The sequence below is a fragment of the Camelina sativa genome, chromosome 18, assembly GCF_030686135.1.
Source record: "Camelina sativa cultivar CO46 ecotype springtype chromosome 18, ASM3068613v1".
Taxonomy (NCBI): Eukaryota; Viridiplantae; Streptophyta; class Magnoliopsida; order Brassicales; family Brassicaceae; genus Camelina; species Camelina sativa.
The window spans coordinates 12,047,808-12,181,876 of NC_141897.1; the positions used below are offsets into that span (position 1 = coordinate 12,047,808).

Below are 134,069 nucleotides of genomic sequence, written 5' to 3' on the forward strand. Positions count from 1 at the left end.
CAGAAACTCACACCATCTCCCCGAGCTTGAGAACATATATGTTAAAAATAGAGCTTAAATCATCTTTGACAAGGGATGATTTTGGCCGCTTTGGTCTCCCAAGCTGCAAAACTTCAACATTTTAATCCGACTCATCTTGAGATACATTCGCTGATTCTGAAAAAAACCTTTTTGGCCGCTTTGGGATGCTTCTTTTGAACCACGCATTGTAGGTTTCACCAATTCTCTTATCCTTCTGGTAGAATACTAGAGGAATGTATTTTACTTCCTTGAAAACTCTTGACTTTTCCTTGATGCTCAAGAAGACCAAAGATAATCCGAGGAAACATAATGTATCGGGACTCATTCTTCTGAAACGAACAAAGGTCCATCCCTTTCTCAAACACCAACTTACCAACGTCAATCCGAATACCATGAAACATTTTATAAATCAACCAAGCTCTTTGTTCTGAGATATAACTCCGATTAGAAGCAGGAAACCAGTTAGAAGAATCAATACGAAACAAAGCTCCAACTCTTGCAGATAAATTTATGGTATTAAGCTTTCCCCAAACAAGCTTATTCTTTTCACTCAAGGTGTCAACAATCTTCTATAATCTAACACAATCAACATTTGCATCAGCTTTGACTTCATCGTTTGTTAGATGAGCGAATTTCAGATAATTGTTGATAGCCGAAGGAGAAAAATCATACATATGTTCTCAGACAAACACTTTGACTCTCTTATCAGTTTTCTTGCTAGGTAAATGTGCATAAAATTCACACACATTCTCCTACACATAACTTGCTAAGCCTGATATAGTTGCTTCTAGATTACCATTCTTAATCAATGCCAAATAACCCCATTTATCTTCATGTTCAAAATTAACCACTTGTTCTTCTGTGATGTGATGTGAAGATGAAATTCTTATGTTATTGACAAGAAAAAAATTCTTAAAACATCTAGTCAACTAGCATTTCACCAAAAACTGCCAATTTTACAATTTTAGTACAGTGTATCTATCATATCTTTAAGTCTTCATTTAATAAAAATATCTACGACTACTAAGATGGATAATCTCCCGGAAAGTCCTCGTGTTAAAAATTTGTCTTGCTTTTTATTAAGAAAAAATCTACTACTATGTAATAATAATTAAATTACCAGATTGAAGAAAAATTAAATTACCAGATTGACCAAAACAGATTAATATGCATTTTTATTTTTTTTAAATTCGTTAGTCAATCCATTAACATTTTATTAATAAAAAAGTTTCCTCACATAAACATGCATTGTACACTTTTATACATTTTATATAAATATATGATCCTAGGTTGGTTTACAAAATGAAAAATAACAATTTATTATTTACCTTAAACGATGATTTTTTATTTTATTTAATAAAGTACGTTAACCAAAATTCCATGGGAATTGATGTAGACAAATATGTCTATACTCATCATTGCAACCGATGTGTGCCTCTTTTGATGAATTTTTGATTATGGTGTTTTGTAATTATATGCAAAGAAATGTATGATATTTTGTAGTTATATGTACAGAAATGTATTTTGGTTGATCAATATTTATTAAAATAAAAATGCTTATACTCCTCTTTTCTTTAATACAACATTAGTTATGTGAGATATCATTAGAATGCAATGCAACGATTGCAATGTTCCACCACATATAAAATACCAATCTGCAATAGGTTACTTGTAAACTAGTATTTTTCCACCCGTAGGAAAACAAAATTAATAAACTACTGTATGTTGAATAAGTATATATAATTTTATGAGTTTTGGATAGTGAGATTTTAAATTACATTACCTTTTTTTTTTGGTACGAAAAGGGAGACTAGCCTCCCTAAATTTATTCAAAAGACATTAAAATTACAATCTAACATGTCCCGCGAACATAACTCCACCAACATCTTCAAGCAAAATAACATTGACACAATCTGGGACCAACTCTAACAAATGAAAGCCTAATGACAAAGAAAAAGCATAGTTCGCTAATCCATCCGCGAGACGATTAGCTTCCCTATACACATGAGATATACGGACTATCTAGTCCCGTGATAATAAACCATGGCACAAGCGTACCAGAAAAGACAAAGGATGAGCATCATTGATCCCTGTCTTGAGAAATCCGACCACCGTCTCTGAATCCAGCTCAAGTTCCAACCTTATAACTCGCCTCTCCCAAGCAATGTGTAAACCGTAATACACACCCCACAGTTCAGCTAAGGATGTAGAGCAAACCCCAATGTTAAGAGCAAAGCCCCTAACCCATCCCCCAGTCTCATCCCGCAAAACACCACCCGCAGCCGCCTGTCCAGGGTTACCTCTCGACGCGCCATCAGTACTCAATTTCATCCACCCTTCACGAGGACGCTCCCAACTTATCATTCTTTCAACCCTTCCCTGGTGATTACTCTGCTCCGCTATCTTCCTATAAGCCGTAGTAAATTCTCTCGCCAAACCCTTGAGGAACTGTACTCGGTCTCGACACTTACCATTAGTTCCAAATGTATTTCCACAACGCTATTTCCACCCCCACCAAACCGTAAGTGCAAACAATGTAGCCCACGGGCTATCTCCGATCATATCTGTCTCCCCTAGGTTGCCATACAGCCACTCAAACAAGGACTGCTCAAAAAACACCCTTCGTCGCCAAGGTAGAAGTAACCTGTTCCAAACCCCTGACATAGCCGGGCAATCACGCAGGATATGGATAATAGTTTCCTCGGCCCCTTTACAGACAAGACAGATCCCGGAAGCATATAGGTGTCGTCTGTGCCTCTCTGTATTCGTCATAAGTACCTGGTTCATGCCTAACCATAAGAAAATCCGGACTCGTTCCGGTAAACGTACCCTCCAAACTCGCGAAAATAAACGACTGAGGTCTGGTCGAGGACTACTCTCGCGTGTCAACAAATAATATGCAGATTTAACTGAAAACTTCCCATCATCCTGACCTCCCCATGATAAACAATCCTTTACACCTGTCACATTATCAACCACCACCGAACTCAGCTTCAGAATCACCTCTGCAGAAACATACGGTTCAATCTACTCCCAGCGCCAACCTTTACCATTCTGCCATACATCACAAATTGGGATGAGCTCCGCCCCCATAGGAAGAGGCACTTCACTCACTGACAGAAGAGATACCTCTGATACCCACTTATCAGCCCAGAACCTTACATTCCTACCATCTCCCACGACCCACCTGATATTGGGTACAACCACCTCTCGAAGACCGATAGTCACACTTCTCCATGTTGAAGACCAAGTCCCTTTAGGCACCAGCCATGTACAATCACGAATATCCTTCACCTTATATTTACCTCGTAGCACTTTAGTCCAGAGACTGGACTGATCATGTAGCAAGCGCCAACCCAACTTGGCAAGGAGTGCTTTATTCATATTCTGCGAGGACCGTAACCCCAACCCACGCTCACTCTTAGGACGACAAACACGGTCCCGACAGACTAGGTGCTGACGCTTCTTAGCTTCCGTACTACCCCACAGAAAAGACCTTGACACTTTATCTAAGCTTTCCAGGATCGACTTTGGTAAGGATATGGTGCTCATGGTATGAACTGGAATCCATGACAGAACAGCTCTGGTCAATGTCAAGCGACCTGCAAAACTTAAACATTGGCTTCTCCAACCTGATAACTTCGATGAAACTCTCTCAAGAATCTCACCAAAAGACTCGTTATTGAGCCGCTTTTGTAGAACTGGCATTCCAAGATACTTGCCCAGGTCCTTTGTTGCTTTAATGCCACTATCATCACTTATTAGTTTCTCCAAATCTCGACTCACATTACCTGAAAAATAGATCTTCGACTTCTCCAAACTGACTTTCTGGCCTGAAGCCATACAAAATCTCTCTAACACTCGCCTTATTACCCGTATTTGGGCTACAGATGCCTCAGCAAACAAGATCAAGTCATCAGCAAAACAAATGTGAGATAGTTTAGGACCCCCTCGAGACAAAGTGATAGGCTTCCACTCCCCCATATTAATAGAACTATCGATCAGGTGACACAATCTCTCAATACAGAGTACAAACAGATACGGTGACAAGGGATCTCCTTGTCGCAGTCCCCTTAACGGTTTAAACTATTCAGACTTCTCACCATTCCACAAAAGACTCATTGACGGACCAGTGACACAGGACATAATCCAATCCACCCATCTATCTGAGAACCTTGCTGCCTTGAGAGTGTCTGCCAGAAAGTCCCAGCGAATCATGTCATATGCCTTCTCCAAATCCAGCTTCAACAACATCCATCTTTTACGACCCTTTTTACGACGCATCGAGTGCACCGGCTCCTGGAGTACAACAATATTATCGAGGCTCAACCGCCCTGGAATAAAGCTGGATTGAGCCGGGGCAATTAACTTAGGCATTACTTGCTTCAATCTTAAGACCATGGCTTTGGTGATGACCTTGAAGAGCTCATTACATAGACTGATTGATCGAAACTGCGTTATCCTCTTCGGCTGTCCAACTTTAGGGATCAAAACAACAAGAGCGTCGTTAAGCCCTTTTGGTAGATTTCCAGTTTCAAAAAAGTCTAGTACACACTTCTTGACTGAGTTTCCAACCGTCTCCCAACACTGTTGATAAAACACCGATTGGAAACCATCCGGACCAGGTGCTTTAAATCTCCCCATACTATTAATAGCACCCTCCACCTCCTGCTCTATGAAAGACTTCTCCAACACTCGCACTTCCTCATGATACAAGTGCACAAAACCTTCTTGTGGCAACTGATCAACAATCAGGTCAACATCATCAAGAGAATATAACCTTTTATAGTAGTCTAAGGCCAGCTGCTTAAGTTCCTTGGCATCTGTAACCCAACATCCCTCTGCATCCTTCAACATCTCAATGTGGTTTCTCCTTCTCTGAATTATTGTTGAAGTGTTAAAAAAGGTAGTATTTCGATCTCCCAGGACTATCCATTTTTCACAGGACTTTTGAAACCAAAAATTTCCTCCCTTTCGAGTACCACATCAAACTCCTTAATGAGTTCCACCTCTTGATGTAATAGAGCATCTGTTTGTTGAATGTCCAGCAGATCTTGAACCCGGTTCATCTCTCTCATCAAATCCTCCTTACGCTTATGGACATCCCCAAATACCTCTTTGTTCCAAGCTTTAAGTTTTTTCTGCAGGCTAAATAAAGCTTGCAGAGTCGTAACCTGACTATCCCAAGAATTCCTCAACATCTCTTGGAAACTTTCATGTTGCAGCCATGCTGCCTCAAAACGGAATGGTCTTCTCCTCGGATCCACCTCCACCTCAGGACTCAACTGAAGAAACAACGGAGCATGGTCCGAAGCAAGGAAGGGAAGATGTGAAACTGATGCATCCTGCCATTTCAGTCGCGCAGGAGCATTACAAAGAACACGATCCAACCTTTTTGCCACATAAGTACTTTCCACACACCCTCTTTGCCAGGTGAACTTACTTCCCTTAAACCCCATATCAATAAGAGAAGACGCATTCACCCATTCTCCAAAAGCTAATGAGTCTAACGACAACCTCCCATTACCGCCTGTCCTCTCATCTAAACGCAGAATTGTGTTAAAGTCGCCTCCAACAACCACCGGATCCAAAATCCCATGTAACACCTCCCTCAGTTTATCCCACAACCCACTACGCCTACTAACCGTTGGAGTGGGTATACCACCACTAGGTGCAAAATACTAGTCCCCTCCCCCAATGTTGAATAAATAAATTGATCCGTAGCTTCCACAATCTTAACCGGACCAACCCCCGAATGCCAAAGCAGCCACAGTCCACCACTTTGCCCCACTGCATCAACTCGGAATAAATTATCAAACCCCAACCCTTGACAAATTCTACCCGCTCTATCACCTCCCACATGTGTCTCGAATAAAGCTAAGATATTGGTCTTAAACTTCTTCAACATATAACGTATAGATCTTCGAAAATTAGGTTTATTCACCCCCTATAGTTCCACATCAAAACGTTCATCATCACAATCACAAATAAGAGTAATCAAACCACCAGGGACAACCGTTATGCAACCCCCAACACCATAACCCCGTCCGATGAATCCCGACAGTCCACCGCATCCCCTTGTCCCAGATCCGAACCCATTTCCAACAAAAGCTGCCCTGGAGTGTCTGTTCCAACAGGAGTCCTAATCGGAGTCGACTCACCAGAACCTATATTTCCGGTACTAGTAATTCCATCTTTCCGACCAGCCCCATCACTCTCAACTCGAGGGCGCTTACCGGGTAGACAAATGGATCTCCTCCTAAACTGGACCAAACATTAAACCTCTGGTGGGCCGATTATTAACTATGGTTCCTGGCCCATTCACACCATTGGGCTTTTTACCTCCAGCCCGTTTATCTTTTAAGCCTCCTCTCGCGCCATTAGCTATCTTAACAGATCCCCTGTTCAAATCCCCCTGCTTCACGCTAAATATTTTCTTCCCATTATTATGAGGCATCTCAACATATTCATTTTCCTTATTTTCCCCCGTAGAAACAAATCCTTCCCTTATCGGTATTGAAGGATCATCATCCCCTATCCCGTCAAAACTGTTTGACACCGCAATTCCCGCACTTTCCTTAACTGCCGAGATTTCACGCAAATTCCTGCCAAAACCTCCTCCGGAATTGCTTGCTGAAAAGGAAACTCGCGGATTCGTCTTCTCCGGCCGGCTCCCCGATCGACGCACCACCGTGAACCCATCCTCATCCTTGTCTCCCCCACTAGACCGTCTCACTGCCGAGGGAGGAACCGCGACCACCTCTTTCGCCGGTTATCTCTGCGGACATCCATGGATCAAATGTCCATATATCCCGCATCCATAACAGATATTTGTTAAACCTTCATACATTACAAAATACCGTTCACCATTGATAACTACTGACCCCTTCAACGGATTCCGCAAGTGAACCTCCACACATATACGAGAAAGCCTACCAGCTATTCCCAAAAGGATGGCTCTATGATAGAGGTTAAACGAAATATGAGACAGCCTAATCCAAACCGGCGTAGTAACAATCTCGTCTGTTAGTGGATCTAAGGACGGCAACCATGGTTGCACCATAAGATAACTACCAAACACTTTCCATGGACCCCCTGTTACATCCGCCATGTACTCCTCCTCAATTTCGAATCGAATCATAAAAAACTGTCTCGGAAGATCGAGAACAGTCATCCCCCCTCTCGGTTTCCACATTTCCATCAACTTCCTGCTTAAAACTGGGAGTGGGACATTGCGACCTAGCACTTTGACAACCATGCACTGCTTCCATAATCCGTTCATGGCCTCCAAAACATCATTCTGAATGGTGATCACCGGTTCTCCATGCTGACCATCCGGGAACTCCACACGCAGCCTCTCCGTTACATATTCATCCGGTATAACCCTCTCCGGACAAGGCCTACCTCCACTCAGACCCCCTGTCACCTTCCTTACCCATGTTCCAGGGATATCCGGAGGATCTCCCGGTGGAGGTCCCTTGTCTCAGATCTCCATCATTACAGCTTCGTGGTCACCAGAAATCGCCTCACTCATGATATAGAAAAATTCTAATGTTGCAATAAAAAAAAAAAACGTTACCTTTTTAGCAATATTGAAAGTGAATCTGATAAAATATTTATTTGGTAGATATGTTTAACATACATTTGTATTGATTTTTAAAAGTGAAATTAGTTAGATATTTGGATTTATTTTTGGTGAAAAAAGGTAATCATAAAAAATGGAAGTGGAGAAATTATTTTGATCGTATCGGCGAGTTTAAACATGGATAAATAGAAAATATGGCACAATAATGCCATATTCAGATTTGATTTGTTATATATTGTAAATATAGTATTGGACTATCGCCATCATCATCTTCAATTAAAATATATTTTATAATTTTGAATAGTATTTTTAGGAAAATGTTTCTTACTTAATCGTCATTCGACTAAATTTTGAGCATCTCTAGAAGCTTCAGATGTTTATAAATACATAAAACATTAAAATAATATATTACAAATAAAAGTAATAAAATATTATAAAATTTTAGAAAAATCTTAGCTAACGGTTGTTCGAGATCCAAGAACAAATCTATGTTGGTGGGGGAGAATTGCAACATCCGCAAACCGGTTTGGTCGGTTTAGGGAGGTGTGTCAATCGACACAATATGTGCATCGATCGACATAGCCTAAATCGAATTCGATAGGTTTGTTTTAATCGGTTGTCTGATGTGGTTTGGGTTAAGTGGTAATTAAACTGATATATATATGATAGGGAAGTCGGCCTAGGCTTGGAGGCAACCTCCTTTTGTCGTTTCCAGAGTATGAAAAGAGAGGAAAAGTTACTTTGAGCGTTCTTGTGAGTTTTAGAAGATTCTCAGCTGTTCTTAAGAGATATGAAGCTAGGGTTGTGTGGGAAGCTTGCTAGGAGCGTGTTTTCATTGTTGGTTGGTCGGAATCCTCTTATTGCAAAGGTGAGCGCATGACCATGGCTTAGCTAAGCTTAAAAGTTTATGATTCTTTGTGTTTACGTGTTTTTATGATGGATTTCTTGCTTGGGAGTGGTTGTTTGTGGTTTCCTGTTGCTTTCTGAGGATTCTAGGGAAGTATCGGCTAGATTAGAGGAGACTGGAGTAGGAAATCTGAGATGGAGCTCGCAGGAACACAATGCTTGGCATCTGTGTCGATCGACACAAGGAGTGTGTCAGTTGACGAGATGTAAGGATGGCTAGATAAAACCTACGAGCATTGATGTAAGAACGAGAGCTGAATTATCGGCTGTAGCAGTGTCTGAAGTGCTACGTGACAGACTTCTTGATGTACAACTTGACGAACTTCCCGATAGACTGCCTGAAGTACTTTTTGGAGAGAACCAGCTTGTACCAGTTAAGGAGAACTATGATATCCTTCCGATATGTGAAAGAATCAGAAACAAAGATACTTTGGAGCTGACCACTGGAACTAGAAGTGATGCGGACCTTCAACGGGCTGAAAGATCATATCATTGGAATGAGACCGTTGCACTTTGTTTCCCTTATCTAGGGTTTTTCCCAATGGATTTACCTAAAAAGGTTTTTAATGAGGCAACCTCCTTACACATATCTTCCTACACATGATTTAAGGAGGAAGATCAAAGAAAGCCACCCTTGTTTCGAGCTAGTTCAAGACATGGCTCATGGAGCCTTTTCGCAAGTCAATTAACACGAAAAATGGATCTTTCCATAAATGGATCAAACCAAAGCATCCCTTGGCGTCCTGGAGAGCTTTTATATCATTTGGAGACTTCACCACACATCTTAGGATGCACCCCACCTAACTTAACAAGGCCAATCAAATTAAGGTGCAACTTTCCTTATTTGGATCTGTTTGTCTTTATGACACAACGACTTTTTCCTTATTCAGTGTTGCGCCTTTGTGACACTCTCAAGACCATCCAGAAGCTTCCTAGAAAGTATCTAGACGTCCCAAGAAACCACAACTTCGGCCCCAAGTTATCAAGACTCAAGGAGCATCACAAGTTTCCCAATTTGGCCGATATTCTCATTCAATTCCCAAAGACTATAATTATCATTAATTATTGAGATTTATTTCTTTATTTCAGCATATAGATGTTGTACTTGAGCCTCTATATAAGCTCTGTTACGTTTTACTTTTCAAGACACGTTTTTGAATAATAAGAAATTTCAGTTTGCTTAACACTTTGTGTTTTGAATCAAATCATTGTTCTTGCGAGTTATAGGTAGTTTGTGGAATCAAACAACTTAGGTTTCGTGTAGAGTCTCTGATCCTTACGAGGAATAACCCTTGGATCATATTCTCTAACCCTCGGTGTTGTGGATTCAACATCAAACCGGTTACTCTCCATCAGATCGCTTCCGCCAAGCTTCTAAGTCTTTGATTTCATGAGTCTTGTCTTGGTGGATTCCGAGGCTTGTATCAAGCATCGATCGATGCCATGTGAAGGTTTCGGTCGATGTGATTAGGAATTTTGGGAAATGTCGAGCATGTGTCGATCGAGACAAACCTTTCAGCAAGAGGCTGGCATTGCGTTTTCCTAGTTTGATTGTTTATTTGTTGTTTGGTTATTGGAGATTCTCAATTGCTTGTGTGTATAGCGCAATAGATGGGAGGATTGCCTCACTGAGTATATATGATAATACTCAAGCATCTCAATTGTTGTTTGTGATGCAGATAAAGGCAAAGTGTGATCGTGGAATCAAGGCAATGAAGAGGAGGATGTTTTAGAGACTTGGTTGTTTGTTCTATGTTGATGTTAGGTTGCTAGAATGGAATGTAGTGGTCTAGAACAGATGTTTAGGTTGCTGGTTTTATTGTTCTATGACTTGGTTTATGTTATTTGATAATTGATGGTTAGATGTTATTGAATTATTCTGCTGGTTATTTGGTTATTGGTAAATTCATTGGTTTAATGTTTGGTTATTTCCGCTGTTGGGTTTGAATGTGGTTAGGTGGTTAGTGAGTATGTGATAACTAGAATATTATTATTATATTAAAAAAATGGATCGCGTCGTTTTATTAACTGTGGAGTTTTCTAAGGGTGGTTGACCGAAAAGATAATTGCAATTTGGTGATATAGGTGTTCAAATCAATTCTTTTAAACCTCATCACCATATTTTGTAAAATCATGGTGTTACAATTCACTTCACTCCTACTAACATATTGCAACGTTCTCGTTGTGCATCAAGACCGTCACCCCGACGGCGTGAGCCCTCTTGACTCCACACTCATCTAGTTTTGGCTCTGATACCAAATGTAACGCTCCGATCATCACCTATTAGTGAACCCACATTCTTTCTTTGGTTGTGGGTCCACCCTATCTGATGGCCGGTTTGCTCCGAGTGACTTTAAAGACTTGTTTACTGATTTTACAAATCACCACGTCATATTTTTCTGTTTTGTCCTCACTCACATGATTCCGAAAATGAAGGTCATTCATCCTGAAATTTTTCCATCTTAAACATACGTAATTGTGGAGTTCTTTTGTGATGGTTGACTGCAAAAATAAATGCACTTTAATAATATAGGTAGTCAATTCAACTTTTTAAATCTTTCAGCATGCACCACCTTATTTTCTAAAACCGGGATATTAGAGTAATTCATCTTTAATCATCCAAACCAATTCGTGAAATTAGCACTTGTACCTTGAGATGTCAAAGCATGTACATTAATAAGTTTATAAGAACAATTCTTGCGTATGAGGTGAATCCATTTTTTACTTTTTTCTTTTGTGTTCTCATCAACAAGTGTGTTTGTTCAAGTATTTCATAGCATCTTCCAAGTCAACTCATAAGAGCTAATGACGAAAATAAGATTTGAGGACTTAACTAATTAAGAAGTGATATGGTAGGTATACAATCTACCTTAGACGATTTTTGGCCACTCGACTTAAGTAACTACAAGTTCTTGAACCTTATACTGATATTGGTGAAAACATTCTAGGATTAGCTAGAGATTTTTTTCTACAACATTTCTAATCTTATTCTAAGTAAATGTCCATAGTTATAAACTTCAAGATATCACTGATGACAATGATGTTGTATCCCTGATTAGAGTTTAACGTGATCGAACAACATTTTCTATTGCACAAAGACATGAAAGTACTCTTTTCCAGATAAAAAGAAACTAAAAAACAGAAGCACCAAGAACATTGGCAATGTTGTTGAAGCAATGGAATCAATGCAAAAACTACAAGTTAAAAAATCATGTTTCACCAATTTACCACTTACCAAACCAGAATAATCACCAAAAATGAGCTCGACTCAAAAAAAAAATACCATCACAGTTATATGAGATTTCACTTCCAACGGAGAGACTGTCTAATGCCGGTGAAGATGAGTCCGACTGATCTACCAATCAAGGTGACGAGAAAGAAGGATATGATGCTACTCACTTTATCCAACACCACTCTGATAATTGGCATTCCTATGTCTGATAACTCCAGAAACAGACTGAAGTAGTACCTCCTGTAACACATCAAACACTTTCTTATGTGAAAATTTTCATGGAAACTTTGGTTTTGTGATCAAGGTAAAAGAAGAGACGTTTACCATCCCGATAGAGCTTTAAGCTCCTTGGTTCGTTTAACAGGCAATGAAAAATCGGTGATTATGGAGTATCGCAAGGGTGATGATGAGGCAGCTTTAGTGTTTCCCAGTGTGAACTTTCTCCACCAACTACGGCTTTCTGTATCATCACTACCATCACGGTTGTTGATAACCAGAGTTTTAAGAACGTAGAGGTCAAATCGATCCTCATACATCGATACAACTGCTTCCATATTCTGATGCAACCACTGGTATAAAGCTACCTATCAACAAGAAGAAATGAAACTTTTGTCCATGAGATTGAAATAGAAGGTGGGAACTAAAACAAAAGTGAAGTTGTTTTTTACCTCGTTACGTAGTTTTTGGAGTGATCGACTAGAAAGGCTACAGATACCTAATCCTCCACTATTCAATTCATTTGAAAATTTGCTGTCTACAGAAATGAGCTCTAGATAGATGCTAGCAACCCCATCCGCCAATGTTATCATCAAGTCTTCCAAAATGGCAACTCCGTGAGTGCGAAAGAAGCTAAAGTCGTAGCAGAAAGCTTTCACGGGAGATCCAAATCTTTGGAAATACAAAAATTCTGCAAACAGATCTTCCTTGCCTGACTTTCTTATTTTGTCAAAAATAGCATCGTTGTCATTTAGCATTCTGATCAGCAAAGCCTGCACATCACGGGCTAGATTCTGGAGTTCATATCTAAATCTGCTATGCAAATAATGACTACATGTTATATGATATCGACTTACATTGTCAGAATCAGAGTCTTCCACAGACAGTTCCTTTTTTAGCCAAGCCGTGCATGCTACTTGATATGTTTGCCAAACAATTTGAGTAAAACTAACCATCCACTCATCTGAATTGATTGTGTCAGATATCTTATTTGTCTGAAAAGCAAGTACACCAGCTGATCAGCCGGTATGGAGAATCACATCAAACTAATGTCTTAAATGTTACTAAGGGTAGAGAATAAATCTTAATACTAGAGAGGAAAGAAACAATTAAATGAGTCAGTAAGGTCTTGCGACAGGGTAATTTAATTCAAATCTTCCCACCTCAAAGATTCTTTTATTGCAGGTTTGTGCATTTCAATATTGTGACATAAACTGGTATCTGCTAGGTAGGATAGAACGGACCTTGATGCAATTACTTAACTCAAAGTGCACATGTTGACACACTATTTTTGTTAATAAGATATGCTCCCTAACTAGATATGTGCAAGGTGAAATACTGAAAAAGCAGGTACAAGCTGACCTCTTCTTCAAGTTTCTGAAAACATGACCAGAGCAAGTACAACTGTGGCCCTTCAGATATCGCATACAAACTCAGTGGGGGTTTCCCTTGGGGTGATGTAGCTTTAAGATCTCTGCTTCCAAGTGTACTCTCATGCTTGATGGCGTCTAGAGAATCTAAAAGCTTTACTTTCACCACATCCCATACAGACTTCAAATCACCCTCAAAATCTGTCTCACTACAGCCAATGCATAGAAGAAAGGATATGCGTAAATACACAACAGTTAAGCTGTATTGATATACCTTACAGCTAAAATGCAACAGAGATATATTATCATTCAAAGATGACTACTCTTACCTACCAGAAGATTCTGAAGTTCCAACACGTGGACTCTCCTCCTCAACGGTGTTCTCTCTAGAAGAGTAACTCGAGTTTTTTTTAACAGGAATGACTCCAGCCATATAAGTAAGAAATATACTGGCAGTCAGGAGAACTTGGTCACCAATAGGAACCCAACCTGAACCAGCAACACCATCAAAATCCGCTAGAGATGCCAAGCAAGTACACTTACAAGAAGACTCTCCGCGAGAATAATACGATCCAAGATTCAAGGAAGTAGGAACGTTATGTTTGTCAGCTTCCCATGATGTGATCTTGCAAACCCCAAAAGTCTTCCTACTTATAGAAACACAACATTCCAACATTGTTACTTCTCTAAGCCAACTTCATATGGTCAAGAAAAAAAACAAGAAAAGAGAATGAGATCAAAACCTTTGGGGAATCTTTACACGAGGGTTCGTGGAGAAGTAGTTACTTTGACTAAAGTGAACATTTTGCATCCGTAGCTGAACGCACAATGATGGAGACACAACAACATGTCCAACCATTGGTAATGAAAATGCCTTTAACAACTAACGACTAACTAAAACATTGCCTGAATCTCAGAAACAGACCCTATATCACAAAGAAGAAAACAAAATTCAAATTGCAGAACCTAATTGAAACCAAATGGTTTGGGTACTGAATTTAAGGCATGAATCCAGTGTCAGAACATAAACTAAATTGAGATTTAAGAGTCAAAGGGCGGATTCAGGGACGAGAAAAGAACATTGAAGTAGAGTGAGAAAAGTAGCAAACAAACAAACCTCGAATTAGATGGAAGCAAGAGACAGAGAAGGACGGATTGATGAAGAGCAGAGAGGAAGAAGAAGAAGAAGAAGAACGAAGAAGCGGATTGGGGTTGTGCGTACTACATGAAAAGTTTCTCTCTCTCCCGTCGTCGTAACCCCCAAAAGACAGAGACAAAACGGGAAGGGAATGATAAAGTTTCAATTTTTTATAAGTACATTATTCTTTTTGGGAATATAACAAAACAATTGGGGTGGTGGCGCAGTTGGCTAGCGCGTAGGTCTCATAGCTATCTGAGTAATCCTGAGGTCGAGAGTTCGAGCCTCTCTCACCCCAAATCATTTTTTTTTATTTTACCTTTCTTTGAAATGGTGAGAAGGAGCTAAAGTAATTTGATTTCTGTTTCGGTATCTCTTTGTAGATGATGAACTCAACTGATTCTCGTTTGTTCTTGTTTTTTCCTCTTGCATTGTTTTAGGCATTTTATATCTGGACTTTTTTGTACACTGGTCTTTGAAACTTTCATGTCTTCGGGTGTTTTGAGAACACCATTTGAGAAAAGCGGACATTTGCTTAATCAACAATGCTAAAAGAGTTGTCAAGTGTGTGCTTTTTGGTTTTCGACTTTGGATATGTCCATTGCGTTAAAGATAGCATATAGCTTTTGTACAAGGAGTGATTGAATTATGTGATGCTATTCCTGAGTTATTTGATGCTCATGGTCCCCTTCAGACGGGTCTCTCAATTATTAGGGTATAACAAAGCTCTGTGTACAATCAAAACTCAAACACTCGGGTTTGGGATGAAAAAATGAGACATTCAGAATTCGCAAACATAGTTTCCTGCTTCCCACCTGTCTCTTGCACAAAAACATGGTGAAGCTGATACTTTACGTTGATTCTCATCATTCTTCTCTGTTTACCATTCATTCCAATTAGTTCAAAACTCATTACCTTCGAAGCTTCCAAGTTTTTGTCATAAAATTTGAATGCAGGCAGTGAGATCTAGAGAGTGATATTGATCTCAATGTTGTCTATAAGCCTGACGGTTCCAAACCAAGCAGCAACACAAACCACTACTCCACTCTTTATTTGTTCCACTCCTTCAAGAGTTTCTTGGTCAACGATCTGCATAATATACAAAATCACAATCCTCGCATCAAAACTGAATGGTATGTGTACACATTGATCCAAACAACAACTCCAATCCAAATACCAACACGATAAATGCTTACCTCGACATAATCTACCCGTCCATCAGATCCAACAAGTTGTTGAATAATTATATCCTTAAGCTCTACACAACTGGTTTGCCCTTTTGCTACAGAAGCTTTAGCCATGGCCAGAGACCTACTTATAGACAAAGCCTACCACATAATGAACCAAGCAACATAAGCAAATCAAGCAACTTTCTTGATCCTTGTTTCAAATGCTAGAATCTTTTACTTTACCCTTTGCCTTTCTTCATCTGAAAGACGCACATTTCTAGAACTCATAGCAAGTCCATCTTTCTCTCTAGCTATATCTGATCCTACAATCTCTATCCCAAAATCAAGATCTCGAACCTACATAAACAAGAGACAAAGCCAAATCTTTGTGATGAGATTGTTCTCAAAATCATTCCTAAAACAAAACAGAAACGTTCCCAATACTCACCATTCTCTGTATAATCCGCCATTGTTGATAATCCTTCTTACCAAACACAGCAACATCAGGCTCAACAATATTAAAAAGCTTGGTTACAATAGTAGCAACACCTCTAAAGAACACAGGTCTACTCTTCCCACACAAACCTTTCTCTAATCTCTCAACCCTAATCCAAGTCTCATGACCTAACCCACCACCTTCCTCAACACAACTCACAACCCTCCCACCACCGGTGTTTACCTTCTTCCTCTCACCGCCGCCGTAGTCATAGAGGTTACTCGGGTTAAAGACGAAGACTTTACCACCGGAAATAGCAGCGAGTTTAACGAGATCGCCGGAGAAATCAGATGGGTATGTGGAGAGGTCTTCCGTAGGTGAGAATTGGCCTGGGTTGACGTAGATTGAGACGACGGTGACGTCGGCGAGGGTTAGGGATTGACGAACGAGAGATAAGTGACCTTCGTGGAGGTAACCCATTGTGGGTACTAAACCAATGGTCATGCCTTGTGATCTCATGGCTCGAGACCATCTTCTCATTGCTTCTTTGTCTCTGATTACTTCTGGTTCCATTCTCGCAGAATTGAGATCGTCTTCTCAGGGATGTGTTTTCTCGTGAAGATGATAAATGAATTTAAATTATCCAACCGAAATAAAAGCAAACCAGAGTTAACCGATCATTGAGTAATCAGTATTCCGGTTTAATGTTGGATAGATTTCTTGAACCGAGTAAGATACACAAATCACAAACCAAACTTAAAAGATACAATGTACGATAAAAAGATGGAATAAATCTAAATTTCTTAAATTAACATAAGCATAAATGTATATATTTAAAATAAATATAAATATTCGTTTCGTAAATTTTTAGATCTTTTTCAATTTTTTATGATTTTTCAATTTTTTGTTAAATTCTCGATGATCTTGATTTCTGTCAGATCTCTCAAAATATTTTTCTTGGAATATATTTTTAGTGCCTAATCTAGCTTGATACAACATCACATATGCGCAACAAATGAATGACATGAGTTATATAATATTGACAATTATTAAGCAGTTATTTCACATTAGCTACAATCAAATTTTAGCTTCATTGCTTTAGGTGTTTTGAAAAGCCTTTTGAATTCGAGATCCCTATTTGTAACCAAAGCTTGTAGATCTTCTTGCGTTGATAGAGAGTGTCTTTATAGAGAAATGAAAGTTGTAGCAAGTTGCAGTGGTCCTGATGACTGGTGGGCAGCCTAAAACGGTAAGTTTTTGGTCCATACGATAAACATAAAAAAGGTCATATTGTACTTGAAGGACACATTATCTATAAATGCCCTCAAATTAACGGCCGCTTCTGCTTGTCGGCTCACCCCAAATCGAGCAATGCAAATTGCAATGAGAACTTGTGTGGTCCTTTGTAGAGGAGATATCGAGTGTGAACCATAAAATTTTCATGGTTTTAATTCTCTCAACCTTTAAATCGGAATATTAAGATTTTTCACAAAAACTTATAGATTTAAATGACTTTGTTCCCATTATTGTTGTATATACATAGTTACATAAGGAGAACATAACACATACTTATTTACCAACCCATCAAACCTATGAAGCAGAAAAGCTAGATAATATGATACATACGAAACACAAAATGAATTTACTAGCAAACTAATTGATTTCTAAAAGACGAAATCTGTTCGAAGATTGGGAGTCTCTTAGATTTAAAACTAGTGGATGTCATCTGTTCAAGCCCAAGAACAAAGTCATCGTCGTCTAAGATATTTCCCAAGACATCCTCCATCTCAGCATCTCGCCTACGTGGCAGTGAAGCCTCTAATTCACTCAAAAGCTCATCGGCTCGTTGCCTTGTCCTACAATCATCTGCACCCAAAACCCTAGACTCGAGAACCTCGTCAAGAACCGATCTTCCCTCGTCAAACCTGCCTTGTTTGATAAGGCACATCGCTAGGTTGCACGATTTGTTAGCGTCTGGCTCCACCATCTTAGCTTTTCTGTATACCGCTTCTGCTGACAAGTACTTAGCTTGTTGCATATATGCCCACCCCAAGTTCCCCTGTTTATAAATTCCAATTAAATCTATCAGTTCATCGCGGAAAAGGAAAACACAAGTGAAACTAGACGAAGAGTTCGAGTTGGTAAAAATTTAGTTACCAGTAATCTTGAGATTTCTTGTTGAACGGTCACTTGAAACTTTTTGCCGTGAGAGCGAGCTGTCTTGGTGGGTTTACCATTAAAAGCCTCTCCTTGATAGATCTGCCTCAGTTTCCTCTTCAATAACTCAACTTGCTCCTCCATTCTTCCACATTTCTGTTCATTGTAATATACTATTCTTAGTTTTATAACTCAAAGATTCCAAATCGAAATTGAGACCAATCTTCAGAATATTTGAAAGTGTCTTTGAATATTTGTCTAGCGAAAAAAAATCAAGCTATGCATGGTCAATGAGGACGAGTAGATAAATACAACTTTATGTTAGAGTGCAAGTAGATAAATGTATGGTTATAGTAAGACCTTGTATAAGTCGATGAGGACGTTGTCGAGGGAATCTTGGGAGTTTTTGGAACAACGAGGACGGAAAGATTTGATGGCTTCGATGGCTTCTTCAGAACGGTCAAGTTGTTTCATTACTACAGCCATGTCCTTGAGAGCACTGTCTACTCTGTCTCCTGTGTTAATGGCTTTCCAAAACCATACTATTGCCATCTCCGGGTTCTTCTCTATCAACTGTAACCAACATTATTAAGCCATACTGTTAATTATTTGAAATCTTGCTTAAGGCCATACTCATCTAAAAATATATTCAATTACTAATTTATTTGAGCAATTATATATGAGGTAATGTGATTGGCCAATGTAAAGTAGAATATTCTTTGAGAAGTGAGAACTTATTTGCACCATTCTGAGGAAAAGTAAACGCAAATATTAATGCGAGAATCTGGTTCGTTCGGTCGGTGTAACTAGTGACTCTCATACGCACACCGCACCATCTTGGCTATAATTTGAACTTTTTAAGTTTTTTTTTGCTGTCGATTTAATAAAATTCACTTTTTAACTAATAAAAAAAAAGGAAAAGAGAAAAGAGAAAAAAAGACAATTACGAAAATTGTCTTTTCATACCTAACTTCCTTGCTAGATTTTTTTCCTTTTTGCAAGAACTCTTAACAATTATTTTAATCTCGTTTTTTTTTTGTCAACATTTCAAGCAAAATATACAATGACATTTCAATCCAAAATTCATACAAATTAAACATAGCTACTTTGATATCCAAGCCCATAAGACTTTGGTAATAATATTTTTCTCAAAGATAACAGAAAAACAAATTTACCAAAATATGGTTGTAATATAATTTTTTGCATTTATCACGCGTGTTTTATATGAAAAGCGTGATGTTTTATATGAAAAGCGTGATACTATTATCAAAAACAGCGCATAATATTTACAAAAAATACACGCAAAAATTATGCTTTTTAGTTACCAAAAAAAATTATACTCTTTCCAACACGAGATTAATTAACAAATACTAAAAAATAACAAATAACCGATTCACATAATCATTTATTGCAAGTTCTCTAAAAATAAGTGAAAGTTAAGGAAACTAGCATATAAAAGAATGAGTAATATATCACACACAAACAAAAAAAAAGAGTAAGAATGAGTGATTAATTAATATTTTGAGATTCGATTCATGAACCAAAAAAAAAAAAAAAAAGCCTCAAAGAAGAAGAAGAAGAATCTAGACCTGAGCATGTTTGGCTTTGACATAGGGAGTATCGCCACTAGGAACTTTATGAATCACATGAAACATTTCATCATCTTTCATCGTATTACTCTTTATTGAGTTGTTATTATTGCTCTTCGTCTTCTTCAAGCTTCTCTCCATCTTTTGCTTCTCTCTCACTTTTCTCTTTCTGAACAATAAAGTATACAGATGTCTATTGAGAGGCTGTGAGAGACAACAACTTGTGAACTAAATCATATATATGCGTACGTTTGTAACTGTAAGAAATGAATTCGGTCGATATCTCGTCTCTGTTCAATTGAACTGCCACGTCACCTGAAGACTTCTTACCACGTAGGTGAACGAGCAAAACGTGTTCTTTCACTATTGCCACTGTCTCTTTCTTCAGTTTTGGTATCTTCTTTAACACCCAAAATGTATGTGTATATACATTTTTGGGTGTGTTTTTTAAACCACCAAAAGATTTTTTTTTTTTTTTTATTTTTTAAATTTTCTCTTTCATATAGAGTTTCATATATTACAAATTTGTAAACTGCTCAATTCTAATTTTGATTGGAATTAATTCTAACACTTTACATTCTAAATTGTCAACATTGGGACGGTGTTGCAGCTGACCTTTATACTTGCATTCCCTTTCAACAACTTGAATATTTTACAACAAAAATGGGTGTTTCCAACTTTATCGAGGGAATTTGTCATGCATGCATGTTAATATATAAACGGAAAATTTTAGCGACAATTCCTTAAATATATCGTAACGGTTTGTGTGTGAAACAAAATTTATATCTCATCTAAGCAGATGGCCCAAAACAAGCATCCTCTCTCTTTCTACCTCCAACATCTTTCTGACTCATCTAGATATAATATTGGAATAAATAATGTATTCGAATATGTTATTCCATGAAATAATATATAATCTAAATGGATTCTAAGCTATGTATATATATATATATATATATGTTTTAGTTCTAGGTAAATCTATTTGTTGTAAAAAACTAGGTTTTCAAAAGTAATATAAATGACAACTTTAATATTGGGTCTGTAAACAAACATGAAGCTAGGACACAAATTCAAAATTTTAATGGAAATATTCCATATACTTTTATTGATCATAGAAATTTTAAAATGCCATTTCTTGTTTTTCAAATAATAAAGGAGATATAACTTCTATACTCGCTTCCTACTAGACATGGATATATAGAACGCATCCAAGAGGCGGGCAGGAGTCCAGGGCAGACCCGCCGCGGGACACATGGTGCCACAACAATTTATTTTATGTCATAATGTCTTCGTCAAACCTTATCACCGACGGATTTCGTCGAGTATGTTGTTACACAAAAAATTTGTTATCATATGTTTCATGTATGTTGTTTCAATGTTCTCCGTTTGTAGCTCAGATCTTTTTTTTTTTGTTGATTTGACCTCCAATAATTTAAATATCAGTTTAAAATTGTAGTCTTATATATATGATTGTGTTATTCACTATTTTTTGAAGTATGTACTTTACTTTTAATTATCTCAAATCACTCGCCTTTCTTTAAAAAGAATAAAAGAAAATCATCGCAAACTCAAAAAAAAAAGTAATTAAAAACGTTAGGGACCAACTATAAACTGTTTTTATATATAAATAGAGTTGGTTCGTTTCGTTTTGCTGTCTGCTTTAAAAATAGAGTAAACTAAATCGTTAACGAATTTGTCCACTGCAACCACAATACTTAATTAGAATAAATTTGGATGCTATTACTTTATAGAGTAAAAATGTAAAATTGTGTACTCTATTATTCAGCTCAAATTCTCTCTTTTGTTGTTTGCTGACTGGTAAAAAAAACTGATACGAGAATAGTTTTAATTTTCTGTTCATTATTTTACTCTAAGTATCCAGTTACACGGAGAAGTAACAGATTCGATCCAAGTTTAAAGTAGTGCAAGGCATTTCAATCTCGTTACCACACTAAAAAAAAAGTACTCAAAAACTTCATTATCTGATTTCAATTATCCAATCGTCATTGGAATCATTTAAAAGGATTATGTAAATAAAAATATCTTAAGTGGTTGCGACATCATCAATAATATTAAAATAAGTAACGAATCATCGTCACTCTCACTCGTTATGTGGCGAATACAATAATGAGCCAAAACGAAATGAATCTGGATAGCATACTAAGCATCATTCACTAGGTTACAAGACTTGCCGTTTAACTCATACACATGGGGACCATCGGCAATAAGGCAGGCAACACCGATAACTTTTGCGGACTCGTGACTTAGTTATAAGTCAATATTGAAGAAAATTTATAAATCCGAAACTAGCGGAGAGATTACATGAATCAAGACGATTAAATAGCTATATTCAAGATTGATTTGGTTTGCTCTATAGTCTATTCAAGTTTTTTTTGGCATAATGTCTTATAGTATGGAAGCTTACATATTATAGGAGTAAATTATTAATAACTTGTTCGATTACTTTTCTTTAGTTAAGGTTTTTTTTTGCTAATACTTTGATTTATTTTAGATAGTTGAATACATTCGAATTAACTGCACAAGTCATCTTAACTTATCTTCCTTGATTTTGTTCTCTTTTTTTCGTCCATTGTCCTTCATTTGCTTTTGGATTGAATTCATGAACACAAGGAACATTACATGAACCATATATATCAATTGAAACAGCGTGTGTGTGTCTGTGGCGCACTAAAACATATGTGTAAGACATGCATGATTTGTTTACCCTACCTCTCAGAGCTGCCCTTACTGGATCTTCTTGCTTCTTCTGTGCCTTGACGATTAATATATAACCAGAACTGTGTTGCCGACAAACTAGAGAAATCACAAAAGAGAGACTTGATCAATGTATTAGTAAGGGCCGACTCTGAAGTCGATCTGATCCTCAGTTAAAATTTGCTTGGGAACTCATCATGTATTTTGAGTAATTACTTTGAATATTTTTTACACTCTTCTTTTTGTTAAAATATTTATAATATATACATAAATTTATTTTTTAAAAGTACAAATTTAACATTCTAAGCTTAAATATATATATTTTAAAAAGTCGATGATAAAGAGTGAGTACTTCTGTTTTCTATATATATTTTTTTTTTTGTCACGATTCACTTTTAAAGTTCAGTTCTTACTTTCCTACCAACTTTAAAAATCCATCTTATATTTTCATATTTGCACTTAAATAAAATGTGTTACATATTGTTCGCATCTACTTAATTATTGATACTTATATTTTGTTCTCCATTAATTATTTAATCAGAAAGACAATTTCATCGTTGTGTTGCTAACTCTTAAACCAAAGTAGACACTGTGCTTCGAATTTTGAAATTCACACTTTTTATATTCTCATACATATATATTTTTCTTATATGGAAAATGTTGTTTATCTATGGTAAAAAAATTTCTGCGGATCTACCAAACTGTACGTGAGTCGTGGCATCAATGCTGGCCAGAGAACATAGTTATTAGATCTTGGTGAACCAAAATGGGAGCAATTCGACCACTAGGGGGAAAATAAAACATTATCCTCCAAATCTTGGAGTTGATACATTGGAACAACATGTTTTCAGATAGATGCGTCTGGGTATTTCAGTAGACAAAAGTAATTAATGAATGGCAAACATGTAAGTGAAGTCCTTAAACAATAGCAAAGGCAAGATGGTTTAGGAGAGTTTCTTTTTTTCTTCTCGACTACTATAAGTGGACTTGTTAACATGTGTGCCAAGATTATATTAATAGTCTAGTATCGTATGTGTTATCTCAATGCAAGAAATCAACTAATCAAGGTTTTATCTTCTTACTTTTAAATTTGAGGCTTGATAGCCCACATGGACGTGGTCTAGTGATGGTGAAGAAAGTGCATGGAGTGGTCGTAATCTAGTGATAGTGAAAAAAGTGGGGAGGTTGTAATTAGCTATCAGCTATCCAAGGAACATTTTCACAACAATTATATGGGAAGTCTGGATCTGAGCTTCGGTACTGATAGTTTATATGGTATTCTAGTAACAAACGATCCAAATACTTCTATATATTAAAGCCATGAATGGTAGTGGGTTTTAAAATAGTTTTTAGATTATGTTTTTTGGTTTTTAGTTTTTTTAGTTTTTAGTTTTTACAATAAAAAAAAAGGATATGTTCTTTTTTTTAAATCTCTAATTATGTGGATTTTGGTTTCTATTAAGGATTGTAAAAAAAATCCAAAAACTAGTTTCCTTATTTTTGTAGAGAATCTATTTAAGCTAAAATCTTAATTGGTGAAAAAACGGATTTTTCAAAAACAAAATCCAAAAACTATTGTAGAATCTACTACCATTCAAGGCCTAATTGAAAAACATTCCAAACTCGCGGATTCAGTCAATATAGTGATCGAGCAAGGAGATGTCCACTATCTAGCACTTCAGTGCGTTTTTACTGGAGTAGCCGAGAGGGTTTATCAAAAAAAAAATTGAGACTTGATTGGATACATTTAAAAGGTTTATATAGTAACATCTATAATAAAAAGTCAATTTGAAAAGAATTATAAAGTTTGAGGGGTTTCTTGGAAATTACTTTAAAGTAAAACACTGTACGATTTGTTTAGCTAAACATACCCTAAAAATCGAAAAGCGTTTTGAAGCAGAGAAGAAAAAAAATCAAAAACCCTTTCAGTTGTCGCACTGTTCCTTCCTCATGGCGAACAATCCTTCGCAGCTTCTTCCGTCAGGTATGGATTTCTCTTTTCTATAGGATGGATCTGCGATTTTGGTACCGCCAATTTTGTTGAGCGATTTGGGTTGTGTTTGTTGTGCAGAGCTAATCGATAGGTGCATAGGATCGAAGATATGGGTTATAATGAAAGGAGATAAGGAGCTCGTTGGTACTCTCAAAGGATTTGATGTTTATGTCAACATGGTCCTTGAAGATGTCACCGAGTAGTAAGTCTCTTCTTTTAGGGTTTTTTTTCTTCTTCTTCTTCTTCTTCCTCTTCGGAATTCGATTTTTTTGCTATATGCGTTAGGAGGTGAAACATAGAGTTATTGAACTATAGGTTTGATAATGCAGAACCCAGAACCCAGCCTTTTGGTTTTTGTTTCTCAGTACTTAGTTTTTTTTTTTTTTTTTTGGTAATTGATTTATATATAGAGACCATTTAGACTGCTTCATGTGTCGTTTCGGTGATACGAGTTTTTTTTCTTTTCTTTTCTTTTCTTTTCTTGTATGTAGATTACTGATTTAATGATTTTAAACTCCTGTTGCTTTGGAGATGGGATCTCAAGTTTTTGCTGTATCAGATTCTCTATTGAGATGTAACTAGAGTGTGCTACTAATTTAAGTATCGTTGTGCAGTGAGATTACAGCTGAAGGAAGACGGGTTACAAAGCTTGATCAGATCCTGCTCAATGGAAATAACATAGCCATTGTAAGTCAATACAGCATTTTATCTATATTTTCCGAAATTGAAATTGGTTACTTATTCTAACAGTAGCCAAACTAGCCATACGCTGTATAAACTCCCTTGTGATTTCTTTCATCTATCTTTAGATAAACCCGTTGACCATTTTAATTTTCGAAATGCTAAGACCCCGGTTTTTAAAATTGTTTGTGATGTAGCTGGTGCCAGGGGGGTCTCCTGACGATGAAGAATGAGATTTGCTGCTTTGTGTGTTCAGAATTGTGTGTGGAAGGATGTAACTTTTGGTTTTAGATTAACACTTTTTCACAGAAAAAGTAGTAGTTGATTTCTAAACTCAGAATGACAAAAGTTTTCATTGTTCAACAATGTGAAAGAGAGCTACAAGCATCATATTTATTAGACACGTTGCTTCTACTTATTCAAGCTCTTTACATTGCTCTAATGACCTTCCCCGTTAGCCACTTGAGCGTTGGACAAGTTATCAACAGAGTCTCCGCTTTCAAAAACAGCTGCAGCTCCCATACCAGTGCCTGTTACATATACATTTTATGCATACCATCAACATAAAATCAATATAATTATGGAGCCTATTCAAACTCTGAATATATACCGATGCACATTGAGATTACTCCAAAGCGGCAATCCTTCCCTCTCCGCTTCATCTCGTGCAACAATGTTGCAACACATCGAGCTCCTGTACATAGAGAGACAAACTCTATTAGCCTATACACATCTTGCATATCATCTGTTTAATTAAGGCAAAGCTTGTATAAAGTAGTAACCTGTAGCACCAAGAGGATGGCCAATAGCAATGGCTCCTCCATTAACATTGACCTTTTCCATATCTAGATCCAGCTTCTTACAACTGTACACATATTGAGATGCAAATGCCTGTTTTCTCAACAGTTCATCAATGGAGAGATTCATAAGTAAGGATAATTCCGAAACAGACAACAACTAATGTGAAACATTTTCACTACCTCATTGATCTCAAATAGATCAATATCGCTGACGTTGAGCCCTGCGAGGTTAGTTGCAGCAGGGATGGCGACAGCTGGACCGATGCCCATTACAGATGGATCCACACCAGTTACAGCAAAACTCCTGCATTGTTCCGGGATCAGATTTGCTCGATCTCTTAAACCATCAAAATGTAGACAAAGTCTCTCCATATTCATTTATACCTGAATACTCCAAGAATGGGAAGTCCCTTCTTCATTGCAAGACTTCTCTTCATTAGCAGTACAGCTCCAGCACCATCACTAATCTGACTAGCATTGCCTACACAATTCACATACATAAACAAATGCTCCAAACCATGATCTCACTTTTGTCAATGAAATGTGGAAACATATTTCTTACCAGCTGTGGTGGAACCATCTTTTTTAAAGACAGTCTTCAGCTTTGCCAAATCTGCCATGTTTGAGTTTGGACGCACACCATCATCAACAGATACAACGATTGCCTTCTCTGCTTTAGTCTCAGGGTCCACAATCTGTTAAGGAACAATATCGTTCATTGAGAAATCAATCTCTAGCAAAAGGGTTTTAAAAAGAAGTTGATCAGGAGCTTTCTTGTTTTTTTACCTTAGTAGCAACAGGAATGATTTCATCCTTGAGTTTACCAGAAGCGATCGCAGCTGCAGCGCGCTTGTGAGACTCAACCTGTTGATTACTTATCAATCAGTACTTATATAAATTTAGAAAGAAACAAAAAAAAAAAAAAAAAAAGTGAAGAGAGTAGGTAAACTAACCGCAGCCATATCTTGCTCTTGTCTTGTGATACCGTATCTTTCTGCAACGTTTTCAGAAGTAACTCCCATTGGTAGCAAACAGTCACGGGCTTTTGGGAATTCTAGTGCCTGTTCCCATATAGGAGTTTTACAAAAGTCATTACAAAACAACTGTTCTTGTTGAGTAGACTTAATAAAAAGAATCATTGAGACAACGTACTCTCGGATTAGAGGTTTGAAAGCCGCCTCCAGGCATACTATCAGTTGACATTGACTCCACTCCAGCACCAATACCTGTTGCATTTCACAACAGAGATAATCAATCTCGAGGCCTAGACAAGTAGCCAGCTAGAGACTACAAAAAATATGATGAAGCTGCTTATTACCGATGTCGTAATATCCGGCTCTAATAGAAGCAGCAACATCAGCAACGGCTTGTAGTCCAGATGAGCATTGTCGGTTAACAGTTCTAATTGGCACGGTGTCTAGCTCGTCGTAAAAGAAGAGTAAAGCAACACATCAACAAATTTGTTTTGTCTATGATCTTCCAATGTAATTAGAATGTAATTTTGATTTTTAAGTACCAGGGAAACCAGCAAAATAAGCTGCAACTCTACATTCCATTGCTCTCTGAGAACCGGGAGCTAAAACCGTACCAACAACGATATCACCAACTTCACTTGGATCCAAAGATGTTCTTTCCACTACAGCCTAATTTGAACAAAACATATGGAACATGAGAAATCACAGATACTAGTTACTAAATCCATGTCTGAGAAAGGTTTTAAATTGAATGTACCTTGAGAACAGAAGCAAGAAGATCATCTGGAAGAGTATCTTTGAAACCTCCACGTTTCGCTTTGCAAATGGCGGTACGATATGCCCTGAAGAAGAAGTAGTCTCAGAAGAATCAAGAAAACAAGAAACCTTAAAAGAAAGTGAATGTGAAGCAACTGAGTTTGGAGGACTTACGCTACAATCACAATGTCGTCTCCAAAAGCAGCCATTGGAGAAACCTCAGAAGCACAATTCACAGGCTAACATAAAGAAAGATTCAAGTCAGAAGAACACACAAAACAAACTTCCACAAACAATTTCAATGTCTAATAAAAACTCATTGACTCAACGATTAAGACAAACTAAAACTTACATACAGAACAGAGGATTCATGATTAAGAGAAGAAGAAGAAGAACAAGGAATTGGATTGAGATGACGAAGCAAAATCTTCTGTCTTTCAGCAGCTTTATCCATGATTCTCTCTGTTTTTTTGTGTTGCAAAGCTGAACTTCAAAATTTGTGATTGAAAGACAAAAACTTTCTGTGTAAAACTCAAATGGGTTTGATTGATTTTTCAGGAAAGGGATAGAGTTTAAGTATTAAGAAGAAGAAGCTTCAGTGTTGTCATTTTTCTCGTGGGTGTCGTTCTCTCACTAATCTGGTCGTGATTGGGATCCTTGCCCACCTTGTCTTTGTTGTCGTATCGTAAAACAAAGTTAAACGGCGTTACGAAAATATATCGCATGTTTTTTCATGTTTTACGCCACCACAGAAACTCACACCGTTAAGACTGTCACCGGATTATTAATGGGCAATACAAACCAAACCAAACCATACCCGGGCCACGTGAGAAGAGTTTTAACAATGTTTAGACTTTTAGAGAGAGACAGAGTATTTAAAGACTTTATCTAACTGCCTGCGTACGATATATAACGTGTTGGACTGTATAATTATTAATTACGGATAAATAATTATAAGTAATTTTGGATATTTTTTTTTAAGACTTCATTCTCCTAAACGTTCAATTGGAATATCTATATAATTTATTAAGACCCGTAAAATATTATAGATGAAGAGAGGTCAAGAAACTTACCGGACGATGGATGAGCTTTGGTGAGAGTACCAATAGGATATGAAAAATCTGAATGTAGACAATATGCAAATGTTGAGATGACTGATTGTTCACAATTATATATAAAAATTAAGAGTGTTGAAGGTTGGATGGGAGAGAAAGAAGTGGCGTTGCATTTGGCATTTAACTCTTATGACATACTCTTTTGCTCTACCACCACTCTTCTTACCAACCTCCATTTTTATGTTTTTATCGCTCTATGCTACCTAACCTTCCCTTCCTGTTAGATTTCTTGCATGCAAAACTAATTAATTCTATTTTCTTTATTGCTTATCTATCTATTACAAAGAAAAGTTTCATCAATGGTAGAAAGCTTTTTTTTACAAGAATAATGTCAAGGTCTCGTCACACTTAGACCCTGATACAATTTCATTGTCATGCATAGATTTTATATATCTCTATATATGGAAATGGAAAAGAGAGCTGATTCAAGAAGTTGAGGACTTCGGTCCGAAATAATAGATGTGGGTAGGCCATGATTGATATATTTTTCGGAAAAACAATCTTTTCATATGTACTACATTAGTAGTGCGTTTGCAAGACGAGAACATTTATAAAATAAAATAAAAATGGTCCTCGATCATAAAAATTGAATCGTAATCTCATTAAGTACATATCAGTTTTAAATGGAAATTAAATATATGCTATTGGTTCCTATGGTTGAGTAAGGAATTGGTATAAATGCATGCATGTGACACGACCAACAAACCAATTTATGCGTTTCCGATTACTTCTGATCTCTTCCATTGACGTCGTTGTGGAGTACGGATCTCTTTGATTTCAATCTCTTTCCTGATTCAAGCTCAGAGGCGGAGAAGCATATCTAAAATTGATGTTCTCTGTAACGGGTCGAGACAAATGAACATCCTAGCTCATCGAATCCACCAACTCAGGTATTGATTCTAACTTGGAACATGATCAGAGATATTCGTCGTTAGGTTCTCGGAAATTTTGATGGATAATCATTATAGTTTGATGCGGAAATTTTAAATCTCAGTGTTTGGAACTTTGAAAGCATCGATCTTTTTAGTTGATAGATTTTTCAAAAAATAATCAATATGCGAAATAGGAGAAATTACGATTGGTTTCATTGAGCTTCGAAGCATAAGAAATGGTACAGAGGAAGTAGCATAGATGAATTCATGGATTTACTTGAGTTTAAGAGCAGAATAATTGGTTGCTTCATATGCTCTTGATTAGACAATGTCAATAAAGATGGAAGCATCTTGCCCTTGCTTCCTTGTATAGTTTCTTAGAACAACATTTTTTTTTCATGGAATGAGGAATTTTAGATCATTAGTTTGATGATGGGTTTGAATGTTGCAACTTGCAAGGTAAATATATGCTTAATGTGTACTCTGGTTTAAAGCATTTTTTGTAGGATGCACGAAGACTAACTACAAAAATCTATGATTATTGTATTTAGGGTTTTTAGGCACACTTCTCTCACTATTGCTGAAACGATGTATAGTCCTATAATCTACTGGAAAAGCGCCCCTTTTAAAGTAATGAAGATACAGGACAATTTTTGATTGGCCAATGAAAAGGAGGTGAACGAGAGGGGTTCAAGAATTGTCCAACGTTGTGGATAATATGTCTACAACAATATTATATGTTTACATATATCATCACTTGCTAACCCGAAGCAAAATAAAATTAACGTCGAAGCTTGTTACGTACGTCAGTTTGAAAACCGACGTTATGTTATTCAAGTCAATCATTAACTGACGCTAGACTTCATAGAAAACAAAAATCACATTTTTTTTTTTGTATTTGATGATCACTCACACCACTTCTTGTAGACTCGTCAATTGCTTATAAACCCCAACAGATTTGGAAACAAGCTCTCTATGACTTCCCTTCTCCACAACTTCTCCCTTATGTAACACAGCAATCATGTCTGCTTTCCTTATGGTCGAGAGCCTGTGAGCCACTAACACTGTGGTTCGTCCCTTCATCAGCCTGTCTAGTGCTTCTTGGACCAGTTTCTCCGAGCTCGTGTCCAAAGCACTTGTTGCCTCATCAAGAAGAAGCACTGAAGGATCCTTTAAAACTGCCCTCGCGATCGCCACTCTTTGTTTCTGACCACCTGATAACTGCACACCCCTATCACCTACGTGCGTCCTGTACCCTTCTTCCATCATGATTATGAACTCGTGGGCATTCGCAGCTTTTGCGGCTTCCATGATTTCTGCCTCTGATGCGTTCTCGTTCCCATACTTGATGTTTTCGTATATGGTTGTTGAAAACAGAGCTGGTTCTTGCTGGACTAATGCTAGCTTGTTGCGCAAGCTACGTAGGTTTATAGTTTTTATATCTTGCCCATCGATACAGAGTTTTCCGTTGGTCGTATCGTAGAATCTCATGATCAGTCCGATCACTGTGCTTTTTCCTGAACCACTAGTTCCCACGACCGCAAGACTTTTTCCCGCTGAAACTCGGAGACTAAGATTTTGAAAAATGGCGATTTCGGGTCTTGTGGGATAGGCAAAGCTCACGGCTCTGAACTCTATATCTCCTTCGACCTGAGTGACCAATCTTGAGTTAGGCTGGTCCGGAGGTATTTCACTCTCTCTATGTAGTACCCTAAAAACAGAACCGAGTGCTTGAGTTCCCTTCACGATATCTGGGGTTAACGCAAGCGTTTCTCCTACCGAGTAAGCTGTAACGAGCAATACCATGAAAGATTTGATACTATCCTCAAAGTTTGTCTCCTTCCGCTGAATCAAAACTGAAATGTACCAGAGACCAAGTGCGTAGGAACAGTAGGCGAGACATTGAGATAAACCGTATCCAAATCCAGAGATGTGACCTTTGAGTAAGGCATTCTTGGTGGGTTTGGTTAGCTCGCAAGTAAACTGTTCTGAGATTTGCTTTTCAGCACCAAACACAGCTACAGTTCTTATATTCACAATGGCTTCACGCGCTAATGAAGTTGCCATAGAGTAAGCCCTTGTGTAATCTCCTCCAAAGCCTTTTAGAAACAATTGCTGTGAAATATCATAGAGCATTCAAGCTTATTCGGTTTCAAAATAAAAAAAATATATAGTTGAGAGAGGATCTTTGGTTTTGAGTTACCTCAGTAAGAGAAGCTGTAATGATAAGAGGGAAACAAGCAGTTACTACGGCTGCAACACGCCAACAGTAGAAAAAGGCAAGTCCTAAGGATGTGATTGTAAGAGATGTGTTCTGAACAATTGTTGAGAGGCGATCCGCTATAGCACTCCTAACCAAGGTTGCATCAGCAGATAAGATTGAAGTGAGTGATCCAGTGTTATTTTCTTCGAGATCAAACCACCCGATTTCATTCGAAAGGATAGCTGAAATTGTTGTAAAGATATATAAATATTAAAGCATTAAATCAAACTCAAGATGTTTAAAATGTTTATGTTTACCTGAAAACAAGGATAATCGAACCCGTGAAGTAAGACGCTCTCCCATAAGTGTATAGAAGTAATGTTGGAGGAGATATATAGGAGTTGTTATTACTCCAGCTCCAACAAAGATAACAATTACCTTTTCGACTTGTCGCTTGATCAGACTAGGAGAAGGTGAATAAAACGTGATTAACACATAAGCTACCCCCATCGAGAATAGTGCTGGTTGTGATCCAGCAAGAACTGCACCAACTGAGCCAAGTAATGCATAAAGCCATTCTGGAGCATTCAACTTTATAAGTTCCCATATCACTGAAGACGAGCTTAAATCTCCGCCATTTGAACTTTTTTCAGTCTTCTCTTGGTCTTCCCTGAAGCTTGAAGTCCTCCTTGAGCTAGAAACTCTTCTTGAACTCGAAGATCCAGCTTGTGTTTTACAAGTTTCAGACATAATTGATCTCGAGTTTTCTTGAGGTTCTGTCTCTTGGCAATTCACAAGAGTTGCGTAATCTCCTCCTCTTGATATAAGTTCTGAGTGGCTACCGGTTTCCATAATCTGACCATTTTTCAATACAACAATCTTGTCAACATTTCTAATGGTGGATAATCTATGTGCAATGACGATTGTTGTTCTTTTTTCCATGACTGTGTCAAGTGCTTGCTGAACAATCTTCTCTGATTCGGCATCAAGAGCACTTGTTGCTTCATCTAAAAGTAATATCTTTGGATTTCTTAGAACTGCTCGAGCAATTGCAATCCTCTGTTTTTGTCCTCCTGAGAGCTGAGTTCCTCCTTCTCCAACCTATATGGAATGGTTTGACCAATAATTAAATAAAGAAGAAATATGAGAAGATATATGATTATGAAAAACCAAATAATTTACTTGAGTATTGTAACCATTGGGTAATGATTTAATGAAAGAATCTGCGTTGGCTGCTTTAGCAGCTTCTATGATCTGAACCATACTTGCGTTCTCTTTACCAAGAAGAATGTTGGAAGATATGGTTGTGGCGAATAATGCCGGTTCTTGACTCACTAATCCCATCTGTTCTCTCAACCATTTAAGCTTCAAGCTCTTGATGTCATTTCCATCTAAGAGAATCTCCCCTGAGTTAGGTTCATAGAACCGTTGCACCAATGATATGATTGTGCTTTTCCCTGAACCACTTGGACCGACAAATGCAAAAGTTTTGCCTGAATGTATTGTGACACTAAGATTCTCAAAAACCATGCTTGGTCTAGAAGGATATGCGAAAGACACTTGATGAAACTCAATCCTCCCAGATACATTTTCCAATGATGTTCCATTGTCGTTTAATTTCTCAAAAATTTTCAAGATTGTTGTTTCCTATCATTTTAAAAATATTTGCAGCAGCAACTCTGCCTTTGGAAATTGCGGATAAGCTAGGCACGGCTTGACCCAAGGCGCTGAAAATGTAAGATAATGATTTGTATGATGCAATTTGATGATATATCAAGAGAAATTTTTGGAGATTTACTTACAATCCACTGTAAATGACATTGAGGATCGTTGTGAAGGCTTTTGCACCGTTGGTTTTTCCTTGGCGTACAAGAATACTTGCATACCAAAAAAGCAATGCCCAAGCACAGAACAAGAGGCTAAATGTTAATCCAATTCCTAAACCTTTAGCAATACCGCTCCTTTTACTGAGTTTTAAAGCTTCCTTGAGAGACTTTAAGTAAGATTTTACAGCTTTCTCTTCACCTACATATGCATACACTGTTCTCACCTGTGACATAACCTGATAATCAATAGAGAATTGTGTTCAGAACTAATTAAATAAAAATAGATTCTAATATTTTATTTATGTTTTTGCTTTGATTTCCCATTTTGTAGCATATCATACAAATTCTGTTGTTAGTTTGGCGTTTGCCTTTAAAATGTTTTTGTGGTCATTTTTCTTTTCTTTTTTTGTGAAACACTCTTTCACATGTAAACACATATATTAATTTCTAAAACAAACCTCTTCTGCGACTTTTCCTGCATTAGCATAAGCAGCTTCACTCTTCTCTGAGATTGTAGACATGACTATAGCATAGCCTCCTATTGCAACTGCTATCAATGGAACCACTCCTAATGTGAGCAACGTTAGTTGCCATACCGACAAAAAACCGATGACAAATCCCGCAAGGAACTGACATAAGTACCGCAAAACATGGCCGGTCTGAAAAAGAAAATAACTAAACATTTCATCAAGTTTCAAAGTTTTTGTTTCGTCCTTATAATTAATTAGAAAGGGTTACTTTATCGCCAATTGCATCTTGAACCAAGATTGCGTCGCTTGAGATGTGAAAAATGAAGTTTGAATCTCTAGTTTCTGTATCGAAGAAAGTAATATCTTTTGCTAGGATTGATTTGAGATAACTTATACGCAACCGCCGTGTTTGTCTTTCCCCTGTTTGCATCCAACAAGCAACACCTGTCGAATTGCCAATAAACCATTTCAACTTTAAAACATAAAAAGAGTTCTCAGTACTATATATATAGGTACTAAAAATAACAGATCAATGTTGCTAGACACGTACTGATCCAGGCTGATACCAAATTGACCAATCCTAAGTAAACCAAGTAGAGAGCAGTCTTGAAACAAATAACAAAATTAGTATTAGGAACATATATATTACGAAAAAATCAAGAGGAAGAGAAAGAGAGAATCTTATTTAGCGGTTTCTGAAGAAACCTGTGAAACGTGGGAAGATATGGCTTTAGGATCTTTATAAAGATTTCCAAGAGAATCTAGCATTCCACCGAAGAATACGAAGAAGAACGGAAGTGTACCGCCATGAATACAATTGCCTAAACCGCCTAGGAACATCAGAAAGCAATCAACATGATCTGCTGCACCAAACAAATCTATCAATGAAACTGCTTCCTTCTTCATCTTTTTCTTCTTGTCCATCTTTGTTTCTGGCTCAGCCTGGATATTTCCATTAGAGGGTGGTTGTGGTTCTATGTTATCCATTTTCACTGAACACAGTCACTAGAAACAGAGAGGTACTTGAGAGCGTCTGTAGATGAGTAGAGTGAGGATTTAGGGTGTTTGGCATGTGGGAAAAAAAGGGTAACATGCATGGGATAAATAAGCAAAGTTCACTTCCCTCTCGCTCATTTAATATCACCATCTTTCTAACTAATTATTTGACAACTGTATACATTTATTATGCAGTTATAAGAAACTCATACTACATAGTGTACATATGTATGTTTATAGTTAAGTTTCTTTTTATCACAACTCACGAGTATTATTTTTAAAACGAAGCTTCTTCGTGAGTACATAGAAGTACATATAATTCTTCTTTTCTTTACAATTGTGTACCTTGTAACTTGATTTCATTGAGGAAATTGGAAATAAATGATATATATATATATATATATTAATTTTGTCCATCTACACTTTTATTTGTAAATTGTTAGTTATGACTAAACTACCATTATTAATATATAAATTCAAGTTTGAAGCATTTTAAGAAGATAAAAATTAGAAAATCATCATATTAATAAACCATTAAGAAGAGGATTTGAAGAAGAGGTTTGTGATTTTATTGAAAAAAATTTGTTTTTATGTAGATCAATTTTAATCTGAAAAGTTTAGAATATGGTTTCTAGTTTTTTTATAAGTTCTATAAAAAGTAGATGATGTATTCTACCATTTGTGCATGTTCAATATAATGTAAATCAGGAAGCTGCTAGGTTTAGAAAAAGAACCCTCTCTCTTTTTTTATTAATTAGAAACCGATTACAACTTCTATTTGTACAAGACTACGTAACTAATGCCTAAAGTAAACCTAAATGATTAACTTATACAATTGCCTATTCTTATACAATTTATCTCAAATAAGGTAATATACAATATACGCAGAATCTACGCCCAATACTCCCTCTCAAGTTGGTGCATGCAAGTCACAAATGTCCAACTTGGACTATAACCGTTGAAACGGAGCATTGCCCAATGCCTTGGTAAGTATATCACCCAGCTGCTCATCTGTACGAATATGAACCATTTTCAATACACCATCTTGAACAGCATCACACACAACATGACAATCCCATTCGATATGTTTGGTACGTTCATGAAAAACTGGATTGTTAGAAATATGAATTGCGGCTTGAATATCACAAAAGAGACGAATGGAATGAGATTAAGGACATCCTAAATCGCTCAAAAATTGTTTGAGCCATAAAACCTCATTCAATGCGTTACGCATTGATCTATATTCGGCTTTAGTGGAAGATTGCGAGACGGTTTTCTGCTTTTTTGTTTTCCAGGATATAGGTAATCCTCCTAAAAACATAACATAGCCACTGAGTGAACGGCGTGTGAGGGGACAAGTCAAAAAATCTGCATCAAAATAAGCCGTAAGAGTTAGATCAGGTTTGGAGCTCAACAAAATACCACGACCCAGAGCACTCTTCAAGTATCGAACAACATGTAAAGCCGCATCCCAGTGATCCATATGTGGAGACTTCATAAATTGAGAAAGAATGTAAGCTGAATAAGCAAGCTCCGGTCGAGTGGTGAGAATGTAAATGAGGCGACCAACTAAACGCCTATAGGCCTCAGGATTAGGAAATAAAGCACTCTTACTTAAACCCAAATATTTGATATGAAAACACTTCCCCAGATAATCTTTAAAACTTTGTAACATGCGTGAAATATTCCCGCAAATACGCATATCATCAACATATACTAGAACCCAAAGTTCAACATCACCACGTGAGTAAGTAAATAGGGATTAATCGGCGCAAGAGCAAACAAAACCAAACTTTGTCAATCCCGAGGTGAGCTTATCAAACCAACAACGCGAAGCTTGCTTAAGCCAAATAACAAATTCTTGAGTCGACACACCTTTTTGGGATCAGAATGACAAAAACCAACGGGTAATTTCATGTAAACCTCCTCTTCTAGATCACCATGGAGAAAAACATTATGCACGTCCATTTGGTGGGCTTCCCAATTCTTTGCAGCAAAAATACGCAAAAGGCCACGTACAATGGACATTTTAACAACATGAGCAAAAGTTTCATTATAATTCTCCCCCTCAATCTAGCGATTACCACAAGCAACTAAACATGCTTTATATCGTTCAATAGAATGGAATTTAATTTTATAAACCCATTTGTTGTCAATAGCCACTTTTCCGAGGAAGATCAACAACATCCCAAGAACTAAGTTCTTCAAGAGCATTGACCTCTGTTCCCATGGCATTAGTCCACCATGGGTCTTGAATGTCTTGTTTATGTGACAACCCGATTTCAGAGACTTGTAGAGAGGTTTAAAGAATTGATTTGGCCATCTATGTCACCAAAGTATACTTATATTTTTTTGTCAAAGGTCCTGAGAGAACTCTAGAGTTAAGCGTGCTTGAGCTGGAGTAGTCTCAGGATGGGTGAAATTCCGGGAAGTGATTGTCAGAACTGTGCGAGTGAGGACAAAATACAGGGAAAGATCATGTGGTGATTTGTAGTGAGGACAATTCTTCCAGACGTAGCAAACCGACCGTCAGGTATGGGTTGGCTCACGGCCCTAGTGAGAGGACGTAAGACCCATTAAAGAAGGTGGGCCCATGGACTAGGATTGGACATAGGGCTCACTAAGAGTTGGCGGTCGGGGCATTACAAGTAGTATCAGAGTCGAACCCAAATGAGTGTGGAGTCGACTGGGCTCACATTGTCAGGGGTGACAGTCTTGGTACACAACAAGGACGTTACGATCTGTTAGTGGGGGTTAATTTTGACACCCGGGTTTCAGAGACTTGCAGAGAGGTTTAAAAGAATTGATTTGGCCACCTATGTCACCAAAGTTCACTTATATTTTAAGTCAAAGGTCATGAGATAACTCTAGAGTTAAGCTTGCTTGAGCTGGTGTAGTCTCAAGATGGGTGACCTTCCGGGAAGCGACTGTCGTAACTGTGCGAGTGAGGACAAAACACAGGAAAATATCATGAGGTGATTTGTAGGGTCAGTAACAAGTCTTTAAAACCTCCCAGACGTAGCAAACCAACCGTCAGATATGGACGGGCTCACGGGCCTAGTGAGAGGACGTGAAGCCCGTTAAGGAAGGTGGGCCCATGGACTGGGATTAGAAATAGGCCCACTAATAGGTGGCGGTCAGGACGTTACAATTTATAAGAAGTTGGCTCGATAGCATTAACGACCGCAGCTAAAAACACTTGATGAGCATGAGAGAAATGGTCATCAGAAATATAATTTGTGAGAGGTTATGGTGTTTTATCTTTGACCGGTGTTGAGGAAGCCGTATTAGAGTCGAATGGAGGGTGATGATGTTCTTCTAGAAAACGAGTGTTGTAAGTAACGTAACCGTGTAACCAAACAGACGAAAACTTCACACGTTTACCTACACCTAATTCTTCTTGTGGTTCCATTGCAGTCGAAGAACCAGATGTGCCAAGAACCAGTGGTGTTTTTAAATCTGCAACTGGAGACTCCTCCTCTACCAAAAAGTTCGGTCCACCATTCTAGGTATCCAATCAAGTCCCAACAATAATCCTTCTCATGACCAGATCACCCACAATGAGAGCAAAGACTTCGTTCTCTGTTCTTGTTAGTGGTTTGGTTAAATTTTGCAGGAACATACCTTGTTGCAAAATGCATCATTTGTTTCATGACTAGTAAAATGAATATACAGCTCAGCTTGCGGAATGGATCTCGTTGTGAAACCGAAAATTTCATGTTGTTGTTCTCTTCTCTTGCTTGCTGCAAGTCTCTGTTCTTCTCTTATCACTTTGGCATAAGCTTGTGCCAAGTCTGGCATCGGCTCTGCATCAATGATTTGGCAAATCACGTTTCCAAATCGAGACTCATCAAGCCCCATAACAAATTGATGGGCTTTCTCATCTTCTCTCTCTTTTGTGATTTGTGTAGTGGCTCCGCACGTACAAAGGGGAATCGGACGATACCCTTGCAATTCATCCCACAACCCCACAAGACGTCCGTAATAATCAATTAAGGATTGGCCTTCTTGAAGACAAGAAGCTAACTGACATATTATCTGAAGGATTCGTACCTTGTTACCAACAGAGAATCGCTCCTATATATTCTCCCACAACTCAGCTGCATCAGAAACAAACGACACCATGGAACGCACTCGGGGTGTGATCGAAGTTCTCAACCATCCGACAACCATCGAGTTGACACTCGTCCACGAATCCATCTCTGACCCTGTCGTCGTTGGTTTTGTGATGGATCCATCCACAAAACCACTCTTCCTTTTAGCTTTAAGAGCGTTGAGCATCTTCGTTGTCCATTCTGCATAATTCGCTCTTGTCAACTGAACGGAGGAAATCATCGATCTAGGGTTATCTCCAGAGGATAGGGTGTAAGGGGAAGCCTCCGTTGAAACGGACCCCTTAGCAACGATCGCTTTCTTGTCTTCACTCGACATCGTGTTTTTGATCTTAATCATAGACCGTACTTAGGAAAAGAAGATTATAAAAAAAAGAGATGAATAAGAAAGATTATAAGAATATCAGGTTTTTGGCCTGATACCATGTAAAACAAGAAGCGGCTACGTTTAGAAGAAGATCGTTGCTAAGGGGTCCGTTTCAACCTTTTATTTATACAACCTTCTATTTATAAAAGAGTAAGTACAATAACTTGTGCCTCATGTAAACCTAAATAATGAACTTATAAAATTTCCTATTTCTGTACAAGTTTTCTCAAATAAGGTAATATACAATATACGCTGAATATACGCCCAATATTTGGATTACTAATTTCCAGTTATCAATTTTCAGAATACATTTCCATTTATGGTTCAGCTCCATGTGATCACCTCTAACATCGATGATCTGTAATTGCAGATAATTATTATTATTTTTTTTGTTAAAAGACTAAACCTTCGCATATCTACCTTACAAAAGACTATAAGGGCTTTACCTTTAGGAAGTTGTCCGAAGGATGACTCTCTCGGTTGGCATTTTACGAAGAATGGAAAGTAGACGGTTAAGTGTGGATATCATACGGCACATATGGAAGTTAAAAGGCCTTTTCAGGCACTTGGTGGGCCTTCTAGCCAGTGTTTGGCAGGTTCGTTGTCCGCCAAAATATCACCATTTTATGTGGCAGGTGCTGTTAGGGTGCATTTCCGTTTCGACGAATTTGTGACGCCGTGGCATTTCTTGTGATCTGGGCTGTGCTCATTGCGGTGCTGATGCGGAAACTGTCAATCATACCTTGTTTCTTTGTCCACCGGTGCGTCAGGTTTGAGCTTTATCTCAGGTACCGGTAGGACCACACTCCTTTCCAATGGAGATAGTTAGGGTAGCAGAATGTGAGGCGCTGACATGGCAGCATGCTCAGGAGGAGGGTGAGGATGTGGCTTCCACAACCCACCGAATTGACCCCAACTCTCGGACGAGGGTGGCTGTAGCTTCACTTCCCACTTTCTATTCAGGCTACTTCTGTTTTGTTGATGGATCTTGGAAAGCTGATGACTTGTTTGCAGGCACAGGATGGAGTTGTACTCAGTCTCATGATCCGACGCCACGTATGGGAGCCACTAATTTCCGGCGGAGCCTTTTCCCCTTACATGCTGAAGTCGAAACTTTTGTTTGGGCTATGTGATGTATGATCGGGCATGACTACTGTGACGTAGCGTTCTACTCAGACTGTTCAGATTTGGTGAAGATGATATCTTTGCCTCATGATTGGCCGGCGTTCTCGACATACCTTGACGATATCAAGATAGACAAGGCGAAATTTTCTACTTTTTCCTTATCATTTATTCCTAAAACTGCAAATATAACAGCGGATTGTTTAGCACGCCACGCGCGTACATCTCTACATAATGTTTTGTATGTAAATAATTTTCCATTGGCTCGTTTGAGCTAATCTTTTGCTTAAAAAAAAAAAAAAAACTAGAAACTTCTTCGCAATTTTTGTCAGTTTTAGACATTGAATCTAAAATCACACTTTGATTGATTGGCTTTTTCAATCATTTAAGGAATAGGGTACGTTTACAGTTAGATAATTAAATTTCAGAAAATGTAGTCATAGAAAACGTGTATACATACGGTTCTTGCTTCTGATTTAACTAATTTAGTTATTGGTCATTCAAAAATGTATATACACGTTGTCAATCAAACGTTGGAGACGTAAAATTTGATTGCAATCTGAAAAGGACAGAACTTATAGCTTGTACATGTCATCAAATTGATAAACTTTTGGCTTCAACTGTATAACTATGCACTGGTCTATTTGAGTAGGTCATTCATAAATTCAGCAAATCTGTATACAACTCACCCCAACTCTATACCCTCCTTATCAAGATTTCTCTAACAGACTCAAGTAAAGTGTTTACAAAGTCGTTTATACACATGCCTAATCTCTTATACTAAGCTAAAGTATATTACAGTAATACTAAGCTAAAGTATATATAATACAAAGTATAAATACAAATGAGTAAAGTATACTCATTATACATCTTCAGAAACCTTTTAATCCGGAGATAGAGAAGAATTGTAGAGGTTTACAATGACATACGAGTCAGCAGTGAATGAATTGACTTCGACTGTTGTGGTTTAGTGAATATATCAGCCAACTGGTTCTCACTAGTGACATGAAGAGCTTTGAGACTCCCAAGCTTGATTTGATCACGAATGTTGTGGCAATCAATCTCAATGGGCTTTGTCCTCTGAGCTAGAGCCTAACTTAGATTTCTCATTACTCCAATTGTTGGTTACAGTTTATGCAAAATTAGAAAATTAAACTAAACCCACCAAAATATTTTGAGTATATTAAACTAATCATCTTTCTCTGTTTTCTGTTTGCTTGACAGAGATTTAGTACAGCTAGAGAGTAAAAGAAAAACTCATACATTGCTTCTTGCTGCAGTACACACTCACACTCATATAGAGATTTTAGCAACAACTCTACTAACTCTGAAACTTAGCGTAGTCTTAAAAGAGTTGAACACACAAGTACCTGATGGTTTTTAGATGTAAGGCCGGCTAGTGGGTTGTTTCCGGCCTCGTAATAACATAAAATACAAACGCAAGTTAAACGGGCCGCAACAATCCATAAACGTAAAGCTAAATTGGCTTATTATTAGAGAAAGTAGTAGGCAGCCAACTAGGAGGAGACAAGTTGCAAGGGGAATGTGGGCGGTGCGGTGCGATCAGTCAGGACCCATCACAGTCTTTATGACTACCCATTTGCTTCTCAAGTTGTGGAGCCTTCTGCTTCTATTTCCATCCACTATCGTTGCTAGCTAGTTTTGTATATTATTTTCGTGTCACGATATAAATTGATAATTTAATTTTTTTTTTGTTTTAAAGAAAATATTTTTATTTGACTTCTTTGTAACCCAAATTAAAATAAAGTAGAATAACAAAGCTGAGTCAACTTATCATTATATAAGAAACTATAATGGAATGTTTCTTCATTTTTTAGCGTACATGAAAAGTATTAAAACGACACATATCATTTGCCATTTTGCCTAATCCTTGTTCACGTAAAGATCATAAGTTATGTAGGAGACCATTGGTGTACTTTGATGCGCTAATTAAAATGCTTCTCAAAGAAGCTAACAATACAAGTTCATTAAAGGCATGGTCAATATTACAACGGAGGAAGTTGAATGGAACTATATGATTCTGCCAATAGGAAATAGAGTTACATTTAGAGAAGAAGCAAAACCCAAAAATGCTAATCTCAAGAGAAAATAAAAAGAAGTTGCATTTTCCAATTCAAACGTCTCTTTCTTTCTCACCAATCAATCTCCTTTTCATCAACATGCACCAGCTTTTACTCATTCTCTTCTCTCTCTTTATCTCTGACTCTCTCTTATCTCCACTGTTCCCAAGCCCATACGGGCAAAAGAACCTGCTCCCAAAGTTGGCTCTGCAACAGAACAGAACACTTAATAATAACGCTAATGAATCCACTCACAGATTCTTCTTCACAGTTTCCAACTCTCCTCAAACACCATCTTAAACTTGACTTCTCTTCTACTTCTCATCTTCACTCTTGCCCTTTTAAACGCATCCTCTCAAGCCCATATCACACACATTCTCTCTATCTTGGTCTTCAGCTCAAGGTATAGACATATTAATACCCTTTTCATTTTTGGGTTGGCTCTCTAAGTTGCTTTGTGCATTATAGTAAGTTAATCTAATGCTTAGTCACTTTTTGTGTGTATATAGTAACATAGAATGGAAGATCATCACCATCAAGTAGAAGTGGAGGAAGAAGAAGAGATCAAGCCAACCCAAGAAACCAACAAGACAGACGAAGACACAGCTTCATCAAGAGTATTCCCATGCCTCTTTTGTTCCAGAAAATTCCATAGCTCCCAAGCCCTAGGGGGTCACCAGAACGCTCACAAGAAGGAGAGAACTGCTGCTAGAAGAGCCAAAAGGGCTTACGATTTTGTCAACAATAATGACTTGCTTCACACGTTACCTGTTTTATTATCCTCTCCCTCTCGACATCACTTGACCATCTTAGGCTACCCTGCTTCTGCCTCCGTTGCCTGTTTTCCCGCGGTTCATCCTGACCATCCGATCTTCAGATCCAGTGGTTCTCATGTCGTGTTGGCCACATCCCACCAAGGTAGAGAATGCAAAGGAGAGTATTTTGGTCAACGAGGTGGTGACATTTCAGATCCTCACTATAACGTGGTGAATAGTGAGAAGGGTAACGAGCAGTGTCTTGATCTCTCCCTCCATTTGTGATCTTAGCGTTAATCACTTGTTAGTTATGATGACCTTGCAAAATTTTTACTACAAAATATTGCATGACCATCCGTATCCTGATTGTAATTGGTATTCTGAGAAACAATAATGGATGATATATATTAATTGATTAAACTATTAGTAATTATATTTTATGTTTTTTTGGTATATCATTCATAAAATTTAGAAATATTTTGGACTTTGTACAGTTTCTACTTCCTAATTACTTTGCCAAAAAAAAAAAAGAAAAAAAAAACCCCAAGTACACCTTGTTTGTATAATACTGTACCGATGAAGAGAAACGACGCTGTTGTGATAATGATAATTTTTCCAAAACGATACCTTATTTCACTACTCGGCCCAAATCATTCGTCCTGACTTAGGGGATTCCACAAATTGTTAGTCCATATGTCAACAAACACTGCTTCATATCTATTCATATGTGATAATTTGTTGGATAGTTAGGACTTGGAAGTTTTCCAGGCTTCTGCCATATTTGATATAGGTTCGATCGATGATCAGCAAACCCCCACCGACATGAAACGAGACAAATCCGGTTCCATAATCAACATTAGCCGCAATGCCCGTTCCATTTCCCTCAAAGACCGAAACCAAGGTAAGTCTCGAGGCGTGAACTACAACCTTTATGACAAGAACAATATATATAAGCGGTAGTGGTTTCCTCTACAAAACCTCGTGTTACTTGGAGTCGCATTAAAAATCGGTTGCAAAATCCTAGAAGGCCAACACCAATAAAATCATGAAGGTTGCCGGTCCTAAGCCGAGACTTCACTCTGAAAGAACAGAGAGAACAAAGGTGAATTTGTCTTGTAAACTTGTATTTTCAATTATTATCTTTTTGAGTGTTTACAATTTCTTTTATACACTACTTGAGAATAATCTAGAATATACAGCTGTCTAGGGTGAGTCATCCTCTGTGTTTTGCAGAAATTGCAGAGGTGCATATTTGTTCTTATTAGAGCAGTTGATCTTGTCTGGAGACGTCGTTTTCACCTTCGTACGAACGGTCTTCGTGCTTGCAGGCGTGACTGCGACAGGGTGAGATGTTGTCTTCAACGTCTTCTTATGTTGTATTTGAACGTGTGGGCTTGACTGGATTTGGGCCTTTGTTGAGGTTGTGTCGAGGCCCATTGTTATATCTTCTACACCCTCCCTCAAACTTGGCGTGGAAGGTTGCGGAGAAACAGACACACCAAGTTTGTGTCGAAGATCAGTGAAGGACGGCCGAGGTAATGGTTTGGTGAAGACATCGGCAAGCTGAAGATGGGCTGGAATGTGATGTGTTTCAATGAGACCAAGTGCTACCTGCTCTCGTATGTAGTGGAAGTCTTTGTCGAAGTGTTTGGTGCGATTGTGCAGAGCAGGGTTGGCGGAGAGATAAACAGCAGATAGATTATCACAGAAGACTTTGTTTGGTTGATGTTGCGGTACTCCAATATCTCGAAGCAGAGATGAGATCCAGGTGAGTTCACGAGCAACAGTAGAGAGAGCTCGATACTCTGCTTCAGTGGAGGAGTTTGAGACGGTGGATTGTCTTTTAGCAGACCAAGAGACCAGAGTGGATCCCAAAAGGATGCAGAAGCCGCCAGTGGAGCGTCTTGTGTCCTTACAGCCTGCATAATCACTGTCACAAAAGGCTGACAAAACCGGATTGTTGTGTTTTCTGATGGGAAGACCCATGTTGAGTGTCCCTTTGAGATATCTGAGGATCCGCTTGAGGAGACCAAAGTCTGAGTTCGTCGGAGCGTGCATCTTTTGACAGATAAAATTGACAGCAAATTGAAGATCAGGTCGAGTGATAGTAAGATACTGCAATTTACCTGCTAGACTCCGATAGTAAGTTGGTTCCGGGAACGGTGTTGTGTCAGGTTTGTCTAGATGTTGAGGAAGAGGCGTTGGCATCGGATTGCACTCTGACATGCCAGCTTGGTGAAGAATGTCAGAAGCATAAGCAGTTTGATGCAGAAACAGACCGTTGCTGAACGATTCTATCTCCACCCCAAGGAAGTAGCGTGGAGGACCAAGGTCTTTCATGGAGAATCGAGTGTTGAGAGCATTGAGGAGTTGTTCCAGAAGTAGGTCGTCACTTCCAGTAAGAAGAATATCATCCACATAGAGAAGCAGAATGAGTATTTCTCCTTGGTGATGACACACAAACAAGGATGGATCCGCTATACTACATTCAAAACCAAAGTCAAGGAGAAAATTGCTAAATGTGTCAAACCAAGCTCGTGGGGCTTGTTTGAGTCCGTACAGAGCCTTGGTGAGTTTACACACATAATCTGGTTTTGTTGGATCAACAAAACCTGAAGGTTGAGACATGTACACCGGTTCTTGCAATTCACCGTGAAGGAAGGCATTGGAGACATCAAGCTGTTTTAAGGACCAGTCATGACCTACAGCAGTATCGAGAACAAGGCGTATAGTTGCGGTTCTTACCACTGGACTGAACGTCTCAAGATAGTCGATACCCTCCTCTTGATCAAAACCTTTGGCTACAAGTCTAGCTTTCAACTTATCAATTTTCCCATCAGGCTTGTGTTTGGTTTTAAAGACCCATTTGGAATCCAAAATGTTCATGTCATCGGTTGGTACCACCAGTGACCAAGTGTTCAGCATATGGGTTCTGCCAATTTCTTCCATAACTGCTCCATTCCACCCAGGGTGTTTCATTGCCGAGACAATACTCTTTGGCTCATCAGTGGTGAACTTAGAAGCGATCAGAGCATACCTGGGATTTGGTCGATGGATCCCATCTTTGGATCTTGTAGTCATCTGATGAATGTTGGTTGGGAAAGCAGGGATAGCACTTTGATCAGTAGCGACTGCAGTGTCTGCTGTTTCAGTGTCCTCTGCAGTTGCAGAGTCAGAGTCAGAGAGGAGGTCAATGTCTGCGTCGACTTGAATATTGGTATCTAACTCATCTTGTGTGTGAACATGTGGTTCAAGGATAGGCTCAGGTTGCGGATGTGAGATGGTGGTATGTTGAACATGCGGTAGGTCTGTGGCGGAAGCTAGTGGTAGTTCTGTTGCAGAGGCTATCGGTTGGTGGACTGAAGATGGAGTCACTGATGTAGGACGAGGCACGGTCGGTTGTTGCCAAGCGAGAAGCAGTGGCGTCTGATATTGTGGGACGAGATGACGAAACTGCTCTTTGAATGGAAATGTAGATTCATCAAAGACGACATGTCTTGATATATATACTCTCCCTATAGGAGGATTTAAACACCGATAGCCTTTGTAATGATTGTTGTAGCCAAGAAAGACACATTGTAGAGAGCGAGGATCGAACTTGTGCTGTGTTATGGGTCGCAAACAGGGGTAGCAAGCAGAACCAAACACTCGTAGAGCAGAGTAGTCAACTTTCTTTTGTAGTAGAGCTTCGTGGGGACTTACATTCTGCAAGACTGTGGAGGGAAGAAGGTTGACAAGATAATTTGCAGTGTAGAATGCTTCTACCCAGTATTTGAATGGTGTGTGGCTATGGAACATCATAGATAAACCGAGTTCCACCAAGTGTCGATGCTTTCTCTCAGCAAGACCATTTTGTTGTGGAGTGTAGGGGCAGGATAGCTGATGATGAATGCCATGATCTTGAAAATGTTTCTTTAAGGTGTTGTTTGTAAACTCTCCACCTCCATCACTTTGAACGATCTTGATTTTTGTATTAAACTGATTCTCGACTAACTTTTGAAACGCCATGAATATAGAGGTAAAGTCGGATTTCAAATGCAGAGGATAGAACCAAGAGTATCTTGAGTGATCATCAATAAAAACAGCATAATATTTGAACCCTTGGTTTGATACAACTGGTGATGGCCCCCAGAGATCACAATGAACTTTCTCTAGGGTTTTTAAAGTTCTAGAATCAGAAGAAAAAAACTGTAACTTGTTACTCTTTCCCATCTGGCAAGGCTCACAAATGGGAGAAGTTCTGCTCTTATTCACTTCAATCTCCTTGCTGGCTTGAAGGTGCTGTAGAATCTTGTAGTTTGAGTGTCCTAACCGATGATGCCAAGTATCCAGGGTTGCTATACACTGACGGTTTGAGTAGAGCGCAGCAAACACTTGATTCTGCAGCACATATAGTCCTGTTCTACGAGGACCCTTGGACACCACTTTCTGAGTGGTTAAGTCAATTATATATACTGAATTAGAATCAAAGAACACTCCACAAGGATAATCATCACATAACTTGCCCACAGATAAGAGATCTGTCTTTATATCAGGACATACGAGAACTTCATGTAAGGGAATTGTACCTTTAGCAGAAGAAATGGTGGTTGATCCAACATGTGTGATGGGAAGGTAAGCTCCATCACCAACCATCACTGCATCAGTTCCATCATAGGCTTTTACTTCCTGCAGTCCAGACGTCGAGGATGTTATGTGAGCCGTAGCTGCAGAGTCCGGATGCCACTCACGACCACTATCATCAGAGACTTGAAGAGAAGCAAACGCTTGAGTGGGAACTTCAGTTTGATAGTTGTTCTCAAAACGATTGTAGCATTTGATAGCTGTGTGACCAATGCGGCCACAGATTTGACAGATTGGGCGCTGTCCTTGAGACGGAGAGACAGATTGGTGCTGGGAGAAGCCTCTGCCGCGAGTAGTGTAGCCTCCTCTGCCTCTGTTTTGGCCAAATCGACCACCACGACCTCTCTGACTGGGTTGAAACTGAGGAGCACACGGATTTGTCTTGTCGGTCATGAATGCAAGATGAGGAGTGACCGAAGACGCATCATCATACGACTGGAGTTTGCTGTCAAATCCTTGGACTTCCGACACAACATCATTCGTAGGAGGTGAGAGCTTGCTCAAGGAACTCTGAATGACAGTTGCTATAGGGTCGTATTCTCGACCTAAACCGTTCAAGAAGCCAAAGATCTTCATGGATTCGTCAACTGGTTTGCCGATGGAGCTAAGGGAGTCACAAATGGATTTGAATTCACGACAGTAGGTAGAAAGAGATTTTTCCTTCTTTGAAAGAAGCTGAAGACTGCGTCGGAGAGAGAATTCTCTGGCGACACTGCTCTTGTTGAAGTTTTCAGCGAGAGCAAGCCAAATCTCACGAGCCGTGGGGAGGCTGTGAACATGACCTAACACTTCTTCAGAAAGAGTTCCAAACAGCCACGACCTGACAAGCTGATCGGTACAGAACCAAGACTCATACTGCGAGTTGGTGACTTCACTGGAGACATCGTCTTGGACAACTTGACGTGTCTTTGTTGGAGCAGAAACGGCTCCATTGACAAACCCTATGAGCTTGTGACTCGATAGGAGAGACTCAAATTGAGTCTTCCACAGCAAGTAGTTGTTGTCGTTGAGTTTCAGAGTGACAGAACTCGAGACATGGACATTGTCTGGAAACGGGTATGAGGAAGCCATTAGAATGCCTGCTAGAGCTTAGAATGGCTCTGATACCATGAAAGAACACAGAGAACAAAGGTGAATTTGTCTTGTAAACTTGTATTTTCAATTATTATCTTTTTGAGTGTTTACAGTTTCTTTTATACACTACTTGAGAACAATCTAGAATATACAGCTGTCTAGGGTGAGTCATCCTCTGTGTTTTGCAGAGATTGCAGAGGTGCATATTTGTTCTTATTAGAGCAGTTGGTCTTGTCTGGAGACGTCGTTTTCACCTTCGTACGAACGGTCTTCGTGCTTGCAGGCGTGACTGCGACAGGGTGAGATGTTGTCTTCAACGTCTTCTTCTGTTGTATTTGAACTGTGGGCTTGACTGGATTTGGGCCTTTGTTGAGATTGTGTCGAGGCCCATTGTTATATCTTCTACACACTCAAATTCACCATTACGAGTCGTTAAGGTCATGTCGTGGACTCCATAAGCTTTGTATAGGAAGTATCACGCGAAATCACCAAGAGAAATGTTGGAATGAGGTTTCGTAAGAGTCACCGAGTCAGTCAAATAAAAGTCTTCGATACGGTCAAAGTTGTATAAACTCGTTACCCAAATGAAGATACTCTTAATAGGTTAGGAAGCCGCAAAGAGATTCATATGCTTCTAGCGAGAATGGGGTTACAAAAATTTATTGAGATGCACTTAAGATTTAGGAAAGAGAAATGGTGAGTGCCTTGGCATGATGACAATCAAAGGAATCACTCATTCAACAACTTGTTATCTGCTAGGCTTTCAAGATTTTGATAAAAACATTTTGGTCTACATATATATATATATATATTTTAAAATTAAATATCGACATTTTCTCATTTAAAAAAATATAAAATTTATGTTTCTTATCAAGTAGAAAATTTATTTACACTTTCGTAATTATTTGTCTTTTTTATCGATAATTAATATCATATATAAATAGCATTTCTCTTGAATATTTTCTCTCAAATCCAATATAACTTTACCTTGTTTTTTCCTTCATTTTTTAATATTTTTTATTGTATAATATTTTTCAATCAATACATATATATATATATATATATATAGTATTTTACTAATTTCAAAACAGAGTCTTCTAAAAACACGATTCATTTTATTCGCAACACTACCCAATTTTCCTCCTGTTTTCTTGCTTTTCTAATTTAATTTCCAGCCAAATCTCATACTTTCTCTCATTTTACTAATTCAGACAACATAAAGTCTTCAGAAGCACTATATCAATAGTATTACACAAGCTTCCACGTGTATGTTTCTTGCTCATAATAATTAAGAACATTATCCTATATAGGGAATGGACTCGCTCTATCGGATTCGGATTCGCACATTTCTCACTCTCCTCTGACATATATACGTATATTGATTATAAACCATATGGAAGAAGAAGCTAAGATGCGGTGAAAAATGAAAATATATACTCATGTGGACATTATAAGACCTACAACTTAATTACATTAGCTGTTAAATGTTTAATTATTTCTTTAGTTTGTCTCTTGTTTTTTTCCTCTCAACTATATCATCCAGTAATGTTGCGACCGAATGAAGAATGGATCGAAAGACACACACACATGACATGATCCGTTGTTGGCCGGACTTATTATTGTTGTCATTGAATATCTCTGTATATTGTATAATATTAGATCTCTTAATTAATGTTGATCAGTCTAGAAGCCTAATCACTGTCCAACATGTGAAAATTGATGATACAGCTGAATTGTGTGTTTCTGTGTACTTTTGGAAACTAGAGATTATTGAGATTTTGTATGTAAAATTAATTAGTAATATAAAATTTAATCAAATCAGAAATAAAATACAAAACAGTATCAGAAAAACAAAAACTTCTTGACTTGGTTCAAGAAAACTACGCTGACAAAATTGCAATGTTCCGTTAAATTTGTGAAGGATTGTGATTAGTCTATTATCTATAATATGCACTTCCTTGATTTCTGCTAATATCCAATCATATACAAATCAGCAAATATATACAAAATATAATCATGAACTATATAATATACAGTAGTGACTAATTATAATGTTACACAGTAAGTTAGTAACAAATCTTGTTTTTTCCGTATCATACACTATTTTCTATAAACATTGTTACAACTAATCTTTTAGCTGTAGCCTGTAGATCATAAACTTTTTCCTTAACTAGTTAAATCGCTTAACTTTTTCTTTAAATTATCGTTTAACTTTTTCTTTCTTGGCATCAAACATAACTGTATATTATATGTACAGTAGTACAAAAACAGTATAAGCAAAACCTTAACGTTTTCGTTAAAACATTAGTAGTAGAAAACTATTTATATAAAAAATAAACGATGGTGATTGGGTCTTCAAGGCTAGAACTAGAACTAATAGACCTTTTGATTGGTTAGTTTATATGATCTGCCACGTTAATCTATCTAATCACCGGCGTGTTTTCCGGACATTCGACGCCGACGAGCAGATAATATTACATTTATTATCAAACAAATGATGTGGCCACTTTTATGAGAAGAACGTGTCGGAATGAACCAGCCGTCCGGGCACGTGACCCATCTGACCCACCACACGTGATAGAGAGATGATATGAGAGAGTGTCAAGTGCGGTAAGAATTTAAAGTAGAAAAAAGTGTGGTTTGTTTTGTTCTTTGGGTATTAACAAAATTTGGATAAGGATGTTTTCTTTTTTTCATTTTGGTAACAAAAAGTGTCGTAAATCTTATGTTGATTATGTCTATCAGATCCAAACATTTTGATTTACTAGCAAGTTTAAAAAAGAATAATTTTGTTTCTAATTAACAACAACTAGTGGCCAAAAATAATCAAGAAGCATATTGAAATCTTCATCATAAATACATTAGAATTAAATCATTTTTTAACGGATTTGTGCACTTTTTTTTAGTTATTTTCATATTTATATACGAACAAAAAATTCCATCAATTACATATACCTCAACTGGATAAAAGCAACTGAAATCACAACTTTTTTCAATTTTTAAACGAATTCCTGCATGATTTTTAGTTTGTTATTTCAGGTTTAAATATGAACAAACTTTTATTTTATTTTTAAGAATCTTTTTTAACCGTACAGTGTCTCATATCCGTAGCTAGTGATGTTAATTGAGTAATATAAAGACTAGTTAAAATTCATTCTAAAATTTCTCTATAAACATAGATCAATGATAAATAACTGATGGAAATTAGTTTTTGTGGCTTGTCAATTGCAAGAACAGTATTTATATACTAATTAAGAGTCATCAATGAACGGTGATAAGTAACTGAAAAACAGAAATAATATGCATTTGGTAAATATACCTTTGTTATCATATCATCAAACAGCCTCCTAGTATTTCGAATGCAATTATGTTAGGTATCCTTTGTAGTTTTATTGGTAAACTCATCAATTGAATTCTTGAATGGAACTGAATTAAGGATTCCATATTTTAGAGACTATCAATAAAAAAATAAGTATCTATATGGTGGACCCTGATGAGTTACGAGAAGCTTAATGCAATAAAGAAAAGTAGTTCATCCATAGGTTTAAACATAATAAGTTAATAACCAATCTTTATCAAAGAACAAAATTGCAACGTAAAACGGTTGATACTTTTCATGAAAACAATTGAAGTTCCAAAAGATTCATATTTCATAGACCAAAATTCTGAATTTATTTACTCAGTTAGTAATAAAAATAGATACTTTGCATGAAAAGTTAAAAACGGTTTAAAATGGGATAGCTATATTGGTTAATGAATTTAATTGGGAATAGCCCCTTTAAATTGATGATATTATTGGGGGCCTAGATCATCAGCTTTGGCAGTTTTTATTCTGAGTTGGATCTATATATAGGTATGGTGTGTTGGTATAGGCTTACAGTTCTATGGTCTTGTGCCCTGTACTCCAATGTTTTCATCTGACGAAACTAAGCAACCTGCTTCCAGCAACTCATCCATCAACCGAACCCTATCTATGCCATCAACAACCCGATCAGTAACCCACCGAATCAGTTCCAATGCTTTGTCTGTACACCTTAATCCGGTGAGACTCTTGGCTCTGTTTCTTTCTTCAACGTCGAAGTGTCTTATGACCAAGACTATTATGCCATCTGTTGACTCTCTTGAGGATGAGCAATCAAGTAACCGTGACCTCACATGTTCCAAGCTGCCTTTGTGTGCTTGTATCACAGCTCTCATTGATATTGACTTGATGTTTTATGTTTTCATATATTTGTTTAAGGCTTTGGGGAAAGCCATTATTTGTAACCTTTTTAAAACTTTGGGATTCTGCTCCCTTTCTTGTATTGGTTTGATTTGAATGAATGAAACCATGTTTTGACAAAAAAAAAGATAGGAAAATGTATTTAAAAAAAGATAGATTGATTAAGTCACCTCAACTCATTTCACCCTTCCAATCCGCCTTTGTTCCAAATCGAGCCATCTCAGATAACGTTCTCATCATGCATGTGATCCTTCATTTTCTTGGACATCAGAGGCCAAGAAATATTGCTCTATGGTGGTTAAAACGGACATGAACAAAGCTTATGACCGCATCGAATGGGGTTTTCTCAAAGCAGTTCTAAAGAAACTTGGTTTTAATGATAAACTGATATCTTGGATTCTCACTTGTGTTACCTCGGTCTTCTACTCTTTCCTCATCAATGGAACTCCGCAAGGATCAGTCATCCCCACCCGCGGTCTTCGTCAAGGAGATCCCCTCTCCCCATACCTCTTCATACTGTATACTGAGGTTCTCTCCGGATTATACGTTCAAGCTCAAAATCAAGGTTTACTCCCCGATATCAAAGTCTGTAGAGCAAGTCCTCCGATTAACCATCTCTTATTTGCAGATGATACTATGTTCTTTTGCAAATCAAATGATGTGTGTTGCAAGAACTTGCTAAAGATTCTGAGGACCTATGAAAAAGCTTCAGGGCAATGCATCAATCTCAACAAGTCTAAAATAACCTTCTCCTCAAAAACGCCAGCTCACACTAAAGTCCGTGTTAGGTCTACTCTTAACATCTCACAAGAGGGAGGCCTCGACAACTATCTAGGACTCCCAGAGAACTTTGGTAGCAAGAAAAGGGGTATTTTTACATCCAATGTTGATAGAATCCGACAACGAGCACACAATTGGTCCTCTCGTTGCCTTTCTGGAGCAGGAAAACAAAATCTCCTCCAAACTGTCCTCACTGCTCTCCCTGTGTACTCCATGTCCTGCTTCAAACTCCCTGTTTCGCTCTGCAAACAAATTCAATTCGTCTTCACCCGCTTCTGGTGGGATGATAAGCCCGACAAGAGGAAAATGTGTTGGGTCACATGGGCACTCTCACACCGCCCAAATATGCTGGTGGTTTAGGTTTTTGTGAAGTAGCACAGTTTAATGATGCCTTACTTGCCAAAATAGGATGGAGGTTACTCAACGAACCAGACTCGTTGTTGGCTAAGGTTCTCTTAAATAAATACTGCAGCTCATCTACCTTTCTGACCTGTTCCTCTTCCCCACGAGTAGCTTCCCACGGTTGGCGTAGTATCCTCGTAGGTAGAGACCTTTTAGTCAAGGGTTTAGGATGGGCTGTGGGGGATGGTGCTACTTTCAATGTCTGGAAAGATCCATGGTTGTCTCTCTCCCAACCTAAACGTCCCTTTGGCCCCCTAACTGAAGCAACTGCAGAACTTAAGGTTTGTGATCTTATTTGTCAAGACTCCAATGACTGGAATGTCGCTGTTATTCGTCACCTCTTACCTCAATATGAGGCTGAAATCCGTAATTTAATTCCCAGCTCTGGTTCCTTAACAGACTCTCTGGTTTGGTTACCTAAAAAGTCAGGATCTTACTCTTCCAAAACAGGTTATGTTCCGGCAAAACAATTCCCCCACAGCCTATCGGAGACAGATTTAACTGGTCTAAACTTATTTGGAACGCAAGGTTGCCTCCCAAACTAAGGACGTTCCTATGGAAAGTTGTAGCTGGTGCACTTGCAGTCGGCTCCAACCTGGCGAAGAGAGGCCTTACTGATACCGCAAGGTGTAAGAGATGTGGTGCTTTCGAGGACGAACTGCATGTGTTTTTGCACTGCAGTTTTGCAGGGGATGTTTGGAACTTAGCACCTTTCACATCCCATCTAAATCCTCTACCACTGTCCACCCCCAACTCCTGTTGCAAAAGCTAGCTCTACTCATTTCCCTCCCTCCGTCGGGTGTGGCTCTGACTCCATTAGCCCCCTGGATTTTGTGGAATCTCTGGAAAGCTCGGAACCTCAACCTCTTCGAAAGACGCCTTTATTCTGCAAATGAGGTGATTCTGAAGACAATTGTTGATGCAAAATAGTGGCAGAACGCCCAACTGTAATTCCCTCCGCAACAATCCTACCTTCCCCCTCCTGTGATTCCATCAACCTCAACCGATGCTCACGTTTGCTTTGTTGATGCAGCTTGGTCTCCAATTACAAGCAATAGTGAGGCAGGATGGATTATCGAGGATGCATATGGCTTAACCATCTCACAGGCGACCTCATCGCGCTCTTTTGTACCTTCTGCTCTAGTAGCAGAAGCCTTGGCGATTCGAAGTGCTCTGACTCACATCTCTTCACTCGCTCATATCTCTCAAATCCGATCGTTCAAGATCTGTTCGGACTCTCAAGTCCTCATCAAACTACTCAATTCCTCTCGTAGTCTCAAAGAGCTTAAAGGAATTCTCTATGACATTTCGTGTCTAAAGAATGTCGGTTCCTTTATCGTTTTCAGTTTTATTCCTCGCTTGAGCAATATTGCAGTTGATGCTTTTAGCTAAATCTTGCTTTTTCTACTTCTTTGTTATCATATGTACCTCTTTCCTCCCTTTGTGGAGGTTGACTTTTCCTTTTATTAATCTAAGCGTGTGACAAAAAAAAAAAATTGATTTAAGTCACTAGATAAAGCTCAAGTTTATAGCACACTGAAATTACAAATTTAAATTGACTAAACTATGGGAAAAATAACGTTAATTATATTGTGAGCAACAATAATTTTCTTTTTTAATTATCTTTAAAAATTAGATAATTCTCACGAAGTATCATGCCGGCAAATTGAAAATTTTTATCTACTCCAAATATTACGTGTCTTGTTTGATGAAGGGTTTGAGAATCTACTTGAAATGACAAAACATTCAACTTGATTGAAATTACATTTGCTACTTATGATTCATCTTCGTCAAATTAGATACTTTTAGTGAAGTTAAGATTTATGAATGAATCTAAAAATTTCTAATTTAAAAACAGAAAGGACATTAAAGACATTGTATTTTTGTATACATTGATTTCTTTTATATCTCAAATGATCTATCCAGTGAAAATTTTATAATTTTTAACACTGCATGATGAAGTTAGAGTTTTATTTCGTTAATTATGCAAAAAATATATTAATTTTATGGTTTACAATAAGTTTTTTACCAACATATAAACTCGATTGTTGAGATTTTATCCAATAAATTTAAAGGTGAGTGGAATGAAGGTGTAAAAATCGCCACTAAACTATTTCTCTGTGTTTGACAAAAAAAAAAAAACTATTTCTCTGTTATGGTTATACTTGGATGTAGGATTGTGACTATATTTTCAATTTTTAAGTTATTGTTAATTCATATTTTATGTGACAAATATATTAATGTTTTACCATTACAAAGCATGAAAAATGTGAGCGATATGCAATTATATCATCAATTCTCATTAGTATATCCACTTTTATTGGAAAAAACTGAGTTAGTACAATTTCTCTTCTATTTGCCTCCTGTTTGTATAATTTGTCTCTTGTCGTATCACCTACATTTTCAGCATTGGATGTTATAAATACCCAAAATAATAATAATGGTAAATAAACATACATATCTGCATTGGCCCATTTCGATGTAACAATGTTCATGACAGGATTTTAACAAAAGAAACAATAATGAAGAAATTGAATAATCTATTCTAAATAGTTTAATTAGGCAAAACATTATTCTAGTGAAAAATGTCACAACCCAATTTTTTTTTCTCTTATATATTGACTCATTCCCTGAAGCCTTTCTTTAACTCTCTTCTTCTCTCTTCTTCTCTCTTCTTACACAATAGACCGACACAAGCCTCTGTCTCAGACAGAGACAAAGAAACAGAGCAGCAGCAATAACAATGGCTTCCACGCAAGTACTTGTCTTCCTCGCTTCTGCATTACTCCTATCAATGTTCTTCTCTGGTGTTGATTCCACAAGGTATCATCAATTATAATCGAAATGTTTTTGAGTCAAATCTTTTACGTGATCTGGTTCATGGAAGCATTGAAGTTCCAACTACTCAATCTATGGTGGAACAAGGAAACATTTTTTTTCTTACTGATCATCATAGTTTGTATTTTTGTATTATAGATTTATAGATCCAAACATTGAAAGGAAATTCTATATTTTATTTTTTTCTAAAATTGATCATGCATGTACAGATCTATTTGCTAACAACAGTCTGTTATTAGAGTTTTCTTGCACTGTATATTGTTTATGTGAGGTTTAGTATATTGCTATTATATAATTGAGTTGTTTCATTTCGGGTTTAGAGATAGTAATTGCAGTTTTGTTTGATCAATGAATTAATTAAATTGTTATTTTCAGGTCTAATGAAACATGGCATGAACATGCAGTTGAGAATCCAGATGAAGTAGCTGCAATGGTGGACATGTGAGTTTCTATGTTGCTTAAATTTTGTGTTTTAGCTTTATTACAACAATAATGATCATGGTTATTGTTTGTACTCTAATCAAGTGGTGTAAGTATTCTATTTCGTTTAATGCGATTGGTTAGTTATTAGTGAAAAAAAAAAAAAATTCACTAAAACTCTAACGCCTAGTTTCTCTTTACGTTTTTCTTTTTGGTTGGATAAATTCATGTGATCTTCTTTTATAAATTACTTTAAGAAAATAAAAAATCAGAAAAAACTGGTGAAAGTTGTATTTATGTGGAGCAGGGCTCACATGGTGTTTCTGTAAGAACCTTTTATACATTCTGGTCAAAGGGTCAAAATCCATAGGGCTAAACACTACACCTCGATTCTGTTTTTTTTTCCGTACTTTAGTTTTTTTTTTCTTTCTTTGTTGTATTTATTTTCTACTTTTCTCCTATATATAATAATACTTTATAATTTATATGATATGATAAATATTTTCTCTTATAGTAACAAAGTTAACCGTTTTTAACTAAAGTATTTTCTTGGTTCCCGCGCAGACTTTTTCAACGAGAAAATCTTTTAGTGACTCTAAAATAAACTGATCTATATTATGATTTCACATTTATCATTGATAAATACATGTAATATTAAAGATATAATTTTTTTAGAAAGTCGAACATGGAATATTTTTTCATGAGAAAAAAGTGGAAAATTTGGTTTTCATATTTAAAATGAAAAATCAAATGGGTGTGAGTAAATAATAATTAGTTAATATGTTATCTTATTCTGATAAAGTAGTAAAGAATGAGTTGTTTATGCTTATTCTTTACTGAGCGATTCAGAGTTATGGGTGGAGGAGCAGACATGAAACATCATGCATAACATGGTTTCATTTAGTTGAGTTGGATTTGGATGGGATTCTTCATTTAATGCAATGCCACCAGTTCTTATATAGTAGATGAAATAAAGTATTTTCGTTTAAAAAAAAATCTTATGGAATTATTGTAGACATTGGTCCAAAAACACGTGTAATGTTCTTGTTTTTGTTTTTAAAGAGAAAACATGTGTAAATGTTCCAACACCTAATCTTTAGAACAGTGGTTTGCCCACCAGCCCCCATGCATCTGCCTCGTGCTGTGTTCTCCCCAATTCTTTCTTTGGTAACAGTAGTTTCGGTCTTATCTCGTTATTACTAATTGCAATAGTTTTTGAGGATATGCACATTTGTTGATTTGTTTTTGTCTTTCAAAATAATTTTTAAAACAAATTTCTTATGCTGTCCTAAAATAAAATAAAATAAAATATTATAGTGAAGGTGGTAATAGTTGAAAATGCTTTTGAGTAATGTTATCCGACATACTATTCATTTACCATGTGTAAGTGAAACAGTCTAAATATGCCCCCGATTAAATTTTGTTCTTTATGCATATAGTAAATTAGAGCCTAATTATATTACATCAAATAAATGTTGTCAGGAAAATAGATTTATTACTTTAAATAAATTCTATAATTGTTCTTACGAAGAAACCGAAAAATAAACGCATAATATGTCGGATTGTTACTTAAAAGACAACTTCTAACATTTCACGTCATTTATAAGATTTTTAGCAATTTGCTTTTATTTTTAGCAATTTGCTTTTATTTTTTTATTTTTTTTGGTAAGAAATATGGGGATTTTTCTTTTTCTTTTTGTCAACAGAAATTGAACATTCCTGATTGTGCAATATATGTTCCCACCGACGCAATTATTGTTCCAAATGACCCTTACGCTTTTACAATTTACATTAAGTGGCCGACCCAATTAGTTCAAATTAAATTTTATTTGGTTCGATAAATCCGGTTTTGATGGAACATTGCATTGAATAACCGGTTTTAATGGTTCACAGGAGCATTAAGAACAGCACAGCGAGAAGAAGACTAGGATACTTCTCATGCTCTACCGGAAACCCAATAGACGATTGTTGGCGTTGTGACCGGAAATGGCAATTCAGGCGAAAACGTCTAGCCAATTGTGCAATCGGGTTCGGTCGCAACGCAATCGGAGGCCGAGACGGTCGTTACTACGTAGTAAGTGACCCAAACGACGATAACCCGGTTAACCCTAGACCGGGAACGTTACGTCATGCAGTGATTCAAGAAGAGCCACTTTGGATTGTCTTTAAACGTGACATGGTCATTACATTAAAACAAGAGCTGATCATGAACAGTTTCAAAACAATCGATGGTCGTGGCGTTAATGTTCACATAGCTAATGGTGCATGTCTCACGATTCAGTTCGTGACTAACATTATCATCCATGGGATTCATATTCATGATTGTAGACCTACTGGTAACGCTATGGTTAGAAGCTCTCCTTCGCATTATGGTTGGAGAACTATGGCTGATGGAGATGGGATCTCGATTTTTGGGTCTAGTCATATTTGGATTGATCATAATTCGCTTTCGAATTGTGCTGATGGGCTTATTGATGCTGTTATGGCTTCCACTGCCATTACCATCTCCAACAATTACTTCACACACCACAATGAGGTAATTGGTTCAAATTTTTATAGTTTTTGGTTGCTTGAATCGAAAGTTAGGTTTTTGTTTTTTTGGTTGTGAGGATTAATCATTAATGGATTGCGTTGTGACAGGTTATGTTATTGGGGCATAGTGATACCTATACAAGGGACAGGGTTATGCAAGTTACAATCGCTTATAACCACTTTGGTGAAGGTCTTATTCAGAGAATGCCAAGGTATTTTGGCCTAACTTATGAGCTTTATCTTCAGAAAACTCGACAAAATAAACGTTTTTTTCATTAATTGTAGGTGTAGGCATGGATATTTTCATGTAGTTAACAATGACTACACGCATTGGGAAATGTATGCGATCGGTGGCAGTGCGAGTCCTACCATTAACAGTCAGGGAAACAGATATCTCGCCCCGAGAAACCGGTTTGCGAAAGAGGTAGGTTGACTAGCTCAAAGGACAGATCTTTATGGTTTCATTCAAATTCGTACAACAAAATAACTGATGGGATGCATGTTTCAGGTGACAAAGAGAGACTATGCAGGGCAATGGCAATGGAGGCATTGGAATTGGAGATCAGAAGGAGATCTATTCTTAAACGGAGCTTTCTTTACACGTTCTGGATCAGGACTTGGAGCTAGCTACGCTAGAGCTTCAAGTTTAGCAGCCAAATCGTCATCCCTTGTTGGTGTCATCACCTACAATGCCGGTGCGCTTAATTGCAGAGGTGGTCGCCGGTGTTAATAGTTTACTAAGAATTTTAATCTTGTTTTGGGTTCTTGCATTATACATGGCAATAGCACTATTCAAAATGTCAGAGGCTTGATTTAAAAGCTGCCTCAACTGTATTATAAAGCTGTATGATTTGTTTCACCGCCAATTATTGATGTATTTATAAAAGCAAACAAAGTTGGAACTCTTCCTTTAGTCTCTCATCTTAGTTTCTTCTTATATCGAGGACAACAAAACGTAGCACTTCTTTGGAGATGCTTTGAAATGAATTCATAGTGTTTGTAAATTTGAGTAGCCCATTTCGTGTGTTTAGGCTAAGCAAGCTACATGTTGGTTAAGCAAGGCTATAGTACACCCGACTAACCTATGACTGAAATTAAAATGGGGTGAGAGCCACACTAAGCCTGCTTAGTCGATGATAACATCCTTATTAATGATGGAGAATTGTGGGGTATGGTGTCAATGGGAATAAGAGGGGATGTGAAGGTGGAACCACGTGAGAGGAGACAAGAACCACATGAGAGCATATGAGGAAGTAAAAGAAAGGGTCTTAATATCATTGTCATGTTATGTTGTTGATATTCATAAGATAGATTTGGCCAATGGCTTGTTCCTCCTTCATTAAATATTATTGAAAAATTCCTTTAAATACCACTAAAAAGTTTTTTTTTCCAAAAATACCACATTTTAGTTTTTTTTTCCAAAAATACCACAAAAGTTTTTTTTTCCAAAATTACCACAAACACAAAAAAATTGATTTTTAAGGATGTATAATTTTTGTTTTAGGTTTGGGTTGACACATTTAGTTTTAGAGTATAGTTTTTAGGAGCAGGGTTTAGTATTTAAAATTTAGGAATTAGTTTTTAGTATTAAAACTTTAGTTCAATTATGTGGTATTTTTGGAAAAAAATACATTTTAGTGATATTTTTGGGAAAAAAAACTAAATTGTAGTATTTTGGAATAAAAACCAATTTTAGTGGTATTTATGACAATTGCCCTTAAATATTTGTTTCAGCAACACTCTGTTATGCTAATCTCTCCTTCCTATTCTCTTAACATGTCACATGTATTATCTTAATTAATTTAAATTGTTTTTAAAAGGAATATTTTCTTGGAGGAAATGCGAAAAATGCTTCTTTTCATAAATGACCATTCTGTAATTTTTTTTTTTTGAAAAGTTTACTGATATCTACTCAAATCACTTTATAAAACGTTTTAAATACCTAATATTGTTATAAAAGATACAAATTACCTTTACACGTATGTTAAACTTTATAAATACCTTATAAGATCTTATAAATACCATACAAATTGTTGTACGAAATAAAACATAACACTCTAAGTCCACTATATATTGTTGCTGTAAAAAAATCGAAAAATGGGAAAAAAACCATACATCTTCTTCCTAAAGTGAGCATCTGTCTTTAACATATGTAGTAGCAAATGAAGCAACAGCTCTCTCCACACCACTTCATAGAGTCTCCTTTGAACAATTTCCCAACGGTGTAAGATCCACTGACATTACTAAAATTTTCACATGCAGCTTCAATCTTAGATCTTTTGAGTACATGTTTGAGGATCAAAATAACACATTGATTAAAGCAAATGATACAAGTTTGGCTAATAATACTCAAAGTAAGTAAATTGGATCAAATATCCCTAATTTTACTTATATACTTGCCATACATACAAATGTATTGTTTGAAGTTTCTTCTGAGGTTTGTATTGTTTGAGTATATAAGTTGATACATATGTATGAACTGTATTGTTTGAAGTATAATTAGCGCTAGGCAAATAAACCGAATCCGATTAAACCTATCCGAACCTATCCGAAAAAAGCAATTTTGATCGGATTCGGATACTGTCTAAAAACCGATCGGTTTCTGTCTTGATCGTGAATCGGATTTCGGATATAAACCGATCCGAACCAAAATTCGATTGGTTATCCGCTAAACCGAATACATATTTAATTTTTCTATACATTTGGATTTAATTGGTGTTATTTTCGGGCCTGTTAGAAATCCATTAACTATAAATGGATCACTTATAAAAATTTAAAGTCAAATCACCAGAAGGAGGAATCGAACCAATGACCTTGAGGCTAAGGAACACACTCTATAACCATCTGAGCTATTCTGACTTATTGATTTTACTTTCCAAATGACATATATAAAGGTTTCGGTTTAAGTTCGGATTTTAAAAAAAAATGAAAACCGATCCGAATCCGAACCGATCTGATCCGATAAACAACCGGATTCTAAACAGATTTTATATACCCCAATCCAAAAAATCCGATCCGATCCGAACCGAAAATCCAAATGCCCATGGCTAAGTATAATATAAGTTCCCATATTTATGTATTGTTTGAAGTTTTGCAAATTTCCCATATTTTATCATTGGATCTGGACCAAATTAAATTCGGCCCAAATCGGGTCCAACTAGAAATTACACATAGTTAATCGGAAGCTTCTTCTGAGGCTTAGGGGGTTGGTTCTAATATCGCCGGGGATGCAAATCTTATTATATATAGTTGGATTTTGAAAGTTAGTCATTAACAAGATTTTGACATGTGTCAAGTTATAAGTCTTATATTTTGACATGTGTCAAGTTATCAGTCTGAGATTTTAACATGTGTAAATATTTAATAGGAAGAATTTGATTACAATAAAAAGAAAATATTTTGTTTTTAAAAATATTAATAAAGTAAAAATATAATCATAAAAAATTTCAGAATTTAGAAAAAAACAAAGTTTTTAAAAATAATTATAAGGAGATTATATATATATATATATATTTCATAAAATTCGAAATTATAATATTATTTACTTATTTTTAATTTTAAGTGATTAATTATTAAAAAAATAGAAACAAGGATTAAGGAAAATACACTTTTAATTATTTATTCTAAATTTTGTACTCACTTCTATATAATCAAGATCGCCTCATATTTAAATAATTTATTCAAAAACATTGCTTTCAACTTTGTTTAATTGGGAATGTATTTTAATGGGAAGGTAATTTTTTCTTATTTTCTTAAACCAAAATTTTCTACTACTTTCTCCTATTTCAGTTGGAAATAGGTAAGATTAATCTGTTGACCAAAAAAAAGATTAATATATGAGTCTTCTTTTTCTAATACTGTATTTTAAAATTTATTGTAGTATTTTTAGATTGTTTTAATTTGTATTTTAATCTTTGAATGATTTGGGATTCATATATTAGCATGCTTATAATTTTCTATTCTTTCTTTAATTATGCCAATTTTTTTTTTTCAATTTCTCAACCTTGATTGGTTGGTCATAAACCTTTTTTTTTTTTTTTTTTGCAAACATAACTGTTACCATTATTCATTCAATCCCAAAGGGAGATAACGAATAGAAGCTGATCAACCTAATGAATTGATAAAATAGGCTAATCAAACACAAGCGTACAACAAACATAGATAGATAGATTGGAAAAAAATAAATCGTTGTTGATAGATCCGTAGGAGCTCAAAGACTCTGACACCCTGGTTTGCGGAAGGTGGAGGAAGTTGGACGCAAGGTTATCTCTCCAAGGGAGAAAGACGGAGCCAAGGTTCTCTCCATGATGGAGGAAGTTGGACGCAAGGTTCTCTCCATAAGGGATGAGGGCGGAGCCGCGATTTTTTCCATGGCAGTCATACATTATTATGATGATACATCATTGATTAGTATATTATGTTATTTATAAACACATTAAGCCAATTATTTTACTTTCACTTCGGCATAGTTACTATCACGAATACATTCAGAAATTTAACATTAGTTACTATCAAAAGATTTTTTTGTGAAGTTAGAAAATTGTTTTTACTTTCATTGGTTGTCGGAACAAGCCATTTTGAGATAGCAAAAAGACGTGAACATATTTTCTCCACATAGGAGGAGGGCAGAGCCGAGGTTCTCCCTATGGTAGAGAAGGTTGGACACAAAGATATCTCCGCAGGGGAGGAAAGTGGAGGAGATTGGACGCAAGTTTATCTCTTTAAGGGAGAAAGGCGGAGCCAAAGTTCTCTCCATGGTGGAGGAGGTTGGACGCAAGGTTCTCTCCATAAAGGATGAAGGCGGAGCCGATGTTTTCTCTATGGTGGTCATACATTATTGTGATGATACATCATTGATTAGTATATTATGTAATATATCTTTTATTCAAAATGTTTTTTGAGCCAACAAATTTAGTAATTAAAAAAGTATACAGAAGTGAAAGTAATATATTTGGCTTAATGTGTTTATATAAACAGTTTCTAGATGGTGATAAAGAATATTTTTGTAACATACAAGAGTACATTTAAGTATAAAAAAATATACTTTTAATAGTAATATACATAAAAGATTTGTAAATGGATATAAATCAGTGTATTATAACAAAAATAAGATTTATATATAACATACAACAAATTTTTTAATAAATTTAATTTCATTTATAATAATTTAAATCCGCACATCGGGCGGGTCGGGTCCTCATCTAGTATTGTTATAAAAGAAGCATCTCCCTGTTAACTGGAAATTACACACAGTTAACTGCTGAGTTTATTTACCTTTCCCTGTTTTTTGACAGTCGATTAGTTTAAAATTTGCATTTACTGGTCCTTTGTATGCTTCTTAGTTAAACTATGTGTGCCCGCTATGTCAATTTAGTCGATTAGTTAAGTTTCCAATTCCATATATAATGATTGGAAATAATGTGATATCTTTTTTCTTTTTGTTTTGTTTTTCTATAGTATCGAAGCAGATCAAACGTTACTACGGGCAGTGATCCTTCTACATCCCTCTTCTTTGCTACAAGCGATGAAGAAAGAGTAATAATATCTTATCCCATTTGTAGTTTGCTTTCATGCTTCCTTCCTATAATAAATTTTTCACCAGGATTTGCGTTATTCTTAGAATTCAATATCTGCAACAACGTAATTTACATGTTAAAAACGCAGATATAAAAGCTGTGAGCCGTTAGCATTAGCATGCCTTAGCTGGTCAGCTGCTTTCAACTGTCCATCGATTTACTAGCTCAGTGTTTGTGCGTCGATCGGTAACAATTCTGAAACAGAGGAATCTGATTCTGTATTCTGGCTTAAACTGCATTGCCTGAAATGCGAAGCAAAAGGTGCAATGATAGCGAACCAGGTAGGCAAAGCTTTGTTGAAAATACGTTTCTCGAATTAAAATTATTTTGTATCCTTCTGATTTGGCCGGTAGAACAAATGCTTTGGTAATTCACTTATTATCATGAATTTCTCAGATGAAAAGGCAGATTGATGGGTTTGTGTCAATGTACTACAAAGGCATAGTGATGGTGCATCCATGGCTCTAAGGTGTGCGTTTGGATGGCTGCAACTGACAGACATAGCCATTTGATTGTTGTTATAACCATTTCATGTTAGTTAAATTTATATCATCTTCTGGACATAATTATTATCAAGCTATTTAGTTCTGTTCACACCTAAAAGCTTATTATCGTAACACTTTGAAATTTAACCAATACAGGACTCGAACAAACATTTTTTACTCCTGTTTCTGTGGTAGATACTAAGAGGGAATCTGACTTCTAATCATCTCACTGTCTGAATGTTGTCTTTAAATCAGAGCGGCTGTGGAAAAGCACATTTCCTGAGTTGCTTCTGGTACTTACCAGCGATTGAGAACCACCAAGCGGAATCTCAAGGTTCAGCTCTTGCTCAAAGGTTCCATTGCTCCTTGTCTATGTTGGCGGTAGAACTGGTGGTAATCGCAGAGAATTTAGGCCTAAACCATCCATAATTAACGGCTACAGTTGGCAATTATGCAGTCATTGAGTTAATCAAATGATGGCTTTTACAAAATTTTAATACAAAAATTTGTAATAAACAATTATTTAAAATCAAATCTCCCAAATTTTACTTATATACTTGCCATACTAAGTTTGTTCTTCTGGCAGTAAACTGTGTTATAATTAATATTGAATGATGATTGCGTCTTCTAAGCTAGAGTGATGTATATAATTGTTGGCCATGAGCTCATGATTCTCATCAAAAAATTCACAGTTCACTCGATCTCTTTCTCTGACATTTTTCAAATATTAATAAGTCTCGCACCATGAACAAACAATTACTTTCCTATTTCATAGTTTTTGTGGTTCTCTTCTCAGGTAATTAACTTTATACTTGTAAGTTATAATTTCATATTATTGTATATACTCAACGATCTAATATGTCAATACAGAATGAGTTTTGAAATATTAAGCTAAGGAAGCATAATAATGTTATAACTTATATACAGTTTTTAATCTATTCAATTAATACATATCTATGAACTTATATACTCACTATTGGTTGCAGTATTGTCGATTGTTCCTAAAACTGAGGCACAAAAGAGATGCAGACAAGAACTAGAGCCGGGGAAACAATGTTGGTTGGCAAAGTGTAGAGAACGGTGCTTCAAGAATTTAAATGGATTCGGAAGTTGTGTTGAGAAGCCAACAGGCTCTGATCGGTACATATGTAACTGTTTCTACAGTTGTGGTGCACAATGATCTCCTAGAGTGTTGGATAACGTAAACTTAGTTAAACATTATCATAATTTTTATGGTTACGAAATGCAATCTTCAAATTATATATGAATGCACTCCTCATCTTGAAATGAAATGATGTTATCAAGATTTTTGTTTCATCAGATTCTAAACTACAGACTAAAAAAGTTCAATTCTTATCAATGCTGAACCAGCAAAGAAACAACAGACCTTGTGTGCTGTATCTACAGAGAAAAAACGTCTTTCTGTTTTTACTTTCACCAATAATCCATGCACGAGCATGAACCGTCGTGGAAATGGTGAAAACGTTTGCGGTCTCGTACTGTTATCTTTCTCTTGTAAACTTTTGAGATGAGTTTGAGGGATGAATGACAGTCCTCACAGATGCGTAGGTTCTTAACTATGCGTATTGGTTTGCCAGGACTCGTACTTATCAACCCAAACGCTGTAGCGATCTTCTCGCTGTGGTAATGAAGTGCGTTTTCTTTATCCTCTTCCTCCAAGTTTAACAAAACCTGTGTGGTGATTGGTCTATACCCGGCCACCCTCAGTTTTTCTGAGATTTCTACGAGCATTGAGTTGATTTCTTTGGCTCTCGGGTGAGAATCATCTTCCACAAGAAACTCATGAAGCACGCCATCAATGTCGATCCAACTACACCCGGGATCTTTTCTTATATCCATCTCCTTCATTCTCAGCCTCATCTCTGAAACCTCTAACCAGTTTCCTTGTGAAGCATACATGTTTGAGAGGGCCACATAAGCTCCACTGTCATGAGGAACCATATCCATCAGAATGTCCGCAACACGCTTGCCCATCTCGACATTTCCGTGCATTCTGCAAGCACCCAAAAGTGCTTTCCATATCACATCATCTGGTTTAATCGGCATATTAAGTATGAACTCCTCAGCCTCATCAAGAAGACCAGAACGACCCAATAGATCAACCATACACCCGTAGTGTTCAATCCTAGGCTCTAACCCATCCACACTCACCATTTCACTAAAATACTTCCTTCCTTCTTCTATTAACCCACCATGGCTACAAGCAGTCAAAAGATTGATGTAAGCAACATCACTAGGCTGAACTCCAGCCCGCCTCATTTTACAAAAACACTCAATAGCATCACCTGCCAGTCCATGTATAGCAAACCCGTTTATCATCGCACTCCAAGTAATCACATTCTCTCGAGGTAATCTCTCAAACACCTTAACCGCTTTCTCAACAATCCCACATTTCGAGTACATATCAATCAAAGCAGAGCCAAGCACATCATCAATCCTGATACCACCATTATTCACCGCATAACAATGCAACCATTCTCCTAACTCTAACGACCCGAGCCGTGAAATCGCAGGAAGAACACTAACCAAAGTAACATAATTCGGACGGATATCAAAACCATCTCCTTTCTTCTTCATCTCACAGAAAACCTCAACAGCATCTTTAAAAAACCCGTTCTGCGAATAACCTGATATCATCGTGTTCCAAGAAACAACGCTTCTCTGACGCATTTTATCGAACAACATCCGTGCAGCTTTACAATCACCAAGTCTCATGTAACCATCAATCATAACATTCCATAACACAACCTCACCATCTCTCTTTCTTCTATCAACCATCACCACCATATCTTTTTCTATAATGTTCTTATAAAACAACACACAAGCATCTTTCATCAAACCACAGATCACATACATTCTAACGAGATTACTCATCACAAACTCATCACAGCTCAACCCAAGCTTCAAAGCCAACCCATGAATCTGCTTACCTTGTTGAAACTTCCCTGTTTTCGCACAAGCCTTAAGCACAGAAGGAAACGTGAACCGGTTCGGTTCAACGAACTCGTCACTCATCATCTCACAGAACAATGCGATTGCGATCACAGCTTTGTCTTCTTCATCGCTCTCACTGAAACCTCTGATTATAGTATTCCAAGAGAAGCAATTTCGTTGAGGCATCTGGTTAAAGATCTTGTGGGCGTAATCGAGGTCACGGTGATGGAGATCGGAGGTAGCACAGAATCGGAGTATCTCTGCGGCGGCGAGAGTGTCTCGCATTTGACCCGATTTGATGAATGCGGCATGGATTTGAGAGAGGTCTCTTATAGTTCTGCATCTGTTGATTTGAGGGAAGAGTGAAGATGGGTGTGTCGCCGGGGAGTTCCCGCCGGGAGAGTAAAGGGTCTGTGTTGGGTTCATTGAGAATCAAGAACATGAAGGGATCGTGTGGCTCTCTCTAATAAGACTCATAACAAGATATGAGGATAGAGTGGCAACAGTCTTAATGCTTTTTTTTTTTTTTTTCTTTCTTTCTTTCTTTCTATTCTGGAATGCTTTTATGACAAAATGTAAAAACAAAATCTTATGTAAAACTTGATTTTCAAAATTGGTAACTTATGTAATCGCTTTTGTTGATTAGAAATTTTGGCAAGTGTTAAAAATAAAGCTTTTATTTTTGCAATGTAAAAAAATAGTTATAAGAAAATTATAATTATTCTCATTGCCCGTTTTTCAAAAGCTACGTATTTCCAAGATGCTAATGTTTTTACTGTTGGATGTGGGAATAAACTTTCTTTCATTTGGAAATCATTTTTAGAAGGCAGAGAGTTGCTACGACAAGGAATGCGATTTTTGATTGGTGATGGAATCAGTACTAACAACTGGATGCTATTTGCTTACACATCTACCTAAGACCACCTCGAGGTATAGACGGTGTTGATATAAGTATTTCTTAGGTTAAAGATCTCATCTTGGAAGGTCAAAGAACATGAAACTTGACTCTGCTACGTAATCTCAATGTTGAAGAAGATGTGGAAATCATTAGAAGAATACATTTGAGTTCAACTCCTACGTCGGATTACTTGGTTGGCATTACACTCATGATGGTTTCTACACTGTTATATCTGGATATTGGTAAGCCATTCATCTCCCAAATAGTGATGTCATACAACCGCCCCCGATGTCACAAGAATTCGAAAAAGCTATATGGAAATTGGATATAGCCACTAAGCTGAAACACTTTCTTTGGCAGATGCTTTCAAGAGCATTACCAACAGGAACATAATTGATACGCCGACAAATTACTACAGACGGCCAATGCAAACGAGATTGTCAAGCTGATGAAACCATTGAGCATCTGTTTTTTACTTGTCCTTATGCACAAGCAATCTGGCGGGAAAGTCAGAATCTTCATCAAAACATCACTTTCTTAACAAGCTCTTTCGAAGCTAAGTTTCAATGTATTGTGGATTTTTATAATAATCAAAACCTTACAATTCTGGAGCGTACGTCAACTTCCTATTTGGACATTGTGGAGAATCTGGAAGAGTGGGAATCTCATGGTTTATCAACGGAAGGTAGTACATGGCAGCAAGATCTTGTCAAAGCTGTTAATGAAGCAAATAAATGGGTTGATTGCTTTTTAGATACACCACATGTAGGTCAGACTCTTCACCAACATCAGTCAAGGGATTCAAATTGGACACGGCCAAAAGATGGATTTATCAAGTGCAATTGTGATCAACAATTTTCACAGGATGGTATTAAGCCTCAAGCGGGTTGGATCATCATAGATCATGGAGGCTTCTATGTCAGTGCAGGGCATAGCAAACGAGTTTTATGTACTAATGTTTTTGAAGCAGACTTTCAATCTTTGGTCATTGGCATGCAACAAGCATGGATAAAGGGATACAAGAAAGTCATCTTTGAAGGGGAAAACTACACGGTCAAAAAGCTGGCTAAAATAAAATCACAGAACTTTCAAGTTCACAATTGGATAAAAGAGGTGATATATGTTTGGACAAGAAAGACACAATAATAAAGCAGCAGATCGACTTGCCAAAGAATCACTTCCAAACAATGTTTCTTTTAACAGTTCTATTATATCCTTGAATTCCTTGTAAGTTTCCTCAATGAGGATCACACTTTTTGGTAATAAAAGATAAAAGATGATAATATATATATATATATATATATATATATAGATCAATTTAAACAATTTTAGAAAATTTTATATAAACCAAAAAAACTGTTTTGAAATATTTAAAAAATGTAAAAAGATAATTATAAGAATATTATAAATTTAAACAATTTAAAAAATGGAAATGGATAAATATAATATGTATATACTAAAAGAAAAAGTGTTAATGAAAAAAGTGTTGATTAAGAATTGGAAGATGACCAGTTTAAGAGGGGGTATTCAACTTATAATTTAAAAGATTTGATAGGATTTTAACATTTTAGGATTTTGGAAGATGTAGGTGAGATTTTAGGAGATTTGATTGTGTTTTGAGTTTTTCTATTTTAATTAAAAAATTGAAATGTGATTCCGTTAGATTTTAGTATTAAACTTTGAGTGATTTTAGAATATTTGACAACACAAACAAATAAAATTTGACTCCATCGTCTCAACTCATCCTAACTATAACCTAACTATTCCATTAAATAAAACTTGAGTTGAAGGAGTAATGATAAGATTATTTGTCACTGTCACCATGAACTTTGTCCCTCTCGCCACAATCCACTTGATTCGGCAGAGTTCATGAATTATCTTGATCTTGATAAGATCTTCAACCTCATTAACATTGCTAATTATCTCAATTTGCGAGACCGTTGCAGATCACATCACAAACATGAAAGCAGAGGAAATTCGAGATTTATTCTAGGGAACTTTACTGAGATGTTATACATTTTAGGTAATATTACCACAATCTACAAAAAAAGATTTTATTACTAGAATATTTCGGGTATTTTCAAAATACCCAGCGTGCCCTTGTTTTATGTTTCCGGAAAAAAATGTTATTACAAAAATGTCATTGCCACATCAGACGCCAAGTCAGAAATCGTTGACGTGTATTAAATAACTCAGCCGTAACACGTTATAGAGGTAATGACGGCTGAGTTATAGGTATGTTACGGCGAATTTATAGAAAAAACATTTGAGTAAGAGCGGACGGCTGACTTAAAGCATAACTCAGCCACACGTTATGGCTGAGTTATCAAAATTTGGCTGAGTTATGCTCTAACTCAGCCGTCCTTATGGCTGAGTTTTCACCGGATGGTTGAGTTGTCAAAATTTTGGCTGAGTTAGAGCATAACTCATTCGTCCTTAAAGCTGAGTTATCACCCGATGGTTGAGTTGTCAAAATTTTGGCTGAGTTATCAATACAACACGGCTGAGTTATCGTATTTTTGGCTGGCTGAGTTATGAAAAACGGCTGACTTATGAGATGTAGTTACAGCTGAGTTATGGTTAAAAACTATAACTCAGCCGTTGTAGGCTGACTTATCGTAAAATTCGGCCATTTGACGGCTGACTTAATAGCAACAGATTAATTACTAGAATGTTATTCAGTTACGGCTGGTTTATTAAACGATACGACTGAATTACATAATTTCAGTTGATGAAGCAGCTGAATTTGGCAGCAATTTTTCTGTTTTTTAATTACCGTAATGTTATTCATGTTGTGACTGAGTTATAATTAGTTTGATAGCTCAGTTATATTAAGGCTGAGTTATTATTTGTTTGATGGCTGACTTGTCACGTCGGACGCATCATCCATGTCAGCATTCCATGTCATCATCTTTCTTCTCTGGAAATACGAAACGTCGCTCCTTGGATTCTTCAACTCGTTATTAAGTGAACTATTTACATGGTTTTTACCTTCTTCTTCACCTTGTTCTTATACTTCTTCTTCACTTTCTTCTTCACCTTCTTCTTCACCTTTCATGGATCCAGTTCCGGTACTAGTTGTTTCCGGTGATTGGGTAAAGAAACAGAGACATGTGTTTAACACCGACGACAGAGGGTGTATACTTGTGCAGATATATGGAGGCACAACACACGACAAGCTTATGGAGCTTGTTCTTGAAGACTACGGATTGGACGCGTTTAGCCATGAGCTAAAGCTGAGCTACATGTTCTCGAACAAGGCACTGAAACTAATGAGGCATGATAATAGACGCGACCTTTCTTTTAATAACTCAGCCATTATAGATTTTTCATTTTGATAACTCAGCCGTTATTCACTATAACTCAACCGTCACATGAATCGACGAGACCTTTCGTTTTCCCGTAAAACTATAACTCAGCCGTTAAGCAATATTTTGGCGGGAAACCATAGGTTAACCTAATAACAGACACGACTTTTCTTTTGATAACTCAGCCATTATAGATTGTTCATTTTGATAACTCAGCCGTTATTCACTATAACTCAGCCGTCACATGAATCGACGAGACCTTTCGTTTTCCCGTAAAACTATAACTCAGCCGTCAAACAATATTTTGGCGGAAAACCATAAGTTAACCTAATAATAGACGCGATCTTTCCTTTATATTCATATTATTCATTGTATCGTTTCAGTTTATTCTTCTCCGCTCATTCCAACTATAAATATTGCATCTTCGTCAATCAGTTTACCTTCAAATCTCATCTATCATTATATTGCATTTCCTTCGATCATTGCACATGTAAGTCTCCTGTCCATGCCCTCTCAATCTATGACGCACTGGAGAAGAAGTTTGAGAGCTTGAACAAGTATCTATGAGATTAGTCAAGCTCCGTTGTTTTATTTTTTATTGGAATTGACATGAACTTTCTATGTTGTGGTGTTTTATCAATCTATTTTAATAACTCAATCATGATTAATAATAACTCAGCTGTAATAAACGATATCTCAGCCAACCCTCAAATTAGAATGACTAAATAACCGACCAAACGGAACCAAACCGAAAAAATAATTTTTTCCAATTTGGTATTTTTGTATTGGTATGTTTGGTTAATTTCGGTTATATTCGGCTTACTTTCGGTTATATTAGGCAAATCTACTTAATTACAATATATTTTGGGTTATTTATGGTTATATATTAATCTAACCGACCCATAACCGGAAATAACCACAAAATTTTAAAATTTTGTAAAAATATATTCAAATGGTACTCATATTAGTATATTCATATTACCACCTTAAACCAGACACATTAAAACACATTAGAACCAAAACCAAAAAACAAATAATGTTACTCATCTGAACCCTACATCTCAAACCCTAAACGTCAACCCTAACCCTAACCCCTAAACGTCATGTGTTGTATGTTTTACACATTCCGATGAGAATGTGTAAAAATCAATCTTTCTCTATAATTATTACTTTTTATTGGTTATAATAATTGTAATATTCATATTTCAATTGTACATTTAAATTTTGAGTTATAATAATGTAAATTTGCAAATATTTCATATTTCAATTGTACATTTATTTTTTATTCGAATTTTGAATTCAATTTTTTTAATTATTTTGTATAATACATTGTGAAAAAGCTAACTTTATGAATTTATTACGCGTGTGGATCTGAGCAGACACATGATTATTGTTTGGGTTTCCCCAACAACACTTTTGTAATATCGAGGCACAGCACGAAAGACCAAACGAAGCCGTACCAAGTACATAACTCAGCCATAACTCGGCCGTACGAAGTACATAACTCAGCCATAACATATATGTTTATTTAATATTTACTTATAACTCAGCCGTGGAAGTACATAACTCAGCCATAACATATATGTTTATTTAATATTTTGTGTTCTACCAAAATATTTCAGCTCGGAATGGTCATTCTGTCAGTTCCATGTACCAAAAGTCACTCAATACTTTGCAGCATTTGGCGCTCAGAACACAATTGCGATTATCGGCATGGACGGAAGGTAACGAAGACTTTCTAAATCTCTTTGAATATATTCACATCATCATCCACAAGTAGTCATATATGTGCTTCCACCACACAAGTTAGAATATCAAAAAAACATAAAATAACTAAGAACCACACATCTGATTCATCGGCCTTACAGTTTCTACAGGTGCAATTTCGATCCAGTGAATGGAGGAGAGATGACTCAGCTTGAACATTCCCGGTTCCTGAACTCGTAGAGCGCGAGATAGTCAGAACACGTGCTTGCTTCGATTTTTATGTACATAAAGCATTGGCTCGGTATATAGATTTGGTGAAACTGCATTACGGTTTGATACTTCCAAGCTTTACTTGATTGAAGGAATTGTATTCTTGATTGAAACATTGTATATACAAAGGATTTCTATCTACACTAATTTCTGGAAATCAAACTGCGAACCAAGTATGATTATTAAATTTCACGTCAGAATGTGGTCTGATAAATTACAAAGACAGGGGATTATAGACCGTACATAAAATGTAAGATGGTGCAGCATACATGGCCATTACAATAACCTTATTACTAGAATAAAGCACCAGTGTTCTCCTATGGTCACAGAGAGTCTATAGTTTTGAAGACAGGCCAGTCTTGTGGTCGAGAGCAATCATCACTTTTCCAATTGCCTTCCTGTCTTTGAGGTCACCAATGAAGCCAGTTAAAAAAACATATGAACCAAAAATATAAATTCTTCTCTTATCCCATTGATGTTGATAGTATGCAATGTCACATAATGGGGTACCGTACGGAAGAGGTTAACATGACACCTTTTCTGTAGTTTGCACAGATTGGCTTATCGCTTGACTTGTCTCCTTGAGTTGTCTTGCAAGTCCCACCATTTCATCAGTTAGATCCTCTTGAAGCTTTCTGTCATAATCACCAACGTGAACATCAAGTGGCAAATTCAACTTGAATTCAAAAGATTACAGCTTTACTCATAGCGATAACTTTTGTTCTAACAAGGAAAGTGCATAGACTGATCAATTAAGTTCCTAAGTTTCTCGTTCATAGATGAATATACTGTATACCTCTGCTTGTCAGTGTGCGCTTGAGCTGCAGAGTCTAGTTTTATTGGTTTTGAACTTGTAGACCTGCATCAATCAAGGAAGGTCGTAAAGAAATAAAGGCCAAAAGAACTTACAAGTTGAGAAGGCATGTGAATTAAGTATTAAAATCTTACACTAATCTTCTTCTCAGTTGTGGCGAAGTGGGGCTTGGAAAATCGTCTCCTATCTTTGGAGAGCTTTCGTTGGTAAAGTCGTTTGCAAAAGGCTCATCAGGTACCTCTGCGTCGGGCTGTAAATTTAGGGAAAATAATTTGATACTAAGTTGCAGGAACAAGCAAAACTGTGGATTCCTAAAACTAAACTCATGGGGAAGAAAGAAAGAACGAAACTTGAAACAATTCCTCAAGACCAAATGCATCATAATAGCAAGAGCATAAATGTATATTAACACACGTTACTCTCCTGAAGTATTAGCTCTAGAAATAGAAAAGAACAGCTAATCCTGTTTAGATGACTTACGACTTGAACAACTATTGCTTCAATCTTTTCATAGTATTCATTCACCTGACTAGCCTTTGTAACACTGGACAACAAGAGATCAAAAGGAGAAGATAAGTAATTCAATTCGAATAACTTATAACACATAATCCTAGAAAGAGATATATAATAGCTCTTGTCGACATTAGAATATACCAAAGCAGAAATCTTTTAATCAAATCAAGATTTCAACTGAAAGATTTCTAAATAGCAATGCTGAATCAATAAAAGAGAGTTAAGTAATCACACCTGGGAAGGCATTGAGGTGTCGTCTTCTCTAGGGAGAGTTGTTCTAATAGTTCCCTCAAAGTAGCAACATACTGTGTTACACATGTTTCATACAATAATACACATATGAACATCAAAACTTACTTCTAAGCTTCGACATCTAATTGAAGAAGATCCAAAAGGAACATACATGAATAAGCTTTGACTGATTTTGCTGATTAGGTGCAACGGAAAGCAATCTCCGCAAATTGATCTCCGTTTTGCTCATCCCTATATTTGACAACAGCAATGAAATAATCAGATCCAAGCAAAGAGACGAATTAAAAAAACAGAATGAATCCAAAAAAAAAAAACCTACAAGTTCCGGAAACGAAACAGAGGACCTTGTTTAGATTGTAGAGGAAATAAATCAAATTCCGCCACGTTCATCAGATTTTAAATTAATTTCCCGGCGTAAGAGTTCTCACTATAAGTGTCAAATGAAAAGGTTGTCCATTGTCCAATGGTTGTGTCCATATGGATATTTCTGTTTATGGGTTATGTTTGAGCGGTCCACAATGGACAGTGGTCCATTTGGACAATGGTCCCAAATATGCCTAAGTCCATTTGGACATGCCTCTTGGACAATTTTTTCATTTTTGAGGTTTCTTTTATTTTGTGTTTGCTGTTCAAAACTTTTTTACTAAACCAAACATGTTTATTTTTATAAAATCTGACTTATTTTGTAAACCCAATCGATTAGTTGTATAAAACCAAACGAAACCAATGACATGAGATAGAGAGAGAGATGAAAAACGCGTTTGTTAGAAGAGAGAAAAAAAAAAAGAGTGATGATGAAATAATAATGTAAATTACCAGAAGAAGAATGATAAACGCTTCCTCGTTCGAGACCTTGTGAAATCCGCCTCACTGCTACAAACGAGCCTCCTCCGTCTCACTGCTACAAACGCTTCCTCACTCACTCACTCAATCTTCCGCTGCTCAATGAATATGAAGAATAAAAGCTATGTCGTTTTGTTTAAGTCGAATGTATTTTGATTAGAATAAGTCCTCCTGATCTGTAGGAGTTGAGAGTTTGTTTCGTTGATTAGGTCCGTTAGAATCGGTCACTTAGTTAAGCTTGTAAGGGTCTATTTAAGTACCTCTGTTATCCGATTAATAAATAGAGCATTATTCAGCAAATCTCTTTTTCTTGTTTTGATCGGATTTGTCTTTCACAAATTACAGAATCACCAAATCTCTTCAATCAGAGAAACCAAAAACAACTCATCAGAACACAAAAAAAAACCTCAATCCGTATCATGAGAAACTGATTCACATTACAAAGGAAGAATTAGAGTAAATAAAAAAGATGTCTCATGACCAGATTCTATGATGATGAACTCTTACAAAAGAGAGAGAGAGATTGATTACCAGAGCAAGAGTGCATGTAATTCAAACACCTGAATTACATGTTTATGATGTTAAGCATTGCAAATTTCAGAAACAATGCTATATGAGAAAGATGAATGAATCAATCAGAAATTTGTATTCGATATACAACTCAAATCTTTACAAGCTTAGAGCTTTAGAAAGAGACAAAGAGTAAAACGGGTGCTTCTCAATCCGATCAAAGTATCAAACCTCACCAACAAGGCAACAAAACTCAGAAACTAGATTCCTAATGCATATATAAACCCATTTACTAAGAAGACCACTAGATTCATAAACCCATTTACTAAGAAGACCACTAGATTCATAAGCTCAAATCAAGTTCAAAGGATCAATCAATCACTCAATCAATGCTTGATATTGTCTCTCTATGCATAAACCCATTTACTAAGAAGACCACTAGATTCATAAGCTCAAATCAAGTTTGTACCTTTGTAGAGGTACTTGGAGATCTCACGGCGATTCTTCTCTGATATGATCTGCAAATAGAAGAAACAAGGGTCAGTTTGCTTTATATTCAGCATTTGGAATCAGTATTGGATTAAGGTAACAAGTGATTTAGAGAGCAGAGATGCCTACCATGGTTGCGATGAGATTGACAGAGGAAGAGGCGATAGAGAAGGTGACTGAGCTCGACAGAGAAGACGAACACGAGAGAGAAGAAGAAGAGCCGATTGATTTTAGAACCCTAGATTTTAGAAGAAGAGAGAAGATTGAATCGAAGAAGACATCGATTGTCAAAAATCCAATTTTTCCCCAAATTTTGATAACCCTAGATTGTTAGAGAATTGGGCATGTCCAATGTCCACACGGTTTTACCCATTTGGTCATGGGTCAAATTTGGTCGTTGGATTAACCGGACCATTTGATTATTGGACATGTCCATAGCCCGCCCGTAATGGACATGTCCAACGACCATGGGCTGAGAGCCCAATTGACAGTTCTAACAAGAGCGAAGATGACAAAGCTAAGTCGCCGTCTCCGGATATCATCATCTTCAAGCGTTGCATAGAACGCTGAACCGGGTCGCGATTTGGGTGGGTCGGATCAATTTGGTGGCTGGGATGATTCAGATGACGACGAAAACACTGCAGATTGGTTTATAGGTACGATTTTTCTTTTTTCTTTTTTGACTAGATGTTGTGAATTGTGATGGTTAATTTGGTAGATTCATATTCAAGTTTTGAATTTTTTTTTTTTTTTTCGTCAGGAACTTTATTATCTGGAGTGGCTGGGATGGTTCTCTTTGTTGGGTTAACTTACGCAGCTTTATCTTATAAGCGCAATGGTTTTAGTATGTGTTTCAGTCTTTATTTTGTGTGGGAATTGATATACAATGTAGCTGTTTCCAACTTGTAAAGTTCGAATTTTTGGTGAATGTTTAGGACCAAAAGTAGAAGTTTTAGTGAATACTATTGGTGAAAGTTCAAGTGATCAAATCAGCGATGTTGGGGATGAGGGAAGTAATGTAATTGAGCAAGATAACCAGGAAAGCTCTAGAGGTGTGGACACGAATGTACCAAGCTTGATAAGTCTTGCAACCAATGTTTCATTATCTCACCTCTCAATGTTACTCGCCTGTTTAGTTTAGATTCTTCTGTTTTATCTCGGGATGGCAAAGATGTGGGAAAAGGGCCATTTCATATATGTACATTCTCAGAAGTGCGAATTTCTACCTGTACAAACTACTAGTGCCAATTTAGACATATACTCTAACAAAATTCAAAATTCATACCTATACTTTTGAAATTAAGCCAAATTCAAAGTCCACGCTGACTCATAATCCACGTGTGTTCTGATGTGGCATCGTCTTCTCCAAACTACGTCGTTTTGCTCCTTTTATTTCGAAAAAATGTCCAAAATAGCAACTCCCTTTATTCGAACCCACGACCTCTATGTCGTTTTAACTCTGCTTTAAACCAGTTGATCCGACAACCGTATACGAAAGTAACACACACTTTTATAATTGTAAACCTAAAAAATTGACCTATTTAATCCATCGTTCACATACATGATCCGACAACCATATACATGGCTCACTCGAATCTTTGTAGCTCCTCGATAAACACAATCAATTTATCACTTATACGTTCATCTTTTCTAGTAATTTTGTGTTAATTAATTTTTAAAGATTTAAATGAAAACAATGGATTATTAAAGTTTTGTTACCAACTGAATGTTTAGTTAGACGATGGATTATTAAACAATGGATTACAGATTTCTGCATCTCAGGTCCATAAGTTATGGAAGAGGAAAAAATCGACGGCATACTACGACGCTCTCACGCGTAATGGCGACGGAGCTGCCTGCTTCAAGCAAGGCATCGCCCCTTCTCTTCCTGTGGCAACGCCATGTCCAGAAAAAGAAGAACCCTTGATTTCTTAATTTCAGGGAAGAGGAAGAACAAATGAATTCTAAAAACGAAAATCAAACCATGAACCCCAGATTTCTTATTTTTCCCCTAATTCCAAACGATGTTGATTTATATTATCTAAAACTAGGTATTATTTAGGTTTATAAGTACAAAAGTGTATGTTAGTTTTATATAGGGTTGTTGGATCAATTGGTTACAAGCAAACCTAATCCATCGTACAGATTAAGGGTTCGAACCTAGTGTTTGGCCATTTTGAACATTTTTTTGCAATAAAAAGAGCAAACCACGTCGTTTGGAGCAGACAATGCCACATCATTATACAATTTGAGTCCGAGTCAGCATCCGTTAATGTGGACTTTGGAATTTGGCTCAATTTTGAAAGTATATGTATGAATTTTGAATTTTATTAAAGTATATGTATAAATTGACACTAGTAGTTTGTATAGGTAGAAATTCGCACTTTTGAAAATGTACATGTATGAAATGATCCTTTTCCCGCAAAGATGTGGTGTTGAAACCCGCGTCTATTGGCAACGCCATGTCCGCGTCTATTTCCGACGGTTGTGGATCCAGTTCAAAGTCAAATGTTTTCAGCTTTACAAGCTTTCAAGGTACTGCTTTTTAACTTTCAGATTATTTTGAACTATCTAGCAATGCAACTGTTTTATGATTTGTTAAGAACTGATTGCTAATCCAGGTTATTGAATCCGATGCTCTGCCTTATGATTTATGTACACGCCGTGAATTTGCTCGTTGGGTGGTTTCTGCAAGCAATGCTCTGTCGAGGTAATTCTCAAAATTTTCTCTTGAAACATCATTAAAATGTTTTCATGCCTCACCTCGTGAAATTTTACCTTCATCCATTACAGGAACTCAGCATCAAAAGTATATCCTGCCATGTACATAGAGAATGTTACTGAACTTGCATTTGATGATATCAAACCTGAAGATCCTGATTTTCCATTCATTCAAGGTGATCATTAGACTATCTTTTTTACCTTCATACTGAGCAATGAAGTTATGTTTACTCTGAGTCAACGAAGTTAGTTATATTTGATCTGATTTCTTCATTTTTAATTGGATAGTTTAGGTTTGGCAGAGGCAGGAGTTATCTCAAGCAACCTCTCTAACCAAAACGTGCCTTCTACTGAGAGCAGTCGGTTCACGTTCTCTCCAGAAAGGTAGAAATGCTATTTATTTTCATCCAACCATATAAGCTATAAAAGCTTAGCTACTGCTATGTGATTTCCACTCTTCTTAGCTATTTTTTTTCTCTATAGCCCTCTAACACGTCAGGATCTTCTGAGCTGGAAGATGGCTTTGGAATACCGACAGCTCCCAGAAGCTGATAGCAAGGTTCTTTTTCTATTCCTTTCTTTCGCCTTTTCCACATTTAGTCATAAGGGTGTCGTAAACCTTACACAACTACTTTTCCTTTTTCAGAAGCTATACCAACTATCTGGTTATCTTGACATTGATAAAATAAACCCTGAAGCGTGGCCTCCCCTTTTAGCTGACTTATCCGCTGGAGAACATGGAATAACAGCACTTGCTTTTGGTGAGTGGGATTCTTGCTTCTCTTAAGTAATCATATCATCAGAGTTTTACAACCGCGTTTTGTTTTTAATAGTCTTGTGTCCCTCTAGGGCGTACCAGATTGTTTCAGCCGTCTAAAGCGGTTACAAAAGCCCAAACAGCTGTGTCTCTTGCCATCGGTGACGCTTTTGAACTAGTTGGTGAGGAGCTAGCTCGTATCGAAGCAGAGGCTATGGCTGAAAACGTTGTTTCTGCACATAACGCACTGGTTGCTCAGGTCGAGAAGGATATAAATGCTAGCTTCGAGAAAGAGCTTTTAAGAGAAAAAGTAGTAGTAGATGCAGTGGAGAAAATGGCTGAAGAAGCAAAGTCGGAGCTGGCGAGAATTAGAGATGAGAAAGAAGAGGAGACTCTTGCATTGGAGAAGGAACACACATCGACTGAAACAGAAATGGAGGCTCTTGCAAGGATACGAAATGAGCTGGAGGAACAACTTCAAAGCCTTGCGAGTAACAAGGCCGAGATGTCGTACGAGAAAGAGAGGTTTGAAAGACTTCAGAAGCAAGTGGAGGATGAGAACCAAGAGATACTCCGGTTGCAAAACGAGCTTGAAGTTGAAAGGAACGCTTTATCTATAGCCAGGTATAGAATACATTATCTTGAAATTTCTTGTTTCTTTGAGCATGAATAGATCTTTACACAGTGAGATAGAAGCGAATGAGGAATGGACTGTACTTTCCGCTCTAGGTAGAAGCAAAAAAAATTGTAATTGTTAAATGACATAGCCTCTCTATATTGATTAGTCACACTCAAAAGCTTTTATATTGAGAAATGTGACAAGTCAAACATATGAGAGTTTAGCTCTTTCAGGTCATTTACGGTTTTGAGTTTTGGTTTTAAAGGGATTGGGCTGAGGATGAAGCGAGAAGAGCAAGAGAACAAGCAAAAGTGCAAATAGAAGCTAGAGGACGTTGGGAGAAGTATGGCATAAAAGTGATTGTTGACAGTGGCCTCCATGAACAGACAACAACGGAATCTACTTGGCGGAACGTAGGAAAGCAAAATCCTGTTGAAGGAACCATGAAAAGAGCTGGAAGTCTGATTGCTAAGCTCAAAAAGATGGCGAAAGATGTAGGAGAGAAATCCAGAGAAGTAATCTACTTGATCATTGAGAAAATAAGCCTTCTGATATCAGCCTTGAAACAACAAGTTCATGGATTGGAGAACAAAACCAAAAACCTGAAAATGAAAACCAAGTCTAAAGCAGAGGAAGTGTGGAGACAGACGAGCTTGAGGGTTGATGAGATCAGAAGTGTCTCTCTCTATAGTGAAGGCTAAGGAGACTGTAGAAGAGTTTAAGGACAGAGTTGGGAAACTCGGCGAGAAATTCAAGTCGAAGTAGGTTTGCGGTTTGGTTGAGATTAAAATTTGTCAGACAAAAAAAGCAAAACAATGAAGCCTTAATTTTCAAAACAGGAAAGCTAGCAAGAGCTCCAAATTAGATAAATAACTACACTGATTTGATTATATGATTGTGGTCTTCGCCAGTTAATGTCATTTGGGGTTCTTTGAATACAATCACGGTCAAGCAATTGAAGATTGAAGATGAAAGATCACATAAACACAAATACACAATAAACTATGATACTGGATGATATACTTTTTACCATTGGATCAACTTCCAATTTTAAGCCAAGATATGAAATTGACCTATATATGACCTATATATGATTAAATTACCCACAAAAATATTGGCAATAACTTTTTTAGTTAGATAATGATATCACAAGATTGTATTGTTTTTATATAAAAAAAAAGGTAGAGCAAGAATTCCATGTTGAAATATAAATTAAATAACAAAGTGATTACGATGAATCTTTGATTAAATCACATTAAAAAGTTCAAAAAAATATATATATATTATTAGAGATTGTGTTTATTCTATATATCTATCAAAACATTCTTCATGCTTTCTAAGGTTCATGAAAGAATGGGCAACTCAATTTCGTATGCAACAGCGTACTCATTCGGCGAAACAACATGGTCAAATCCAACTTCTACGGTTGTGAACAGCTTAACGGAACATCCTCCTTCTTCCTACTCTGGTCAAGATTGAGAACCTCACACACCTTAACAATGAAAAATACCAATCTCGTCGTTTCAGGGTAGGCGGGTGTGTCTGGTATGTATCTAGAATCTAGCCTTTACATTAGCTGGCCTACGTACTTAGTATTCGGTAATATTTATGTTTTATGACTTTATGAGACATGCATGCATGAAACACATAAACGAATAAAACGATGATTTTACTATATTCACATTAGCTCCAAAATTGTTCAATCTTCAATCTTCATCATAGGAAAAGAACATCAATTAATCTTTCTTACTTACTTATGCAATAATATATATATATATATATAAATTTCAGGAGATTGATTATAGACAGAAGAAGCAAGCACAAATCAGAAGAAGCATTTTAGAAACCCTAGCCTAAAATTTGATCAAATAAAACAGTTCAGAAGAAACCTATAATACCTTGAGAGAGATCAAGAGCTAGAGAGACTCGAATCAAGTGGTTTGAGATCGAAGACAACCTATATGTATATTACACCAAAAACGAAATCAGAATGGAAGATAAAAGTTCAAGGAAGAAGGTAGAATTAAGTGCAGACAAACCATCAGATCTGTTGAAATAAGAAGGTGAAAAGTCTCACGCGTGGCTCAAAGGGTTTCCCGTTGATGTTTCAATGAAACTAGGTCTGCTCCCGCCAACGTGGGTCACAGCGAATCCGTCTCTTGCTGCTGTGTGGGTTGGTGGAAGCCCATCGTGATATGAGGTTTTAGGTCGCTTGGTTTTTGGTTCTGGATAGGGTTTCGAAGAATTTCGAAGAAGAAGAAGAAGATGAAAGAGAGGATAAAGGGAAGACTGAGTGGAAGGAGTTTTAACTAACCAAAAGAAAATAAAAAAGGAGAAGATTTTAGCCCTTAGATATAATTCATCAACGGTGGAGGATAAGCCAAAGTCCAATCAACGTCTCTATGGATTAGCCAATAAGAGGCTTTCTCGTTTATTTTGGTTTTTATTTAGTTTTATATTTTTTATGTATGAGTATAAAATTAAAGGTTTAGACTTTATAATATAGGGTTTGGAATTTTTAAGTTTTAGGAATTGAGAATTTTAGTTTTGAATATACACTAGAACCTCTATAATGTAGAACATTTATAAATTAATACTTTTTAAATTAATACTTGCTATAAATTCATAAATTTCTTCGGTCTCGAGTTGGGCCGGTGTAAAAAATGACACACTTCGATAAAATAATAAAATAATATTTTTTTTGAAAATCCTATGTAAAAATATAGTTCCATCAATATCATAAATTAATAATCAAATAAACTAATATATATATATATATATATATCTAAAAAAATATAGTGAAATATGAATCTATTCTTGTATGGATATTCTTTAATTTGCATTCTTATTAGAGCTCATCTCTAATATTTTTCATTGTTCTCCTCTCAAATCGCATCCAAAAATTATGGAAAGTTTTAGATTCAATAATTGCTTCTTTAGTAACTGGTTCTAAACATATCGCAACATCTTCTTCTACTTCATCATTACTATGAAGGATAGTAATAGCAATTTCTTCAAAACTCTAAACTTCTAATAAAGTTCTAATCTACTAAACAATTGATGTTCATCCTAATACGATAGCAAATATTATAAATTAAAAAAAAATCTTTTAAAATATGAATTATAACAAAAGTATCTTATTTTGTAATAGAAAAAATTTCAAAATTATGAAAATGAGAAAATCTCTTGATAAATTAAAAAATATTAATTTATTGATAAATTAAAAAATATTAATTTATTGATAAATTAATAATTATTGATAATAATTATTAATTTATCGATAAACCTCTATAAATTAATAAAATTTCATTGTCCCGATCTTATTAATTTATAGAGGTTTGACTGTATATGATAATTGAATTGATAATTTAGAGATTTAAATATATAAGTAACTAGTATTTAAAAAAGATTGAAAATGTATTAATATATATATATATCTATATATGTTCCATACACCTAACTGATTTTTATAATTAATTTGTATATTTTTAATATTATTTTTATTCATATTGTATGTTACTATTATTACAAAATAATTTTTTAGTACATTTTATTTTGTTAATTTATAAATAATGAATTATGTTTCAAGTTTGAACTCTAAACTTTAAACCATATACCCTATACCCTATACCCTTAACCCTAAACCATTAAGGGTGTATGGTTCAGTCTTGAAATACATTTCACAACTAAAAACCGGACAACTAAAAACACGCAAAAAATCGGAAAACCCCGCTAAAAACCTGTGAACCGGTGGTGGAACCAGCGGGTCGGACCAACGGGTCAGTATCAAAATTAAAATATTTTATTTTTATCACACTTCAAACTCAAACCAAATTAAAATTAAATGTTGTTATTATAAAAAATCACTTAGTTATTTTATCTAATCATTTAAAAGTTGAATTTTAGTTGTTTACTTCATTATATATGTTTTAGTCATATATTTATAGAAAAGTAGATGTTATATTTATAAAATGTAAACAAACCAATAAACTAATTGACCTATGGTTCAACCGGTCCGACCGGTTGACCCAATGACCCGAAAGACTTCCGGTTCGGTTTTAAAAACATTGATTTCACTATTTTCAAATAACAAAATAAAATTAATGCAAAAAAAAACATTAAATTTTTTCACTTAAATTATGTTTACAAATTAGGAACCTATGAGACATTAGTATATATATATATATATATATATATATATATATTTTTTGATTATATGATAGATTAGTCAATTGTATATTCCATTGTTACTTGTATATATATTTTATTTTTGTGTTCTGTATTATTGATGTTCATATATTTCACCTTGTTTTACCTTAGTATATTCACATCTTTTGCATGATTTACTATCTAATTTGGCTATTATTGAAGAGCTTTAGGACTGTTTATGTATTAGAGTAGATTTGCATTGCATTTGCATAGTTTCTTGCATAAACAAATGATTTTGGATCCTAAGGAGCATGGAAGGATGCTGAGAAGGATTTGAGCTTTCAAGTGAAAAAGATCAAGGAGTTAGAGCAGAAGGAACCAAGTCCGGAAGTCCACTCGACCAGACAATCGACCGTGTGCGGAGAGGGACTCGACCGGCTAGAAGAAGCAGAAGAAGAGGTCACTCGACCAAGCACTCGACCGAGCACCTGGTCGAGTTGACCGAGCCGCCTTCCTATTTTGTCTTCTAGCCATTTTAGGGCTTCCCCTCTCTCCTATATAAAGTCCTTGTACCTCATGGCCGCAAAGAGATCACTTTTTAGAGAAATAATATCTATACCTAGTATTTACCCTTTTGGAAATTATCTACTTTTTGCTTTCTTTTGCTTAGATCATTAGCCACTTTTGTATTTCTCAAGAGAAATCTTTGATACTTGTTGGTTCTATAACTTTCTAAGTATTGAGAATTTGAGTTTGATTTCTTCTTCAATATTATAGATCTTCATCTCATCTATCTAATCATGCAAGTTTCATTGATTTATGGGTTTATGATTTTGTTCATCATGTTTAGTGATTGTGAGTAGTGTGTAGAGATCTTAAGGATGGATTAGGTTGGATTAGAGTTATGGTTGTTTAGATTGATCAAGCTTTATGTTTATAGACCTCTTCTAGGTTAGATACACTCTATGCTATTCTTATATTGAGAAGGTAAGGGTAGATCTTAAGCTCCTTAGCATCATACCAATGTCTAAGTTGCTAGATAAGGCTAATACTAGAGATTATCATGAAGCATGCTAAGAGATTAGATGTTTTGTCTGATTTTTGACATTAATGATCTGGTTGTTTATTGTCTGCTTTTATATGTTCTTAGCTAGTGAGAGCTAGGTCTAGGAGTATCTAAGCTTGATTGTTATTGCCATGAGAATGGATTAGCAAGTATTAGAAGATCATTGTCTAGAGATAGCTCATGTTTGAATGAGGTTTGTTGACCAGTCTAGATAACCATAGCTTGAGTCCAGCCCATGAATCCATCCTTAGGACCTTTCTTTGTCTATTGATTTCCCTGTTTAAATCCTGTTAATTGCTTGTTGTTTGATTTGCTTTTGTTTTGCTTTGTTTTCATTGTTTGCTCAGTTTCTGTTCTTCGTTTGTCAACTTGACCTCCCACTCGATCGCACATTCGATTGAGTGCTTGCTCAAGCTCGTTCCAGAGTTTGTTGTTTATGTTCTGCAACTTTCTGTTTTATTTCCTGTTTAATTCTAGTTTCATTCCTGTTGCATTCATTTCATTTTTGCTAATCTTGTTTCATTACTTGTCTTGCATTAGTATAGTTCCTGTTCTTGTTTAGTATCATTATTGCCTTGTTTACATTGCATTTAGTATCTTGTCTTAGTAGCTTTACATTCTGCATTTTATCATTATCATTAGGTTGTTAGTTAAAAACACTCATCACATTTGGCTTGACTTAGATAAGTATTCATATCCTGATTGCTTGCATCACACTCATTATGGATTGACATCCTTTATGCTACAACAACATAAGGGTAATTGAAATACCTTGCATCCACCGTTCATTCATCATCTCTATCTTCCACTTCCATCATCATATTACCACACATCATACAAAAAGATATGTTTCAATTTCCAAATACGGGTAGCACTTCGGTCGAGAATGGTTGTTGAGTCACTAGCATCACTCTTGTGTATCCTTTTAGATCCACTGCTTCCAGAACCATTATTTCCTCCTACCTGACTACCATAACGTGGTTGATCATGTATAGCGAGCCATTCCTTTTTATATTTGAAACTTCCTTAACCAGCACTTGAATATAATTCATGTGCTTTCGCCAAAACATCATCCTATGACCACCTGCTTTGCTGCATACGTTTAGCGTTATCATAAGCGCCAACCCATTTGTTCACGCTTTTGTTCACGTTGTTATAGTGATTTCTTCATGCTTCATCATCACGTAGAGGATCAAATGAGCAATATTAATTACAATATTCAGCAATTTTACCCCAGTATGACTCACCTTTTTGGTTTTTGTCAATAATGTTGTATGTTCTAAATTTAATCCACCCAGTCATTAGAACCAAATTTTGCTCAGTGGTCAATTTGGGACTTCTCCGAAGAGCAGGAGTTGAATCATCTGCATCTAGAATGGCTTCATGAATACTGCTAATACCACCAAGAGCTATTTGTGTAGAAAACTCGAGAAAATCAGTTGCTACAACATTCGAATCAATTTCATTACCCTTTGAAGAAGAAGAATAATGGGGGGAGGGGTGCTTGAGATGAATAAGATATCATCGATCCATGATATGGATGATAGTTTGGAACGGCTAGCGGTATGAAGAAATTCAGTGGATAACCATAATTTGGTATTTGTTGGGTTTGGTTGGGAGATTGATTTTGAAACTGATAATTGTTTAGATTTGGGTAGTTAAAAGGGTAATTAGAATAATTTTGGGTGTTGAAAGGATTATTGTTTGGATCTGTTTAGATAAAATGATATTTAAAGCTAAAACCAAAGTTTATTGCAGACTAAACTTTTTTTTGTTTAAGACGGGTTTTTTTTTCTGTGTCCAAATCAAATGAAAGTATCCTCTATTTATAGAGAATGAAAAGTTATAAATTTTGATAGAAATATTATGAAATAATTGAAGTTATATAATTGAGATGAAGAAAAACATAGAATCAAAGCAACCAATCAGAATATAACACTTGTCACTCTTATCTTCTCCCTTCTACTTTTAGGGATGTTGATATTTATCAACATAAAATTTGCTACCTCACTTACTTTTCGATTACAACAAACCATTGTACGTTGTAAAATAGTTTACAACAACCCAATTTAACTAATCATACCACACATACTGTATATTACTTTGTGCTATTCTTCATTACATCATTTTCTACTAAACTACTAGAGATAATTCTAAAAACCATCATGTAAAAGATGTTTCATGAAGCTAATTTACCTGCATTTCAAATGTCTAACATTGAATATTAATAATTACTTGCACAAAAAAAGAATATCAATAATTACATGCAACCGACCTTCTAATAAAATATCAAAAAAAAATCTAAAAGTAAGATTAGCTAAAAATGTTAAACATAACATAGATATATATATATTATATCATATATGTTATAATTTCAGTGTTGTAGTTTAACAACTTTGAAAATAAACTATGGAATATAGTTTTGTATTTTGCACATTAACTTCAATACAAATTATCGTCATCTTACAACAAATTATATAATCATATATGTTAAAGTATCTAATTTTGAATATATATATATACATATTAACAATCAATAGAAAATTTGCTAAAATATTGCTCACATAATAATGCTTTTATTGATGCTGTTATGGCTTATACTGCTATTACTATATCCAAAAATTACTTCACACACCACAATGAGGTAACAATTTGTTTCAAATATTTATAGTTTTCGGTTGCGTGAATCAAAAGTTAGGTTTTTATTTTTTGGTACTGAGAATTAATGGATTATGTTATGATAATTTATGTTATTGGGACATAGTGACACCTATACAAGGGACAATGTTATGCTGTTTTTAGGGAGAACATCAAATTGCCACTAACCAAACTCTATTTGTACATAAAAGTTGCCTGAAGTTGTTCCGTGGCGGTTTTCTTTTTATTTTATTTGAACTGCATCATTATGGACTATACCTTATGAATTATTAAAAAAACGATCTAATCTGCAGATGGATTTATCCATCCCAACCGTTGCTACCATTCACTCCCTGTTTTTCTCAGAAAGAGTAGTAAAAAAGAAAAAAATTGGCATATGGGTTTTAAACTTTAGTCTGATAATCATAGTATCATATGTAACTACTTACTGTTCTAATCAATATTCTGCAACTAAAACATCTCCACAATCCAACCAATCCCACACATTATCTCCTTCTACTCTGTTTTGTTTAGCCAAAAAAAAAGATAAAAGGTGTGAACAATTAAACCGTTGATACACTTCAACTTCATAGCGTCAATAAATTGGTTACTCAGACAATCATTCCGAAACGCCGCTCTACACTTTGTTACAACCAATCTCTCCCACGGAAATTCAAGCGATCTAAACCCAATCACTCAGATTCCAAAAAGATTTCTATATTTGTTCGTTTTCCATCTCAGAAATTTTCAAATGAACTTTGTCTTCATCTCTCCATCGCTACTTCTCGTATGTGATTCTAGAAAGCTCAAACTCTAATAAATTCATCAATCTTCTCAGAGACAATGAGTTCATAAAGCTCAAACAACATTTATCACAATTTATCTCCCTAACGTCAAATGCCTATAACCAAGGCCGACCGTGTGAAATTTGTGGTCCTATACAAAACAATTTTTTTTCTCTTATAAATGAAATTTTTAAAACTGAAACCAAATCTTAAAATTTCGGAAAAAACCTATTTTTGCAATAACAAAATAAACAAAATTTAAAAAATGAGGTCAAATCTAAAAATTTTATAAAACTGAGCCCTATTTTTGCAGTAACAAAAATATTTTGGGGCTTATGTTTGTTAGTAAAAACCTTAAACATTTTGGAGGGTGTGAAGGGCCGGGCTTGCCTATAATTGATCTCGATTCATGATTCAGATACTCAAAAACCATAATTTTTCCAAAACCCAGATCTAAAACACGATTCGAGCTCGTCCAGAAGTCTTTAAGGCTGAGAAGAATTTAGAACCAAAATTTTGATTTTTTGAGTAACTTGGATTCTCTGGCTTCACCAATTACGACTTGGAAGCAATGCTCGTCTCTTCTCTCTTTGATTTCGAGAAATAATAGTGCCTTGGGATGTATTAGTTAATGTATGTTTTTAATGGTATTCGTCAGCCCGAGATAAAGATGAAAACTATGACAGTGAATAAGCAACAAGATTCAATACAATTAATTTAGTTTCTTTTTAGAAAATTTATCAGTATTAATGATTTTTTTCGTGGGCATGTAGGCCTGAGACGGATCCGGATATCCGGTGTTTTTAGGGGTATCCGGATCCGCCTCCGAATCTGGTGGATAATTAGGTTTGTTATCCGCCTCCGCCTCTGGTTAACCCGGATATCTGTGAGAAAACCCGAGTATCTGCGGATAAGCAGATCCAATGTGGTTTCAAAAAAGTATTTCGCGTGAGCTTCGATTGTCTTCGAAAACTGGGTTTTCTTGTCGTGATCGTCGGAAGAGTCTAGGGTTTCATGGCAGAGTCAAGATTTGTGGTCGATTTACAGTGTCAACGTATCCCTGAAGTCGTGGAGCCGAGATCTGTGGCAGTTTGGTTCTTGGTTTGCTTCCGCCGGAAATCGTCTAGATCTGGTTTGCTTTGAGGACTATGACCAGAATCTGTGGATAACTTGAGAAGCTGGTGATGGGTAGAGGAGCAATGATTTCTTCATGCTGGATCTTATAGCTCGTTGTCAATGAACATGATCTATGGCGGCTGAAGTTCTCTCTAGGTTTCTTTCTGGGTTAGTGTTTGTTTACAGGAGAGAAAAAATAGATCGATTCATAACTGTTATTTTCTTGATAGCAGCGTAACCTAATTCTAAAACAATGTTAATTGGGCTTATGGGCTCTAATAAAATAGATGGACTTTAAAATATGTTTGTTGTTTGTTGTCCTTAATAAACTCATTGACCAAAGGTCCAAAGCCCGACATGCAACATATCTACCAGATATCCGTTTCTAGTTATTTTACTATCCGGATCCGGATCAGTATCCGTCTCGATCCATAAATCTAATATTTGTATTCAGATCCATCTGTGCTGGATATCCGGTTTTTCGGAGCATAGTGGAGCGGATCCCAGATCGGATGTTGGATCCTGGACAATAAGTCTCAGGGCTAGGCATGAGGGAATGCAATTAAAAGCTCTCTATAAATTGCAATAAGTGCAAAATTATAGTGTTTCCAAATTATAGTGCATAGTTTGAAGAGATCAACTACTACTAAGTTTCTAAATAGACAAAATATAAATTTAGTGAAACCAAAAAAATATAATATAGTGAAACCAAAAAAATCAATTTACAAAATTTGAGCAAATTATCAATGCAATATTTCCACTTATAAAATTTCATTTAAGTGATAAAACATTTTAACTCAAAACTGATATTTGCAACTAGAATGTATTCTTAAACCACAAAAATCATATTGTTTTCGAAAAGCTATTCGAGGCATAGACCAAAATAGCCAGAGATTCAAACATCTAAGAGACCAAGTGAAATCTTATTGCTACCGCATGGTAATAACTAGTAAGTCCACCACTAAAGACCTTTTTCGGTCTATTATTTATACTTTACTAACTAACCAAAAATATATATATATATATATATATATAACTATTATCTAATAAGAGAAGTTGAGATTAAGAAAAACACAAAACTATAACTTTTTTTTAGAATATATGCAAATATAGAGAGATAATTTTGTTACCTTAATTTAAAAAAAATATATGATTCAACTTAGAATAGACATAGATTTAATACTAGAAACTAGAACTGAATTTTATATAAGCAGTAAATTATGAAACGTTATTTTTAATATCCAAAATATATAAATATTTGAAATATGGTACTAAGAGCATCTCCATTGGTTATCTTTAGATGATATCTACATATTTCTTTATAATTAATTTTAATAATATTTAATAGTAAATGTCTTTAGAGAGTCAAAATAATGTCTTAAATGTATATTTGGAGATATTTTTGCTCCTTTTTAGACACTCTAAAAACACATTTTATTAAATAACATGAAAATTAATTTCAACAAAAAATGATCAATGGAGATGGTCTTAGATTTAATACTTAAGGATAAAAAGCTTAAGAATTAGTGACCAGTGATTTTCCTTCCTTTTATCACAACAAATTCTCAATACACTAAAATTAATGTGAGGGTAAACGTTGAATTTTTCTTACTCTAAACTTGAATCCAAATAAGTAAACACTCAAGAACATTGTTGAAATATCTTAAAAAGTTTTGGTAACGGAAAAAAACTTAATTGAAGCAATAATTGGCTCATTGTTTTTTTCATCGTCGATGTAGCCAAAAAAAATTTCATAAAACTTGTATCGAAAATACATATTTTAGATAATGATTCAAATGTAGCAAAAACCCTAATACTTTTATCTCCGATACACTATTATCGAGGTGCCACTACCACTAATTTTCTTCGACGCTCCTTTTGTAGGATTTTATCTTGCTGGCATCGGGGGATCTCAACCTCTACGCTCCTTTGTTGCTCCCTTTGTTTCTCTAGTTTTATTCCCCATTTTTCCCCCATTTGTAACCTCCCCAAACCCCTGATTATCATCCCAGATCTAGACGAAAGCTTGCTCTTCATCGTCTATAGAAGGATGTGGAGTCCGGCAAACCCATCCTCATTTGTTTTCGCGCAGCCTTGCTAGGCGGAGATGGAATCAATATTTGGCGAGGAATCCTTCAGAGTTGCGTCTATCCTCTGTGATTGGACTCCCGTTTCAAAAACATGTCAGCCTCTAAGCTTCGCAGATCCATGTGTCCTTCCACCGGAGATGCAAATCAATCCCCTGGCTATCCAAAATATCCATAGAATTACTGTGGATGAGCTCTGAACCTGAATTCGGCCTGCTAGCATTCCAAATGGTCTTGACCAACTTCAAAAATCCCAGGTCTACTCTATCTATTCTTTTGTAATCTGGTAGACATTATATAGGTTATTTGGTAGAACTCAGTGTACAAAGACTGCATCTGAGAATCCACTTACCTAGAATGTTTTGGATTAACATAGTGTTTGGTAGATCCTTGGTTATTGCTCAATTTGTGACATTGTCTGATGGGTTTCTAAACTGGAAGAATCAAGTCATATGTATCTCTACTCTATCTAGCGATTCTAGTTCTCAACCAAACCCCTTTAACCGCACCATGTTTGTGTTAACGACAACACAAAAGACCAAGCCTGTATCACATGTTACATTGTCAATCTGACTGCATGCTTTGTTTGGATTTCTTAATATCTTTGGCAAAGGGCGCCATATGAGAGAGAACCCACCTGTATTGCTATGGCTTGTGATATGTCTTTGGCTTTTGTTTGTCTTTGCTTCCCTTGTATGTTCTGATTATGCAGTTTGCTGCCCTATGGTCTATTACCCTGGACTCCAACAGTTTTATCTGACGAGTCTAAGCAAACCACTTTCAGCATCATCACCACCATCCGGACTGCAGCCCGAATCCCTGCCAATGCATTGCTTCTGCTATTGCTCCCCGCTCCGATGAGATTCTTGGCCCTGATTCCTCTATCAACTTCACAGTGTCCTACGACCGTAACTACTTTGTCATCTGTCGAGTTCTTCGATAATGATCAGTCTTGCAACCATAATCTCACATGTCTCAAGCTGTTTCTTAGCATTTCACAGCTCTCATGGACCCTTGCTTGATGTTTTTTTCTCTTTGTTTGTAGCTTTGGAGAAAGTCTATCCTTGTAACCCTATTAACCTTTTGAATTTTGGGATTTTGTCGTCCTCTACTTGTAATATTTTTTTTGGATGAATGAAATCAACAGTTTGTCCAAAAAAGAAAAAAATGATATTGATTCGAGTAAACTAACTTCATTCCCATCATTTCAAAAATTATAAAGTTGGTTTTTAAAAGTGATTTTGTTGGTGCAGATTTAGCACCCACAACATACCGATCTAAACCAAAGGTAAACCGATCAGTTTTAAAGATCAACTAGACCGGGGGATCTCCCTTTTGGGCCGGCTAAACAGACCTGTAAGCGGAAGCCCACCGAATTTAGCCAACAGACCTTCGTGGCCGCCTCCGAATCCGACCTGATCATTAAAAGCAAAATTTTCCTTATATTCAATCTGAAATTTAAGAAAAATAGATTTATATATCTTGTAATCAAGGAACTCATATACACATAGGGGTGCCCCCTCCCACCTTCAACAGATTTCAATAAACCGACATATTTCTTTCATCACTTTCAAAATATTAATAATGATATAACTCTATATTAATGAAATACTAATAAATTTATGTAATTACTTAATGATAAATGATATAAAACATGTTACTTAACATCAATTATTCAATTTAAATAGATGATATCATTTTTGATATTTAAAAACAAAATTGAGACAAATTAATATTTTTATTAATATTGCTTATTACAAGAAATGAATCATTTTTTTTTTCTGCGCCAAGGTAAGTTAAGGAAATTAAGTCAGTAATACACGGAGATTACTTGAAACGAGGAAGAATCTTAAACGCTCGGCTCAGGTCTCGAAAACAAACCAACTCACAATCCTGACTTAATTGAGGAAAACAATGCAAAACACATGCTCTCATTTCCTATCGTATTCTTGTAGTAATTATATTTCAAGTTTCGATTTTTGTATATTTATTCTAAAATATTTGCTCATATATCAAAGCACATAATGGTAAGTACTTAGTTATTCATGCCCTTGTGACATTTTTATCTCACTCTAACATTTTTTTTTGGAGTCAAAAAACGCTTTCACATTGTATTATAGTATCAAATATCAACGGTAAGTTTAACTAAATTAAGTAGTACATGAACTGATAAATTCTAGTATATGACGGCTAGTTCATGGATTGTTTATGAACTGATCAATTCATTCTAAAATTGGAGAACTATATAGGGTTCGAATTTTTTCATTATCAACTATTGTTGGCCAATATTAATGTTTTAAGTACTTAGAATATTATATTGGTTTAAGTCCTTGATTCACCACTATTTATATATTTGAACAATTCATTTTTTTTTCTTTTGAGATATTCTATGTATATAACTATTGACTTTTTTTCATTTATGGATAGTGTCTGTGCAAACAGATTACGAAGAAAAAGCTAATGACTGTAATTAAATTAATCTAAAAGACAAAGAACAACACCCCGAGGTAAAAGAAAAAGACAGAGCATATGAAGTTTAGTACTTTCATAATATATACTTTTCATTTATAATCTTTCTTTCTTCTTCTTGCTTATTTCTAAAGCAAAACTTCCCTAAACCCTACGCCAAAGAGAGAGAGAGAAAGAGAGAGAGACTCAAATCGATGCAGAACCAAGAAGGCTGGTTTTGGATATGAGAGCCAAATGCAAAAAAAAAAAAAAAATCTCCTTGTCTTTGAAAATGCCGATTCCAAGAAAAGCCTTAACTGTTGTTTCTCATTTTCCCATTACCTTCTCTCTGTTTTTAGCTTTCTTCATCTCCTCGACCTCCGCATCGACCAATGAAGTTGCAGCTTTAATTTCTTGGCTTCACAGCTCGACGATCTCGCCGCCTCCGTCAGTATTCTCCGGTTGGAATCCTTCTGACTCAGACCCATGTCAATGGCCTTACATTACTTGCTCCTCCTCCGAGAACAAACTCGTTACAGAGATCAATGTCGTCTCTGTTCAATTAGCTTTACCTTTCCCTCCTAACATCTCTTCGTTTACCTCACTTCAGAAACTCGTTATCTCCAACACTAATCTCACTGGAAGTATATCTTCTGAGATAGGAGATTGTTCTGAGCTTAGAGTTATTGATTTGAGCTCAAACAGTCTTGTTGGTGAAATACCTTCAAGTCTTGGTAAGCTCAAGAATCTCCAAGAACTCAGTTTAAACTCCAATGGCCTCACTGGAAAGATCCCACCGGAACTTGGTGTCTGCATTGCTCTCAAGAATATTGAGATATTCGACAATTACTTATCCGGGAATCTACCGCTGGAGCTTGGAAAGATCTCGACTCTGGAGAGCATAAGAGCCGGAGGAAACTCAGAGCTTTCAGGGAAGATCCCAGAGGAGATTGGAAACTGTCTGAATCTGACGGTTTTAGGGCTCGCCGCTACGAAAATAACCGGTTCTTTACCTGTTTCGTTGGGTAAACTAAGTAAGCTTCAGTCTTTATCGGTGTATTCCACAATGCTCTCAGGTGACATCCCTAAAGAGCTTGGAAACTGCTCTGAACTTATCAATCTGTTTCTATACGACAATGACTTGTCCGGCACGCTACCAAAAGAGCTTGGAAAGCTTAAAAACCTAGAGAAGATGCTTCTATGGCAAAATAATCTACACGGACCTATCCCTGAGGAGATTGGATTTATTAAAAGCTTAAATGCAATTGATCTCTCTATGAACTATTTCTCAGGAACCATCCCTGAATCGTTTGGTAACTTGTCAAATCTCCAAGAGCTTATGCTTAGTAGCAACAACATCACCGGGTCAATACCTTCGGTTCTAAGTAACTGCACACAGCTTGTTCAGTTGCAGATTGACGCCAATCAGATTTCGGGTTTGATTCCGCCGGAGATTGGATTGCTTAAGGAGCTCAACATCTTCTTGGGATGGCAGAATAAGCTAGAAGGGAATATTCCGGCAGAGCTAGCGGGTTGTCAGAATCTTCAAGCTCTTGACTTGTCTCAGAATTTTCTCACAGGAGCTATACCTGCTGGATTGTTTCAGCTTCGTAATCTGACTAAGCTCTTGCTTATATCCAATGCCATCTCCGGTGTTATCCCACAGGAGATAGGAAACTGCACTTCGCTTGTCAGATTAAGGCTTGTCAATAACAGAATCACAGGAGAAATCCCTAAAGGAATAGGGTTTCTTCAGAACCTTAGCTTCCTCGACTTGTCAGAAAACAATCTCTCAGGTCAAGTTCCTTCGGAGATAAGCAACTGCAGACAACTCCAGATGCTGAACTTGAGCAACAACACTCTTCGAGGTTATCTCCCTCTCTCTTTGTCTTCTTTAACAAAGCTTCAGGTACTTGATGTCTCTTCAAATGACTTGACTGGTAAGATACCTGATAGTCTAGGTCATCTCGTTTCGCTCAATCGGCTCATTCTTAGTAAGAATTCCTTCAGTGGTGTCATCCCTTCGTCTCTCGGTCACTGCACAAATCTTCAGCTTCTTGATCTCAGCAGTAATAACATCTCTGGAACCATACCAGAGGAACTCTTTGACATTGAAGATCTAGACATTGCCTTAAACTTGAGCTGGAACTCATTAGATGGCTTTATCCCAGCAAGGATCTCAGCGCTTAACCGCTTATCCGTGCTGGATATTTCGCATAACATGCTTTCGGGTGACCTCTTCGCGCTATTCGGTTTAGAAAACTTGGTCTCTCTGAACATCTCTCACAACAGATTCTCAGGTTATCTCCCAGACAGTAAAGTGTTTAGACAGCTGATAGGAGCAGAGATGGAAGGAAATAATGGACTCTGTTCCAAAGGTATAAGGTCTTGTTTCGTCAGTAACAGTACACAGTTCAGTACACAGCGGAGTCTCCACTCACAGAGACTAAAGATAGCCATTGGATTGCTAATCAGCGTGACAGCGGTTCTAGCGGTATTAGGCGTGTTAGCTGTTTTACGGGCAAGACAAATGATTCGTGACGGTAACGATTCAGAGACTGGAGAAAATCTGTGGACATGGCAATTCACACCTTTTCAGAAACTCAACTTCACAGTTGAACACGTACTCAAGTGCTTGGTAGAAGGTAATGTTATAGGAAAAGGTTGTTCCGGGATAGTGTACAAAGCTGAAATGCCTAACAGAGAAGTCATCGCTGTGAAAAAACTCTGGCCAGTGACGGTGACATTGCCTAATATGAACGAGAAGATTAAAACATCTGGAGTTCGAGATTCATTCTCAGCTGAAGTCAAAACACTTGGATCGATCAGACACAAGAACATTGTAAGGTTCTTGGGATGTTGTTGGAACAAGAACACTAGACTTCTTATGTATGATTATATGTCAAATGGGAGTTTGGGAAGTTTGCTTCACGAGAGAAATGGAGTATGCAGCCTAGGATGGGAGGTTAGGTATCGGATTATACTGGGTGCAGCTCAGGGTTTGGCTTACTTGCACCATGACTGTGCTCCTCCCATTGTTCATAGAGACATCAAGGCTAATAATATTCTGATTGGTCCAGATTTTGAACCTTACATTGGAGATTTCGGGCTTGCTAAGCTTGTTGATGATGGGGACTTCGCTCGGTCCTCCAACACCATCGCTGGTTCATATGGTTACATAGCTCCAGGTACTTTCCTCATTTTCTATTTTGCCTACTAATTAATAAATTGACTTGAGAGATCATAGTTACTAGGATTCTAATCAATTTTGTAGAAATTTGTAGTAGTATTAGGGGACTTAATTGGTTCATTAATTTGTTGTATGTCCAATCCATTCCTAGTTACTAGCAGAAAATATCAATTGGTAATAATCTTATATATTCTCATATGCAGAATACGGATACTCAATGAAGATAACAGAGAAAAGCGACGTGTATAGCTACGGAGTCGTGGTTCTAGAGGTACTAACGGGTAAGCAACCGATCGATCCAACGATACAAGACGGTCTCCATATAGTGGACTGGGTCAAGAAAGTCAGAGATATACAAGTAATCGACCAATCATTACAAGCGAGACCAGAGTCAGGGGTCGAAGAGATGATTCAAACGCTAGGAGTCGCGCTTCTATGCGTTAATCCAATACCCGAAGAGAGGCCTACAATGAAAGATGTGGCTGCTATGCTTAGTGAGATACGTCAAGAAAGAGAGGAATCGATGAAAGTTGATGGTTCCTCGGGAAGTTGTAACAATGGAGGAGAGCGTCGCAGAGATGATTCTACTTCATCGGTAATGCAACAAACGGCTAAGTATTTGAGAAGTAGTAGCACGAGTTTTTCGGCGTCTTCTTTGCTTTACTCTTCTTCTTCTTCTGCTACTTCCAATGCTAGACCAAATCTTAAATAGATGGGTAATTATGTTTCTAAGTGAACAAGCTTCTACGTCTTATGTTTTTTTTTTAATCTATATATAACGTTGAGATGAACTCTTTCTTTTCAACCAAGGAGTATTAACGGAGACTAATCTCGTCTTAACTTTTATTGTCTTCGGTCACGTTGATTTTTCATTTTTGATTTTTTCATAAAAGTACGAATTTTCTATTTTTTTGTTTCTAAATTGAAAATTAATGGAGATTGCTTAGATTATCTGTGCTTAAGTTTAACTGTTGTATAAGAAAATGTTTGTTTTGTAATCTTAAGACACCAAAAATTCATTTTTATAGTCCAGGATGAGGAAATTCTTGCAAGTCTCGCTAACCATTCTTATTAACATGTAGAATCGTATAAATAAATTATACACTGTCGTTCTAAAAGAATCATTTACCAAGGTATCAATTGATCAGCTCTTATGTAAAATAATGTGTCAAAATTATTTTTGACCATACAAAAATATTTTCATCTCTGTTATATTTTTCTTTGAAGAACAATCAATGAATTAAAAGGAGTTTTTTTTCGAATTTTATGTTCCAAATACAAAAAACAAACTTAAAATTAAAACTACTAAAATCTTGATGTATATAGGAGAGTCAACGTCTGATGTATCTATTACAGGAGTGTCTGCGCCAATAAGATAATTATCATACTAATTGGTCAAATGGTAAAGGGTCATTGTGATTTAGACGAATGTCGATCCAATTGTATGGAGAAGTGTATGGGACACGGTTTTTGCAAGAAACTGCAAAAGACCAAGAACGGAATTATTACAGTGACTTGCTATTGCGTTTATAGGTCCTAAGAAAGGGACTATGATATCTTCCATGACCCTAAAATTTACAAATAACAGAGGGGGTGAGATCAATTGATATGATCGTGGCCAGCAAGGAGACAGAAGCTGCAGAGAAACCGGAGATCATGGGAAGAATCACTCGTTCAAGAGCTAAGGAGATGGCCAAGGAAGCTCATGCACTCATAGCTGACGGGTCATTCAATCTACCGAGGATCCAATTCTTCAACATATCCACCCTGAAGACTTCACCCGGTAATGATAACTAGATAACTTAGGTGTGAAGTTTGTATTCTTTTTCCCATAGCTGAGTTTTGTCCCAATGGGTTTTTTCGGTATGGTTTTTAATGAGGCAAATGGATCACTACGTCGAGTTATCTAGAAGTCATTACCAATGGGGATAATGTACAAGTCACCATGACTTCTGTACTAATACAAGTGACTTCTGTACTACTACAGATCACCTAGACGCTTCGTTGTTTTCTTATTTCCTTTACACGCCTTGTTGTTTTATTTTGAACTTCCTATTGTTTGGAGTGTCGAACCCTAGGGTTGATTATAAAACCCAAAAGCGACGCCTCCTTGTTTGGGAGCGAAGAAGTTTTATGTAATAAGTATTGTTGAATCTTTCTTCTCTCAATCCAAACTCGTGAATGCGTTCATGATTCCGAGTTTCTAAACACTTTGTGATTAAGAAACTCTTCACTTTATTTTCGAATCCATATAACCATCTAACACTTCTCACCATCGAACCATTGCTTTTCTCTCTCGAACATCACCTGCCGTCACTCGCAATCCACTTGTGCATCATCACCATCAATTCACGTCGCCTCTTACCTGTCATCAGCGTCCATCAGAGTTTCATCCTAGGGAGTTCGTATTATGTGGTATCAGAGCCAACTCTGTGCCAAAGGCTGAGCGATTCTAAACCCTAATCTCGTTTTGTGTTGTTTTGATTTTGTCATTTGTTTAATTCTTTGTTGTGTTAGTCTCTGCTGTTTTAGCTTTCGTTGTGAGTCTTGTTTAGTTTTAGGATTTGTTTTTTTTTGTTGTTCGTTTGTGTCTAGATTACGAGTCTTAGAGTTTATTTTGTTCTTTCACTCAATGAACGTTTTACTTCGAGTTTTCTTCTTTATTTTGCAGGTACAATGGAGCTTTCTCCAGAAGCTATGGAAGCTTTGAACCAAGCCATGGCTAAGCAAATAACAGAAGCAAACAAGACAATGTCTACTCAGTTCCAGCAACAGATGGAGCAGCTCAGTAACAAGTTTGAGAAGCAGATCAAAGATATAGCTCAAGCAACTAGCGCTTCAGATCAGAGTTCTTCAGAACCGCCTAGTCCTAATGAGGCTCTCCTCTTAGCTAAAGGAAAGGCACACGTGGGAGCTTCTTCCAAACATACATGGATCAGAACAGCTAAGTCACCTACTGGGGGAAGAGAGACTTGTTTCAATCAGAGAAGGAACACTCAAAGCACAGAAAGAGAGCATCGAAGAACTGGTAGAGATCCTACACGCCCACGACGAGCTGAACAAGTAGCTGGGCATCGAATATACTTTGATACAGATAGAGAGTATTCAGAAGAAGAGGAAGCCTCAGATCATAGCCAAGAGACAATGAGGAGAAACAGAAACAGAGATCACGGCAGGGATTATGATCGTTTGAGGCAGCAGCTGAATCATCTCAAGATTCAGTATCCTTCGTTCCATGGTACCAATGATCCAGAGACTTATCTAGACTGGGAAAGGAAGATGGAGTTGAACTTTCAAGTTCATGGTACCTATGAGTTGAACAAGGTGAAGATAGCCATATCTGAATTCAATGGCTATGCTTTGTTGTGGTGGGAGCAGTTGGGACTCACTAGACATCGACAGAGAGAGCCTGCTATTACTACATGGGAACAGTTAGTCACGCAGATGAGAAAGAAGTTTGTGCCTACACACTACTAGAGAGAGATTCTTAACAAGCTGAGGCGTCTCACTCAAGGCACTAAGTCTGTAAGAGACTACTATCAGGAGCTGGAAACGCTTATGATCAGGGCTGATCTGAGAGAAAGTGAAGACATGGTTATGTCTAGGTTTCTTGGAGGTTTGAACAGAGAGATTCAAGACAAGATAGAGCTGCAGAACTATGAAGATGTGCAAGAAATGGTACATAAGGCAGAGCTAATTGAATCACAGATCAAGAGAAAGGGAGTGAGGTCAACGTTTACGCCTAACATTCCCAAGCCAAGAGAGTTCCGTAAACCCGCCTTCACCAAGGACAGCAAACCCGCGACAGACACAGTCAAAGAGGAAGTTAAGATCGATTTCAAGCCCAAAAGTAGCACCTCTACAAGTCATATCAGGTGTTTCAAATGCCAAGGGATGGGGCATTATTCCAGAGACTGTCCTAAAAGAAGATGTTTCTTCTTCAAGAAGGAGGAGAGATTGTGCCTGTAGACAGTTCAAAGAGTGAACCAGAGTCTGATTTAGGTGAAGAAGGTGAACCAGCAGTCATGGGAGAGATGTTAGTAGCACGCAGAGCTTTAAGTGTTGAGACTCATCCAGATGATCTAGGGCAGCGTGAGAATCTCTTCCACACCCGGTGTATGGTTCAAGACAAGGTCTGCACCTTGATCGTTGATGGTGGTAGCTGTACTAATGCTGCTAGTAAAGAGATGGTACATAAGCTTAATCTCAAGACCACTTCACATCCAAGACTTTATCAGCTACAGTGGTTGAATAACAAAGGAGCTTTAACAGTTTCACAGCAAGTGGTAGTGAAACTCACAATTGGGAAATATGAAGATGAGCTGCTTTGTGATGTGATTCCGATGAAGTCCAGTCATATTCTTTTGGGAAGACCATGGCAGTTTGACAGAAGAGTGTTTCATGATGGCTACACCAACAGGCAGTCATTTGAGTTCAAAGAGACACTCGCTAGTACCAAGCCAGCAGGAGAGCTTCCACGCGAGATGATAGAGATTATAGAGGAGTACAAGGATGTATTTCCAGAAGAGATACCTCCAGGCTTGCCTCCAATACGTGGGATAGAGCATTAGATCGATTTGGTACCAGGTTCAGCTCTACCGAACAGACCAGCTTACAGAACCAATCCTGTAGAGACTAAAGAGCTGCAGAAACAAGTAGAAGAGTTGATGAACAAGGGACACATCAGAGAGAGCCTCAGTCCATGCGCAGTACCAGTCTTGCTCGTACCAAAGAAACATGGTTCATGGAGGATGTGTGTTGACTGCAGAGCTATTAACAATATCACAGTGAAGTACAGACATCCTATCCCGAGATTAGATGACATGCTGGACGAGCTATGTGGGTCAACAGTCTTCTCAAAGATCGATTTGAAGAGTGGGTATCATCAGATCAGAATGAAGGAAGGAGATGAATGGAAAACAGCTTTCAAGACCAAGCAAGGGCTCTACGAATGGCTAGTCATGCCATTTGGTCTCACCAATGCTCCTAGCACCTTCATGCGTTTAATGAATCATGCTCTCTGACCTTTCATTGGCGTCTTCGTGGTTGTGTACTTCGACGACATCCTCATCTACAGCAAAGGTCTAGAAGACACTTAGAACACATTCGCCAAGTTCTAAATGTTCTTCGTTCTCAATCCCTCTTTGCTAATTTTCTAAATGTTCGTTCTGTACTACTGAGGTTGTCTTTCTAGGCTTTGTTGTTAGTGCAGAAGGAGTTAGAGTGAACGATGAGAAGGTCAAGGCTATTAAGGAGTGGCCAACACCCAAAAACGTGGCAGAAGTCAGGAGCTTTCATGGACTAGCAGGATTCTACAGGCGATTTATCCAAGACTTCAGTACTATTGCAGCGCCACTTACAGAAGTTATCAAGAAGGATGTAGGATTCAGATGGGAGGAAGCACAAGAGAAGGTGTTTTCAGCCTTAAAAGAGAAGCTTATCACTGCCCCTATTCTCTTACTTCCTGATTTTATGAAAATTTTTGAGATTGAATGTGATGCCTCCGGAGTGGGTATAGGTGCTGTTTTGATGCAGGATAGGAAGCCAGTAGCTTACTTCAGTGAGAAGCTAGGAGGATCGACGCTAAAATATCCTACATATGACAAGGAGCTGTACGCCTTGGTTCGGGCTCTTCAAACGTGGCAGCATTACCTGTGGCCAAAGGAGTTTGTTATTCATACTAATCATGAGTCCTTGAAGCATCTCAAAGGACAACATAAGCTCAACAAGAGACATGCCAGATGGATGGAGTTCATAGAGACTTTTCCCTACACGGTTAAAAACAAGAAAAGTAAGGATAATGTAGTCGCAGATGCATTATCCAGGAGGTACACTCTCGTTTCTACCTTGTCTTCTAAGCTTGAAGGTTTTGATAAAATAGTAGAACTTTATGAGACTGACATCGATTTTGCTGAGAGCTATGGCAAATGCCATAAGTTTGTTTTTGAAAACTACTATAGGCAGGATGGATATCTATTTTATAAGGATCGATTGTGCATACCAAGAGGATCCATAAGGGAACTGTTGATTAGAGAAGCTTACGGAGGTGGACTAGTTGGACATTTCGGAGTGTCAAAGACTCTACTTGGACTGCAAGAACACTTCTATTGGCCTCAAATGAAGAAAGACGTTGAGAAAGTCTGTTCTAGGTGCCATATCTGCAAAATGGCCAAGGGTAAAGTACAACCCAACGGCTTGTACACTCCTCTCCCTATCCCTTCTCAACCTTGGACTCATATTTCTATGGATTTTGTTCTTGGCTTACCTCGAACCAGAATGGTAGAGATTCGATTTTCGTTGTGGTTGACAGGTTTAGCAAAATGGCTCACTTCATTGCCAGTCACAAGACGATGATGCTGTTATTGTAGCTAACTTGTTTTTCAGGGAAGTAGTACGCCTGCATGGAATACCTCAAGTAATAGTTTCAGACCGAGATACTAAGTTTCTAGGACACTTCTGGAGAACGCTATGGGCTAAACTCGGAACCAAGCTATCATTCTCAACCACATGTCATCCGCAAACAGATGGGCAAACCAAAGTGGTGAACAGGACGCTATCTACACTCCTCAGGACCTTAGTGAAAAGCAATCTCAAGTCATGGGAATAATGTTTACCACACGTAGAGTTCGCATATAATCACGCTAAGCATTCTGCTACTCTATTCTCTCCTTTTGAAATTGTTTATGGTTTTAATCCACAATCACCTCTAGACTTGATTCCTTTACCTTTAAGTGTGAAGTGTAACTTTGATGGCAAAGAAAAGGCTGAACAGGTCAGGAGGATACATGCTAAAGCTAAGGAGAACATAGAGAAAAGAACCAAGCAGTACGAGAAACATGCGAACAAGGGCAGAAAGGAGATCGTTTTCGAAGAAGGAGACTTGGTGTGGATTTATCTACGCAAGGATAAGTTCCCAGAAGAGAGGAAAAGCAAACTTCTACCACGAGCTGATGGTCCATTTGAAGTCATCAAGAAAGGTAAGTATAATATATCTTCAACATTCAATGTTTCTGACTTGCTTCCTTATTATGCAGATCCCGATTTGAGGACAAATCCTTTTGAAGAGGGGGAGGATTATATGATCGTGGCCAACAAGGAGACAGAAGTTGCAGAGAAACCGGAGATCGTGGGAAGGATCACTCGTTCAAGAGCTAAGGAGATGGCCAAGGAAGCTCATGCACTCATAGCTGACGGGTCATTCAATCTACCGAGGATCCAATTCTTCAACATATCCACCCTGAAGACTTCACCCGGTAATGATAACTAGATAACTTAGGTGTGAAGTTTGTACTCTTTTTCCCATAGCTGAGTTTTGTCCCAATGGGTTTTCTCGGTATGGTTTTTAATGAGGCAAATGGATCACTACGTCGAGTTATCTAGAAGTCATTACCAATGGGGATAATGTACAAGTCACCATGACTTCTGTACTAATACAAGTGACTTCTGTACTACTACAGATCACCTAGACGCTTCGTTGTTTTCTTATTTCCTTTACACGCCTTGTTGTTTTATTTTGAACTTCCTATTGTTTGGAGTGTCGAACCCTAGGGTTGATTATAAAACCCAAAAGCGACGCCTCCTTGTTTGGGAGCGAAGAAGTTTTATGTAACAAGTATTGTTGAATATTTCTTCTCTCAATCCGAACTCGTGAATGCGTTCATGATTCCGAGTTTCTAAACACTTTGTGATTAAGAAACTCTTCACTTTATTTTCGAATCCATATAACCATCTAACACTTCTCACCATCGAATCATTGCTTTTCTCTCTCGAACATCACCTGCCGTCACTCGCAATCCACTTGTGCATCATCACCATCAATTCACGTCGCCTCTTACCTGTCATCAGCCTCCATCAGAGTTTCATCCTAGGGAGTTCGTATTACCAATGCTTAACAATGTGTTAGATAGGATTTACAAATATGAAAAAAAAAAAGAGAGTGGTAACTTACTTTCCTAGATGATATGACAAGTTACTTTGATTTGAAACTTGAAAGACATGAATGCTTTACGTAACTGACCGAGATTTACGTGAGCATCGTCATCGTACACTTTGATGTAGAAGCCTGCATGGCTGTATCCCATTTTGCAATAGCAGATGAGACGTATAAAGCAAGATGACAATGTGGGGAGAAAATCTACCAAGCGAAATCTAAATATCGGTACATCAGTGGTGTGGTCCAAGACTCCTCCAGGAACATTAAATGTTTGAAGCCAAAGACAATGTCAAATTTTACCTGTGACCTATGATAGATAAATCGCATAATGATTCCCATTTCTGTCTCTAATCTTTTCAATTCGTCCCCTGCAAAGTAAATAAACAAACTCGTTCTTTCTTATTTAGTATCTTCGTTTTTTACTACCGAAAGCAATCATGATTCCGATCACAAAGAACATCTAAGGCCATTCATTCGATTCGATTGGTTCGCTACTGGCTATGCAACAGCTGGATAACTTGAAGAAATTGTCTTGTCTAAGGTCCGGGAAATCAAAATTAATAATGTACTGTACAAAAGCATCTCTACAAAACATGTTTCAGTGAGACAAAAAAGACATCACTGAAACTTGATAACAACATGAGAATGTGAAACTTGAGATAAAATGTCTCCTTTTATCGAAAAAAAAAAAGTGAAACAAATCGGGTTACGGTCGATTTCAAAATCATAAAACAATATAGACATAATAAATCTTCTTTTACTTGGAAAAAAAAGATTAGGACATAAAAATGGAGAAAAGGAAATAAATATTAATTAATAAAAAGAAATTTCCTTTGGATCGTGGGTCCTAGGTTTTGATAGAAAACCAAACCTAAGGCCGCAGACGGCTAGACCTAAGCATAGACGTGAGAGAGAGATTAAAGAAGCTTTTACAAGGTGCTTTTTGATTAATCCACAAGAGAATCACTAAAGCTTCTTCTGCGTTCCGAGTATATGACAACTCTTGAAGATTGTTTTTACACAGATCTGGACGACTTATCTGATAACGAAACCGAACTAGAAGATGGAAGAGACAAGGAAGAAAATATTGATATGGACATGGCAGAGTTAGAAGAAATCCTTAACTATGATGATCTCGAGAGCGTTTCTAAGCTACAGAAAACTCAGAGATACGCTGATACAATGAAGAAAGTGGAACAGGCGGCTCTCGGAAAGGATTTAGAGATATTCGAAGATGATCTTGAATACAACAAACTAATTGTGGATTGCAATAAGCTCTTGGTTGATATTGAGAATGAGATTGTCATCATCCACAACTTTATCCTCGACAAGTACAAAGTTAAGTTCCAAGAGCTTGAGACGCTGGTACATGACCCAATCGATTATGCCCGTGTTGTGAAAAAAATTGGGAATGAGATAGATTTAACAACCCTTGTTGATCTGGATGACCTTGATCTTCGACCAGCGACTGTTATTGCTCTTTCACTTGCTTCTTTAACCACAAAAGGGAACCCACTGCCAGGTGATGTCCTACGTAAGACGTTAGACGCTTGTGATCGGGTTCTTGATCTTGACTCCGCAAGAAAGAAGGCTCTTGAGTTTGTTGAAACCAAGATGGGACATATCGCACCAAATCTCTCGGCCATTGTCGGGAGTGCTGTTGCAGCCAAGCTCATGGGAACTGCTGGAGGTTTATCATCACTTGCAAAAATGCCTGCCTGTAATGTTCTACTTCTTGGCCACAAGAGGAAGAACCTAGTTGGATTCTCTACTGCAACGTCACAGTCTCGTGTGGGTTGTCTAGAGCAGACAGAAATATTCCAAAGCACGCCTCCTGGACTTCGAAGTCGCGCTAGCAGGCTCTTGGCTTCAAAATCGACTTTGGCGGCTAGAGTTGACGCTACTAGAGGAGATCCATCTGGAACAAAAGGGAAAGCTTTGAAGGAAGTAATCAGCAAGACTATTGGTAAGTGGCAAGAACCTTCTCCTGCAAGGCAACCTAAGCCACTTCTTGTTCCTTATTCTGAGCCTAAAAAGAGAAGGGGTGGTATCCGTCTAAGAAAAAGGAAAGAAAGGTATCAAGTGACAGACATGAGAAAGTTAACCAACAGGGTGGCCTTTGGTACACCCGAAGAGAGCTCTCTTGGTGATGGATACGGTGATGGATATGGAATGCTTGGTCAGGCTAGGAGCAATAGGCTGCGTGTTTCAAGGAAGCTTAAACTTAATGCTAAAAAGCGACCGAACACAGGTGGTGCTACTACCTCTAGTTTGAGGACATCAAGTTTGGCTTTCAGTCTTGTGCAAGGACTAGAGTTGTGCAATCCTCAAGCAATCGGATTAGACAGTGGGATTCAAAGCAGTTACTTTTCAGAGTCAGGAAAACTCAGGAAGATGTAAACTTCCCACACAGAAAGAGACAACTTGAATAGGACATCTCAAACGAACCTCTATTTCTTACAAATTGTTGAGACTATATTTCTAATTTATTTCAAGAATGTTTCATTAATTAGTTTTTACTAATCAAGTTTTCATTGCAACCATCTTTTTGTTTTCTGGCGACCAGAAAATGCTAACAACAATGCTGTTTTGTGATCTTTTTAGTTATCATCATCCTTAATAGCTACAACCAGTTTTGAAAGGAACCAAGATGGATGCTCGATCCAAGGATCATTGCGTACTTTCACTTGCACTTAGTCCAATCATCTAACTAATGAGTCTTGGATGATAGGTTGTAAACATAAAGAGGAGAATTTAAAGAAGAATCATTCGTGATGTTTAAGAAGTTTAAGGTAATTGTGTAGAAATAGGAGGAGAGTTTACATCCATGGAGTTCAACCAATTTTGTGAAATAGATAGGATTCATTAGAACTTACTACAACTTATACGTTGCATCATCTTCTGATGTATTTCAGTTTGCAGGAATCTTAGCCTCTCATCTTAACTCCTACCAAACTTCGCCTTGGATATTTTGGCATCTCTGAAATTTATAAATGTGGTTATCTTTAAAGAAACAATATGTGATGGTTAATCCATTTTAAATTTACAATAGTTATTTCTCTTTTCTTCTTAAATATAAACAAGACATTTGCTTGTGATATAAAAAATAAAACCCCAATTTTTTTTAACTTATTGATAAATCACTAGATTTTAACCCGCGGTACACCGCAGGACAATTTTTTTAAATATAATAACATTTTAATTCTTTTGTTTTCTATATTTAGTTTGTTTTGTTTAATTAAATAATAATTTTGTTTGGATTGTCAATTATTAGAACAATAATAGGGGAAATAAATACATAAATATGTAAATTATAAGCTATTGTCGAATTAAGTCACAATTTTATCAATGATTTAATTGTTTTATAAAATTTTAGTTAAATTACCCTGATTTAATATGTTTATTTTTTTATATTAGTGGTATTGACCAAATAATTAAATGAAGATTTAACCCGTGTTTCAAAACCGAATTAATAATATTTTATATTTATACTAATGTTAATTCAAATCGTCATGTTAATAACATGTCCCACTATATAACAACAAACCGTCATATTAGTGGTTTAACCCGTGTTTCAAAACCGTCATATTAGTGGTTTTGGTTGTGTGTTATGTTTCGTTTGTGAAGTTGATATTTATATATGGAAAATGCATGATGAGCAAGGAGTTTACGATCCGTAGCAATAAAAGAGAGATTTTAGTGTTTTCCTATTTGAGTTGATAACATTATCGCAGAATAATATTCAGTTTCTTAACACGGTATATACTATATTAAATGTTTTTCTTGATGCTAAAGTTAAATATACCCGATTATTGAGTTTTTAAAAGTTGGGTTCTCGTGTTTATGAACTTTATTAACGTTATAATAATTATTGTGATTGTAATCATTTGTTACTCAAACTCGGTTGTGTCATTTAAATTTAAGAGATCATACAGTCTATAAAGATCTACTAAAATAGGTTTGAAGATTTTTATGGGATTAAAAGTTTAATGCGTAGAATTATGTTTTGAAACATCAGAAAGTATAGATGGTGTCAAGCTTATTATGGTAATAAGTGTAAATAAATTTGTTCGATTAATATAGTTCCATTAAATAAGTTTCTAGGAATTGTTATTTTAGGAAAATAGTTAGGGGTTAATATTGTAAATAAAATAAATTAAATAACCAAAACTTCAAGGGCATAACACAAAATGTACTTCAAAAATAATAATATAGATGTTAGAAATATTTTTTTTCGCGATTTTAAGAATAATTTAGTTATTGCTATTTTGACATAATTGTAAGGATTAACTACGCAAATATGGATAATTTTAAGAGTAAAACCCAAAATATAATTCAAAATATATATATATATATATATATATATATATATATATATATATATATATATATATATATTCGGTTGTGTCATTTAAAATTGAAGGGGATTAAAATAGATTTTGAAAATTTTATGAGATTAAAAATTGAATGCGTATAGCTGTTTTTGGAACAATCGACATGTAGATTTTGTCAAGCTTTGTATGACAATAAACGTATCAAATAAGGTCAATTTTATTAGTTTCATTAAATGAGTTTTCAGGAATTGTTGTTTCAGAAAAATAGTTAGAGATTAATGTTATAAATAAAACAAATTAAATAACCAAAACTTCAAGAACATAACACAAAATTTACTTCAAAAATAATAATATAGATGGAAGTTCGGCACCATTGCCCATATATAATCTCCCGTCAATCGAGGTCAGTAGTTGATAATACCATGCTTAAGGCGTAAATTAACTCTCCCAAAGCCACTAGAACGCCACCCACTTGGTGACATTTATTATTTTGAAGTAATTTTTTTTTGTTGATTCGAAATACAAAATTATTTCGTATAATATTACAGAAAAATCTAGTTGTATATAATGTTTCTGATATATTTCGTATATATATATATATATATATTTGTGCAAAATATATAAACTCACACCAAAAAATGTTATATTTTTTAAGCAGTTTCCCATGCTTCCCATGTGAATGCAAAAGTTGTAAATAATAATAAAATTTTGGGGAAAGTCTGTCTACCCAATCCTAGTGATGTCGCAATTTTCTATTGAATATTAGTTGTTTTATACCGAAGCTTAAAGTTTTATTAGAATTTATTCAAAGATATAATAGAGTAATTGAGATTACAAAATATAAAAATTAAGGAGGGAGGATATTTGAGAGTTTAGAGGATTTAGGTTTGCAGCAACACGTTAGTCCTTTACAGTAGCCTCCAGGAAACCCCATGCCAGTGCAAAGTGTGTTGCAGTCTGGTTCAACTCCAGGTGAACATATACCCGGACACTTTGGATCATATATTTCTGATCTTGAGTCTAATCCTGTAAATATTATATCCATAACACAAAAATCAACCATTATATATCATCAATATGCCGCAAACATATTTTAATTACTATTATAAACCTACTAAAATTTATATTGAAGGAAAAAACAAGCATGCACAAAAATGTAATTATTTTGTGTGTGTGTGTGGGGGGGAAGAAATAATATTTCCTAAATTTGATATTCTACTTGTAAATAATTTTAGATTATATCTTGAAAATAAGAAGCACTAATATTATTTTGTATAGTTAACTCACCTGTGACGAAAAATAAGACAATGATAAAAACTCCAGTGAAATTGTATGGAGATCTCCGGAATTCCATTTTAAAAAAATAATAATCTTGGTGAAATGAGAGTGAATGCTTTTTATCAGTTTTTTTGTAGTAATAGTTCTAGAGATTTGAAGCTCTTGATATAGTCAAGTTCAAATCTAAGTCAAGCATGTTTAGGTGGAAAATTAATTAGTATATAATTTGTTTTGGCAATGTAAGAAATAGTAAGATAACTTTGGCTTTTGTACAATAAATTTTTCTGCCTTATAATAAATACAATGTTATAAGAAAGAGTCTTTATTAACCGTTTAGTCAAGTTCAAATCTAAGTCATTCATGTTTAGGTGAAAAAAATAATTAGTATATAATTTTGTTTTGGCAATGTAAGAATAGTAAGATAACTTCGACTTTTTGTACAATAAATTTTTCTACCTTAATATAATAAACAAAATAATAAGACATAGTCTTTATTAACCCTTAAAAAAAAAAGAGTCTTTATACAATGAAAATATTCTCATTATTTTAAAGTGATTCTAATAGAGTAATAGCAATAATTAAACAACTAATTCTTTTCTATTTGCAAAATGGATGGATGACATTTTCATAATTTTGGTGATTCATCTGAGAATTATGTTTATATATATATATATATATATATATATATATATATAAGTAGTATAAATTATGCATGTGTTTTTTAAAATGAATCTTTGATGATACTTGTGACACCCCGGTTTCAGAGACTTGCGTAGAGGTTTAAAAGAATTGATTTAGCCATTTATGTTACCAAAGTGCACTTATCATTTTGGTCAGGGGTCCTGAGGGAACTCTAGAGTTAAGCGTGCTTGAGCTGGAGTAGTCTTATGATGGGTAACCTTCCGCGAAAGTGACTGTCGGAACTGTGCGAGTGAGAACAAAACAGAGGGAAAGATCATCTGGTGATTTGTAGGGACAATAACAAGTTTTAAACCTCCCGGACGTAGCAAACCGACCGTCATATATGGATGGGCTCACAGGCCTAGTGAGAAGACGTGATGCCCATTAAGGAATGTGGGTCTATGGACTGGGATTGGACATGGGATCCACTAAAAAGTGGCGGTATGAGCATTACAAGTGGTTACAGAGCCAAACCCATCTTAGGATGGGTGACTTTCAGAGAAATGACTGTCGGAATTGTGCGAGTGAGGACAAAACACAGGGAAAGATCTTGTGGTGATTTGTAGGGATGGTAACAAGTCTTTAAACCTCCCGAACGTAGCAAACCGACCGTCAGATATAGATAAGCTCACGGACCTAGTGAAAGAACGTGAAACCCGTTAAGAAAAGTGGACCATGGACTGGGATTGTACATAGGGGCCCACTAAAAGATGGCGGTCTGGACATTACAACACTTTAGTTTTAATAATGTTTTTCTTTTAAACATTTTACTTTATTTCCAATTATGTTGGTGAAGTAATATTAATATCTCTACACCACTTTATTTACAAAACTAAAGTATGCATCCAAAACAACCTTGACAATAGGGGATTGGTGTCGATTAATTAACTAAAACCACCTTTGGTGTTAGCGACCAAAACAACCTCGCACAACAGGGAATCCATACCCTCGATCTCACTCTTAGATCGCAACATTTGAGCCATACCGCCTTACTTTCATACATACCACTTTCAAGCTATTAGTACTAAGGAATTCATACCATTTAGTAAAGTAATTTTAGCGTTTGTATAGTTTTATTCTCAAAAGTTTGAATGATTATATTTAAAGTTAAAAATTTATATTTATAGAAATTTTTTTAAATTAAATTCTCGCATGTGCACGGGACAAATTCTAGTATATATATATATATATAGACCCATATACACAATCATTTATAAGTATCTTATCATTTATATTAGAAAAGGTCATAAATCTGTATATGTTAATACGTTTGAATGTTGAAACTTTTCTTTTCAAAAATTCAACAAAACTTTAAAAGCTTAAAATCCTGAAGGAATCCCTCAATTAATTCTTACCATAAAATAAGATTTACAATTATATCATACCTAATAGTTTTTATCTATATATTAACTTGTATTCATTTTTGTATGATATAATAATCTCTTCTACCATTTATTTTGAAGATTGTTCCTCTTTAGTTTTTTTCTTTTTCTTTTCAAAGTGAGAGTAAAGCTTATTCGTTGACAAAAAGAGAAAAAAAAGTAAAGCTTATTCCAACAACGAGCCTCTCCCAACACAAACAATGGCAACAAATAAATTTTCATATCTTTCATTACTTTTGTTGATTGTGTTTACTCCCTCTTTGCTGCCAATTATTTCAGGTAACACATTTATTTACTAAAAGTTTGATGATTTCATATGCAAAATTCATAGGTCTTGACAATATCATGCAGAAAAATTAAGCTTGACACAAAAAAAAAGAAAAATGTAATTACGTTTTCAATATTATGCTTGCATCAAAAAAAAAAAAACTATCAATTCATAAAAAAAAATACAAATTACAATCAAATTATAAGTTTTATTGTAAAAAAAAAGTTGTGGTGTCAATGTTTTGATGTATACTTTGACTGGAAATCTTACTTGTGTACTTTTAAAAATTTGAGTTTTTCCTCAGTAATCATTGATATTGTAATGAACTTGGCAATATTTCTTATGAAAATTGTATTTTTCTGAAAAATTCCCTAAAATGAATTCTCTATTGAAGATTTAAATCTTGGGTCTAAAAAAAATGTCAAACAAAATAAAGTTTTATTTTTGTATATTTATTTTGTTGTGAAAACTATTTCAGATGTCACTTTTGTGGTTTTCAAAATAAAGTATTTGTCTTGTACACACAAAAGTTGTGGTGTCAATGCATGTACTATTTATTTTGATGTGAAAAATATTTCAAATGTCACTTTTGTGTATTTTTTTTGGAGGTAGCAATTTCTGATTTTAAAGGCTGTCTAATGTTCGTTATTTTAATAATAATATTAAGAAGAAGAAGAAAACAAAAATAATAATTAGAAACATATAGTACATGCATTGCTAAGTTAAAAAAAAAAAAAAAAAAGTCATTTCAACAATTAATAGGTTTACACTTAAAATCTTATCAATGTGTATATTTATGCACCAAACAGGACAAATGATACCATGTATATCGGGGATATGTACGGACTCAACACCATGCAATGTAGCTTGCATATCAAAAGGATACAAAGGAGGGGTTTGTGTACGCATGGACTTTAGCTCAACGACTGGTGCTTGCTGCTGCAATCCTAATTTTAAATCTCAAGAATCTTTCAAATCTGATAATGTCCTCATTACTAATTAGCTTATCAGTAGATCTATGTGCTTTTTATTATATGAATAAAAACCTATATTCAAATATGTTTGATGTGGAAATCAAAATCTCTTTTACATCAATAAAGCATGTGCATGATATTCATGTTAAGTACATATATAAATTTATTTACTTCTCATTCTTTGTTCTTTCAATTAGGGGTGGGCATTTAAACCAAACTGAATCAAACCAAACTGAACCAACATAATTCAAACCGACCCAATTCTACTTTCCAACCATTCATTTATGTTATCTCTCGACCCAAACGGTTTGGTTCGGTAACCTAATGTGTTTAGTAAATTAGTTAATTAATAATATAATAAAATTGTATATATGTGATCTTATCTGTTGTTAGTTTCATTTGGTTTCTATTTTACTATGTTTGAACTTTTCTAATAAAATTAACTAAATATAAATATAGATTTAATTGTATTTAATATTAGGTATTAAAATGAACTAATTCTATCTTTTTTAATTTATCTGATTAATTAGGAAAATTAAATAAACCGGTTCAACATGAATACATGAAGATTTAAGTAGAATATATAGCACACAAAATTCTTTTTTTCTTAAAGCTTTATGAAAATATATAGATGTTACATTCATTTATTAATATGAAAATATATGAAATTTAATTATTTAAAGAAAAGATAGTTTTGTCCCAAAAAAAAAGAAGACAAAATCATGTTTTTAAAAGCATCTTTTTCTGAGTCCTTTTTTTTAGAAAGTAACTAAATTTCATAAATTAAAGAAAAGGTTTTAAAAGTTATATTGATATATGTATATATAGCTATAGATATATACATATATATATTAGTTATGTCAAATGTGAAAGAAATGTTGAAAGTTTTAATTAAAAAGACTACGATTTATTTATATATATATATATATATCAAACTGTCATATAATAATAATATAAGAACATTCTCAAACACTAGCGTCACACTTCCCATTGTTTGTATATAATGGTGACAAAAAAAATTTCATCTTGTTTGCCATTTTCGTTAATGGTGTTTCCTCTCATTCTTCTGCCAATGATTTCAGGTTACTTAGTTATTTATAATTAAATCATTTTAAAATCATCATTCAACATATCACTGTGATTTTCTATGTTGAAGTTTCTGAAGACATTTTGGATGTTAATTTTACGTTTTAGGTCAAACTATCTAGATACCAAAAAGCAATGTGTTTGTGTTTGTAGTTGTAGTTGTAAATTATCTCCTTCCGAAAAAAAAGTAGGCGTATTATTTCTTTTTTTGTAAGAAAAAGGTAGGCGTATTATATTTACATGTTTAAATATTGTGTTCACATTTTAAGAAAAATACAAATTTTTCCAACAAAGTTTCCATTATAAGATTAGTATTTTAATTAGTTGTTAAATAATGTTATTATATGTTCATTAAAATTTATTAAGTATTTTCAATTAGATGACATATTCAATATATGCTACAAATTATAAGTTTTTGGATATTTTAATAACTATCCACTAAAAGACAATGTCAGTTGGAAAAAATATATTTAATTTTCGTGTAGATTTTATTTTATTTGTTGGGTCTAGAGGCATGGCTACGGTTACGGTTTATTAACCACCGGTTACAGTTAGAAATTTTGTCTAAGCTTAACTGTAACCATTTAAACGGTTACGGTTAAACACGGTTCCGGTTAAAATGGTTATGGTTATGTACGGTTATGGTTATTTGATAATATGATACAGTTGATATTATTTGATGATATGATATGATTGATATTATTTATTTTGATTAATATGTTATTTTAGTGTACTCATATTTCTATATATCATATAATCCAATTAAATAAATAATAATTAGTATTTTTTATTATTTTTTAAACATAGTTACGTTTAAAAAAAATTACAGTTTAACTATGCGGTCAACCAATAATTTTGATACGGTTACGGTTAATTAACGGTTATAATTAAAATAATTTAACCATATATTTTCAATTAACATTTATGGCTTTTATTCGATTATGGTTTAGATACGGTCCGAAATACGATTATTTAATTTTGGTCATGCTTAGGTCTAGACATTTATAATTTATTTTATATAAAATCGTAAAACCAAGAAAACCAAAATTCTCTCGTGGATCTATCATTTTTGTCGTATTTTTTTGTGAATTTTTTTTGGGCGTGTGTTTACTATTTTTATAGAATTTTGACAGTATTTGTGTATTAAACTAAACAGGACAAATGATACCTTGTCTACCGGGGGAATGTACAAACACAAAGACGTGCGATGCAGCTTGCAAATCGAAAGGATACAAAGGAGGGGCTTGTGTACGTATGGACGTTGGCTCAAAGACTGCTGCTTGTTGCTGCAAAGTTAGATTTCAATCTCATGATTCTTCCCATACCAATGTCTTCATTACTAATTAATCCCTAATTTTATATGTGTAATTTTTATTATATATATAAATAAAAATATTATTCAAATATCTTTTATATGTTTCGGCATGGGTTCTATATAGAGTAATTTAGTATGCAACTCAATTTTCCCATTGATATATTCAAATAACATATTCTACTAACCACTCAACTAACAGTTAGAATAATTTGTTGATAGAATTAACCTTGAATTGACCGATGTATCCCCAACATGTAAGTTAATACAATAATACATATGTGTACTTTACATACATTAGAAAAATAAGAAAATATGAATTCTAATATTAAAATAAAAATTGTTTGTGTAAGCCTTTTTATCCAATGATTGACTAAAAATTATTAATCAATGGTTCTATTCTAAGAGATCTAGGATTCGAGTTCGAATTCCAGATAATGCAATTATGCAGATTAATGGAAGTAAATTTACGTGAGATTTCGAGTAATGTGCAGGTAGAGACTTTCGCCATGATTTCACATACACAATGAAGAGTCGTCCATCATGGATCATTCAATATGTCAAACATGAACATAGAGAAGGAAGCATTTTAGGTAGTGAATTTAAGATGATCCAAATAAATTGTTCATGGTACAATCGTCTATGTAACATTTCTTATAATTTGTAATAAATAATAAATCTCGATGAAAGAAAAAAAAGTAAAAATTAAACATTATTGTTTGTTAGCTTTGAACATTATGTATATCACCATGTGAAATTAAACATTATGTATATCACCATGTGAGCTTTACATCCTTCTGAAGTCAAGTTTCTTTTAATTATTTAGAAAAAGAAACGCTAGATATTATTTTTGCTACCATATAGTGTTTTTGCAGAAGACTTAAAAAAGTCAAAAGAAGATTTATTGATAAATGATTTAAAAATCAATTTTAAGTGGTTTAGATTCTTCAAAAATTAAAATTTCCATAGAGTATATGTGTGTTGATCATATATGGTTTATATCTTGAATTTTTTGTTTCTTATTGCAAGTCAAGTCATATCAAATTAAATTAATATACCAAGATTTTCAAAGTTTATTAGTGTTGGATAAGATCCATATTTTAGTAAATGAGGGGAGATTCCAATGAATAACTCAAAAAAAAATTAAAATTTCTTAATTGATTGACAAATATCAAATTATACTTAAATTCAAATTAACAAAATAGTAAGCCTTTTGTCAATAAGCCCAGTAGTAAGCCCAATAATAAGTTCTTAAAATAGCAAATAAACAACAACAAAAAAATCAGACGACGCCGAACCTCCAAAAAGAAAAAAGAAAGAAAAAAGCTTTGATCGATCATTAAAAGTTAAAACCTAAGAAATGGATCCAAATTCGCCGGAATATATCATTGATCAGCCGCTTAAAATCTTAGGATTTGTATATGAAGAGCTCTCAGCCACCAGAGTCTCCGGCCACCTCACCGTAACTGACAAATGTTGCCAGCCGTTCAAAGTCTTGCACGGCGGCGTATCAGCTCTGATCGCCGAGGGACTCGCCAGTCTCGGCGCCGGAATCGCATCTGGTTATAAACGTGTTGCCGGTATCCATCTCTCCATTCACCACCTCCGACCTGCTGTTCTCGGTGATTTGGTTTTCGCCGAATCTTATCCGGTCAACGTTGGCAAAAATATTCAGGTAACCTATACATATACTGATCACACGTATATACATACATTGTGTATATTTATTTATATTATAAAAAAATTGGCAGTTATGATAATGTAATTTTGCAATTTCACAATAAGAGAATTTTCTTTGATAAATAAAAAAAATTAAGTACCTAAAGAGAGATAAGTTGTTTGTTCATCCATAAAGTCAATATATATTTTTCATTAAACAATTTAATTTTAAAATTTGAAATCTGTTTTTGATGAAATGGTAGAAACATTAAGAAAATTAAAGATTAATATTATGAGCCTAAACTCGGTAAAATCTTAGTTTTTTCACCAAAAATGAAAAAAAAAAAAAACTTAATATTAGTGAAATGACATAACTAAAGAGTTTGAGTTGTAAACTATTCCGGCCCGAAAACTGACAAGCAGGTGTACCAAGATGTCGGGTTACTTTTATTTTTTTTAGCATGCACTTGACTCAACCAACGCAAATATTTGTTTTTATTTCATATATTGAATATACAACCTAATATAATATAACACGAGATTGGTGTGTATATTAATTACTATACGAATATAATCAAACAAGTATTCAAATTAACGAGAAGCTTATAATATAGAATGAAATAATTTGTATGTAACTGTAGGTATGGGAGGTCCGGTTATGGAAAACCAAGAAGACCAAGAAATCGGAAGAGAAAATAATGGTATCAACATCCCGGGTTACTCTCTTTTGCGGTTTACCTATACCAGACCATGTTAAAGATGCTCCAGACCAGTTGAAGAAGTTTGTATCCAAGTTGTAATTCAATTATTCAAGTTTTATTAAATAAATTGATGTATCAGACATGACTATAAGATTATTTTTAAAAACTGATACGTTATTATGTGTTTGATTTTGTATATGATTTTGATAACGTACTTTTAGTAATAATAAACTATCTTGTTGAAAGGTCCAAATCGTATAGGTATGGGGTCATATAACTAATATTTCTGTTACTATGGAAACAACTTTCTAAAAATCAAAACATGAGATTCCCTTTTTCTATCGAAGGCTATTCAAGAATATAATGGGGCTGAATTGTATAGCACTTTTTAAATATGCATTTTGACTAAACTTAACATTTTGGACTTAATTAGAGGTAGTTAAACTTAAACACTATCTTTGTAAGGAAAGCCTAATTCCATTGATAGAGATTTTTACACTATATATAGTCATTTACGTTTTGGTTTTGTACAATCATAATTACACATATATCCTCTGTTTTACTTCTCTTCTATATACGCCCCTTCAAGAAAGAAGTTTCTTGACTCCAATCTTGAAATTCAAGTCCAGAAACGGTGGTGGTGGAAGCAGTTTGGTGAGAGCATCAGCAATCTGGTCATCCCCTGAAATATGAGCCACCTAGAGTGTCCCAGATTGAATGTTTTCCCGAACAAAATGGTAGTCGATGGCAACATGTTTCATCTTCGAATGAAAAACCGGGTTGGCGCAAAGATATGTTGCTCCAATGTTGTCGCAATATATTACCGGCGCCATTGGTATTTCAATACCTAATTCCGTCAATAGCGAGCAAATCCACTTGAGTTCTGATGTCGTGTTGGCAATGGCCCTATATTCCGCCTCTATGGAAGAGCGGGAGACACTTCGCTGTTTCTTGGAGGACCATGACACAAGACTACCACCAAAGTAGAGGAGGTAAGCGTTCATGGAAACATAATTGGCCTTGTCACGTCCCCAATCCGCATTAGAGAAAGCATGTATTGTGAGAGGAGCATCACGACGCAGGAAAATACCATGAGACCATGTTCCAGCAAGATAACGTAGTACTCTTTTCACGGCTTGCCAATGCGCATTTGTAGGTCGATGCATAAACTGTGAAAGCCGATTCATAGGAAATGCAATATCAGGTCTTGTAAAAGCCAGATACTGCAAGCTTCCCACAACCATGCAGTATTCTTTTGCATCTGCAAGAGGTGTACCAGAAAGAACCGTGATCTGAGAGGACGACGACATTGGCGTGGGAACACGTTTGGCATCTTGCATCTTTGTTTTGACCAGAAGATCCGTAATATACTTCCGTTGCATCAAATGGAGACCAGAGGACGTGCGTGTTGCTTCAATTCCCAGAAAATAGCTCAAAGGACCAAGGTATTTGAGAGAAAAACGATGAGCAAGAGAGGAATTAAAAGCACTAACCAGCGAAGTAGGGCCCGTGATTATGATATCGTCTACGTACACCAAAACATAAACATGAGAGGGGGCATGTTTATAGACGAACAAGCTATTATCCCTAACCGACGTCTTGTAACCAGATTGAAGCAAGAAGTGACGCAATTCTTGATACCAAGCACGTGGTGCCTGTTTCAACCCATGGAGAGCCTTCCGTAATCTGCAGACATGATGAGGACGATCACGATCAACAAAACCGGAAGGCTGTGAGACATAAACCTCATCATGTAGAGTGCCTTGTAGGAAGGAATTATTGATATCAACTTGATGAATCACCCAATTTTTCTTCACAGCAATCTCCACAACAAGGCTAATTGTAGTTGATTTAATCACCGGACTAAAAGTTTATGAGTAGTCAATCCCATATTCATGTTTAAACCCTCGTGCAACGAGACGCGCTTTGTACATAGCAATAGATCCATCCGCATGATATTTAAGAGTGAAGATCCACTTACAGGTTATAACATTCCGATTAGAAGCTGGAGGTGTGAGATCCAAAGAGTGTTCTCGGAGTTGGGCATTAATTTCCTCAACCATTGCAGCTCGCCAATTCGGATCACGAGTGCTTCCGCCACCATAGTTGGAATCGATGGGGATGATGTAGCAACCAGACTAAACTTGGTGTTAGGCCTATGAATATTATTCTTTGACCGTGTCTGCATAGAATGGTGTGGTTGTGGTACAGGCGGTCCTATGGTTGGATTTCTATGTTCATCTTCATCCGCCAGCCCCTACCACCTTCCAAGGATATATAAACTGGATAAAATCCCCCACCACCGGCAGGAAACTCAACTTGATATGTAATATTCTATTCCAGGCACTGCTCTACAACATCTGGTCACAACGCAATGCACGACTCCACTTTTCATCCTACTGGTCCGTAGACAGGCTAAAGAAGGACGTTCAACTACTATTAAGGCAACGCCTCATAGGTTTGGATAATGCTGAAAGAGCAACGAACTCGACAACACTAGCTCAACAAACGTATCTTCACCACTGGTTCTCACACTTTCAAGCTCCTTAGCAATAAACTTCTCTTATAATTGCTGATTATCTTGGATCATGTTTGGATCATGCTTGTTTTCATTCTCACTCCTTGGCTCCAAAAAACACTAGTTCTCTTGTATGTGTTATTATTATAAATATAAAACGGTATCGCGAAAAAAAAAAAAAAAAAAAAAAAAAGGTGAAAGACAATATAAGTTTAAATTATCAGTAGTTGCATATGCTGGAGCTTTAGCTAGAAACAGACTGAGCCTAATTGGTCGTCCTCTTAACCCCATTATCCAAGACCTTCGGCGTGTCATATCGTCCTTACCTGCTCAATGGGGTCTATCTGATAGGGTTCATGGACGTGTTTTGGATGACTGTTATATCCAGCTCCGGTTCAGATCAGAGGTTGATTTAGTTGAAGTTCTCTGAAGGTGCCCTTGGGTGGTTGATAACTGGGTAGTTGCTCTTCAAAGGTGGGAAGACTTTCCTGGAGAGGATTTCCTTACCTATATTGACCTTTGGGTTCAAGTTAGAGGTATTCCCTTGCCTTATGTTTCTGAGACAACTGTTAGGTTCATCGCTAATACTCTTGATGAGGTTGTTACTCAGGATTTTAATGAGGAGACTACTATCCAGATTGCTTTTCGCAGGGTTAAGATAAGAATTGACATAACAAACCGCCTTCGGTTTTTTAGAAAAGTAAGATTTGAATCAGGGGAAAGAGCCATGATCGGATTTGAGGATGAAAAACTCAAAAAGGTTTGCACTAACTGTTGTCGCTTCAATCATGACTCTGATCACTGCCCGTATCTGGCTCCCCCGGCTTTTAATGATGATTTCCTAGACGTTCCACTGGCTCCTGGTTGGGAAGAAGAAGAGTTCTCCATTCATAACGACTATCAGGCAGAAAATCATTCAGATCAGAGTTTGGCGATTTCCTCCTACTCCCCTATCTCACAGCCGCCGAGACCTTCTGCTTCTGGACCCAATCTGGAGGAGTTCTTAGCTGTTAATCCTCTCCAAAATTTCCCTTCACCAAGCTTAGCCTCCATCAAGGTTTCACCAGTTTCACTTTTACCTAAAGGAAGGACATCAAAAGGAAAATATGAAATTGGTGAGAGCTCTAAACGCAAGAAAGGGAAACAAATTCAAGTGGAGCCTTAAAGGAACACTCGTCACTGCAGAAAGGACCCAGGAGTGAGGTTCTATCCAGTGGATCATGAACCTCCATGAATATCTAATAACAAAGCTTGACTCTCAGAGAATTATCTGTCTCTCATCTCTGAGAGTTTACTTTTTGGTTTAAGTTTTTAGGTTGCTTAAAAATCTTATCGTTTCTTTAGATTAACAGTTGATGCTTGCTACACTTGGTGGTGTCTTGGTGCTGGGCCTGCTGGCTATTTTGTTGAAGATTCAAGGTCGTGGAAGAAATTCAAGAAGAACTTGGTGAAATCCTTTTGATGATGATGTGGTGATAAGTAAGTCTCTGACATTCCTCATGCTTATGATGTATGCTGTAAGACTAGCGACAATGATCTCATTGCAAGGTTGGTCTTACTGAGAGAGTGATGAAGACAGGCTTACTTCGCTATCATCTACCTAATCTTAGTGGCTATGCTGTAATGTAATGTTGTTATGTTATCAAGCTTGTTGTAATAACTTGCCTTTCCAACATGGTTTCTCCGTTTGATGGATGTAGCTGTTTAATATCAAATATAAAAGGAACTTTTTGGTTAAAAAAAAAAAAAAAAATCTTTTACAGTTTAACCTATATATCTATATATAATCAATTTCGTTAAAATAATAAAATTAATTTCAAACTTAAGAAGACGACAAAGTAGTCTTCATATGTTTATGAAAGTGTCTAAATCCATAAGCATATCAGACAATGCCTCCACCTAAATAGTGGCTTTTTCCAAATTTTCTTTAAAATATATTATATAATAATGCAACATACTGATTTAATATTTTTATATATATAAGACTTATGAATTACTAGATAGATAATACAATCAGATCACGCTCAAAAATTATTGGGCCATGTGCTATATTGAAAATTTTAAAAGTTATAACCTAGATTATTTGAAATAAGACCCTCAAATGCAAAATACAAAGAAAAAAAAGGAGAATCTATGTCAAAAGTCCCTATAAATTTTTTACAAATCTCTTATCTTTCTCTATACTCCATACCCCTTTCTCATTTAGTAAAATTTGTTGAGACTAAAATACCTTTCTTTTCTTTTTCAATTTTTTATTTTATTTTTATTTTTATTTTTAAAACAAAAATAAAAACAAAAAACAAAAAAAAAATCATTCCCGATCTCTTCTCTTCCTTAGTCGCCGTCGTTCTTCGCCGAAGCTCTCCATTGCCGCCGATATTTTATCGGAACTTTTCATTGCCACCGTTTTTCAACTTTTTCGAGTTGTATCAAGCTTTCCTTCAAAATACAAGTGCGTTCTTCAACATAAAAATAAAATTTTTGATGAATAGGGCTAGGTTTTGAATTTGGAAATTTAGTTTAGATTTTGCTTGAGATGTTTAGCAAATTGGGTGTTTTACCATGGGTTATGGGTCGATTGAGCTATTTAGTTGATAAGAAATAAATTTTACTGTTGAATCGTTGTGAATTGTAGAGATTAGAACCTCAAACCATTCAATTTTCAGCTATCTCGACTGGGTAAAATTGATAAAACTGGTAATATTAGTAAATGTAGAATAACTAGTAAAACTGGTAATACTGATTAATGTTTTACAACCAGTAAAACTAGTAGTATTATTAATTGAGTTTTTTTAGAATTTTTTGGCAGAATACAGTGGGAGAGAACGTCAATATACATTTTAAGTGTGAATGTCACATATATAGTATAATGCTCAAAACATATGTGACGAATATAACTTTGTTGATGTTAAAAGCAAAGATTTACAAGAAACTTAAGTTTGTTGAAAGTCACAGTTGAGCAACATTCAAAGGATGATGAAATTGCATCTAACACCCTTGTTTGATTCATGTTTGATCTTTTAGTTTGTACTACTATTTTCTTGGTTATGTCACAACTATCATAAAACTTATTTTTAAAATCTAGTAATGTTTGATTTTCCTTTCCCTTGGTGTGTATATTTGCTCTGTCATAACAGAGTAAAACAACTATAACAAAAATAAAAATGATAAAACTGGTAAAACTGATAAAACTGAATTGAACATCCATAAAATGATTTTAAAGATAATATAATAATATGTGTACAAGTTAACGTCAAAAGTAATGTTTAAATGTTTACTAAGAACGAAAGTTTTTAAAATATATGAATTTTGGGTTGTTATGTAAGAAGTAACTATGTGTGAACACTAAATGTGAACACTAAGTGTGAACACATATATTATACACGTTACAATTTCTCAGATTTTTTTTAACTTTTTTTTTCAGCTGCACGTGTGGTTTTATTTTTTGTATCTGCAACAAACGGTTAATTACAAATAAAATACGACTAGTTTTATCTAGTTTTATCAGCATTACAAAAACATACTAGTTGTACCTATATATACTAGTATTACTTAACACCCAAAAATTCAATTCTGAATAAGAACAAAAAAATCATGAATCTCTTCGTAACCAAAACGAATGAGTTTTAGTTCTACTTGTTCAACCAAATCCAACTACTTATCATTGAGTCGATGGAGTCACTCACGGTTGGCTTGTACTTCTTCACGATTTGGTTTATCGCCGCCGTCACTCCGGATTTTCTTCTTATTGTTGAGTCGCTCATCACCGCCATTTCTTCTTCCCGAAATTGGTTACAGAGATCACTCGCCGTTGAGTTGTTCATCGTCGTTGAGTCGTTCATCACCACCGTTTCTTCTTCCCGAAATTGGTTACAGAGATTGCTCGTCGTTGATTTGTTCATCGTCGTTGAGTCGTTAATCACCACCGTTTCTTCTTCCTGAATTGGTTATAGAGATCACTCGCAGTTGAGTTGTTCATCGTCGTTGAGTCTGTCATCGCCGCCGTTGTTTTTACATATCGTTGTTGAGTTGTTCATCGTCGTTGAGTCATTCGGTGTGAATGCTGCTGAAACCATTTTATCTTACTATTTTTATCTAGTTTTACTAATATTTCAAGATCACACTAGTTTTAATTAGTTATACTAGTTTTACTTAGTTATACTAGTTATATCCAAAAATTCAAATACGAACATAAACCCAGAATTCACCAATTATAATTCCAAAACTTGTATTTTAGACCCATCTACCTTATTAATTGAACACCATAGCAAAATACCTATTTTCTCAAGTTTCACAAAATCAATTTTGAGATTGCAGTTTTAATTTCAAAAATTTCTCAGATTTTAGGGATTGGATCGAGTTCTGAAAGAGAAGAATGGAGCCATCGTTTCTTCTTTCTAGGTTGGTTCCAAAGATCGCTCGTTTTCGCCGTCGTTGTTCATTGCCGCTACCGTTGAAATCGAAGAAAGCGAAAAGAGTTTGAGAAAAGGAAGAAGACGATGAAATTAAAAAATTTATCTAGTTTAATTTTATATTTTTTTCTTTTAAGTATATTTTTATATATATATTGGATTAAATCCAATAGAACTTGGGTGGGTGGATTAAACCCAGGTTTTCAACGTAATTGTTTTGTTTTTTTAGGGTATCATAGTAAAATACCAGTTTCTGGAATTAAAAATAATTGAAAAAGAAAATAGTTTTAAAGAAGAGAGTTTTGAGATTGTGAGAAATTTTTTAGGGACTTTTAACATTTTGACTCGAAAAAAAAGTAACTAAAAAGTGGAATTGGGACTATGCATTTGCAAAAATGCAATGTCGTTTCCATATACAATTATCACAGTCTACACGCATCTAGCGTATTTGTAAAACCGAAAGGTAAAATATAAGATGTTTCTTCACATAATGTAAAATTTTATTAATACCATAACATTAAAAAATTCTTAGAAAGAAGAAAGTCAAGATAGATGTTTAGTTTTCTGATGAAGACATTTTTTTGTAGAGTTCCTTATTTTTTAGACAACAACATCCAGTGTGGAGTCTAAATGTTCCACAATACCATCCATTTTCAAACCCTTTGCTTAAGCAAATCTCATCACATACGCTTGTACACGTTGACCGAAAACAAACAGCATCATGAACGTCAATAGCGTTTATATTACCTGTAAAAGATATCATGAAAATCTAGTATGGTTGATGAAAATAGAAGTTTTACAAGAAAGTATTTTTAATTAATGTATGATCATAATATGTTACACAAACCACTCTCGTAGTATGTCCGTTCTTTTTGATTACTTAGTCTTAATTTGTAAACTCTAGTTAAAGTTATAGTTGAAAATTTGTTAGAAATACCTATTTTGGAATATTCCTTTTTAAAAATATTCTTTTTTTTTAACATTTTTATTTTTACCATTTTTTACACAATTACAATATGTTTAATTAATTTTTAGAATTTTTTTTGTTACGTTTAACTTCTCTATTTTATATTTAGTATATAGTTTTGAGGGGTTAAAGTTTAGTATTAAGAGTTTAGGGTTTAGAATTTAGCTGTTTTAATTTATACGTAGAAAAAGTATATTTGAAAATAAACAACATAACAAATATTTTTAAAAATTGACATAGCAAAAACAGTATTTTTGAAAATCTCTCTAGTTAGTTCTCTATCACGGAATTGTCTAGACTAATTAATAGCTCATTCATGTTTATATTTAGATAGCTTTACGTCAAGCATGATTAAACACTAAAAATTCACAAAAACCAGCAAGGTGGTGTATTTTTCTGATTGTGTACAATCATATATATTTATTTAATTAATACAATCATATATATTTATTTAATTAAAAGGTATTATTTTAGTTTTAATTAGATCCCGAAAATATATAATATCCCAATAAATTAAAAATTATATATATATATAATGGAACTCAAATCAGTTTCTTGGGGTTGTAAGTGAGTTACCTGCCATCGCAATTAAGAGAACAATTGCTATGGCAATGAAAATATGTAAATGTTTCTTGTCCTGCATTGTTTTGAGGTGTCACTAGATATTGCTAGAAGTATTTTTTTTTTCTCTTTGTTTAGATGTATCTATGAAGATAAAATTGCTCTTATATATAGGGTATGATTTTTTTACAAATCAAATGAATAAATAAGAGCTAGATTTTATTCTATTCTTTGGTAATGTTAATCTTTAGCTTTATATCCCACTTAGGGATTATTGAATTCTACTTCAAAACAAAAAAAATTAATGAATGCAGAAAAATCATAGAAAGTAAATAAATGAAAGATTTTAAAGGACTAGAGAATTTTGTATAATCTTGTTGATTAGTTTTTTATGTAATCTTGTAAGGTATTCTAAACCATCTCTCTATTTTATCACTTGTTAAAAAAAAATTCTTTTTATTTTGATGATATTTTTGATAGAGTTTTCTAACAATTCTACCACATTCTAAAACTAAACTCATCATCTTTATCACATTTGCTAACTCTTTTTCAGAAATACCATAAGCATAACAAATAAATACTAAAATAACTTTCCTCATATCCTTCCTCAAAACAAAAATAATTTTTTTTTTCAATTTGTTTTACTGTCCTGTCTTTTCAATTTTCTCATTTCTTTCTTCTTTCATTAAATATTTCCACACATTTTTAATTTTTACGGACACTTATCTTATTCTTTTTGTTTTCTCATCTCTTTCCTCTTTTTCCATTAATTATCTCTACATCTCTCCAAATCCACAAAATATAAACACAAAAAAAACCTTTGTTGTTTATAATTTTTCTAACTTTTCTTTCCAAAAATACCATCTCTGATTTTTTTTTTTGCTCTTCGTCAACTCTTTCAGAATCTCACCTCTGTTTTCTTTCCCATGACATTCACTGACGCCACCGTCGGGGCTATTGATTTGGTGGAATAATTAAACAAACCAGAGTGTCCACCATTAATCTTGTGGTGGACAAATTATTTTACGAAAACAATCATTTATTTACTCGATAGAGTAATTTACACTTGTCTAAAATCTCTACTTGTCCACTATTAGTCATGTCATGTACTACATGATTCACAATTTTTTTTACACTTTGCTATTTCCAACACAAATTATTAATTTTACACTTGCTTATTCAAGTGTTATTTCCAACCCATTATATGTAAGGCAGTTTAGTCAATTTATCTATCCAATGTGGTAGATCAGAAAATGTGTTTTCCTTTGTGGTAGATCAGAAAATATGTTTTCCTTTGTGGTATAACTCGAAAGTTTAAACAAATGTGGTAGAATTGACAAATTTCCTTTTCTATAACTTTATCTTGTAAAAAAAAATGTATAAAATCATAAACCAATAACATAACTTTATCTTGCCGGGACGGGGTTACGATATCTCTTTATCTTTTCATTTTGTATACGGAGGCTTTAATTGCAAATATTAGGAAGGCAGAACGGGATAAGCTCATTACGAGTATCAAGGTTGCAAATAAGTGTCCCCCAATCTCGCATCTTCTGGTTGCCGACGATCGTCTTTTTTTTGTAAGGCTAATAAAGATCAGCTCGAGGTTGTCCTCCGCATTTTAAAGCAGTATGAATTGGTGTAAGGTCAACAAATCAATTTCTTAAAATTCTCAGCAAGGTTAACGCCGACTTACGCAGAGAGCTTCATGATGTTTCGGGTATCTCGAATCTTGGGAGTATGGGGTCTTATCTTGGTTTATCAGAGAGTATCGACAGGGTTAAAATGAAGGTTTTCTCCCTCGTCTGGGAACGCTTAAATGCAAGAGTTAATGGTTCGTCCGCAAAATTATTGTCGAAGGGAGGGAAGGAGGTCATGATAAAATCCGTAGCGACTGCATTACCTACTCATGTTATGTCTTGTTTTCACTTACTTCAAAACTTATATGTGTGGTGGCTAATTATTGGTGGAGTGCTGATGGGCAGTCACAGGGGTTGCACTCGATGAAATGGGATAAACTTTGCCGCAATAATTTAGTTGGTGGTCTTGGTTTTTGGAATGTCGATGATTTCAAAACCGCCCTACTTGCAAAGCAACTTTGGCGTTTAATTATCGTTCCTGATTCCCTTTTTGCTAAGGTTTTCAAGGGACGGTATTATCGGAACTCGAATCCTCTTAGGCATCATCAAATCTTACAGTCTGAGACAACCCGACCCATTTTTTAATATAATATTAAGCAAGTGATCTCATACTCACTAACATCCTAACTCCAATCAATACAACAGCGGAAATAATCAATAACAACATCAAACCAGAAATACTTCAATCAAACCAATAACAACTAAAGAAATAATCATTCCAACTTAAACCAGTAATACATCAACCAACAAGTCATTAAACATTAACCAGCAGCCTAGAAAAATTCTAACGACTCAACTCCAGGCTCCAGCAACCGAACAGAAGACAGACAACAACCAATCGAGCCACTAGAACATCCTTCTCTTCATTGCCTTAATTCCATGATCATATTTTGTCTTTACCTACATCACAAACAACAATTGAGGCGCATGAGTATTATCACAAATACTCAGTGAGGCAGTTCTCTCATCTATTGGTCTATACACACAAGCAATTGAGAATCTCCATTCAACAAACAACAAATAACACAATCTTACCAGATAACAAACAATGTTCAGGCGCTACTGAAGGTTGGTGTCAGCCGAGACCCTCTTGGTGTCGATCGACACTAACACCTGGGAAAGGTTTGCGTTGACCGACACACCCCTTGTATCGATCAACTCGGCCACCTGTTTTCGCCCGACACATGCTCGAAATTTCCCAAAACCCTAATTCGCATCTACCGACACCTCCACATGCGTAGATCGATGCTCGTTAGGTTTCTTGCGCCGTCCTCGCATTTGTGTCGACCGACACACTCCTTGCGTTGATCGACATAGATGTCGAGCATCGTGTTCCTCGAAACTCCAAGCCATTCCTCCTTTTCCCAACACACCAAGTGATATGATCATGAGACCATCCAAGAAGATCCTTGAGCCTTGTTCAACACGAACAAATTTGAAGATCAATTCTTCCAGCCAAACAACCATTTGCAATACATTCCATTTGTCAAAGGAGGTTAATCTAATTGTTCACTTGAAGAGTTTTAGGTCCAACTGGTTTAAGAGCTTCCAGAATTATGTATGGCAACCAGGTGTTGTTTCTACTAAGCCCAAGGTGAAGAAATGGTACAGCCCATGTTG

General features: G+C 36.0%; 16 protein-coding genes, 1 long non-coding RNA gene, 1 other non-coding gene and 6 pseudogenes across 67 annotated transcripts; 12 read left to right on the plus strand and 12 right to left on the minus strand.

Moving 5' to 3' along the window:
• Positions 1–5,632: 5,632 nt before the first annotated feature.
• LOC147922798 (uncharacterized) lies at positions 5,633–7,945 on the minus strand. Its single transcript, XM_087497789.1, has 6 exons — positions 7,935–7,945; positions 7,601–7,625; positions 6,862–7,498; positions 6,347–6,756; positions 6,064–6,285; positions 5,633–5,968 (listed from the first exon to the last, which is right to left on the minus strand). The coding sequence occupies exons 1-6, from the start codon at positions 7,943–7,945 to the stop codon at positions 5,633–5,635; spliced, it is 1,641 nt and encodes a 546-aa protein (XP_087353915.1).
• Positions 7,946–11,580: 3,635 nt separating this feature from the next.
• LOC104760863 (uncharacterized) lies at positions 11,581–14,636 on the minus strand. 6 transcript variants are annotated; one of them, XR_015589032.1, is made up of 8 exons: positions 14,448–14,610; positions 14,074–14,256; positions 13,660–13,977; positions 13,323–13,539; positions 12,818–12,955; positions 12,413–12,747; positions 12,069–12,328; positions 11,581–11,984 (listed from the first exon to the last, which is right to left on the minus strand). XR_015589032.1 is itself a non-coding variant. In XM_010483848.2 (8 exons), the coding sequence occupies exons 2-8, from the start codon at positions 14,187–14,189 to the stop codon at positions 11,816–11,818; spliced, it is 1,539 nt and encodes a 512-aa protein (XP_010482150.1). In that variant the 5' UTR covers positions 14,190–14,256; positions 14,448–14,636; the 3' UTR covers positions 11,581–11,815. The 6 variants fall into 6 exon arrangements, 4 of the variants coding, with proteins under 4 accessions (XP_010482150.1, XP_010482149.1, XP_087355639.1 ...); XR_015589031.1 differs by having other exon boundaries at positions 13,660–13,980; positions 14,448–14,594; XM_010483848.2 differs by having other exon boundaries at positions 12,413–12,733; positions 14,448–14,636.
• Positions 14,637–14,680: 44 nt separating this feature from the next.
• On the plus strand, positions 14,681–14,766 carry TRNAM-CAU (transfer RNA methionine (anticodon CAU)). The gene is given in 2 exon segments: positions 14,681–14,718; positions 14,731–14,766. It is a non-coding gene; the product is annotated as a tRNA-Met (tRNA).
• A 274-nt stretch (positions 14,767–15,040) lies between these two features.
• LOC104760864 (pantoate--beta-alanine ligase) lies at positions 15,041–16,923 on the minus strand. 2 transcript variants are annotated; one of them, XR_763043.3, is made up of 5 exons: positions 16,086–16,696; positions 15,881–15,994; positions 15,665–15,796; positions 15,384–15,557; positions 15,041–15,283 (listed from the first exon to the last, which is right to left on the minus strand). XR_763043.3 is itself a non-coding variant. In XM_010483849.3 (4 exons), exons 1-4 carry the CDS (start codon positions 16,644–16,646, stop codon positions 15,435–15,437), a joined length of 930 nt encoding a protein of 309 aa, XP_010482151.1. In that variant the 5' UTR covers positions 16,647–16,923; the 3' UTR covers positions 15,041–15,434. The 2 variants fall into 2 exon arrangements, 1 of the variants encoding a protein (XP_010482151.1); XM_010483849.3 differs by having other exon boundaries at positions 15,041–15,557; positions 16,086–16,923.
• A 649-nt stretch (positions 16,924–17,572) lies between these two features.
• On the minus strand, positions 17,573–20,268 carry LOC104760865 (protein SULFUR DEFICIENCY-INDUCED 1-like). Its single transcript, XM_087497591.1, has 4 exons — positions 19,820–20,268; positions 18,591–18,803; positions 18,231–18,386; positions 17,573–18,132 (listed from the first exon to the last, which is right to left on the minus strand). Exons 1-4 carry the CDS (start codon positions 19,958–19,960, stop codon positions 17,719–17,721), a joined length of 924 nt encoding a protein of 307 aa, XP_087353717.1. The 5' UTR covers positions 19,961–20,268; the 3' UTR covers positions 17,573–17,718.
• A 3,994-nt stretch (positions 20,269–24,262) lies between these two features.
• Positions 24,263–25,626, plus strand: LOC104760867 (sm-like protein LSM5). The gene is made up of 4 exons (XM_010483854.3): positions 24,263–24,518; positions 24,606–24,729; positions 25,142–25,214; positions 25,406–25,626. The coding sequence occupies exons 1-4, from the start codon at positions 24,485–24,487 to the stop codon at positions 25,439–25,441; spliced, it is 267 nt and encodes an 88-aa protein (XP_010482156.1). The 5' UTR covers positions 24,263–24,484; the 3' UTR covers positions 25,442–25,626.
• LOC104760866 (3-ketoacyl-CoA thiolase 5, peroxisomal) lies at positions 25,508–29,024 on the minus strand. 3 transcript variants are annotated; one of them, XM_087498600.1, is made up of 15 exons: positions 28,812–28,952; positions 28,091–28,200; positions 27,913–27,977; positions 27,740–27,824; positions 27,525–27,651; positions 27,327–27,425; positions 27,161–27,234; positions 26,962–27,069; positions 26,795–26,872; positions 26,571–26,703; positions 26,393–26,489; positions 26,189–26,312; positions 25,991–26,099; positions 25,819–25,902; positions 25,508–25,738 (listed from the first exon to the last, which is right to left on the minus strand). In XM_087498600.1, exons 2-15 carry the CDS (start codon positions 28,190–28,192, stop codon positions 25,647–25,649), a joined length of 1,377 nt encoding a protein of 458 aa, XP_087354726.1. In that variant the 5' UTR covers positions 28,193–28,200; positions 28,812–28,952; the 3' UTR covers positions 25,508–25,646. The 3 variants fall into 3 exon arrangements, with proteins under 3 accessions (XP_087354726.1, XP_087354725.1, XP_010482155.2); XM_087498599.1 differs by having other exon boundaries at positions 28,091–28,508; positions 28,812–28,882; XM_010483853.3 differs by lacking the exon at positions 28,091–28,200 and having other exon boundaries at positions 28,812–29,024.
• Positions 29,025–29,388: 364 nt separating this feature from the next.
• LOC147922800 (uncharacterized) lies at positions 29,389–30,690 on the plus strand. The gene is made up of 2 exons (XR_015588601.1): positions 29,389–29,743; positions 30,277–30,690. It is a non-coding gene; the product is annotated as an uncharacterized LOC147922800 (long non-coding RNA).
• Positions 30,369–35,330, minus strand: LOC104760868 (ABC transporter B family member 14-like). 4 transcript variants are annotated; one of them, XM_087498595.1, is made up of 9 exons: positions 34,930–35,330; positions 34,775–34,829; positions 34,493–34,668; positions 34,213–34,413; positions 33,731–33,990; positions 33,111–33,655; positions 32,246–33,029; positions 31,929–32,170; positions 30,369–31,840 (listed from the first exon to the last, which is right to left on the minus strand). In XM_087498595.1, the coding sequence occupies exons 6-9, from the start codon at positions 33,456–33,458 to the stop codon at positions 30,635–30,637; spliced, it is 2,580 nt and encodes an 859-aa protein (XP_087354721.1). In that variant the 5' UTR covers positions 33,459–33,655; positions 33,731–33,990; positions 34,213–34,413; positions 34,493–34,668; positions 34,775–34,829; positions 34,930–35,330; the 3' UTR covers positions 30,369–30,634. The 4 variants fall into 4 exon arrangements, with proteins under 4 accessions (XP_087354721.1, XP_087354724.1, XP_087354723.1 ...); XM_087498598.1 differs by having other exon boundaries at positions 30,398–31,840; positions 33,194–33,655; positions 34,930–35,298; XM_087498597.1 differs by having other exon boundaries at positions 30,398–31,840; positions 33,125–33,655; positions 34,930–35,298.
• On the minus strand, positions 33,550–35,211 carry LOC147922801 (ABC transporter B family member 14-like). Its single transcript, XM_087497790.1, has 6 exons — positions 34,930–35,211; positions 34,775–34,829; positions 34,493–34,668; positions 34,213–34,413; positions 33,731–33,990; positions 33,550–33,655 (listed from the first exon to the last, which is right to left on the minus strand). Exons 1-6 carry the CDS (start codon positions 35,209–35,211, stop codon positions 33,550–33,552), a joined length of 1,080 nt encoding a protein of 359 aa, XP_087353916.1.
• A 7,835-nt stretch (positions 35,331–43,165) lies between the features above and the next one.
• On the plus strand, positions 43,166–44,090 carry LOC104760869 (protein LATE FLOWERING pseudogene; annotated as a pseudogene). Its single transcript, XR_015588602.1, has 2 exons — positions 43,166–43,305; positions 43,412–44,090. The product of XR_015588602.1 is annotated as a protein LATE FLOWERING pseudogene (transcript).
• Positions 44,091–53,885: 9,795 nt separating this feature from the next.
• On the plus strand, positions 53,886–56,150 carry LOC147922802 (uncharacterized). Its single transcript, XM_087497792.1, has 4 exons — positions 53,886–54,444; positions 54,648–55,182; positions 55,287–55,516; positions 55,792–56,150. Exons 1-4 carry the CDS (start codon positions 53,886–53,888, stop codon positions 56,148–56,150), a joined length of 1,683 nt encoding a protein of 560 aa, XP_087353918.1.
• A 1,101-nt stretch (positions 56,151–57,251) lies between these two features.
• On the plus strand, positions 57,252–61,453 carry LOC104760870 (putative pectate lyase 20). The gene is made up of 6 exons (XM_010483856.2): positions 57,252–57,581; positions 57,972–58,037; positions 59,910–60,552; positions 60,657–60,760; positions 60,834–60,972; positions 61,057–61,453. Exons 1-6 carry the CDS (start codon positions 57,502–57,504, stop codon positions 61,276–61,278), a joined length of 1,254 nt encoding a protein of 417 aa, XP_010482158.1. The 5' UTR covers positions 57,252–57,501; the 3' UTR covers positions 61,279–61,453.
• A 6,437-nt stretch (positions 61,454–67,890) lies between these two features.
• On the minus strand, positions 67,891–70,112 carry LOC104760872 (pentatricopeptide repeat-containing protein At5g48910 pseudogene; annotated as a pseudogene). Its single transcript, XR_015589419.1, has one exon. The product of XR_015589419.1 is annotated as a pentatricopeptide repeat-containing protein At5g48910 pseudogene (transcript).
• A 5,798-nt stretch (positions 70,113–75,910) lies between these two features.
• On the minus strand, positions 75,911–79,527 carry LOC104760873 (uncharacterized). 35 transcript variants are annotated; one of them, XM_087499517.1, is made up of 12 exons: positions 79,298–79,527; positions 79,149–79,197; positions 78,701–78,729; positions 78,430–78,527; positions 78,143–78,345; positions 77,478–77,557; positions 77,309–77,379; positions 77,042–77,105; positions 76,696–76,811; positions 76,544–76,606; positions 76,283–76,382; positions 75,911–76,149 (listed from the first exon to the last, which is right to left on the minus strand). In XM_087499517.1, the coding sequence occupies exons 6-12, from the start codon at positions 77,553–77,555 to the stop codon at positions 76,126–76,128; spliced, it is 516 nt and encodes a 171-aa protein (XP_087355643.1). In that variant the 5' UTR covers positions 77,556–77,557; positions 78,143–78,345; positions 78,430–78,527; positions 78,701–78,729; positions 79,149–79,197; positions 79,298–79,527; the 3' UTR covers positions 75,911–76,125. The 35 variants fall into 35 exon arrangements, with proteins under 35 accessions (XP_087355643.1, XP_010482163.1, XP_010482164.1 ...); XM_010483861.3 differs by having other exon boundaries at positions 75,911–76,145; positions 78,701–78,778; XM_010483862.3 differs by having other exon boundaries at positions 75,911–76,145; positions 78,143–78,264; positions 79,298–79,521.
• Positions 79,528–79,616: 89 nt separating this feature from the next.
• LOC104763249 (uncharacterized) lies at positions 79,617–84,101 on the plus strand (annotated as a pseudogene). The gene is made up of 11 exons (XR_015588270.1): positions 79,617–79,824; positions 79,929–80,012; positions 80,104–80,303; positions 80,903–81,061; positions 81,790–81,878; positions 81,962–82,065; positions 82,183–82,273; positions 82,373–82,448; positions 82,536–82,650; positions 82,739–83,270; positions 83,531–84,101. The product of XR_015588270.1 is annotated as an uncharacterized LOC104763249 (transcript).
• A 5,453-nt stretch (positions 84,102–89,554) lies between these two features.
• Positions 89,555–90,570, minus strand: LOC147922803 (uncharacterized; annotated as a pseudogene).
• Positions 90,571–97,599: 7,029 nt separating this feature from the next.
• Positions 97,600–101,583, plus strand: LOC147922804 (LRR receptor-like serine/threonine-protein kinase RGI2). The gene is made up of 2 exons (XM_087498664.1): positions 97,600–100,741; positions 100,947–101,583. Exons 1-2 carry the CDS (start codon positions 97,798–97,800, stop codon positions 101,453–101,455), a joined length of 3,453 nt encoding a protein of 1,150 aa, XP_087354790.1. The 5' UTR covers positions 97,600–97,797; the 3' UTR covers positions 101,456–101,583.
• Positions 101,584–109,531: 7,948 nt separating this feature from the next.
• Positions 109,532–111,219, plus strand: LOC104760875 (U4/U6 small nuclear ribonucleoprotein Prp31 homolog pseudogene; annotated as a pseudogene). The gene has a single exon (XR_015589364.1). The product of XR_015589364.1 is annotated as a U4/U6 small nuclear ribonucleoprotein Prp31 homolog pseudogene (transcript).
• A 2,560-nt stretch (positions 111,220–113,779) lies between these two features.
• On the minus strand, positions 113,780–114,457 carry LOC147922805 (putative defensin-like protein 80). Its single transcript, XM_087500084.1, has 2 exons — positions 114,298–114,457; positions 113,780–114,036 (listed from the first exon to the last, which is right to left on the minus strand). The coding sequence occupies exons 1-2, from the start codon at positions 114,362–114,364 to the stop codon at positions 113,858–113,860; spliced, it is 246 nt and encodes an 81-aa protein (XP_087356210.1). The 5' UTR covers positions 114,365–114,457; the 3' UTR covers positions 113,780–113,857.
• Positions 114,458–116,421: 1,964 nt separating this feature from the next.
• On the plus strand, positions 116,422–117,678 carry LOC109130443 (putative defensin-like protein 83). Its single transcript, XM_019240006.2, has 2 exons — positions 116,422–116,630; positions 117,429–117,678. The coding sequence occupies exons 1-2, from the start codon at positions 116,552–116,554 to the stop codon at positions 117,620–117,622; spliced, it is 273 nt and encodes a 90-aa protein (XP_019095551.1). The 5' UTR covers positions 116,422–116,551; the 3' UTR covers positions 117,623–117,678.
• A 3,595-nt stretch (positions 117,679–121,273) lies between these two features.
• On the plus strand, positions 121,274–122,596 carry LOC104760877 (1,4-dihydroxy-2-naphthoyl-CoA thioesterase 2-like). Its single transcript, XM_087498106.1, has 2 exons — positions 121,274–121,666; positions 122,292–122,596. Exons 1-2 carry the CDS (start codon positions 121,352–121,354, stop codon positions 122,448–122,450), a joined length of 474 nt encoding a protein of 157 aa, XP_087354232.1. The 5' UTR covers positions 121,274–121,351; the 3' UTR covers positions 122,451–122,596.
• Positions 122,597–124,542: 1,946 nt separating this feature from the next.
• On the plus strand, positions 124,543–126,034 carry LOC104763251 (uncharacterized; annotated as a pseudogene).
• A 3,803-nt stretch (positions 126,035–129,837) lies between these two features.
• LOC109130444 (defensin-like protein 76) lies at positions 129,838–130,891 on the minus strand. Its single transcript, XM_019240007.1, has 2 exons — positions 130,825–130,891; positions 129,838–130,028 (listed from the first exon to the last, which is right to left on the minus strand). The coding sequence occupies exons 1-2, from the start codon at positions 130,889–130,891 to the stop codon at positions 129,838–129,840; spliced, it is 258 nt and encodes an 85-aa protein (XP_019095552.1).
• Between the last annotated feature and the right edge of the window lie 3,178 nt (positions 130,892–134,069).

Bases quoted from the DNA above. Each gene is read 5' to 3' on its own strand.
- LOC109130443 (XM_019240006.2), top strand. From the start codon at position 116,552: ATGGCAACAAATAAATTTTCATATCTTTCATTACTTTTGTTGATTGTG. The intron at 116,631-117,428 runs GTAACACATTTA...TGCACCAAACAG, and splicing joins TTTGCTGCCAATTATTTCAG to GACAAATGATACCATGTATA.
- LOC104760873 (XM_019239995.2), bottom strand. From the start codon at position 77,716: ATGAACGTGGCGGAATTTGATTTATTTCCTCTACAATCTAAACAAG. The intron at 77,558-77,670 runs GTCCTCTGTTTC...TGTCAAATATAG, and splicing joins TCCTCTACAATCTAAACAAG to GGATGAGCAAAACGGAGATC. The intron at 76,383-76,543 runs GTATACAGTATA...TGATTATGACAG, and splicing joins GCGCACACTGACAAGCAGAG to AAAGCTTCAAGAGGATCTAA.
- LOC147922804 (XM_087498664.1), top strand. From the start codon at position 97,798: ATGAGAGCCAAATGCAAAAAAAAAAAAAAAATCTCCTTGTCTTTGAAA. The intron at 100,742-100,946 runs GTACTTTCCTCA...TCTCATATGCAG, and splicing joins ATATGGTTACATAGCTCCAG to AATACGGATACTCAATGAAG.
- LOC104760863 (XM_010483847.3), bottom strand. From the start codon at position 14,189: ATGGTTGGACATGTTGTTGTGTCTCCATCATTGTGCGTTCAGCTACGG. The intron at 13,981-14,073 runs GTTTTGATCTCA...TGTTTCTATAAG, and splicing joins CGTGTAAAGATTCCCCAAAG to TAGGAAGACTTTTGGGGTTT. The intron at 12,329-12,412 runs GTAAAAAACAAC...TCTTGTTGATAG, and splicing joins TCCAAAAACTACGTAACGAG to GTAGCTTTATACCAGTGGTT.
- LOC147922801 (XM_087497790.1), bottom strand. From the start codon at position 35,211: ATGGATAACATAGAACCACAACCACCCTCTAATGGAAATATCCAGGCT. The intron at 34,669-34,774 runs GTACGTGTCTAG...GCAATTCGACAG, and splicing joins TTTGGTATCAGCCTGGATCA to GTGTTGCTTGTTGGATGCAA. The intron at 33,991-34,212 runs GTTTGTTTTAGA...ATTGATTATCAG, and splicing joins CAGGAAAAGTCGCAGAAGAG to GTTATGTCACAGGTGAGAAC.
- LOC104760867 (XM_010483854.3), top strand. From the start codon at position 24,485: ATGGCGAACAATCCTTCGCAGCTTCTTCCGTCAG. The intron at 24,730-25,141 runs GTAAGTCTCTTC...ATCGTTGTGCAG, and splicing joins CTTGAAGATGTCACCGAGTA to TGAGATTACAGCTGAAGGAA. The intron at 25,215-25,405 runs GTAAGTCAATAC...TTTGTGATGTAG, and splicing joins ATGGAAATAACATAGCCATT to CTGGTGCCAGGGGGGTCTCC.
- LOC147922805 (XM_087500084.1), bottom strand. From the start codon at position 114,364: ATGGAATTCCGGAGATCTCCATACAATTTCACTGGAGTTTTTATCATT. The intron at 114,037-114,297 runs GTGAGTTAACTA...TAATATTTACAG, and splicing joins TGTCTTATTTTTCGTCACAG to GATTAGACTCAAGATCAGAA.
- LOC104760868 (XM_087498595.1), bottom strand. From the start codon at position 33,458: ATGGTTTTTGAGAATCTTAGTGTCACAATACATTCAGGCAAAACTTTT. The intron at 33,030-33,110 runs GTAAATTATTTG...CATTCCATATAG, and splicing joins CCAATGGTTACAATACTCAA to GTTGGAGAAGGAGGAACTCA. The intron at 31,841-31,928 runs GTAACTCAAAAC...GATATTTCACAG, and splicing joins TTACAGCTTCTCTTACTGAG to CAATTGTTTCTAAAAGGCTT.
- LOC104760865 (XM_087497591.1), bottom strand. From the start codon at position 19,960: ATGGAGAGAAGCTTGAAGAAGACGAAGAGCAATAATAACAACTCAATA. The intron at 18,804-19,819 runs GTCTAGATTCTT...TGTTGGTTACAG, and splicing joins TCAAAGCCAAACATGCTCAG to TTGATAGAGAAGAACCCGGA. The intron at 18,133-18,230 runs GTAACTAAATTT...ATTTATAAACAG, and splicing joins AAGAAATCTCAAGATTACTG to GGGAACTTGGGGTGGGCATA.
- LOC147922798 (XM_087497789.1), bottom strand. The intron at 7,499-7,600 runs GTAACGTTTTTT...ATCTGAGACAAG, and splicing joins CTTTCAATATTGCTAAAAAG to GGACCTCCACCGGGAGATCC. The intron at 5,969-6,063 runs GTTATGGTGTTG...GTGGAACTATAG, and splicing joins GTCGGGATTCATCGGACGGG to GGGGTGAATAAACCTAATTT.
- LOC104760864 (XM_010483849.3), bottom strand. From the start codon at position 16,646: ATGGAACCAGAAGTAATCAGAGACAAAGAAGCAATGAGAAGATGGTCT. The intron at 15,995-16,085 runs GTGAGTATTGGG...TTGTTTATGTAG, and splicing joins GGCGGATTATACAGAGAATG to GTTCGAGATCTTGATTTTGG. The intron at 15,558-15,664 runs GTAAGCATTTAT...TATATTATGCAG, and splicing joins GACGGGTAGATTATGTCGAG to ATCGTTGACCAAGAAACTCT.
- LOC104760870 (XM_010483856.2), top strand. From the start codon at position 57,502: ATGGCTTCCACGCAAGTACTTGTCTTCCTCGCTTCTGCATTACTCCTA. The intron at 58,038-59,909 runs GTGAGTTTCTAT...AATGGTTCACAG, and splicing joins GTAGCTGCAATGGTGGACAT to GAGCATTAAGAACAGCACAG. The intron at 60,973-61,056 runs GTAGGTTGACTA...TGCATGTTTCAG, and splicing joins GAAACCGGTTTGCGAAAGAG to GTGACAAAGAGAGACTATGC.
- LOC104760877 (XM_087498106.1), top strand. From the start codon at position 121,352: ATGGATCCAAATTCGCCGGAATATATCATTGATCAGCCGCTTAAAATC. The intron at 121,667-122,291 runs GTAACCTATACA...ATGTAACTGTAG, and splicing joins ACGTTGGCAAAAATATTCAG to GTATGGGAGGTCCGGTTATG.
- LOC109130444 (XM_019240007.1), bottom strand. From the start codon at position 130,891: ATGCAGGACAAGAAACATTTACATATTTTCATTGCCATAGCAATTGTT. The intron at 130,029-130,824 runs GTAACTCACTTA...TATCTTTTACAG, and splicing joins TCTCTTAATTGCGATGGCAG to GTAATATAAACGCTATTGAC.
- LOC104760866 (XM_087498600.1), bottom strand. From the start codon at position 28,192: ATGGATAAAGCTGCTGAAAGACAGAAGATTTTGCTTCGTCATCTCAAT. The intron at 26,873-26,961 runs GTTAGTTTACCT...AGTAATCAACAG, and splicing joins AAGAGCAAGATATGGCTGCG to GTTGAGTCTCACAAGCGCGC. The intron at 26,313-26,392 runs GTATAAATGAAT...GGAACAATGCAG, and splicing joins CCCATTCTTGGAGTATTCAG to GAGTTTTGCTGTAACTGGTG.
- LOC147922802 (XM_087497792.1), top strand. From the start codon at position 53,886: ATGAACAAAGCTTATGACCGCATCGAATGGGGTTTTCTCAAAGCAGTT. The intron at 54,445-54,647 runs GTATTTTTACAT...TGGGATGATAAG, and splicing joins CTTTGGTAGCAAGAAAAGGG to CCCGACAAGAGGAAAATGTG. The intron at 55,517-55,791 runs GTTGCAAAAGCT...TTGTTGATGCAG, and splicing joins ACTGTCCACCCCCAACTCCT to CTTGGTCTCCAATTACAAGC.